General features: G+C 52.6%; 7 protein-coding genes and 1 long non-coding RNA gene across 22 annotated transcripts in view; 1 reads left to right on the top strand and 7 right to left on the bottom strand.

Annotated features, from left to right (window-relative positions):
• Window positions 1–9,813: 9,813 nt before the first annotated feature.
• SMPD2 (sphingomyelin phosphodiesterase 2) lies at window positions 9,814–13,967 on the bottom strand. Of its 5 annotated transcripts, none has more exons than XM_086765561.1 (11): window positions 13,941–13,967; window positions 13,120–13,224; window positions 12,640–12,736; window positions 12,470–12,546; window positions 12,109–12,202; window positions 11,933–12,022; window positions 11,488–11,570; window positions 11,177–11,309; window positions 10,991–11,095; window positions 10,763–10,919; window positions 9,814–10,557 (listed from the first exon to the last, which is right to left on the bottom strand). In XM_086765561.1, the coding sequence occupies exons 2-11, from the start codon at window positions 13,167–13,169 to the stop codon at window positions 10,214–10,216; spliced, it is 1,230 nt and encodes a 409-aa protein (XP_086621687.1). In that variant the 5' UTR covers window positions 13,170–13,224; window positions 13,941–13,967; the 3' UTR covers window positions 9,814–10,213. The 5 variants fall into 5 exon arrangements, with proteins under 5 accessions (XP_086621687.1, XP_086621686.1, XP_086621684.1 ...); XM_086765560.1 differs by having other exon boundaries at window positions 13,120–13,260; window positions 13,941–13,956; XM_086765558.1 differs by lacking the exon at window positions 13,941–13,967 and having other exon boundaries at window positions 13,120–13,478.
• Window positions 13,968–17,682: 3,715 nt separating this feature from the next.
• Window positions 17,683–40,478, bottom strand: TEAD3 (TEA domain transcription factor 3). Of its 3 annotated transcripts, XM_086765573.1 has the most exons (14): window positions 40,331–40,478; window positions 28,545–28,798; window positions 25,383–25,447; window positions 23,517–23,579; window positions 23,321–23,383; window positions 20,810–20,821; window positions 20,378–20,515; window positions 20,113–20,156; window positions 19,948–20,009; window positions 19,450–19,583; window positions 19,170–19,343; window positions 18,868–19,008; window positions 18,499–18,651; window positions 17,683–17,810 (listed from the first exon to the last, which is right to left on the bottom strand). In XM_086765573.1, exons 2-14 carry the CDS (start codon window positions 28,678–28,680, stop codon window positions 17,697–17,699), a joined length of 1,299 nt encoding a protein of 432 aa, XP_086621699.1. In that variant the 5' UTR covers window positions 28,681–28,798; window positions 40,331–40,478; the 3' UTR covers window positions 17,683–17,696. The 3 variants fall into 3 exon arrangements, with proteins under 3 accessions (XP_086621699.1, XP_086621700.1, XP_086621701.1); XM_086765574.1 differs by lacking the exon at window positions 23,517–23,579; XM_086765575.1 differs by lacking the exon at window positions 23,321–23,383.
• Window positions 40,479–45,407: 4,929 nt separating this feature from the next.
• TULP1 (TUB like protein 1) lies at window positions 45,408–52,383 on the bottom strand. Its single transcript, XM_086765704.1, has 14 exons — window positions 52,337–52,383; window positions 51,966–52,011; window positions 50,427–50,544; window positions 50,148–50,297; window positions 49,444–49,575; window positions 49,071–49,184; window positions 48,828–48,962; window positions 48,540–48,631; window positions 48,148–48,321; window positions 47,670–47,782; window positions 47,067–47,175; window positions 46,805–46,903; window positions 46,351–46,522; window positions 45,408–45,813 (listed from the first exon to the last, which is right to left on the bottom strand). Exons 1-14 carry the CDS (start codon window positions 52,381–52,383, stop codon window positions 45,680–45,682), a joined length of 1,635 nt encoding a protein of 544 aa, XP_086621830.1. The 3' UTR covers window positions 45,408–45,679.
• A 1,795-nt stretch (window positions 52,384–54,178) lies between these two features.
• Window positions 54,179–77,768, bottom strand: FKBP5 (FKBP prolyl isomerase 5). 4 transcript variants are annotated; one of them, XM_086765847.1, is made up of 15 exons: window positions 77,632–77,768; window positions 73,945–74,099; window positions 73,629–73,799; window positions 72,482–72,563; window positions 71,614–71,708; window positions 66,915–67,043; window positions 65,809–65,953; window positions 65,444–65,586; window positions 64,458–64,572; window positions 60,017–60,173; window positions 59,422–59,512; window positions 58,520–58,603; window positions 57,785–57,970; window positions 56,620–56,871; window positions 54,179–55,463 (listed from the first exon to the last, which is right to left on the bottom strand). In XM_086765847.1, the coding sequence occupies exons 6-15, from the start codon at window positions 67,017–67,019 to the stop codon at window positions 55,356–55,358; spliced, it is 1,386 nt and encodes a 461-aa protein (XP_086621973.1). In that variant the 5' UTR covers window positions 67,020–67,043; window positions 71,614–71,708; window positions 72,482–72,563; window positions 73,629–73,799; window positions 73,945–74,099; window positions 77,632–77,768; the 3' UTR covers window positions 54,179–55,355. The 4 variants fall into 4 exon arrangements, with proteins under 4 accessions (XP_086621973.1, XP_086621972.1, XP_086621974.1 ...); XM_086765846.1 differs by lacking the exon at window positions 73,629–73,799 and having other exon boundaries at window positions 73,852–74,099; XM_086765848.1 differs by lacking the exons at window positions 73,629–73,799; window positions 73,945–74,099.
• Window positions 77,769–86,662: 8,894 nt separating this feature from the next.
• Window positions 86,663–87,665, bottom strand: CLPS (colipase). The gene is made up of 3 exons (XM_086765943.1): window positions 87,564–87,665; window positions 86,866–86,988; window positions 86,663–86,785 (listed from the first exon to the last, which is right to left on the bottom strand). Exons 1-3 carry the CDS (start codon window positions 87,657–87,659, stop codon window positions 86,663–86,665), a joined length of 342 nt encoding a protein of 113 aa, XP_086622069.1. The 5' UTR covers window positions 87,660–87,665.
• A 1,745-nt stretch (window positions 87,666–89,410) lies between these two features.
• On the top strand, window positions 89,411–93,304 carry LHFPL5 (LHFPL tetraspan subfamily member 5). 2 transcript variants are annotated; one of them, XM_086765712.1, is made up of 4 exons: window positions 89,411–89,903; window positions 92,369–92,605; window positions 92,781–92,814; window positions 93,011–93,304. In XM_086765712.1, exons 1-3 carry the CDS (start codon window positions 89,492–89,494, stop codon window positions 92,795–92,797), a joined length of 666 nt encoding a protein of 221 aa, XP_086621838.1. In that variant the 5' UTR covers window positions 89,411–89,491; the 3' UTR covers window positions 92,798–92,814; window positions 93,011–93,304. The 2 variants fall into 2 exon arrangements, with proteins under 2 accessions (XP_086621838.1, XP_086621837.1); XM_086765711.1 differs by lacking the exons at window positions 92,781–92,814; window positions 93,011–93,304 and having other exon boundaries at window positions 92,369–92,625.
• A 796-nt stretch (window positions 93,305–94,100) lies between these two features.
• On the bottom strand, window positions 94,101–121,664 carry SRPK1 (SRSF protein kinase 1). 3 transcript variants are annotated; one of them, XM_086765359.1, is made up of 16 exons: window positions 121,559–121,664; window positions 121,401–121,461; window positions 109,728–109,846; window positions 107,913–108,021; window positions 107,394–107,481; window positions 107,096–107,177; window positions 105,503–105,615; window positions 104,631–104,796; window positions 103,573–103,598; window positions 102,853–103,066; window positions 102,143–102,571; window positions 100,615–100,715; window positions 99,595–99,702; window positions 98,105–98,174; window positions 97,570–97,662; window positions 94,101–96,667 (listed from the first exon to the last, which is right to left on the bottom strand). In XM_086765359.1, the coding sequence occupies exons 1-16, from the start codon at window positions 121,659–121,661 to the stop codon at window positions 96,483–96,485; spliced, it is 2,067 nt and encodes a 688-aa protein (XP_086621485.1). In that variant the 5' UTR covers window positions 121,662–121,664; the 3' UTR covers window positions 94,101–96,482. The 3 variants fall into 3 exon arrangements, 2 of the variants coding, with proteins under 2 accessions (XP_086621485.1, XP_086621486.1); XM_086765360.1 differs by lacking the exons at window positions 121,401–121,461; window positions 121,559–121,664 and adding an exon at window positions 113,291–113,494; XR_015260956.1 differs by lacking the exon at window positions 94,101–96,667 and having other exon boundaries at window positions 97,592–97,662; window positions 99,595–99,730; window positions 100,611–100,715.
• Window positions 121,665–127,335: 5,671 nt separating this feature from the next.
• The window catches only part of LOC147597929 (uncharacterized), an 8,941-nt gene continuing 5,497 nt past the window's right edge, over window positions 127,336–130,779 (bottom strand). For 2 of the 3 annotated variants that reach the window (XR_015260957.1, XR_015260958.1), the window contains exons 5-6: window positions 130,684–130,775; window positions 127,336–130,595 (exon numbers count right to left, since the gene is read on the bottom strand). This is a non-coding gene — a long non-coding RNA (uncharacterized LOC147597929). The remainder of the gene's footprint in view (window positions 130,596–130,683; window positions 130,776–130,779) is intronic. The other variant, XR_015260959.1, reaches the window with a different exon arrangement.

The following is a 130,779-nucleotide window of genomic DNA, read 5'->3' on the forward strand; positions in this document are numbered from 1 at the left end:
TCACAAACATAACAATTCCATTCGGTCTGGATTGTTCACTAAGTGCCCCTGATACTCCAGGTATCCAACAAATTCCCCTTTTTGTTTCGAACAATCCAGACCCACTTGCATCATACACTCCATAGTTTTCACAAAGCATTTTAAAATATACCCCAAAATCATCAGTGTCAACAGCAAACCCGTCAATAATACCAACTCATAAACTATCAAATCTTTTAGCCAGCCTGTGACCCCCAAGGATTTCAACCAGTCTGTTAACCTGCTTTACACTTGTATTGCATGCATGTTGCGTCGTAACTCTGCCAACTCATAGCGTATCGACTTAGAGTGATCAGAAACGTTCATGCAACACATACCTTCAAAATCTTCACATCCATGTCCAGGCGCTAATAACAAAAAATCAATGGCTGCTAGATTCTGCAAAATAGCATGACGCATTCTATCCATGTCTTCTAATAATCCTGATAACATGCTAGAGGTTAAATTCATTTGCTTTTGTGCCCAACAAGCTAATTTATTTATATCAGTTAAAGCTTTTGCAGATGCCACCCAAGGAACAAATAAAGATAATGCTATCCGCTCAGCTGTTCCCAACAGGGTTAAATTGCCATCCAAATGGGGAGCAAAAACTTTTAGCGATCTCCTTGCTCGAGTACGATTCCGCAATGTTCTCATAGATGGAGCAAACATTATCAACTTTCCAAAATAACATGGTCCTCCTATAGCCCCTTTTGGCACTCCTGACCAGGCCCAATTCCCACAAATTAAAAAGTATCCCGGGGGTATGGCCTTGGCCTTGTCATTCACCCATAGAGGCATCCTTGACCCTTTGTTTTCTACTCCCACTGCTCCGTTACAATAATCTCCTGAGCTGCTCTGATAAGTATACACAGGTTTTCCCTGGGCATTAATCGTCTTACTGGTCGCATCAGTCCATTGGTTCCTGTTCCACACTGTATTTACTCCCCTTCCTGTAAAAAGGGGACCTCCCAACATAAAACATGACCCCAAACCATTTAAGGATCCCAATAGATCTAACTCCTGTGGATCCCAAGGCAAACTACGATTTAAATGCCTAATCACCAATGCTGCAGCTACTCCAGTTTGCTTGCTATTCCCAGAACAACATACCGGTTTCTGTCCAGCGCGGAAGCTGACGCACTCCATCTTTGCGTGGCATGTTTGATTCACCACCATCTCATTCAAGACAGTGTCATTATTGACCCATCTTTTCCCACCATCCGGATTCCAATATGGAGTACCAATCAGACACGTATGGAAAGGATCAGCAGGAGTAGCCATTGACACACAAAACGATGATTGATTTGTAATGTTGGCAAATGTCAGCCACATGTTTGGTCTGGGGTCAATGTGATGTAACTCCGCAGTCACACCGACCCACCCAGTTACCAGCATCAGGAGGGCTATGATGATGCATCCTGCTGTCCCTGGTCTTCCTTCCATGGTTTCACCCATCAACTTGGAGCCCACCGCGGTCCTTCGTCTGTCAAAACACAAACATAACCTCGACTGGTCATTTTCATTTCCGCCGGACCTTTCCATTCCCCGGTTTTTAAATCCCAGTACTGCACCTTCACCGAATCACCTTTCGGCAGTCCAGATTGCAATGACATGTGGTGAATTACAATTGGAGGAGATTTGCGGTCTCCTGTTAATCTCAAATAATTTAGCACATAAAGCGCTTTTGCAAGACTTTCAGAGGGTGCCAGTTCTCCCCCCTTTTTTTTTTGCAAAAGCGATTTTAAAGTGGCATGTGCGCACTCCACAATGGCTTGGCCTGTAGGGGAGTGAGGAATGCCTGTTACTGGGCAAATACCCCACAGCTGGCGAAAGCATCCAAACGTCTGCGAAGCACATACAAGGCCATTGTCAGTTTTTATTTCTTGAGGAGTTCCTAATGCGGCAATGGCAGCATGCATATGCTTCAGAACATGCTTGGCTGTTTCCTCTGTTTGAGCAGTGGTCCACATCGCATGTGAGTAAGCGTCAATGCTGACATGCACATACTTCAGACGCCCGAATTCTGCAATATGAGTAACATCCATCTGCCATAATTGCAAGGCGCCTAAGCCTCGAGGGTTCACCCCAAGACCTAGACCAACTCCCGATTTTTGACAAGCAGGACAGGACTGCACTATGCCTTGAGCATCTGACAACTTTAAATTAAACTGCATTGCTGGCACTTTAGCAGATTAATGTAAAAAATTATGAGATGAGCGGGCCTGCTCAAACAGGTTGACTGATTTTTCCATGCAGCAGCAACTAGCTTGTCTACTATGTTGTTTCCTATAGACAAGCCTTGTTTAAACTGATGGCTACAAATGTGTGTTACAAAGTAAGGTTCCCTGCATTGATCTAACAAAAACAACAGCTGCATCAGTAACATATACAAAGTGTTATTTTTTATGGTTTTGATCATGGCGCGCTCCAGGTGCTCTGTTGTGCCTACCACATACAATGAATCTGAAACTACTTTTAGAGGCTCGTCGTGCCGATGTTGAAAGGCCCATACCACTGCTCTCAGTTCGAGCGTCTGCAGAAAGTCCGTGGTGTGACCTGTAAGAAGTTGATGATTCCATTGGTTGTTACTGTACCAAGCAATGGCAGCTCGTTTCGACTTTTTCCCAGCATCTGTGAATACCGTGAGACCTTCTACTAGTACTTCCGACCTGCAAGAAGCTTCCTCAAAGTCTTGGTTTTGCAACAGTGACAAAAGTTTGGCTGATGGATAATGGTTAGTTACAGTACCTGAACAGTCGGCCAGAGCGACTTGGAGTGTCTCTGAGGTTGCCAACAGCCAGTCCAAATAGTTTTGAGCTATTGGTACAAACAGCATTGTAGGTTCTTGAGCTGACAGTTCCAAAATCCTTCTCCTGCCTTTTGTAATCATGTTAGCTAACAGTTCGACCCTTGTACAAATTGTGGTTTTGGGTTGATAAGATAAAAATACCCATTCCAAAATTCTAATGTGCTGTTCGTCTGCTTGCACTATGAGCCCTATTAGATGTTGTCGCTTAGGCGACGAATTAACAATCAAAAACTGCAAAGGTAAATCAATAATTTTTCTCTGTGCACTAGCTGTTAGAATTTTTTCTACAATCTGGTCTAACACCTTTTTCTGTTCTACTGATAGGCTTCGTCATTCATTGGCTTTGGTCGTAATTCCCAACAGGGGCATTAATCATAGAATCATAGAATACTTTGAGTTGGAAGGGACCTTTAAAGGTCATCTAGTCCAACCCCCTGCAGGGAGCAGGGACATCTCCAACCAGATAAGGTTGCTCAGAGCCCCATCCAACCTGGCCTTGAATGTTTCCAGGGATGGGGCATCCACCACCTCTCTGGGCAACTTGTGCCAGTGTTCCACTCTTCTTATTGTAAAAAAATTTCTTCTTTATATCTAGTCTAAATCTACCCTATTTCAATTTAAAGCCATTACCCCTTGTCCTATCACAACAGGTCCTGCTAAAAAGTTTCTCCCTGTCTTTCTTATAAGCGCCCTTTAGGCACTGGAAGGCCACTATAAGGTCTCCCTGAAACCTTCTCTTTTCCAGGCTGAACAGCCCCAACTCTCACAGCCTGTCGAAAAGGAGTTAAATCATCATTAGTGATTCCAGTAATGGATCATACCCAATCAATTTCTGAACATCTGAGAGGTTCTTAATATCTGTATGGATTTGTATTTTTTGTGGTCGCACAGTGCTTCCAGTAATTACCCTGCCTAAATATTGCCATGGGCCTTGACGCTGCACTTTTTCAGGGGCTATTTTAAGTCCTTTTGGCTCTAGAGTTTTGACTAGCTCTTGTAACATTTTCTCTGCATCTATTTTCTTGCCTGCAATTAAGATGTTATCTATATAATGATAGACTAACAAAGACTGATGTTCTTGCTGAAATGGCTGCAGAGCCCATGCGACAAAATTCTGACACATTGTGGGAGAATTTTTCATGCCTTGGGTGAGCACCACCCATTGAAACCTTTTGGCAGCTTCCTGTTTGTTAACTGCTGGTACTGTGAATGCAAATTTTTCTGCGTCTTCTGGATGTAAAGGAATAGTGAAAAAACAATCTTTTAAATCAATGATAAGCAAATCCCAATTTTCAGGGATCATTACAGGGGAAGGTAATCCCGGCTGTAAAGCTCCCATGACGGCGTTTACTGCATGCAAATCATGCAGTAGTTGCCATTTTCCTGATTTCTTGGGAATAGTAAAAACGGGAGTATTCCAAGGGCTTGTAGAAGGCACAACATGACCTGCTTCTAATTGCTCATATACTAAGTTCTGTAAGATTTGCAACCTCTCCTGTTTTAGCGGCCACCGGTCTACCCACACGAGGGTTGTCGTAGTCCACGTGAGTTTTAAAATGGGCTGCTTAACCATGGCCACCCCTAAAAATGTTGAGTTACAAGCCGGGCTCTAATCTGGGACAGCACGTCTCGACCTACAAGAGCTATAAGCAAGTGCATTACATACGGCCTTGTGGTAACTACTGTACTGTCTTCAAAATTAAAGGACACAGTTGATTTACTGATCATCGTGCGCTGTGCTCCTCCCACCCCTACCACAGTGGTAACTGCCGGTACCAGTGGCCAGTAACAGGGCCACTTTGTTGCAGGAATAATGGTAACATCTGCCCCCGTGTCAATTAGCATTGACAGCGCCAAGGACTGCTCGTTTGGATGTTTAATTGTTACCTTTTCTTCTGGCTTTCCCCTGTCGATATCGATTGCCAATAACACGTTTGGCGCGCCAGTTTCCCGACTGCCGACACTCCTGAGTGTCGTGACTGTCTTTTTTAAAATTTATACACCGCTCTTTTACTTGTTTCTCAGTATCAACTGGAATCCAACACGCCTTTCTGAAATGACCAAATTTGCCACAATTAAAACATATTTTCTCTCTCTCTGGCTGCGCACACACATTCACGCCCCTGCAGCCGTCCCTGGGAGAAGGCAGCCGTCGTGCCCTGTCCCTGTGATGCTGCAGCAGGGAAACCCTGCTCTGGAGGATGTCCTCCTCCTCTGCTCTGGAGAAACTGAGCGAATACTCCTGGAAGACCATATATGCTGTGAGATATTCCTCCTTTAGGATGTCCCTCCAGTAAAACCAGCTGCATTGCCCTGCATCCAGTAACTTACCATAGAGAGGGCTGTGAAGATTTCTGCCTCACTGAGCTCTTGGCATCCTCCCACCCCAGGCTGCCTTTATCCTCTCTCTGCCTCACTTCTCTCCCCTCAGCTCCTGCAGGCAGAGCCCTCAGCCCTGCTGCGCTTGGCAGAGGAGCTGCTCCTGGGCAGAGCTGTCTCTCTGCAGCGCTGCCCTGTTACCATCAGCTCCCTCCATCCCAGGAGCCCGGCCCAGCTCAGCAGCAGAGGCCCAGCCCAAGGCAGCACTTTCTCTGTCCCCTCGGGGCTCCCTCCAGCTGTCCCTGGGGCTGCAGGGGAACCTGCTGGGAAACAGCCTGAAGCCATCACTGATGGTCCATCTCTCACCTGAGCAGAGACACTTCTTTCCAGCAGTGTACTTTCTCTTACCATACTCAGCTCTAGGTTCAAGAGTCACCTTTTAACACCTCATTTTTAGGCAGGACACCCAGACAGCAGCAGACAGGAATCTGCTTTGCCCCTTATGAGGGGAGAGATTCACTTAAGCAAATTGGAATATCCCATCTTGGGTTTTCAGTCCTCTGGACAGAATATGACCCAATTCCCTCCCATGGCAGCCACAAACACACAGGTAGGATTGCTCTTGCCTCAGTTCAGATGTGCACAAAACACCATTGTTTCAGCTCCCATGGTAATTAATGGAGATGGAGGTCAGGAGAGAGCTGTTCAGAGGGAGACACCTGGTGATATCTGAGGTGCCAGAGGTGGACCAAGATACATGGAGCTGGCTGCAAGCTGTCATGAGGCAGTGCTGAGAGACAGGGCAGCACCTGAAGGTGTCTCTTGGAGACTGGTGGGGAATCCCTTTGAGCAGGTGAAAGGACAGCAGAAGCCCACATGCAGGACAAGCGAACCTTTCCCTACTCATTCTGTTCACGGCAGAGTGCAGAGGTGTTCAGCTGAGCACGTGGAGTAGCACAGGGAGAGCTCAGTTTCCCTTTCTCTTCACCAGCAGCTGTATTTTCCACCTATCCTTTGGGAAGAACGGCACTTGTCCCACGTATGTCCCTCCTCTGCCTAACCTAAATCAGGGCAGTTGAATGTCAGTTTGATGGCCAAGCATGGGCTTGTAGTGCTCCGCGAGACGCCAGGGCTCTGCAGCACAACTGCATGCAGCTGGCACAGACAGCACCGGCCCTGTGCAGGAACCCCAGCCCCATTCAGAGCTGCGGTGCGACGGGCACCAGCCAGGGCACCTCGGACAAATTCAGTGCCTTTGGCCACTGACTGAATCCCACCACTGCAGAGACACAAGGTCTGTCCCTTCTCCATCCTGTAGACGTATGACAGCACATGAACACAAAACATCTCACACGGAGGTCTCTGCAAGTGTTCCGTCACTCTCAAACCCTCCTGGTTCTTCTCTTCCCCATCCTTTAACCTTCCCATTGATGATACTATCATGGATTAATCCAACAGGTTTCATGATGTTCCTGTTTCACAGGATGCCCACACCCAAAACCACTTTCAAAATCCTCTCTTTCTTTGCTGGGTTGGGCTTCACCTGCAGGCCAAACATGCACCAATGTCCTCAGGCTGAGGAGCACACTGCTGAGGGAGACAAAGAACCCATTCAAGTCCTTATGGAAAATTTCATGACCAATCATAGAATCATGGAATCATAGAATGGTTAGGGTTGGAAGGGACCTTCAAAAGTCATCTAGTCCAACCCCCCTGCAAGGAGCAGGGACATCTCCAACCAGATCAGGTTGCTCAGAGCCTCATCCAGCCTGGCCTTGAACGTTTCCAGGGATGGGGCCTCCACCACCTTTCTGGGCAACCTATTCCAGTGTTCTATAACTCGCATTGTAAAAAAATTTTTCCTAATTTCCAATCTAAATCTACCCCCCACTATTTTAAAACCATTACCCCTCATCCTATTGCAACAGGCCCTACTAAACAGCCGTTCCCCATCTTTCTTGTAGGCCCCCTTGAGGTACTGGAAGACCGCTATCAGGTCTCCCCAGAGCCTCCTCCAGGCTGAACAGCCCCAACTCTCTCAGCCTGGCCCCACAGGAGAGGTGCTCCAGCCCTTTTATCATCTTCGTGGCCCTCCTCTGGACCTTCTCCAACTGGTCCATGTCCTTCTTGTGTTGGAGACTCCAGAACTGGACACAGTACTCCAGGTGGGGTCTCACCAGGGCAGAGTAGAGGGGGACAATCACCTCCCTCCGCCTGCTGGCCACGCTCCTCTTGATGCAGCCCAGGATGCGGTTGGCCTTCTGGGCCACAAGGGCGCATTGCCTGCTCACGTTCAGCTTCTCATCCACCAGCACTCCCAAGTCCTTCTCCTCAGGGCTGCTCTCAATCCATTCCCCGCCCAGCCTGTATTTGTGCCTGGGATTGCCACGACCCAGGTGCAGGACCTTGCACTTGGCCTGGTTGAACTTCATGAGGTTGGCACGGGCCCACCTCTCCAGCCTGTCAAGGTCCCTCTGGATGGCATCCCTCCCTTCCAGCATGTCGACGGCACCACACAACTTGGTGTCGTCGGCGAACTTGCTGAGGGTGCACTCTATCCCACTGTCCATGTCGCCGACAAAGATGTTGAACAGGGCCGGGCCCAGCACGGACCCCTGAGGGACGCCACTCCTGACCGGTCTCCACATGGACACCGAGCCGTTGACCACCACTCTCTGAGTGCGGCCATCCAGCCAACTCCTTATCCACCGAGTGGTCCGTCCATCAAACCCATGTCTCTCTAGTTTAGAGAGAAGGATGTCGTGCGGGACAGTGTCAAAAGCTTTGCACAAGTCCAGGTAGATGATGTCAGTTGCTCGTCCCTTGTCCATCGATGCCGTCACCCCGTCATAGAAGGCCACTAAATTGGTCAGGCACGATCTGCCCTTGCTGAAGCCATGCTGGCTGTCACCAACCACCTCCTTGCTCTCCATGTGCCTTAGCATGGTTTCCAGGAGAATCTGCCCCATGATCTTGCCAGGCACAGAGGTGAGGCTGACCGGCCAGTTTGTTGCACCTCAGAAACTCAGTGTTTGGGTCAGTGGTTTGAGGAGAGGCACTTGAGATGGCTAGTTGTTTGCAAAGGCACCTGCAGACAACAGGTACATATAACACAGGACATCCTGGACATCGGCACCCACTTGGAACAGCAACTAGAGGGGGGTTCAGCTGAGTGAGGCACACAGCCCAGTGTCGGTGAACACATGGACTTTTTTTTATATGAATTGGGATGTCACTGTCCCAGTTAGCTCATGGAGACATACCTACTGCGATCAGTGGAGTGTGAAGAGGGGTTCAAGGCAGCAGCCCTCAGCTGCTGAAGGGTAACTGTGTCCTGCAGTTTTTGGTGTCCTCGGTTATCACACCTGGTGTCCAGGGAAAGCAAGGTGCTGCTCAAAATGTCCTTAGGTGTGAACATCTTCTGATACAAGCACACAGTGAAAATTGTTGGCCTGTTCCTTGATTGTGTCATCAAGGGGACAGAAGAACCAGCAAAGTTTGAGAATGTGGGCCCACAGCTGGAGATCTCACTGTGGTGTGCTTCATATTTCATACGCATCTCGTAGATAGAGATGGGACAGACCTGGCCCAGAGCTGGGGAGACACCAAGGCACACCCCGTCCTTGGGGTGCTGAGAGGGCGTCCCTGCACTTGGCTGGATTGCCTTTGCCTTGTTCCTGCTTAAAAACAAGATTTGGAGATGGCCACGGAAGACAGGGGCTGCAGCAGCTCCACCCAGGGTTTGCTACAGGATGAAACCGCATAGGGAGGCACAGGAGGTCCCACAGCTGTCACCCCTCCGAGGGGATGCTGCCTGGAGTCTTGGCCAGGGCATTGAAAGCATTTTGTCTGGCAGAGTCCCTTGTGCTTCAGCTGCAGCGCTGGCTGCCTCAGGACAGGCTCCCGGCAGGAGAGGTGGCTCCGTCACTGCCCAGCCAGCCCCGAGCCCTGAAGGGCTTTGCTCCTGGCAGCGAGGATGTGACTGTGGCCACCACAGACAGGTCATGGTGGAGATGGCAAATGTGGAGAAGCAGCATCAGGAGTAGGCCCTAGAAGCCACCCAGGGACATCCTTCCCAGCTGAGGACATCCATCCTTATGCAAGACATCCATGTCTTCCAGGGACATCCATCCCAGCCCGGGACATCTGGCTCTATAAGCGGGGCCAGCGACAGACAGATGGGGCTGATCCCTCCACACTGCCCCGCTGCTTTTGGGTGCCACATCCATGCTGTCCCCAGCCACTGCCAGAAACCAGGGTCAGAAACCTCCCTGCAAGGGCCTAGGCCTGGGAAAGGGGCTTTTTGTCCAGCAGCTCCTTGAGGAGGGGATTGTGCCCAGGGCTGGCACTGTGTGACGCCAGCGTCCGTGTCCTCCTTACCTCTTTGGGGTTCCTCCTGCTTGGCAATGCCACACACAGACCTCCCCAACCTTTCTGGGGTCCCCAGTTGTTGCGGGATGGTCTCCAGAGCCAAACGGTGCTTACGGCAGCCCCAGTCGTGATGGGCACGAGGGTCCTGGGCACAGGATCCCTCGCCCCCTGCGCTTGGCCCTCATCCCTTCAATTCCTCCCAAAACCCTCCCTTCACCTTTCTTTTGTACCAGCTGTATTATCCTGCTGTGACTCACCCCCAACCCTTCAAATAAAGCCTCCCAGACCCAGCGCCAAGGGCTAAAACACCGCTTTTATTTTCTGTCCGAGTCAAATCTGGTTGCTGGTTGCTGAAGCAGTTGCCAGCTTTCACCAGGGGTTCCGGAGGCCACCTCAGGCAAGGGGAGGCTGAGCCTCTCGAGCCTCCCGGCCCCATTGGTGGGTCCGTTGGCATAGAAAGAGTGTATTAAAAAAAACCAGCAATTAAAACCCGCCACCGTCGGGGTTCCCACGGGGGCTGACACAATGGATCTGCCCCAAAAATCTTAATTTCACCCAGAGAGGCAGCTGTTGAACCTGCGCTACTGAGCCAGCCTCAGCGCTGCTTCCCTAAAACTAGAAGTCAACTAGAAAAAGGGACCGAAAGGGGCCAGGATGGGACGGGGAACATCGTGGGACACCCAGCGCCCCAGCTCAGCCCTCGCTGGGCCGCTCCTGCAGCGCCCGCAGCGCCATCCACATCTGCTCCTCAGTGCCCTGCAGCATCTTCACCTCCATGGTGTGGAAGAGGTGGAGGCCAGTGGCGAGGAGGACGCCGCCGATGGCGAGGAAGGCCAGCAGGGAGAAGGAGAGCTTGGGGAAGGGCTGTCCGCCCGTCAGCCCCGCCAGCGCGCCCAGCGCGGCCGCAGCTTGCAGCAGCAGCAGCAGCAGGGCCAGCACCGCCATCCTGCCTGTGGAGTAGCGCTGCCGCTGCGCTGCCCGCAGCCCCACGCCCACCTCCGTCCGTGCCTCCGTCACCACATCCACCAGCGTCAGCTCTGCAGGGGACAGGGGTGGCTCAGCAGGGCCCTGCACCTATCTTTCTCCCCATTGCTCTGCTCTGTCCATCCACCCCTCCAAGGGATGCCCTGAGCGAGGGACAAACATCCCGAAAATTCCATCTTTATACAATTCAATCCATCCACCAGCCCCTTCCTGGCACACAGGGGATCCCAGCAGTGCCTCATCCCCCCCACACCTTACCGGTTGTGCCAAGGTGGGCACCCGCAGCCTGTCCCTGCCTCCAGATGTGCAGTGTTGCCATCACAGCTTCGTGATCCGAGAAGGGGATGTCCGTGCCCGGGGCTGTCCCCATGGTGGTCTTCAGCTCTTCGCACTTCACCGTGAAGCTGGAGATGGCCTGGGCGAGGGGACGGGGTGGAGGTGACGCCGGTCCCTTCCCTCCCTTCCACCCGCAGCCCCCCCCGATACCTTGTAGAGGATGTAGTCGATGCGGATGCCCAGCGGGAAGGGCAGCAGCTCTGACTTGACAGTGAAGCAGTTGTTGGGGACGAGGGTGCAGCCATCCTCGCAGCCCTGAGAGCAATGGCCTGGGTGGGTTGGTGGGGGGGGCTCTTGGTGTGCCCTGGGAACCTACTCACTCCCGCTGCTGCTCACCTCGAAGCACGTGGCCTCGGTGAAGGCGTCCCGCAGCCCTGTCCAGCCGCGCAGCAGCCGGATGCCCACATCTTCTGGGTGCATGTTCAGGTCCCCTCCCAGCAGCACCACGTCGGCTGCCTTCGAGGTGTGGCTGTGTGAAACGGGGACAGGTCACTCCCCTGCCCTGCCCTGCCCTGCACCAGACTGGGATTACTGGGACCCCCTCCTGGCTGCGACTGGTGCAACCGGGAGCTCTCTGCAGTGCAAGCCCTGGGGGCAGGGGTGGCCACGCACGCCCAGGGGACCCGCAGCGGGGTCCACATGCTCACCGGATGAACTGCGCCAGCTCCCAGGTCTGCACCAGGCGGTGGGGCAGGTAGGCATCCTTCTCCCGGCAGTACTCAGCATGCAGCTGGCAAGAGCGGGAAGTGAAAAAGCAGCCATGACCCCCCCGGCCCCCCTGCCACACCAGCACCTGCCCTGATCCAGGGCTCCCTGCAAAGCCCCTCTAGACGGTTCCTTTGGGGTCTGGCTAACCCCTCTGCATTCATCCCACCCACCTGAGGGACAGCCTGGGCTGCTCACGCCACTGCACAGACAGTTTGCAGGTCACTGTCCCTCTCCCCCGAGCAATATTTAATCAGTGCATGGTCCCAGGTGAGACAGTGCAAAGCAGAGGTTAAAGCAAGGGGACAGTGATGGAGGGGTACAGCCATTCATCCCCCTCCTCCTCACCATCCCCCCGTATACCGAGTCCTTCCCCAGGGTGCTCACATGGGTGACATAGACGTTGAAGACGATCCCGGAGATCTTAACAATGACCAGGCCAACAGATTTGCCACAGAACCAGTCCCCATGCTGGAGCTGCCGAGGGGAAGGGGAGTTGGTCAGGACTGGTGAGGCTCCATCGGGCCGGGTACGGCAGCACCGCGTGCCCCCACCCCACTCACCATATAGGGGTACCCGTTCAGCGAGTACTGGTAGAGGAGGGTGTCCAGGATGGGGAACCTGGAGAAGACGCAGAGGCCACTGCCGATCACCCCGCTGTGGGAGGGGAAAAAGCACAGTGAGGAAAGCACAGCCCGCCCCCCCCACCTCTGCCTCCCCCCAGCCCTGAGCCAAGGGGGTTCCCCGGATGCCTGGATCCCAGGGTGCTCCCACCAACATCCCACTCTCCAGGCATGGGGTCTCCCACAGTGAGACAGAGGGGACCTACAGCACCCACACCAGTCTCTCCACATGGCAAACACCAAGGACACAGCATAGCCCTGCCACGGCCGCACAGACAGCCCCCCCACCGGCCCCTCTCACCTGCGGAAGTAATGGGAGAAGGGGTAGCAGCTTCTCAACTTCACCTTCAGGTCACTGTAGTCCTGCTCGCTCCACACCTGGAGAGCAGCGGGACAGGCTGAGAATGGGTGCACTCGTCTCACAGCCCATGGGCTGAGAACGGGCGCGTTCGGCTCATGAGCTGTCCTCACCTCTTGGAGAAGCACCAGGTCAAAGCCCTCCCGGCGCAGCATGTCACCGATGAGCCAGACGCGTTCCTGCCGCTGCTTGCTCAGGTAGCGGATGGCCCTGCCAGAGAGGGGTGACGGTCACAGGTTGGGGGGAGGGGGACAGGGACAGGGTGATGGGGGCTGTCAGGGCACACCGGGACCCAAAACAGGGGAAGAGAGGGCTCAGGTACTGGTATGGGCTGGATGTAGACTGGGGGAGATGGGGGGGGGGAGGGGGAAAGGGCCATGTGGGGACACAGGGACAAGAGGAAGGCTGTCTGGAGACAGAACCGAGGGCAGAATCGAGGCAGCTCATCCCCAATTGGGGTGTAAGTGGTGGGAAAGTGGGGGGCCCTTTTCTGGGGGGAGCAGGTGCAGAGGGGACAAGGGGCACCACCCAGCTGGGGCTGGGAGAGCAGTGTGACCCCAAAAAGGAGGGACCGCCACGGGGTCCGGGCTCACCAGCAGTTGAGGTCGCAGACACGGAGCCGCAGGGTAGGATCCCCCTCCATCACTTGCCAGGGCTTCGCGAGGGCCGGGGGACAACGCCGGGCAGAGTTGGGGGTCCTGCGGGGAGTGGGGTGGGTGCCCCGGGGGGCAGAGCTGAGCAGAGGCCAAGAGCGAGGGGGGGGGGGCGCTCGGGGTGCTCCCAGCACCGTCCTCCCCTCTCCCATTCCAAACCCCACCTTGTCCCCAGACACGGACCCATGTGCCCAGACCACACGGGTGACCACTCCGTCCCATGGACGTGGACACCAGCGGGCCAGGGATGGGGGCCAGGGCTCAAATCCCTTCTGTCTGTCAGCGTCATGTTCCTGGGCAGACTTTAAACCCCGGGTTCAAAGTGGGGCTGAGAGGCACGGGACACCCCACCACCCGCTTAGGAAACCCACGGGTACTTATCGAAGACCCCCCCCCAGCCCCTGTAGAACACAGCAGCCCCCCTCAAAACAACAACAACACAAAAAAAAAAAAAAAAAACACCACGCAAAAAAAAGCAAAATCGGGTCCCGGCGGGGTTACCGAGTGGCTCATCCCGGCCCTGCCCCACTAATCCCGGCGTCTCCCACCGGGGCTGATCCCCCCCGCCTCCCGCGCGGGGTCGCGCGGACCCGGGACGGGAGCAACAGGCGGAACCGGCACCGGGAGCGGGGCGGGGCGGGGGGGGGAGCGGGGCCAGGGAACGCGGAGCGGGGCCGGGGCGTGCGGAGATGGGGGGGAAGTGGGGTCGGGGTTGCGGGGGGGGAAGCGAGCGGGGGGGGGCGAGCGGAGCGGGCTCGAACCTGGTGCAGAGCTGCGGGACTACGCGTCCCAGCAGGCAGCTGTGCGGGACGGAAGGGGAGGGGAAGGGAGAGGAGGGGAAGGGGAAGGGGAGGAGGCTGGAGCGGGACAGGCCGGTTTCGGGAGGCGGGGTGGGCGAGGTGGGCGGGGTGCGGGATGGTGAATGGGGCGGGGGGTGTAGTGCGATGCAGGGAGTGGTGAATTGGGATGGGTGCGGGGGGGAAAGCGAGGGAGAAATGGGGGGGATGTCGTGAGAAGCGTTGGCAGGCGGGGCGGGGGGCACTGGGGGGGGGGTGTCGGGGTAAGGGCGGCTTCGCACAGCTCTTCCCGTGGGGATGTGGATGCCCTTTCTCTGCCTCCCCATCTCTCCCCGCCCCCCCCGCCCCCGGGCTGTCAGTCGTGGTGAGGGGGTGTGCAGGGGGCTGCCGTCCCAAAGCAGCCCCAGCACCCTCTGCTTGTCCGGGCTCCCCTCCCTCCATCCCCTCAGCGGCCTCTGGGACCCCCTCCCCCCGATAGCCCACTCCTCTCCCATTTTCTCCCCAGCCACCTTGGGAGCATCCCCAGCCCCCCCGAGCACTGTCCCCTCTCTGCTCCCCCTGTCCCGGCACCCCAGGCTGGGACAGGAGGCCACTACCCAATTTTGGGGCCAGCTCTCCTCCTCCGAGGCCTGCCCTGTCCGCAACCCAGCAAAGGCTGGTACCCACAAGATGGCGCCGTGGCCGTGGGCGACGGGAACAGGCACCCAAATACCACGGTTTGGCTTGCAGAAAGGGGAAAAGCAGTTGGCGTCCAAACGTGTCACCCAGATCCCCCGGTTCTCGGACAGGGTGGGGTGTGTTGAACAGCCAAGGTGCTTCAAGCAAGGCTATGACAGGGATTTCTTACTGGTAGGACAGTCCATCACCTGGTGCTGGTGTGGGCGAGGATGCGACCCCTCCAAAATACGTGTCCCTGAACCCAGTGATGCTGCGGGGAAGTGTTTGTCACAGCAAAGGCTAACCCAGCAGCCACCTTTCCTCAGAAAACCCATCACCAGTGATGGAAACCACAGAAGAACACTGCTGGACATGGCACCCAAACGTCCAGAACTGGGGCCCTTGGAGAAGTATTACCCAGCCAAGGGGTTTAATGGGCTCTCATAGTCCTAGCCGTCAAAGAAAACCACAAGAAATTTAAAAATATGAACATCAGAACTGCTTGAGCCAACCCATGAACAAGTAATTTTAATGGTTTTTTTTTGTGGAGTGGTTTTTTTTTTTTTAATTTCAGCAGACCATAGTTTTCTTGGAGCTCCACAGTCTCCTATCTTTGAAGTTGGACAGATACAGTAAACACAACAAATATATGATACAACCCATCACAGCTGGATTAAAAAAAATACACAAAAAATATAATACATTTAAAAAAATTGATTTTTAACATTGTGGACTGACACAGCTCTAAAAATGGTGACTAACCCTGGTAAGCTTTACAAAGTCTTTAAAAAAATAAAACAGTACTTCATGTGAAATTCATAAATACACTGGAGGAGAATGGAGGGGCTGGGGATGGGTGCGGGGGGAGTGAGAAAGTGTCTCTGGGACCGTGGCTAAACCCTGGCCAGGGGTACCGGGCAGCATGTGCGTGGGGTGCGGGCAGGCACCCTGGGGCTCGGTGCAGGTGGGATGCGGGGATGCAGGGATGGAGGCAAAAACCAGTCCAGTTAATGAAGAGCTTTTTTCCCCCGGTGAGGCCGGGAGCAGGGCATGCCTGTGTTTGATGGCGGAGAAGGTTTGAGTTGTCATTCCCAGAGTTTTAGATCAGTGAGCGAAACAAAAGAAAGAAAAAGAACCACGAAACAACAAACAAACATGCTACATATGAGAACTTGGCCGGGTGGCCCCGGCCCAGCCCTGGGATGGGATGCTGGTGCTTTCCCCGGATTTTTCCCTTTCTCTTTCCTCCCTGCTTGCCACAGCCATCTCCATCCGCCCCCGCTGCTGTGTCCTCACCTGGGTGCGAGGCCAGGGTGGCTTTTCCCAGCAGCAAGATGTCGAAGTCCCCATGCCTCGCGGGACACGTGGCATCGCCAAGGCCCTTTCCTGAGCTCCAGCTCCGGCTCCTCCACACCCGGCAGCATTGAGTCTCAATCCCCACTGTCCCCCTCATCCCAGGCTCCAGCACCCCTTGAACCGCTCCTGCCCTCCCGCAGCACCTGGCTCTGCACCTCCCACTGCCTTCACTCCCCCACCGGCACGAGAAACCCAGCCAGACTTGCTCATCCTGGGCCCCCTCATCCCCCTGCCACCCTGCTCCATGCCGCCACCACCACAAAACCTGACCTCTGTCCCTCTGCATCCCCTCCTGCGCCCCAGGGATGCTCTCCCCAGACTCTGCCCTTTCAGCTGCCGCCTCAGGACCAGGAACGCTGCCTTGTCTTATTTTGGGCTGCAACCCCCAAAAATACCTCCAAGCAGACCCAGTCCCATGTCCTGGTGTCCTTCCTGTCCTCCATCCTTTCTCTGTCCCAGCCTCTGCCTGCTCACAGCCTGGCCCTGCATTGCACCGCATGCTCCTCCCAGCACCAACCACCTCTCTGACCACTTCCCATGGCATGCGGGCAAGCTGGCCGGAGTGGCTGCGGGGAGCAGCTGAAACAACAGTCAATATAGAAAAAAAGGCTAAAAAGTGGGGAAAAAAGATGGAAAATGTACATATGCAAATTAAATCGGGCAAATCTGCCCTCACTGCTCTCTCCGCAAGCAAGTGCGGTGGGGTAGGTTTAGCCCGGGCCACCCCCTGAAAGCACGCGCAGAGGTCAGGGGATCCTGCTGCCACGTGAAAACCAGCCCGCAGTGAGCAGGGACCCTGGCGAGATGGAGACATCCCCAAAGTGTCCCCATGCAAGCCGGCTCCCCATGCCCGGCAGTTTTGCTGCACAACTCCGATCCGGCAAACTCAGCTGCATCACTTCCTCCAGTCGCACTGGGACACAGGAGGGGACCAGGTCCCGGACACCGCAGCGAGCCAAAAATCCTGATTCCAAGCATTGTGTCTTTTTAAAAAGTATTAAAAAGCACTTTAATTTAAAAAAGGAAAAAAAAAAAAGAGCCATAAAAAAAATGGTTTGCATCGTCAATGCCTTCCTGCCTTCAGTGCCGCTGGATCCCGGTGCCCCAGCTGGGCACAGAGGAGGATCCTGGGTGCTGATCCCCAGGAACGCAGCAGCATCCCCCTCCCCCGTTCCTGCTCGGCCCTGCTTCTACCTGCTCCTGCTTCGGCACATCTCTTCCCCACGTCCCTGCTGCCACCCGGGCTCTGCCAGGCAGCCATGTCAATTGTTTTCACGCCAGACCTGGCACAACGCTGCCTCCTCCATCTCCTTTCTGCTTGGGATTGGGACCCGCATTCGAGCGAGGTGGGGGACAAAAGGAGGGGGTCCAACATCCCGCTGCTGATGGTGGCACGGTGGGCTCCAGGCCTTCAGTCTCTCCCCATCCAGCGCCGGATGTGGGTTTCCTTTCTCCCTATGCTTCCTTTCCGATTCTTCTTTTTTATTTATTTAAAAAAAAAAAAAAAAAAACAAAACGAAACTCTTCCTAAGTAGAAAACATCTACGATCGCAAGTCAGTCTTTTTTGGCTATTGTTTTTCTTCCTCCTCCTCCTTCACTCTTCAAATGACTTCTCACGAGGCAATGGGCACAGGTGGCTTTTCTGCACACACCCCCCCCCCCTCCCCTGCACGCCCCTCGTGCTCCCTGCCCGTCCCCGAGGGCCCCTAGTCCTTGACCAACTTGTACACGTGGTGCTGGGCGCCGTGCTCGCTGGTGGAGACCTCGAAAACAAAGGCGATGCAGAGCAAGGTTTCCTGGGTATCCCTGTTTGTAACAACCTGTGGCAGAGCGGAGGAGCGCGTCAGGAGGGGGCCGTGCCCATGGGGACATGCTGAGATCTGAGGGGTTGCATGGGCTCAGGCACAGACATTTAAATTGCAATTAAGAGCTCTGCAATTTCAATGTCATGAAAAATTTTCTACCTGTTGTTTTGCGAGGCCGGTGGGCATTGCATGGGTTGCATAGGCACTTTATTTGCACCACCAAAAATCTACTACCCATTTTTTTGAGGAGTTGCAGAGGCTCAGGCACAGCCATTTTAATTGCACCATTAAAAATTTGCTCCCTGTAATTCAGGGGTTGCACAGGCTCAGGCACAGGGATGTTATTTGCACCACCACAAATTTGCTACCCAATTTTTTGAGGGGCTGCATAGACTCAGGTGCAGCCACTTTAATTGCACCATGAAAAATTTGCTACCCGTTATTTGGGGGGTTGCACAGGCTCAGGCACAGCCAATTGAATTGTGCCACCAAAAATTTACTACCCAGTTTTTGAAGGAGGTTGCATGGGCTCAGGCACAGCCACTTTATTTGCACCATGAAGACCTGCCACTCGTTTTATTTGCGGGGTTTGCATGGGCTCAGGCACAGCCAGGGCAACGCAGAGCAGGGACGGTAGGGTCAACGCAAGGGTGGGCACCGCGCTCCTGGTAGGAAACACTCCCTGGAAAAGGAGGGGAGGTACCTGCAGGATGGTGAAATTCTCCAGGACGCTGTTCATCATGTACTTCTCCGGGAGGTGCTTGAGTTTGTGGATGAAGTTGATCATGTACTCGCACATGGGAGAGCGGTGGATGCGGTAGACGAACCGGCCGTTCTCCAGCCGCGCATACTCCGTCTGCGGGGGACAGCCGGGGTGAGCAGCCGCCCCACGGGAGCTGAAACACTGCCGGGGGACGGGGGCACATGGCCAATGCAGATGTCCTCTCCTCTCCACCATGGGACGAGCACCCACCCATGTGTCCAACACCCAGCCCTGCAGCCTTCCCCATTCCTGGGCCCACAGCAGACCCAAATCCCACCCCATCCCGATGCGGCGGGGCACAGGACTCACCTCCACCTTCTCCACGACCTGCTTCCCAAAGGAGCACACCTTAGTAGAGACTGTGATGGTCATGTTCTCCACACTGCTGTACTGGCTGCTGACACCGTAGAAAGTCCCCGGCCCGTCCTGGATCGTGCTGTTCAGATCCGCCTGGAGAGAGGAGAGCGGGCAGATGGTCCCGTTAGCTCAACAGGGACAGGGGACACCGGCTTACGGAGTTGCTCCCGCTCCACTGGCAGGGTGACCGACCAGCAACAAGCCCGTTGGCTCGAGGACAACCCTCCCCTCCCTCCCCTTCCCAGCGCCCTCACCCAAAACTTGACGAGGAAGAAGGAGTTCTGGGGCCCACGCTCATAGAGCTCCTTGAGGCCACCCTTCTTCTCGGGGAACTTGTCATAGATCTGGCGGATGTCCACGGCCTCCAGCAGCGGATCACTGTACGAGGGGTTCGTCTGGCCAATGTGCACGAAGAGGTGTTTGCTGTACTGTACGGACCGGGATTGGGGCAAGGGGGGTAATTAAAACGAGAGGTCAGATGAAAGCACGATGCCACCAAGCACAGGGTGGCGAGGATGCAGAGGGGAGCGTTACCGTTTCAGCGTCCCTCGGCACCTCCATGAAGGCGGAGTACTCGAGGAGCCGGAGCTTGGTGGAGGCGATGGTGCGGTCCTGCCAGACGGGCACGGCCGAGGCGGCTGGTGGGAGTGGAGCCAAGGGCTCGTAACCTGGGGGTGGGGGACAGGGGGATGGGGTGGCAGCCACGAGCCTGGGCGAGCCCCCCTTGTACTGCCACGGCTCTGCTGTCCTCACCAGCCCCCACCTCGTCCCATATCTCCCAGCACGGGAGTTTTCCCATGGGATGTGCCAGTCCCACTCCTGGCTGGAATGGGACGGGGAAGGGGGGACACAGCCAGGAGCACTGGGGTCCCGCTCACCGTGGGACTTCTGGCTGGATTTAAACCCAGGTTTCCCCCCGCCAAGGGCTGGGGAGGGGACCGCAGGTAGGTGGCACTGGGAGTGGGAGGGTGGCACGCAGGAGGGGACAAATGGGACCTAGCAGGAGTGCAAGGGGGCAAGGACAGCACTTACTGGCTAGTGATGGAGGCATGGGTGGCTGGATGGGGTAGGCTGGTTGTGCAAATGGTTTAATGCTGGAAAACAAAGAACATCGTTAGGTTAACGAAGCCTGGGTCACCCCAGCCCCTTGCCAAGGTGGGGATCCTGCCTGGCACAGCAGAGGGGTTTCATACTTACTCCTGAGAGGGTCCAGGCTGTCCTGGGATAGGCCCACTCCAAAACTGGGGGTAACAGCACAAGGAAAAGTCAGCGGCTTCTGACCGCCTCCCCACCTGCTGCAAACTGCCCCCAAAAGCCCCCCTCGCACTGCCACCATGACCAAGGGGCCATCGAACATCCCGTCCCCGTCCCCTGTGCAGCTCGTGCATGGGCATCCCTCTGTCCCCCCCCACCCCCCAATCCCGGAGTGTTCCCAAATGGCGGGGCGTGGGGCTGTCCTCACCCTGGGGGCAGCAGAGAAGACGGCCTGAGGAAGAGGAGGGGGGGGGCTGAGCTTGTTCTGCAGGACACTGGCCGACACAATCTGCGCGGAGGACATGGAAGCCATGCTCTGCAGAGCCTTGTCCTTCGAGACCTGGTCCTGAGTGGGGGAGACAGGAGGGAAACAGGGTTACAGGGGCAGACCGAAACCTCCCTCCCCAATCCCAGGGCAGCTGGCGGGTTTGCAAAGCACAGAGGTGGCTGTGCAGCCCGGCCAAGGGACCAGGGCAGGTGGATGCCACCCAAACACACTCATTTTAATTAATGCTTTCATCTTGCAAATGTCCCCCAGGCAGGAGCTGCCCGGTCTGGTAAGTGTCCCCACCTCCCATCCGCGGGAGGGGGTGAAAGGCAACGGGGAACAAAAGGCACCACAAACACAAACTCAACTTACCAAGTTCATGGCCTGCCCGCAAAAAAAAAAAAAGGGAAAAAAAGAAAAAAAAAAAAGGTTAGAGCATCATGGGACCCCACAGGCACTATGTACCCCCACCCTGGCTGGTCACTGCAGCCCTGATTTGAGGAGTGAACCCCCTGACCTGGCCGGTCACTGGGGGATGCACATGGTGGGCACCAGTGCCCAGGCCTAATCCCGCTGGGAATGGGATGTCAAAGCCCCCCACTATTTCAGGAGGTCGCTGCGGCCAGCCAGCCCTGTGCCGTTGTTGGCTTTTTAATATTTTTTTTTTTACAGCCTTCAGCATCCTCTACAACCACCTCAGCAGCCCCCCCCCCACACTTGCAACCAAGGGCACAGAGAGGACGAGCCACCTGGCTCCTGCGCGACAAAGGGCGCCCACGGGACATCAGCAACGTGAGGAAGACCCTGGGCGCAACTCCCCTACGCCACGCGCGCATTTATATGGGAGACAGGCTCCTCAAAGGAACCCATTATTTTTCCTTTTTCCCTTTTTTCTCTAGAGGTCACTGGGCAGGAGCAAAGGGCTCTGAGGTCTTGCCCAGGTGCAGGGCTGCTCCTCCAGCCGCATCTCTGGGGCGCGTGCACGCTGGTCCCACCACCACATGCCCTCCGCTTTCCCTTCCTCAGGGATCAACCACTTCATTTATTTTCACCTGAGGCAGGGCAGGTGTTGGGGCATGCAGCCACACACCAGGCAGCCCTAACTTGCATGTGACTGCAGCTTAAAAAAAAAAAAAAAAAAAAAAATATATACATACATATACACACACATATTGCTCACGGAAGGGAGTTTCCATTCAAGAGGACAAGCGCTGGGAGAGGGCAGGGGGCTGTCTGCGCCAGGATGTGCCTCCAAGTCCGGCTGGGAAGGGATGTTCTGCATCCCCAGCGTATCGCTCAGGGGGATCTCTGCCGGATTCCTCCATCCCCAGACCCCTAGGGTCATTCCTGCCTGTGCCCCCCTTTCCAAGCTTCAGGAAAGCCTTTTTAAATTTTTTTTTTTTTTTTTTTTTTTTTTGGTGTGTGCGCAAAGGCTTCTGCTGCTGCTGACCCTGCTGCCCCCTCCCCGTCCCTGGCTGCCTCTCCTGGGGTTGGGAGCTGGGTTGGAGATGTACAAGCCCCAAGGAGCCTCCCTAAACAGTTTTGGGTGCCCTGGCTTCTCCCAGCAAACCCACCGGGATGCAGGCACCCAGCTTGTAGGGGCACTGGGCTCTGGTGGGCTCCCAGGCAGGTTGAGCTGGAGCTCCTTAAAGCTTTGGGGACCAAAGTGCCAGCGCCAGCTCCGAGGGAGGCCCCTGCCAGCCTGCGTGCCAGAAGCTCTGACACAGCACCGGGGATGAGGACCTCGCAATGCTTTTGGTGCTGTTGGTGCCTGGCAGGGGGTGGGGGAGCTGAAAGGCTTTCTGGGCTCCCAAACCCTTGGCAAGGCAGCAGGTCCCCCCTGGATCCTGCCCGAGGGGATGCTCCCCAGTATGACCCAGGAGGATCCCGGGCTGCGCAGCCCAGTCCGGAACCAGTTGTTCCCAACAGGTGGCGGTGCAGTGGGGACCGCTCTGTCCCCTACTTTGCAGCATGCGGCTCTGACCCGAGTGGGGCTCCCTCCTTCGGCAATGCCCCCCCGTCCTGCCCGCCTCCACCCGCCTTGTCCTCCCCACCACCGCCACGCAGCTCGGTGGGAACAGTTACGGAAGGGTTAGTCGGGCTCCAGTTAGGAGGAAGGAAGGAAAGAAAAGCCAACTAGAGAAGAGAGGATGAACCAGTTTTTCCTCGCTCAGCTCCCTTGGCCCCTGGAACCACGGGCTACCCTGGCACCGCCGTGCCCCTCCCTGGCAGCATGACCCCTTCCGGACCCACTGCCACCCACGTGCCCGAGGTGCCACCTAGGCCGTACTCAGACCCTGGGGCATCACAAGCCGCTGAGCCGGCAGCCTGCAGGGACCCTGCCAGGTTCTGCCCACGTCCCACTGGGACCTGTCACGAGTGGGGCCAGGTCTCAGCTGGTGGTGGGCAGGATTGCAACCACCCAGGCTTTGGTGGGGGTCCCTCTGCACCCTGTGCTTGAACCTTGTTTTGCCTCTCTGGTTGCTCTGGCGGGGGGTCCTGGGAGAAGCCCTGATGGCCCAAAAGAGGGGGCAGCCCTCAAGCACCACTGGAAAAGGGTTTAAACCCCCATTTCCCCATGGTGAGGTCCTTCCTTGGGCTAAAGAAGGGGATTTGGCACCCAAATTCACCCTCCTGGGGGAGAGGGAAGGGCTCTGGTGTCCACCCAGCCGTCAAGCTGGACCCCTCCTTGCGCTTCTCTCTCTGGGCATCCCACAACGCCGCCACTAAAAACCATCCGGTCCCAGGAGCCGAGGGAGGGGGAAGGAAAAAAAACACCAAAAAAGAGAAGTGTAAAAGAAAGCAAGCGGCACACCACAGAGCCAAGGGTGTTAGTCGTCAGCGGGTGGGGGGGCCCAGCGGGGCGGGGTGGGGGACGCGTACCTTCAGCTTGGACTGAATCTCCCGAGATTTCCGTCGGGCAAGAACCTGCAAGTGGCTAGAGACCTGCAGAGAGAGAGCAGAAGGAGAGGGAAAAACAGCAGAGCCGTCAACCAGAGGAAAGGAGGAGGAAGGAGAAGGGGCTGCCCATGCTCACAGAGACACCGTCGCGGACACCTGGGCAAGGGCGCCAACGTACCTTGATGCCAACCTGGTACTCCCGCACCTTCTTCCGAGCTAGAACCTGTATGTGGCTGGACACCTAGCGTCCCGCCACGCCGTTTGGAAAGGAAAACACAGAGAGTGTGAAGATACGGTTCCCCCTCGCAGGGTGGGGTGTTGGCCCCCTCTGCCCCAGGGAAGGGAGAGTGGAGAAGTGGGGGAAGCGTGCGGGGCTGGCCGGGGTGACGCTCCTGGAGATGCTGCAGGTCCTGTGCCCGCCACAAGCTGGAGGGAGGAACACTGGGGGAGGGGAGACGCTGGCGTTGTGATGATTGATGCTGGTTTGTGTTCCTCCCCACGCTGGGGTGAAGCTCCTCAGGGTGAAGCTGCTGCAGTTGTGGGGGGGTCTGCATTTACCATCTCTTGGGGTTTCCCGGATGGACAGACCCCCGCCGGGACCCCACAGGCACAATGAGATGCTGCAGATACATCCCAGCTGGTTTGGGGTGACCCCCACCTCAGGAGGGGCTGCAGTGGGACTGCCGGTCCCAAGGGAGATCCGGTGGGGACCAGCTCGTTCCCCCGGGGACTCCTGCTGATTTTGCAGGTGGGAAAGGTGGGGGGCGGGGGGGGTGGTGTTCAGGCCCCTACAAGAGAAGGATCCATTGAAAAGGGGCCAGTGCACAGGCAGGAGAGATGCAGCATGGCGGGGATGCCTGCCCTAAGCCCCAAGCAGGGTGGGAGTCCCTGCACCCACCTGGCACTGGGGCTGATTTTGGCAAGATCCTTCTTTCACCAGTGACAGGCTGTCCAAGAAGGGATGCCAAGCTGTCCAGGACACGACAGCACAGAGGGGACAAGGCCACATGCACTTTCCCCCACATCTTTCCCTGAGTCCGCCCTGGAGCATCGCCTTCAACCAGTGCTGCGTCCTTCCCCCTCAAGGAGGGGGGGCCCAGGGGGTTCCATTAAGGTTTTAAGCCAGAAATAAAGCGCTGCTTAGCGCTGGTCTGAACACAAGGACAGTGACCGGACCTTGATCCCGCTCCCTCCAGCATCGATCCTGGAGGGATGTCCCCCTCTGGTGCCTGGGGACCAGCGTCCGTCTCTCCCTCACGGGGATTTGTGGCACGGGACGGTCCTGACATAAGCATCCCCACACACCAAACCCATCCATCCCCCTGTGGTGGGAGACGTGCCCGCTGCCCAGCATCCTGGGCCACCAGACACGTGACAAACGGCCAGATCCCAGCGAGGGCCACGGCAGCCCAGTCCTCGGTTTCTGGCAGGAGGGTACAGCGAGGATGCGCAGCTGGGGTGGATGCGACCCTGCGCAGGCAAAGAGTGGGCCACTGTGCACCCCCCCGTCCTGCTGGCACCCCTGCCTGCCCCAGCATCCAGCCTTGCAGGGCAGCGAGGCCACAACGAGGGCTCTGTGGCACCTCCGGGCCACACCAGGACCAGCACCATCCCCTGGACAGGGTGGGGTCACCTTGCTCTTGACCCAGAGGTTTTTTGGGGTGCCCTCACTGCAGCAGCTGGCACAACTGGCACAAAGCCTGGCCAGGGGCAGAGATTCGGGAGCAGGAAAGAGAGATGCACACGGACACACACGCTGCTCGGATAGAGATTTCGGGGGCTCCTGCCACCCACAGGGTGACCCCAGCCAGGCAGGGGTGGGGCTAGCTGCTGCCTGCCCCCTCACCCCAAATTTCAGAGCACCCCCAGATCAGGCTGGGTTGGAGCAGCCTCAAGGGTGGTTGTGCTGGCAGACGAAGCTCTGCTGATGAGGGGCCCCGCTGACGACGGTGGCTCCAGGAGGGGATGCGCTCCCCCCCCAGGCTTACCTGGCACCCCAGTCCCCCGAGCCCTCCCAAAAGACAAAGTAGAGTGATGGCCTCACCTGCTTCCTTGTCCGTGTCTTCCCCGTCCGCAGCTTGATGTACCGGGCTATCAGTTCGTTGCGACCTGTGGCAGAGCCAAGGGGTCACCCCGGGAAAATGGAGGGGGGTGGTCAGGGGCATCAGCTCCAAAAAGCACCTCCAGCCCCCACCCCGGCCTGCCCAGCTCGGCCTGATCATGCTGGTCCTTAATGAGGCCGCTGCTTAATGAGGTTGGGCCTTAATGAGGAGGCACTGCCAGGAGATGGCGCTGCCATGATGGCTGTCCGGCTGGAGGGGACACGGGGGTGGACCAAGGGGACATGGCGGTGACTAGCCCCCCCACCAGGCCGACGGGACCCACTTTGTGGCCACCACGTCACCAGCTTTTGCAGCCCCCAGACAGAGGGGGCTCGGAGGGAGGTGACTGCCACCGGGGACCCCCACCACAGCGGCATCCCCAAACATGGGGCGACTCCAGGCCCCCTCAAAAACCACCCTGGAGCACCCACGGGGGAGCCACTCGACTGGCTCCCCACAGCCTTTCCCATGGGGGTGCCCCCCACCCCACTTCCCCCCGCAAGCCGTGCTGGCCTTTCCACCAGTATTTCCTAACGTCCTGGGTCTAATTCGAAGCAGAAGTTGCTTTTGCGCCACATTTGAGGGGCCAGCTGTGGCCAATCTATGCTCAAACGTCAGAGCAGCTGGGAGCTTTCTTCTCCCGGCCCTGGCCCCGGCCGCCCCCCCCCACTGCCGCGCCCCCCGCACACGGGGGCGGCCAGGCACGCCAGATTTATTTTAATGGACCAGATGGTCGCGGTTGGAACTTGTCGAAATGCCCTTGGAGTGGGTTTCGGCTTTTATTAAAAAAAAAAAAAAAAAAAAAAAAAGTATCTTAAAAAAAGATTCCCCCCCCCCGCCGTTTCCACCCCGGCCGGCCCCCTCCCAGCCTTGGAGCAACTGGGCACTTGGGGGCGGGGGGGGGAACGGGACACCGGGACAGACAGGGCCAGGTGCCGCGTGGGGACGGCTGTGCCTTGGGGTGCCTGTGCTGGACAGGGGCTGCCGGGTGGGTGGGTGGCGGGGGCCACCGTGTGTCCCTGCACCCTGGAAATGGGGGCACCCCTTGCATGGGGCCAGCGCCGCACCCTGGTGCCACCCCAAAACACCAAGCATGGGTCTCAGCCCTCCTGCCACTCCCTGCGCTCGCTCCCTGGCCTCGTTAGTGCCTTACAAGGGCCAGGTTGCCAAAGGTGGATTTTTTAAGGCCAGGTGGGATGATGCCCACAACAGGGTGCTGCCAAGGGGTGTGGGCAGAGGGGACCCCCGCTTTGGGGGTATGCCTTCACCCAGTACCGCGGCATCCCCCTCCACATCCCCTGCTCCTGCATCCCTCCTCATAAATTGCAAAATAAATATGGGAAATAAAGGCAGGGCCTCCATACGCCCCAGGGCGGCAGTGCCAGCCCAGCACCCAGCATCTCCTGCACCCATCCTGCCTTGCCCCACTTCCCAGCCCTCGCCCCGGGCTGCACCCTCACAGCCATCCCCCTCTGTACCCACGCACCCCGTCCCTGTCCCCTCTGTGATTCACCCAGGACCGCAGTGCCATTCCCTCCGAGGAGGGCACGTCCTCCTCCAAATTACCACATTCCCCAAATTCCTCTCCCCTGACACCACCACGTGAACCAGTTGGACGGGCTGGGTTAAAAATAACGCGGCAGGCATCGAGCAAGGCAGGCATCGAGCAAGCGCTGGGGCCAGCGTTGCCCCAGCCCAGCCCCCCCCAGCTCCCACCTGCTTCGCCACCCCCCGCACCGCTGGCATCAGTAGGGCGTGGGCTGGCGTGGCCATGGGACCCCCTACCCAAAAAGAAAGAAAAAAAAAAAAACAGGGGGTGGTGGAGAGCAGCAGTACCGGCACACCTTTATATCGGATGCCGGCATCGCCACCGGACCCCTGGGGGTCCCGGTAAGCTCAGCAATGCCGGCCGGGGTTCCCGGGGGTCCCAGTAAGCTCGGTAATGCCAGCCGGGGGTCCCGGGGGCCCCGGTGGGGAAGTGCTGGAGAGGGTGGGGGGAGATGAAAGGCAGTCGGCGGGGGCCTCTGTCTCTTTAAGCAGCTGCCAGATGTCTCCAAAGGCTGGAAAAACCGGTCAGGGCTCAGCGTGCAGGGCCAGGCTCCCGGGCGGCACTTCAGCTATTCCCAGAGAAATCCCAAAAATGCACCCGCTTGGGAAGCCCTGTGCTCCCCGCCCTGGCCGCCAGCCCCGACACCCGGGGTTGGGGGCCCTGGCAAGCAGGGTGGCACTGGGAGCCAGTATGGGGACAGGGACAGTGGCACAGTGCTTGCCACAAAGCCTTGGTCGGCCCCTTTATCCCTCTCCAATGGTGCCAGCAGTGTCCCAAGCAGGTGTATTTTGGAGGCTGGGGATGGAGGTGCTGGTCCTGGTCCCTCCATCACCGCAGGGTGACGGTAATGTGGCAACCTGTCCCCATTTCTGAGGTCACCGGCCCTGGGGAGGACATCATGGCAGGGGGAGGGGAGGAGAGGACAGACCCTACCCTAGCAGGGATGGGGACACCAGGGCACTTTCCACCTCTCTTTGGTGGCACCATGCGCCCTGTGCCAGCATCACCCCCTGCCTGCATCGCCCATCCTCATCCTCTTCCTCCCCATTGCATAAAGCCACCAAGACAGAGGCGTTTCAGGAGACACTAGAAACCAGGCTGAGACCTCCCTCAAACTCATTACACCAGTGGGGCCAACCAGCCCTGCTGCTACCAACAAAGTCACCGAAATCCAAGCTGGGTACCCATGGCTCAAGGCGGGCAGGTGGCCCTCACCACCGTGTCTGGTTGGGGAAGGTTTGGGGAGCGATGCGGAGGCACATGGGAGCGGAAGGGCTGGTGCTGGCCCCATGCTCCTGCACCCGCTCCCTGCCCAACGGCTTTAGCAAACCAGTCGGTCCGGCAGGGCTGAGAGAGGGAGGGTGCAGGAGGGAGAGCCAGCGCAGAGGGAGGGAACGTGGGTCACTGCCACCTCCCTGGTTCAGCTCCAGGATGCACCCGGGGAAGCTGCTTTCGGGGTTGGGGGGGGGGGAGGGATGTTCAAGGGCGATGCCCCGGTGTGGGGTTGGGGCAGGAAGTTTGGCTTCACCCCCGCACCCTTGCCCCTGTCACTCACCGTACATCTTGCCCTCATCCGAGAGGATGATTTTCCGCCGGCCACAGGGCGGATAGATTGCCAGCGCCTCCTGGAAACTCTGCTCGATATCCGGACTCCACACGCCCTCGGCGTCATTGTCCAGACTCTTGTCCATGCCATCCTGGCCATCTTCCCGCCCCTCCCCGGGGCTGCCGCTGGCGTTCCAGCTGTTGGACGCTATGGTGCTGGCTGCTCTGGGCTCCGACCCCGAGCCCCCACGGACACGTGACAACCTGTCGGGACAGGGGAGACAACACCTGTTAGAGCTGGGGCACCCTGGCTGGGGGTACGGGTGCTGTGTGGGCCCAGGTTCTGTCCCCGCTCAGGGCTGGCAGCAGCATCCTGGTGTGGAGGAAGAGACACAGACTCGCTTTCCTTGGGGAGGGAGCCACAATTTCCACGTGTAACCCCAAATGTGAGCTACCCAATTAAAATTTCGTAAGTAAACAAATCGCATGCTGCGTTATCCGCACGAGGAGCTTGGGCACACAGCTGCCCACGGGTGACACCTCAAGATGAGGTGGCAGACGCCTCACTGCCTGTGACCTCCAACCCCACCCCAGCACCCGCTGCCACCCAGCCGCCTCCCTGGGTGAGCCGGCCCCGAAACTGCCCCCAGCCCCCAAAACTCCTCACTCCGCCAGGCCTGGCAAAGGCAGAGCTGGGATTTGAAGGGAGAAGCTGGGTGGCTCCAAGCCAGACCTTGTTAATGGGAACCAGGTGGCCGGAGCCCTTCAGCAGCCCTACCCCTGGCACCAGGAGAGGCCCCTCACCCCAAGGATGCTCGGCCAGATCCCTGGGTGCTCCCCAGCCCGTGGGTGATGCTAGGGAGCCTTCAGCCTTCCTCCTCTTCCTCGTCCCTTTGCCAGGCTCCCCGGTGTGGTGTTTTGCAATAACATGTTTGGCGGCAGCTGGCGGCGGTGGGAGCGGAGAGGTGTCTCCTGCGCCACTGCGCTTCCCGGACGGGCTGGGAGTGTACAAAGGTCTCCGGAGCAGACATCTCCTTTTAAAGGAACTGCAACAGCCCGCTGGCTCAAGCGCGCTGCGAGGCCTGTTTTGGGTGGGTTTGTTTTTTTTTTTTTTTTCCTTTTATAAAAAAAGAAACTTCACACACCCCCCACCATCCCCCCCCCCCCCCGCTCTCCCCCTCGCTCTCTCCTTCGCCGTGATGTGATGTCAGCCGCTCTGGTCCCCTCCGCCCGCCCCTGCTCGCCGTCCCCCCTGCCTGCCGCTCCCCCTCTTGCCGAGCGCTCTGGCCAAATAAGGAGAACTGGATTGTAGGATCGAGCAAGCCGGCCAAGGCAGCGATGGCGGCAGCGATGCCGGATGGGCCTGCGGCACCCCGAGGCCCGTGGCACCCCAAATCCCACAGCACCCCAAATCCCATGGCACCCCGGTCGTGCCTGCCACCCAGGAGGGATGCGTTGTCCAAACCGAGCGGGGTGTCGGGGATGGGAGGGTGGGGGGACACCGGGACAAAGTGCCAGGCAGGAATGGTGAGGGTGGTATATTGGGACGGCCCCCGGTGGGACCCACCTCGCTCCTCCCTCCCCAGTGCAGTTCAGGGAGCGCAGCAGGGCTCCGTCCCAATGTGGGCTGAGCCCCAGCTGCACCCAAGACCCCTGAGCACACCAGGACCCCCCACACACACGGGGGAACCAGAGACCCACAGCAGCCCAAGACCCTGCAGCCCCCAGCCCCCCTAGTCCTGCAGTGACCCCAGAGCCCGCAGCGGCCTGGGACCCCACGGCAGCTCCACAGCAGCCCCCCAACAACCCCCAGCTGCACCATGGCAGCTCAGGAGCCCCCAGCCTCAAGATCCCACGGCGGCCTGGGACCCTGCAGCCCTGCACCAGCCCGGGACCCTATGGTTCCCCAATTCCCCCTGCCCCCTCCCCACTGCCCCTCGGCAGGGAAACCCCAGCCCAGCCTTTTTGGGAAAGCTAGGACAGGAGGGAGAGCGATGCCAGGGCCCTAGCCAAGGTGAGAGGAAGCAGCTCCTCCTCCTCCTCCACGGAACCTGCTTTTGGCCAGGCGAAGACATTGGATTTCCTGGAGGGAAGGTGCAAGGCACCATGCTGATGCAAGGCACAGTCGAGCACCGTGCTCCACCCGGCCCTTACAACACCAAGGAGAGGAGCAATTAGGAAACCGGCATGGCTGGATGGCCTGCAGAGGGTCTGCCAGCCAGACCTGCTTCGGGTCCTACCGGAAAACATCACCAGCTCCTGCCTCGCAGCTGCTCCCCGGGGCTGGGGGGAGAAGCCCCCTCCCATGGCCCAGGCATCTCCACGGGGCTCAGGGACCCCAGGACCGCTGGTCCACCATGGGGATGTTCGTCCCCCATAAGTGGGGATGCTCACCAGCATCCATGCTGAGACAGACCCCCCCCATACCCAGCTCGCTCACCCCTCTGCACCCTGCCTTTGCCGGGCGCCATGTGCCACCCCAAGGCTTTAGAGGGTGCCGGAGGTGGGGGCGTGGGGGCTGCACCCATGCAGGGTCCTCCAGCAAGCATGGGCCAGCTGCCTGCAGCAGGCAGGGGACGATGCGGCCAGGGCCATCCTTATCGCCCGGCAAGGTCAAGGCCGCGGCGGGAGACAGGGACGGCGTTCCCATGGGCACACAGAGCTCGGCCCTCACACCGTGTGTGGGGGGGCATGAAGGAGACTGAGGGGGCCTGCAGGCAGCTTGCCTGGTTGGCGAGAGCTGTGCAGGGCTGGAGAGCCCGGAAAGGCAACGGGAAGCCTCTTCAAACCACACAAAAACAAAGAGGGGGATCACAAGAGTGAGGGGTGCTGGGGAGACAGGTATTTTTCTGGTGGATGGGGGGAAGGAGATATTTCGGAGGAAGCAGCTGTGCCTGGAGCAGTGCAGTGGGCACCAGGAACAGGTGCTGGGGTCAGGAGCAGGGTGCTGCCGGGACCAGCTGTAGTAGGGATCGGGATGAGGACGGTGCAGGGGAGAGGACTCAGGGCTGGGAGCACAGGGACATCACTGCTCACAACTGAGGGCTGCAGGGTCGCGACATGGGCTGAGGTGCCCATTGTCCCCCAAAGCCCCTGGGTACAGTGCAGCACCCTGTCCCCATCCCTGTCCCACACCACTGAACCGAAGGGAACAGTGTGCTCCTCTTCCCCAGCTTGCTCAGCCCCAAAAGCCCTTTCCCATCTTGTGCATCATAGGGCACAGCGCCAGGGGCCGCCCCAAACCCCTGTGTCCTGACTGCACTGGGGCACAGCCAAGAACCGGGGTCTGCCCAAAGCAGCGGGGCGATGTCACACCACCCACATGGCCGAGCATCCCGCCACGCCAGCCAGCCCTGCCCTGGCCAGTGTCACGGCACAGGGACCAGTGCCCCTCACCATGCTCCTCGCTGGCCCCCACCACCCCTGCCCTTCCAGCCTGTCCCATGGCAAGTGTCACCTCTGGGTTGCCACTCTTTTGCCGCAGCATCGCCCCAAGAGGCTGGGGATGCAGGGTCCAGCCGCTGGCACCCACAGCACAAGGCAGCCTGGAGCAGAGCGTGTCCTCAATGGACACCATTCGGTGGGACAAGGTGTGGGGCAGAGTGCCTCCAAGGTCCCCTCCTCACCTGAGGCTCCTTCGACCCATGGCAGCACTGGGACCCCGTGGGACAACCCCCTGCAGTGCTGGGGACACTGAGGAGGCCAGCAGACCCTGCAAATGGGGCAGTCCAGCTGCATCCCGGCTCCATCCCACCTTCCTATGCCTGGGGCCCAGGACGATCGAGCCCTCCTCCCTCCCCACCCTGCACCCAGACCCTACAGCAAAAGTATAAAAGTTCACCAACAAGCCCGGGCAGGCGCGGCACAGCGCGGTGCTCAGCCTCGCACCAGCAAAGCGCCGCCGCCTGTGCCAGACCCAGAGGGGGGACGTGTCAGGCCACCATCACCCCCTCCCCATCACTGTGACCGGTGGCACCCGCACCCCGGGGGTGACGGGGGAAAGGAGGCCCCCATTCTCCCCGGTACTGAGCCTGCAGCCCCTCGTTGGGGCCAGTTTGGGAGGGGGCCAGGAAGCCACCCTGGCCCTCTGTGGCGAGGTCCCCAGGGTGGCCAAAGGGGCTGCTCCATCACACAGCTGGCTCTGCAGACCCCAAACGGGCAAAAACCAAAGCCAAGGCTCCCAGGTGCCCCCAGCTCCTCGCTGTGACCCCCCAGCACATTGTGGCTCAGCAAGAGCGTGGCTGGGGGGTCTGACAGCAATTTTAGGCAGGCAGAGGCCTTCATTAATAAGCTCCTCGTTTCGGGCAGGGGTTATTAACATCCTCCTCATCTCGAGCAGGGGAGCGCTGGCTGGCAGGGTGTCCCCACTGCCACCTCTGCCCACCCCATAACACAGCTGGGAACAGGGCTGGGAGAAACACTGCCCGCACCGTCGACATGGCCACGAGCTCCGGAGAGCCCTTCAAAGCAAACTCAAAAACTTTGGGGCTCTCAGGGGACCCTAGCAAGGCCAGGCAATGCCAGGGAAGATGCCACCCCGTCCACTGCCGACCTTGGCACCACACAGAGCCCTGACGCTCTCGGCTCAGCCAGGCATGACCCTGCTGCACTTCTCCTGTGATAGGCAAGCGCCTTTTGTGGGAGCCCCGTATCCCCCGCAGCTCGCCCAGGGACCCTTTGGTCCACCCTGCCCCACATCCTGCCCCAAACTCTGCTCCAACCCCACAAGGGATGCCATCATGGTTGGCACGCGGACATCCCAGGGACAACCAGCACCCACTGAGGTGGGCGGCAGCAGTCGAGCGAGACCCAGCTTGACGGGGAGGGAGGTGGAAGGAGGTTTGTTTACGTCACTCCCCTCTTCCTCTGGTGAAGGCTTCCCCAGCTCGGGAATATAAGGGAAGGGTGGCCATCCTGCTCCCTCCTGCCCAGGTTTGCACCTTCTCGCTGGGGAGGATTGGCCACCTCCTCCCCAAAGGGACCCCCGGCATGGGTTGGGGACCCGGGCAGTAGCAGAGCCCCCCGCACGCCCAGCCAGCTCCCCACAAGACAGCCTGACTAATTTCCTCCCCTCTATTGCTTCCTGTCCCTTCCGGCTTGGCGGGCAGCTCAGGAAGCAATCGGAGCGGGGAAACTGCAGGAGGCCACGTGGCAGCATCCCACCGGGGTCCGCGGTGCTGCTGGGGCTGCCCTGGACACGCACCCCCTGCTCTGGCTGGACCCCTTCAACTAAAGGGTCCCAGTGACCCCCAGCTCCCAGTGAAGCCCCAACCCAGCAGGGATGCATCTGGTCCTCAATTGGCAGTGCCAGGCCAAGGGATGCTCAGCTCCCCCATCCCAAAAGACCATGGGTGAATGAGAGGGAAACTGGAGTGATTTCCCTGGAGAAAATTTGGGCAGGGAGGTGGGAGGGGGAATCAAGGAAACGCCCTGAGCCCCACTGACAGCCCCACTCGCCGAGATGCTCCATCCCAATGGCAGGAGCGCGAGTGTGCAAACCAACCCCTTCATCTCCTCCTCTTCCTCCAGCCCTGGCCGGACGGCCAAGCTGGCTTTTGGCTGCTGGAGGACCTGAGCCGGTTTTGCTCAAGTCTCCGGGTCCAAGACCTGAGGGCAGGGGACAGACGGCACCGTAAGCTGGCTTCCCTCCCTGGCCCAATTACGGCTGCCCTGCCCAGCCAGGCCGGGGCGTTTCACCCAGCAGCGCGTAAATAGAAAGCTTTCACAGTATTAATTGCTCTCTGCATTACAAAACCAGCTGGATGGAAACAACAGCGTTGGAGTCGCCTGCCGGGGACGGGCCACCGCCATGGCCGCCCTGTGACACCAACATTGGTGGCCCACGGCACGGCCGGTGCCAGGGCACGCCACCCGTTAGGGACCAGCAGCATCAAAATACGCCCATCATATTGTGTCCCCCACCAACCACCCTCTGCAGATGAGCTCAGGGTGACAACCGTGTCCTGAGTGCCCCGGGCACTCCCAGCACCGCTTGTCCCAGCCCCGTGCCTGTAGTGGGATGGGTGTCCCACCACTTGGGTGGGCCAGGCATCCCGGGTACCCGGACCCACTCCTCAGAGGAGAAATGCCCCCACGGAGGAGTTTTGGGTGCTGCTGACCCCATTTGATGCCATTGCAGCAGGGCCAAGGAAAACGTCTTCTGGGGGACAGTGGCTGCCAGTCAAGGAGGAGGAGGAAGGCTGCAATGCATTTCACACCCACCCCCGGCCACCCCCACCCCCGCGAAACCCAACCTTGCCTAGGGAGCAGCTGCACCCGCTGCCCGCACTGCGGCACCCGGGGCCAGCACCAGCGCGCTGCCGGCTGGGTGACCAGGAGAAACCCAGCGGGGTGGGGGGACACAAGAGCTGATCCCACCACCCCAGGCACCCCGGATGCGAGGCAGCAGGGGGCTGTCAGGCAGTACGGTCCTGGCTGAGACACGGAGATGCCCCCGGCTGCTAGAGGCCAGGGGAAAACATGACCGGGCAATGTCATATGGCCACCATCACCCCTGCAAGGACAGGGCGATGTCACTTGGCAGCGCCAAGCTGAGGTCCCGCGTTTTATGTGGAAGCCACATTAGCTGGTACATGCTGCCCCGCACAAACCGCGCCTGCAATTTTATTTCCAGAAAGGGATATTAAAAAAAAATTTTAAAAGCGCTGTTTTACTGTGTGCTATCGCCCAAAACCGGCCCGGCAAGCAAACCCCCCTGTATGCCAGGCACGTGCTGGGTGCCCATGGCAGAGCATCGCCATCTCCCAGCACCTCTCCCTGCTGCCCGAGCTGAGAGCTAGAAACAGGCACAGTGACTCCCACTCCCACTTGAAAAATCACGATTGAAAAATCGCGATTGAAAAATCACTCTGGAATCCTCAGGGAGGAAAGCTGCTAAAAATACACGAAGGCGGTATTCTTGGTGAAAGAAGGAGCTTCAGCAAGAACCACGGCCCGTGAGTGCTGGAGAGCCCAGCACGATGCACTAGCCTCCCGCCCGGCATGCTGATGCCCAGCCGTCAGAGCTGGACCCCGACCCTCTGCACCGCGATGCTGTTCGGGCAAGGCAGCGAGCGGGGCACAGCGGTCACCCTGTGCAAGGGCTGGAGCCTAAACTCATGCCACGGATGAGCACAGGCACTGGTGAGCGTCAAGAGAGCGGCCTGCCTGATGTGTCCACTGTGTGCATGGGCAAGAAGCCGGACAGAAGGAGGAAAGTGGGATCTTGCACCAAATCTTTGCTCCCGGACTACGAAGTGCCCAGTTCTTCCTGCTAACAAAAACCCGACGCTGGCTTGGTTCGGGGGCTTGCATGCCTGCAAAAAAACCTGAATTGCCTAAGCGGGGGGAAGGCAGGAACTGGCTGCCTCTGGGGGAAGGGCGGGCGGTGAGGAGCTGGCATGGGAACGGCAGCCCATCCTCCACACGCACCGCGCTGCTCCGCGTCTGTAAACTTTGAACATCTTCCGGAGAGAAGTTCGTGGCTATTGTGAACAGCTGGATCTAATTTTATGAGGAGCGAGGAAGAGACAGTCGTGGGGAAATAATAAGGCTTGGCTCTCCCAGGCGAGGATCCCCGCGCTCAGCCAGCCCTCCTGCCTCCGCCACATGCCGCCAGGGAGAAGCGCCGGCGAGACGGGCACCGGGAAACTGAGGCACAGAGCTCAACCGTGTCCTGGGTAACACAAACCGGGAATCCAGGCATCCAGGGTATCGTCCCTGCGTGTGTCCCTGGACCCATTGTTTCTCCAGTGGCTGGGGCATCAGGGGTGGCACAGCTCTATCCCGCGGTGAAAAGCCAGGATGCCAACGCGGGACCACCTCCTCGACCCACGGCAGCATCTTTGCACCCAGGGACACCCAGTGCTGGCTCTCCATGCTGGTGGGCACCGTGGCACAGCACATGCGTCCAGCCAGCCACTTCCCGTGAGGCTGTGCCCACCTCCTAAAATTAGCTCCAGCTCCGCCGTCCCACCCCTGGCCACCCCCCGCAACCAGGGGGGCTCTGCCAGCCCACGCTCCGGGTCTGTACCGATCCCCCTGACGGCAAGGGGGAAGGGGATAAACCAGCCTCCTCCATCGCTCGCACCTCACCCACCAGCCGCAAGCCACCTGCAAGCAAGCATTGGCCGGCGTTATTTATTACAGGGCAAAGCGCTGCCCCGAAGTGCGTTGAAGTCACCTCCCGTGCCTCTGGCTCGTAAGAGGGTGGCCGAGGACGAGCTCCAGGTTGGCTTTAGCCAGCTGAGACCCGGCGCACCTCGTGACACACCCAGTGCCCAGCGGGAAGGCGGCAGCGGCACGTGCGGTGGGCGTGCTGGGTTTTGGTGCCACTGCTGTTTCACAGGGACGATGGGGACATCAGAGCATTGCATCTGTTTGGGACCAGGTGAGGGGACACGCACCAGCGGGGTTTGCACAGCCAGGACGGGGCTTGTTTCACACAGCTGGACACTCGCATTTCTCCAGAGCCTTCGCCCGACAGATCCCACTGGCTGTGCCAACGCAGAGCCTTAGGTGAACACTGTCCCTGGAAGGCCACCAAGGACCCCCAGGGACGAGACCTTGGAGCTCACCGCCCACCACCTCCGAAGGGCTCAGCCACACGTGCTCACCATGAAACCCTGCAGCGAGCTGCCTGGGGACCCCAGAACAGCCCCCAGCACCGCGTGACCCCCTCACTCCCCACCACCACAGGCAGGCGAGCGGCCATTGGGCACCCCAAGGAGGTTTCACCAGGGCCCCTCGCTCGCTCCCATTTCACAGGCAGGGAAAATCAAAGCACCGGGAGTTGTAGCAGCATGTCCAGACCCGCAGCAGGATCCGGCCGTGCGTTATCACAGAGCAAGGAGGGGGGGCCGCTCCTGCCGTGTGCCCACTGCAGGCTGGCGCAGGGCATGGCCCCGCCGGCTCACCCCATCATTACCTTCCCTCCCTCCCTCCCAAAAAAAAAAAACATTTCATAAGCCACCACATGATGGTGGCAATAGCGAACACCCACGTGCTTCAGGTGCCTGCCCCGGCCGCAACAAGCAGGTGCCTGGGCTCAGCCACCACAGCCTCCGGCACGCTCCTAGCCTGAGCACCGACCCCAAATAACACCTTGGATGCTCAGCCAAGACGTTCAGAGCATGGCACGGCCACCCGGCAAATTCCCTGGGGATGGGAGCTCCCAAAAATCAAAGCTATTTGGTTACGTCCCATCCATCCCAAGGTGGTGCAAACACCGTGGCAGCCCCGCCAGCCCCTTGCAAGTGCTGTCAAGGATTTAATAAAATAGAAACTCTCACAGATGGGACATCTTTTTGGACAGCATCCATCCCGCCCGTTGATGGGGACAGGGATCCCCAACAAAGAGCCTTGGGATGGCTCTTACCATGCAAACCCTGGCAGCACCCTTGGTTTGGGCTTTGCAGCCCATTCACTGCTCTTTTCCCTCCATCCTCCGCCCCCACGGATGGGAGAAGAGGCACTAAGGCAGGAAAATCCATTTCTTTTCCCTGTAACCAGCCTAAAATTGCATTATTTCCCCCTTTCCATCAGCTGCGTGCCCACGCTGCTCCCGCCGCCAAACTCACCTGCTGCCGGCCTCGTGCTCATTGAGTGTTGACAGGAGCTGCGGCGGTTACTCGCTTTTTAATACATTAATTATAGCTGATTACCGCTGCCACCCCCACCTCCCCAGAGCCACGACCTGCTCGCACACCACAGGAGAAGGCTCCTTCCCTGGGCGCAGTGCTGGGGCCATCAGGACTTGCCTCCCCACCTGCGTGGCGGTGGCAGGACGGGGATTAAATGGCAATTAAAAGAAGATGCTGCTGCCAGTATTGCGAAAAATAGCGACTGTACGTCGTGGGAAATGGATGCAAGCCCCTTTTATTGATGGATGCGGAGGCTGGAGGGGGACGGTAAAGGTGGGATGGCTGCTGGAGGGGTCATCTCTGTGCCCCTTTGCCCACCCAAAAACCCTGGACAAAGCGTTCTCCTGCTCCAAGCTGAGCCCTGATCAAGGGTCCTCAAAATACTCAGGTGCTGCTTACGCAAGGCGGCTGGAGCCCGCCACAGAGCCCGCCGCTTTCGAAGGGTTATTTTTGTTAGAAAAGCCGATGCAGTGCCAGCCGCATGCCCGCCCCGGGGAGGGAGCTGGGCGCCCAAGGTCCTGTGGGGACAGGAATGTCCCCCTGCCATCACCTGGCAGGAGCACCAGCCCTGCAAACCCAAACAGGGCCAAATCCAGCGCCTTCTCCCAGTGGGACACTCACGCTTATCCTCCCTGGTAAGGAGGTGCCAGGAACGCCGCTCGGGCAGCACCACGGTGACCGTCACCTGCCCTGCCACCTGGCTCTTGAACCCGCTGCCCCCCACCTATTTCTCCCCCAGCTTCGCTGTTGGGTGACTTTGGCGAGTCCTCACCCTCGTCCACTTTGAGGACCCTCTTCCTCCCATCCTGCAGGGAAGCAACCCACCCCGAAAGCCAGGTGTGGGGAAGGGCTTTGGAGTCGTGGATGCCCCCAGGGTCAGTGGGTGCGTGGTGGGGGTCACCAGCTGGGCAGACCCCCCCAATTCCCCATCTGTCATCATGAGCATCCCAAAACCGTGGAAGGGTGGCAGCCCCACTGGCAGGCCCCCCAGGGGTGGCTGGGCAGTGCCAAAGCCCTGACTCACGGTGCACACGTATCCGCGCAGGGTAAAGCGATAGGAGGGGAGAGAGGACGCTGGAGCCCAAAATACCCCGGCGCGCCTGACACCAGAGATTATCGCTTCGCCAGTGGGACAGTCGCCTGGCTCAGCTCGCCTCGGCTCCCCGCAAAGTGCCCAAAACCCCCCAAAACCTCTGCCATCGCCTTTCCCTCTTCCACCCCATGCCAACCACCTGACAGTGATGGGGGGCTGCAGGGTGCCCACCACCCTGGCAGGGCCTCTGGTACCATTTCTAGCTGGTTTCTCCCCAAAATATACATTTTTTTTTGTCTCAGCTGGTACAGGCCAAACACATTGCATGGAGCCTGAGCAGTTTCGGGGGGCGGAGGCAGGCAGCACTGCAAGGGCTTGGCCTTATTTTCCTTGCAAGAGAGTTAGGGGGGAAAAAAAAAAAAAAAAAGCACCAAACCCAAAGAGGGTGTAAAAATAAAATAATAATAATAATAATAAAGATGACACACTGCTGAAAATTATACACCTAATTGCTGCCTCGTTAGCAATGCGGCTCTATGACGAGGCACAAAGTGTTTAGCATACAGTCAGCCTATGGTCATCCCCTACATGCGTGTGACACACATGTAATGTGACATGTGTGTGGCCCCCACACTCCACCCGGGACCCTCCCCATTCCCCCCATTTTCCCGAGTGTGGGGGGCTTCAGCCAGGCAGCCGGGGCGATTTCTGGCTTTTCTGTGACGCCCGGTGCTCCCAACGTACGGGCTATACACACACAAGGCCTCTTTGTAACCCTACAGCCCACCCTACAGCCCACCCTAAAAAGCGGGGATGCGTCGCACCGGAGCGGTGGGACCCAGAGGAGGGGGACTGGGGGTGCAGCGCAGCTCCGATGGGGCGGGAGCCTGGATACTCGACAGCGGGGACTAAGGACACTTTGGGGACACCCTGGCTGTGTCCCGCACCCCATCAGGGGCCGTCGTGGGGAGGGGTGGGGAGCCCCGAGGGGGAGATACCGGGCTACCGGTACTCGCGACCCCACCGCCCCCCCGCCTCCGCCGGGGCTCGGTGCAGCCGGAGGCGGGGGGAGGAGAAGGAGGAGGAAGGGGGGTTGGGAATCTCTTCCCGGCCAGCACTTACCTGCTCTGTGCTCCGGAGGGGCTGGGCCGGCCGCGGGGACCGGGTCCGGGAGCGGACGGGGGCCAGGCCGGGGCCGGGGCCGGGGCGAGCGGCAGGAATGCGGGGAGCGCGGCGGCTCCCGGGTCCGCGCACAGAGCCAGGCGCAGGGACGGGAAAGTTTATGCAAGGGAGGAGCAGAAAGTTGGGAGTCAATCAGGAGGCGGCGGGGCCGGTCGACCCTCCTCCCTCCTCCCCGGCCTTCCTCCCTCCCTCTTCCCTCCTCCTCCTCCTCCCTGACCCTCCCTCTCTCCCCGCCCGAAAGCTGGGGCGGCGGCGGCAGCTTCCCTGTCCACTGGGAGGTACTTTGGTGAAAGGGCAGCCCCGGAGCCCGGGTCGGCTCGGCCCAGGCTCTGGGAGTGGGCCTTAGGAGCCTTCCTCCTCTTCCGCCTCCTTCTCCGGCCGGCAGCCCGGGGATGCAGCTCTGGGCAGGGTCATGATGGTGCTGCTGTCCTGTCCCATCATCAGCCAGGGTCCCCCGTGTTCACCTTCATCCCCTTCGGCACATCCTCGCCCTCCCTGTGCTCACCTTCATCCCTGTGCTCACCTTCATCCCCCTCCACATACCTTCACCTTCCTCTGCACACCTTCGTCCCTTTCCACACACCTTCATTGTCCTCTGCACACACTCATGCCCTGTCACCCATCTTCGTTACCCTCCAAACACCTTCATCCCCCTCCTCATCCCCATCCTCACACTCTCATCCCCCTCCAAGCAACTTCATACCCATCCTCACACCTTCATTCCCATCCTCATCCCCATCCTCACACCCTCATCACTCTCCAAACACCTTCATCCCCCTCCTCATCCCCTCACACATACCCTCAGCCCCCCCGCACCCCACCAGTATGGAGATTCCCTGTCTCTCCCAGACCACTACCCCACCCTGCAGTCCCCGGGACGCAGACCTCGGCCTAAGCCATTGCGATTTCCCAAGGGAACCCAGCCAGGAGCGGGGCCATGGTTGTTTCCTCAGAGTGAGCCGATGGGTGGTAACGCGCTAATCTGCAGCCAACTGATCGCATGCAAGCCCCTGGCCGCAGCCCAGCCCTACTGTCGGGAACTCATGCCCCAATACAGGCAACATGTGGTAAAAACCCCAGCCCTGCCGGCCATGGGGTCCGGCACACACTGAGAACCTGCGCTGCCATACCCGAAACCGACAGAGGTAAATCGAGGAGTGAGACCCTCCCAGCACCCTTCTTGGAGAAGGGATGCTCTTTCTCCGAGAAACATATTTTTCTAATTTTTGTGCCGAGCTTGGTCATATTCAAGCATTTTGGGAGAAGACAGCCAACGCTGCGGCCCGTAAAGTGACAATCTCAGCAGCATCCAGCACATTCAGCAATCGCGTGTGATTAATAAAGCCGTATCGCATTCTTCCACCCTTGGCCTGGTGCTAACTTGTAAGAAATCTGGACCAAAAACTGCAACAAAATGGCTGCTATTCTCCAAGGGCCGTTCGGAGCGCTCGTTACTCATCCCTTACTTGGGCAAAAATGACATTGACTGCTCCTGGAGATGACAGGCTTAATTGAGTTCAATAGGAGTTTAGGCTGAGTAAGGCATGAACAAACAAGCGTCTTTAGCCCATGAATAAAAGCCTGATCTGCAAATGTTTAGGAACACATGTAACGCTGCGCAGGGGAGTATCAAGGGGATCACGGCCGCTCCGGGCCTGCCAGGCGCGCAGGGCTCGGGATTCAGCTCCGTCACAGTGTCCAACCGAACCGCTGGCGATGCAGGGATGAGCTTGTTCTGGACTATAATGACTTGAGCCCAGCTCAGTGGTTTGTTTCAGTCCTGCCTCGTAATTTTTTTTTCCTTTTTCTCCTTCAGAAGTCCATAATCCTTATTTCTGCTATTCTTTGTCCACTGGTGGGAACAGCAACTTCCTTTCCCAAATTATAATATAAAAGAGCTGAAAGCAGGAACGCCATAAATAATATTTTCTTATGGCCAGAACATCCAAGTCTAGGCAAGACACCAAGAACAGCTACAACATTGTAAAACTCCAACACTTCTCCAGAATGGATTCACTAATTAAAAAATTATTCCTTTTTAAAAGCAGTTGGAAAATATTGGCTTTCCCATTACAGCGCTTGCCGCACCAAGAAAGAGCCCATCCCGCAAACTCCCAGCCCAGCTTACTGGCCACGAGTCTGCCTTCCCCTCTAAAAAAATGTCACCAAAATAAATACATGGGGAGGGGAAGGGGAGAGAAAAACACCCTGTCATGATCACTTCTTTAATTGATGTATCACCACTTCAAAGCACTGAGCGAGAGCCCTCGAGGCTGAGGCAATGCTCTCCCTGGGTAGGGCACTCACTGGGAACCCAACAGCTCCGTCCCTTCCCTCGCCAGGCGAGGAGTTTCCCTGCTCCGGCCTCCTGCCCCATACCTGCTGGGACACGGCCAGCCCTTTCGCTCCACAGGCTGCCTGGCCGTCGGGCCATTTGCCTTTCGGAGCCCCAGGGAAATACCCTGGGATGAAGATGCCAGCGACCATTGCTGTGACATCGGTCCTAGCTAAGATGTGGGGCTCAGCATCGAGGTGGGACCTTATTTTTTTTTCTCCTCTTTGCCTTATAACCATCTTTGCAAAATTAAAACACGTTTCCTAGGAGGTTGCCATGAGGAGCTGCTGACCGTGCCTCCAGCCTCTGGCCATGCCTGTGTCCCCACACGAGCACTTCATGGGGTTAAATCCATCCCTCTATCACCAGCCCCTGAAAACGAAGCTTCAGAAGCCTCAAAGTCTCACGCTGCGGGGAAATGATCATCCCTGGGGATTGAGAAAACCCTTTCTCCAAGGAAGACACACACTTTGGGCTCAAACGACGTTGATAAGACTTCTTCTCTTTTTTTCTTTTTTTCTTTTTTTATCTTCTCTTGAAGCAAGCATTCCTTTCACACCCACACACACCCCAGCATCCTCAGCCATTGGTCTGCCGGCACATCCGTCACACTTTCCACCGGCCAAAGTAGATGCACATTTCAACTGCTTCCATTCCTCCTCTCCTCTGGTGTTAACAGCCCCAACATCCATCGCCTTATTAAATTGTTTTCATTCATTTCTTGTGCTGCAGTTGGTTTGGGTGAGAGGGTTTGCGTGAGGGGTTTGGTGTGGGCGGCTGATGCAGGAGCTGCGGTCTGGGATGGGGTGGCATTGCATTGGGCACCTGAGGCAGATTTTTTTGCTCTGCTTGGGCCACAGCATGGGAATCCCAAGGGGTTTGCAAGCAACATGGAGACATTTTGGGTGCAGGGAGGGAGAAAAAAACCCTGGGGAGCAGCTGGGATAACAGCAGCTCGTGGTCCAACAAGAGCCTGGGGAGCTCAAACCCCTCTGTCTCTCACTTTGCTTCATCTTTTCTGCTTCCACTGAAGGAAACGGGGACAAGTGTTCGCTCAACCATTAGCCAAGGTTTTCCCAGTTTCAAACAGATGGCGGGTTTGTGGCCAGATTTGAGCAGAAAGCTCCTGCTTTCCCCACATTTGCTGGCCATACCTAGCCAGGGGACGCTGGCCTAAGCCGCAGCGGCTGGATCTCCTTTCAACTGACAAGGTCTCTGATCTCACCACGTGGGTGAGGGATGATGTCCCATGCTGGACCATTGTACCCATGCTGTCCGCTTCCTTCTGCCCCCCACCAGGAGTGTCCACCAGTGAATCACGGAGTCCAGATTGGCGCTGCTGGTGGGAAAACCTCGGTTCTGTCTGCGACATTCACCAGTGGCCCAGCTGCAGCCCGCAGTCCCACTGTCACCATCGTCTGTCCCCAGCCCCACGTGGGGATGGGCCCAGGCTGCCATGGTGTTGCGACACTGCCCAGCGAGGATGAGCATCCCTCTTGCACAACCGCATCCATCTCATCCGCCGCCTGTTCCTCAACCTTTTGGCCTCAGCTGCCTCTCACCACGTTAACTTGGGGGACTTGGATCACCCCCAGGATGGGGGAAAGACCTCTGTGTATCCTAGGAAGGGGACCCCAAATTGTATCAGCCCCCCTTGGGCTGAGCAAGTGAGAGAAGCATCATGGGGGAGGCGAGGGCAGTGTTTTGGGAACACCTCAGCAGATCCCGGTGTTTCTCATTCCTGAATTAATCCGATTCGGGGCGGCCCATGCAGCCAAATCCTCACCCCACAGAGGTGGGTGTGTGCTGGAAACGGTGGCACGGGCTGCCCTGCTCCCCCCGAGCTGCCCCTCTCTCCTTCCCAAGAATTCCCCACAGCCCCCTCGTGACACCCCACGGGTCCATGGCATGGGGCAACACCTCCCATCCGACACCTCCCCACGAGCAGGGAGTGCCTGTGGAGCTGGTACTGGCAGCTGCGAGACATGGGGTGTGCGGAGCTCTGTGGGACCACCAGCCCAGTAGGTTCCAGAGGGATGCCACAGAGCACCAGGGTGGCGAGCGGCAAGGGCACGGGGGGCTCGGCAGGGCCCATCCAGGTGCTGCGCGTGACTCAGCGCCACACCACACCTCATGAGTCACTTCGGTGCTTCCTGGTGCACCCAGAGTTTTCCCTTCCAGGTCCCTCCTGGTGGCACCCATCCAGCCCAGCCCCGTGGCGGTGATGCTGGCTCTGCCTCATGCGGCTGCCAGCCCTCCTCCACCGGCACCGGCTTCCCTCAGCACGTGCCCAGGTACTGCCGGCGCTCTGGCTGCCAGGCTGCTCCTCAGGAACCCAAATCCCCCCAAAGGCTTCCAGGCAGCGGGGTTAGACCCTACGGGTGGAGACCCCAGGGGCAGGCAAAGACAGGGCGGGCACCACACAGCCGCTCAACCCGGGCAAAATAGGGCAAAGAGGGGTTTGGTATCTGGTGGGCATTGAGGCGACTGGAGAGTCCGTCACCGGGAGCTTGGGCAGAGCACGGTTGCATATGGGCTCCGTGCATGCTCAGAGGGAGATGAGAAAACACAAACCAGAGACCACGAACCCACCTCTCATTGGGAGATAGTGCTACAAATTACAAACCAGAATAAAAAAAAAAAAAAAAAGGGAATGAGCTTCCAGGATCTGAGTCCAAGAAACATCTCAAAGGGATGAGACTGGGATCACAGGCAGCCTCATCTGTTAAATGAGGCCTGACTCCATCTGCCCCAGCCCCAGTTTGCCTGGAGAGGGTGGCCGCAGCTGGATGAGCATCCCACGGGGCTCAGTGGGCACCGCACACCTCGAGCCACCACAGGAGCGGCTGTAACGACGAATGCTTGCTGGGCAGAAGGTGGAAACAGAGGGAGCAGAGCAGGATGGGGATGCAGGAGCATGTACTGGGCAGCGGCACATGGCCCCGACGCGAGCGCTACTCGCAGGCCAGCTTCCCGTCAAAGCTGGAGAGGGCGATGGCGAAGGCCTGCACAGCGCAGAGCGGGTAGTTGTAGTCCATGGTGAAGGCGTCATCGGCCACGCGCCCGAACTGCATCACAATGTAGTCGGCTGCGGGAGAGAGGGGATGGCTGCGGTGAGTGCAGAGGTGGTGAGCGGCTGCGGTGTCACCTGCACACCCATCCCACCCTTTTCCCAGGGGACCCACGCAGCGGCATCCCAAAGCCACCCCCTTGCCAAGCTCTGCTCATGGCCTGTGCGTTGGCAGCACCATGTTACCAAAAAGCATCATTTTCCCCTTGTGTGGAACAGCACTGGACCACAGCACCTTTCGGTCCCCCCAGCACCCCCTCCCGGCAGCTGCAGCCCCTCAAGGAACAGGGACCCCACTCACGCCCCCATGGGACCGCTACTACCGGAGGGCGGGTGACAGGAAATCTGTAAAAATAACCAGGGGCCCCCGAGAGGTTTTTTCTGTCCCGTAACCCAACACCCCAGAGGCTGAGGGCTTCTGACTGCGCCGGACAGGTGACAAACGGCCGTGTCCAGTAAAAAAAAAAAAAAAAAAAAAAAAAAAGGGTGCTGGGGCCAGCTGATGGCAGCGCTCCCCCACTGTCACCCGCCCATCGTGTCCCCTTCCCGGCTTACGGTCGCTGCCGTGCACGATCTGGAAGTTTTTGACGGAGGCATGCGTGACCCGGCCGTGGAAGTTGAGGACGTAAGACTGGGTCTCATCGTTCCACACTGGCGCCTTGTTGTGCAGCTCAATAACTTTGTCCATGTTTTTGTTCTGCCATCGCATCAGGAGGCCGTCATTATCCTGGGGAGGGTGAGAGCGGGGAGAGCAGAGTTGCAGTGACCCCCCCCAAGCCCCGCCAACTCCCACAGCCTGCCTAGAGGCAGGACCCGGCTGGAAGATGGGATCCAGTGAGGAGAAGAAAAAAAAAAAAAAATTCAGACACCGTGTGTCTCCTACCTCCCAGGAAGGGAGGTGGGAAAGCCTTCTCAAAGCTGTTCGGTGCCCCAAAACTGGTAAAATCCAAGGTGAACCCCAGCAAATCCAGCCTACAAGGGGTTTCTCCCAGTCTGGCCCCTGACTTACGTTTCGGGGACGGATGGGCACCCTCTCGTTATTAGCGTTCATCCCAGGGATGATGACCGTCATCTTCCGAGGGCCTTTGAACCCTAAAACGTTGGTTTCCTGCAGAAGAAACCCTGTCCCTAAAACCAGCAAGTGCCATGGGCTGCGGCCTCTTGCCGGCAGCTGAATGAGGGCTCAGGGACAGATTCGGCCCAGCGAAGGGGTGCAGGTTGGGACCCCCTTGCTGCCTGCCTGGGGTGGGGGCCCCCATGCCACTGCTTACGTAGACCACGGCCGAGAGCTCCTGCCGCACGTTGGACCAGTCGGCGTTGGCCCTGTCGGGGTTCACGCCGTTGTCAAACACGGTGAACTTGGTTCCCATCAGGTTGGATCTGCGGTCGAGGATGGGAGAGGGCCGCAACCGGTGTCACCGAGTCCCCTCCAACTCCTCCTGTCCCCCCCACCTCCAGGCACAGCCTCGGCGTTGCTCCAGTTGCAAAACCCTCCAGCCAACGCCATCCTTCCCACCCTTTAGGCGTTTCTTCAGGTTCAGGACACCCCTAAATCGGGGTGTTCCAGGGTGCTGCTGCCACAGGGACCCCCCAGCATCGCTGCCTGGCTGCCGGCAGTGCAACGGGCCAGGACTTGCCGGGCTCACCAGGTGCTGTTTCCAGCCATGACCTGTCTGCCAGGAGGAACCAGATGAGCCTGTTTTCCCCTCCTGGCCCCCCGACAATCCTTGGGTCGGACCCGGCAGTGAGGAACACCAAATTTAGCCTCCTGCCTGACCCAGCCATCGCTTGGGGCAGCCAGTGACCCACAGGGCAGGAGCGGGGTGCTGCAGGAATGGGGTGCCACCCAAACAGGGTACCACCTCCGCTCCTACCTCAGCTTCCCGATGAAGTTCTCTCCCCCCCGCGACAGGTCGGTGGGGTCGATGGAGATGAGGTAGTTGGAGGTTTTGCTTTTCTTCCGCTTCCTCCCGGCGAGCAGGAACACCTGGGAGGGTGGTGGGACCGTGGTGGGGACCGGGCGTTGTCGTCATCATCACCACCGCCATCCCCGTTGGGCTGGGCCCAACAAGTCACTGCCGCAACCTTGCGCGAGTCATGGAACAATGACAATTCCCAAAATCCTGGCTGAGCGGCGGGGTGGGACGGTCTGAGCCTGGCCTGGCATTAGCATGGCCAACATTCGCTCGTCGTCGACCCAGGGCATCTCCCAAGAGGAATCACAGAGGAGGGGACCAGCCCCATCCAGGACCCACCACTGCGGTGGGATGCAAGCTGGTGTTCCCCCCAAAACCCCCAGGGTGCTCCCCAGGGTGGGTGCAGAGCCCAGCTCACCCCCCCACCCCAGCTCACCTTCTTGTCGTTATCCAAGTGGAGGTAATAGGTGGGGTACAGCCCACGGTCCATCCCCTTCTTGTCCCGCGTCACCCGGCACTTGATGGTCACTCCCTGCGGCGCCGGCCGCAGCACGAACTCCTCCAGATTGTCCACCTCAATGATGGGCGATGGGGGCCTCTCCTCCTTCTGCTGCAACATGAGAGGGGAGGGTGACCCCAAAAGCCAAACCTGCCAAAAGCTCCCCCTCTTTTCCCAGCTGATCACTCCTTGCTCCTGAATCCCCTCGGGCTCTGCGGCAGGGGGTTTGGGAAGGGTGCTGCAGTGGGTCTCCCCGAGGGATGCTCCAGCCCCCGACCCACTCTGGGGAGAAGCTGTTGACCCTCACAGCTCCGAGGGTTTTTTTGCACCTTCTTTGATTTCTTCCCTTTCCCCTTCTTGTTGGAGTTTTTCTGCAGGGTCTCCGGGGTCTCCTCCTCACTGTCGGCTGCTTTGGGGGCAGCTGCAGGCAGGAATAGGCAGGGGCACAAGGTGAGCAAAGAGCCCGACTCTGCCAAACCCCAAAACTGAGCTCGGATTAGACCCACACCAACACCATCGATGGTAACCCCCCTCTCCACGGCCAGGCCCACCCACATCCCCCCAGACCCCTCCGTCACCCACCACCCTCCCTCACACCACCAGTGCCAGGCTCTCACCTTTCTTTTTGGTTTTCTTCTCCTTGGGGGGCTCCCCGCCAGTCTGGAAGAGAGACGCTGGGTTTTTCTTCTTCTCCGACCTGATGGGTTTGGTGCTGGAGTCGGAATCGTCCTCCTCATCGCTGCCGGTGGCGGCTGCGGGGGGACACGGGGGACACTGTCACACAGCACCGGGTGCTGGCGGCTTGGGGTGATGCTGTGGGACAGTGGGACTTGGCTGCCACCCCCCCGCTCGCCTCATACTTTTCTTCTTGCTTTTCTTCTCCTTCTTCTCCCCGTTCACCTGGAACATGGACATCGGCTCCTTCTTGGTGCTTTTGGCAGATTTGGTTTTGCCGTCGGGGTTGCTCTTGTCTCCTGCTGGGACGGAGGAGCTGATGAGCGGCCAGACAGGGGGACAGGGATGGGAAGTGACAGGGACAGGGAGGCAGCAGGGTGGGGGCAGCGGGAAGGGTTGAGCTGGGGGAGATTGAACGGGGAGGGGGTTGGTCACCCCACAGCCCCTTGAGCCTCCCGGGATGGCGGTGGGACATGGGTGGTCCCCTGGTCCCAGCAAGGGTGGGTGCAAGTGGCAACGGAGCCAGGATCAAGCCATCCCCATCCCCTGGACACTCACCCTTCGGCTTCAGCTTCTTCTCCCGGCTCTCACCCGAGGGGGGCTCTTTGGGGGGCTTCTTCTTGAGTTTTTTTGGTGGGTCTTTATTCTCCACTTCCTCTTCCTCCTCATCCTCTGAGTCCTCAACCGCCTCTGCCAGGAAGGTGACACTATGGCATCAGCAACGTGAAGGCCTCTTGCACCAGGGACCCGCAGCCCCGCCGTTTGCGAGCGGGGAACCTCGCTTGGCAGCACCAGCCGGTGTGGGTGCCCGTCGCGCCACGGCCGGGGTGCTGGGGCCGTGGTGCCCGGCCCAGCCGCAATGGCCAGTGGCACGTTGGACGTGTCCAGTGCCAGACACGGCATGCGAAGCCACATCGCCATCTCGCGGCTGCAGCCCCAGGGTGGGAGGGCATGATCCCCTTCTTTTTGCCCACCCCATCTTTTTGCTCCAGCAAGACGGCCGGGCAGCTGGTGGCACTGGCCACATTCCAGGGGGCGCGTCCCCCACTCCGATCTTGACTCCCTAGCCAGCACCACACATGTGGATCCCCTGCCACATCCCCTTTCCTCCCAGGTGCATAGCTGGATTTTGGCCAAAAAGCCTCCCAGAGAGGTGCAGAGCCCCTGCAGACACCGGGAGCATCGATGGCACCGGCGGGGCACATGGGGACGTGAGATGCCATGGGCGGGTGCCCAAAGAGGGGTGGGTGCTGCCCCCCTACCTTGCTGCTTCTTGGGGCCCTTGGCCACATGGGAGAGGGGGGCTGGGCTCTCCTTCTTCTTCCGAGGCTCCCTGGTCAATTTGGAGTAGGGGTCCTTGTTGCTCTCCTCCTTCCCCTTCTCCTCCTTCTTCTTCCTCATCTTCTTCACCCCTGCGCATTTCAAGAGATGGAGAGATGGAGAGTACCACGGGCACAGGATGGGGCCGTGGGGGGATCAGCGTGTCCCCCTACTTCCATGGGAGCTGGGGGGGGGGGGGGGGGGGTTGGGTCTGTGCTTACCCTGCATGGGGGCACGGGGCTCCTCTGCCACCCCTGTCTCATCTAGCTTCTTTACCCGCAGCTGCCGAGGCTTGGCCTCAGGCTCCGGCACGGGTTCCTGCCGCTTCTTCTTCACCTTCTGCGCCCACGGATGGTGCTGCGGAGACAATGCTGGCCTTAAATCCCTTTTCACCTTGCAAGGCAACCCCAACTCACGCAGCATCGGCTCCCTTTCCCAAATACATGTGGGAGCAGGGACCCGCTCTGGAAACAGGGACATGCTCCCACCTTCAAACCAGTAACTTACCGCGGGGCCGCCGGCCAGGAAAGGCAGAGGGAGGAAAACAGAAAGGGCTGTTAGTGGGCAGGCAGCCACGTGCCAGCCCTGGGGACAAGGGACGTGATGCTGGCACTACCCCGACACCACAGAGGGGCCAAGCCACCCCATGCCATAGGGACCCCAGCTGGGAGCCACCCCGGGCACCAACTCATCTCCCAATGGGCATCCCAGGAGACCCGGGATGGGACAGGGGACACGGGGACAAGCAGGCAGCCTGGCTCCGCACCTCCATCTCCCCCTGCCCCCGCAAAAGGCTCCCATCAAAGGCAAGGAGCTGCAGGGCTGTGCTGCGATGGAGGTCAGTGGGAGCAAGGAAGTGAGGGGATTAGGCACAGCACACCTAATCCTGGTTAGCCGGGGCTATAAATAACCTTGATTTACCAAACACGGGGCATCTGGGGCAGCACTTGGCTCAGGACAGGAGATGTTTGGGGAGCGGGTGTTAGCTCAGGGCCCTCGGAAAGTGATTTGAGCAAATCCAGTTGTACTGGGGCACCTCCCAACACAGCACCTTCCCTCTTGCAGAGATTTCATCCCACCCAGACACCCCAGCAAGGTGGTGAAGCTGTTTGGCAAGAGAAGGGACCAGGCTGCATCCCAGTACTGCAGATCTGGGGAGGAGGGGAAGCTGGGGGTCCCACGGCCAAGCTGGGAACCAGCCAGTTTCTTCCATGTCGTCAGCTCACACCAAAAAAAAGCTCCTTCACATCCTTTAATCCCTTAAGCAGCTGGGGGCAATGGCCAGCCACTCACTTCGCTACTTAACGACGCCCTTCCAGGAGGGGCTACTGATTAAATTGGGTGCAATTGCTGCCGAGACCACTCGGAGGCTGGATTGTACCCAAGGGCTGTGCCGAAATGCAGTGAGGGGTGGTCCGGCCTTTGGGGTTGCAGCCTGGGGAAAGTGAGTCATGGCTGAGGGCTTAACAGAGAGGCTTAATTAAAGCATTAGGAACTGAGAGCCTATTGGAAGGATGCTCAAAGGAGAAGGGGGACTGTGGGACCTCTGCTACACACCTGCTCTGGAGCGGGGGGGTCCCCAAAAGCTGATGCCTCTCTGGGGCTGCAGCACCCTGGGAGAGCAGCCTGATCAGCCCCAATTTGGTGTCGGTGTGGGGCTGGGGTTTGGGGGTCTCTGATGTCCCCAGCCCTTGGGGACAGCCCACCCAGGGGACAGTGGCACTGGGGATGGCGGGGGAAGGATTTTTTTTTTTTCTCACCTGCTTGGGTTTGTACTGCTGGGGGCTGCCTGGCTCCTCGCTGGGGCTGTGGGGCACAGAAAGCACAGGGGTGAGGGCTTTCAGCCTTCCGCAGCCCCTGGGGGAGCCGGGACCCTCCGGCCGAGCACTGCCCCAAATTTAGTGGTGGGTGACATCAACGAGGTAAATTTGGGGAACCCTGCCCTCTGATGAACACTTTTCCTCTCTGCAAGCCAACAAGCATCACCACACTGACACTCAGATAAAAAAAAAACTGATAAAACAGCTCGTTAAATCGCAAATAAAGTGGAAAGAGGAGGAGATGGGAGGCTGGTGGAGAAGCCCAGCGCATTGCCCACCCCGTGGGTCGCATCCTGCCCACCGGCACTCACCTGTCGGCAGCCCAGACCTCGCGCAGGATCTCCGTCTGCAGCGGCATGGCTCCCAGCCCGGTGTTGAGCGGGATGGATCCCTCCGTCTTGCCCCGATCTCCCCAGCACCAGCCACGGACCCCCAGCTGCTGCAGCCCCTACGAGCCCATGGGCTCACTCGCAGCTGCAATGGTCCAAGCAAGTGGCATGGGCCCCCGCAGCGGCTGGAGGAGGAGGAAGAGCAGGCGAAGGAGATGATTAACTTTTTATTTCTCCTGAAACTCAGTAATAGGATTTCAGGGGCTGTCGGCCAGGCCGGTGAGGAGAGCAGCTGGCAGGGTGGTAATCCCAGGAAAAGGGGGCAGTGCAGGGGGGCACAGGGGGTCAGTCGGACCCCAGGTGCCTCTTGGAGGTGCACAACTCCCCCCACACTGGGTGGGATCCCAGCACAGCGAGGCCACTCACTTCAGCCTGGCATGGGCAGAGGGATGCTGCCTGACCTGGTTTAGGGTTACCCACCCTGGATGCACCTTTTTCCACCCAAAAATGTCACCGTGGTGCTAGAAAAGCATGATTTGGGCTGTTTTACACGAGCTGTTTTACATGCTGTGCTCTGACCCCCGTCCCATGTCCCCAGGTCCCTTTGGGTGACGGTTTCACACCCTGCACATCGCCACTCCCGCCTCACCTCATTGCTAACAGCACAGAATATTTCACCATTAACATCCCCCCTGTCGAAGGCCGCCCATGGATGCTCTCCAGTTGCCAAATCGGCCGAGCCAAGCGGCCCCAGTGACCCCAGCGGACCCTTGGCCTCGCCCAGCCCACCACAGACCCCTCAAAACCCCCCCGCCACCCCATTTCCCACCCCGTCCCCAGTGCCACTAGATGGCATTTGAACACCGTGCACCCGGCACCCAGCGCCACCAAAGCTTCGCCACCTTTGGTACAAAATCCCCCCAATTTTCCTTTCATCTCCAAACCATATCTCATCACCTGCCCAGGTTTAATTTATTTTTCAAGGGGGAGAAAAGCACCAAACCAAAACAAGCCAAAAATCTGCTTTAAAAATAGAGGGAAAGCCCAGAAATTGCAAAGCAAGTTGGGTTTTTGTTTCTGTGTAAAGTTGTTTCCTATAGAAAATGGGGCTTGGGCTGTCCCCAAATGACTTTTTTTTGCCCTGCCTGCAAGAAGAAAAAAAAGCAGCCCATTCTTTGCAGAGCCCCTCCAGGCAGCACCCACAGGGATGCTTTGCTGGGCGGTGTAAAATCGGAGACCCAGCCGAGCAGCCGCAGGGCCGCCGTGCCAGGAATATCCACTGCAGGTGGGAAAACAGACAGGCTTGAGAAATGATGCTTCACGTACCACCTGATGGATTAGAAAGGAGGAATTTCAACCACATCTAGTGGTTGACATCTAGTTTATCATCCCATTGCAGCGGTGGGGGTAAGAGAGGGACTAGCAAATCCTTAGTCCCACAGCCAAGGGGCACAAACGCCGTCTCCACCCACCCGGGGAGCCCCCTCCCAGAGGTACATGCAGGCAAAAAGAAGAAAAATAAAATAAAATTTAAAAAAGCATCAGGATAAACCCTCCCAGGCTGAAAAAAAAACCAGCTGAGACCCCCAAGTAGCATCCCCCAACCAGACATCTCTGAAGCACGGCATGCTGGCCCTTCTCGGGCTTCATCCAGGGAACGATGGTGCCAGTAAAAATGGGCAGGGGTCCTTGGCAACACCGGTAATTCCTGAATGAACCCCTTGCTGGAGTAGGGGCATCTGCACCCAGGGGAGAGCAGACTCATCCTCCCCACGGCCACCTCCTTTGCCAAGCAGGATCCAGAGAAAAAGCACTTTTGGTGGGTTTTTTTTCCTTTCAGTTGTTTATTTTCAAGCTCCAAAAGAGGTATTACAAAGAACAGACAGGAAAAATAACAACCGGAAAGCTGTTCTCACACAGCAGCGACGGCGTCCCTTTCGGATGGACAGGGATGATGGTCGAGGTGGCAGCAGCACTGTCACGGGGACACGGCTGTCCCCCTCCGAGCACCACGGGAAAGCTGCTGCCACACGAGTTGTAAACCCACGGTACCAGCTCTGACCCAGGCACTCGCTTTCTGAACCACAACATGTCAGCTTGCTTCTTTTTTTTTTTTCTGTTGTATGGACCCTAAATAAGCAATAAAATCCCATTTAAAGATGGGACGCAGGCTACAGATTGAGCGCCTGCAAGCAGCAGAGCTGGACAGGAGGTTTTTGCCCTCCAAGAAAACAGAAACCAGCTTCTTCAATAGATAAAATTCCCCTCCCGAAACAGTGTTTTAACAGCGAATTACACCCTTCAGCGAGGGGCTGCAGCGGAGGCGATGGAAGAAGTTTTCACCCCTGCGCCTGGCTCCGCATTCAACCCCTTCGGCCACAGCCAAGAAGCCACCAAGAGAGAAAACCAAATTTTCCCCCTCAACCTAGCGAGCACCGACAGGTGAGCAAGCTGCCGGGTGCTGCAGGGCACTGGGTCCACGTGAGCCAGCCCCGGATCCCAGCAGCCCACCGTGCCCGTGCCAGCGGTACTCCCCTCCATGCTGGCAGAGGCACCACGGTCGTGTGCCGGGTACAACCGGAGGCAGCACGGCAGCGTACACGGAGCATCTCCCACATCCCAACACACAGCGGAGGACCCAGGATGCTGCGCCAACAACCAACACGAAGCCAAGGGAGCCGGGACAAGCTGTCTACGGAAACCTCCCAAGAGCCAAGAGTTTCAATTTTTATTTATTTTTGGTTTTTTTCTCTTTCTCTCCGTTTAAAAGCTATTTGTTCCATGTGTGGTGGTCCCACGGCATCCCGCTGCTCCTGCTCTGCCCCTGAGTGCATCCAGAGCGGCGGAACGGGGTTCATTTTTCTTTGCAAGGCGCTTTTTGCTTCCACGATCACACAAACTGTAACAAGCTTTACAAGGAAACACTGGTGAGTCCCGAGGTCTGGCAGCAACCTTTTTCTGTGCGGGCCGAGGGCAGGAGGCTCTCCCTTCCCCTCCTCCATCATACGTGTCCTCCAGCCTCTTCATCTTCAGCACCAGGAGTTTTTGATCCCTTTTCACAAGCTGCTTTCTCCGTTACTTTCTCGACCCCAGATTTGCTAGCTGCTTCCTGAAAAAAAAACAAAATAAAGCACATGGAGTTGGAAACAGGAGTGAGGAAGAGGAAGCAGCAGGTAGGCAGGAGCGATGCTGGGGATGGGTACGGGCAGCCAGACCTGGCAGGGGAGGCAAAATTCCCCGCCTTGGATCCCCCCTGCCTGTCGACCACCACGGCTCACACCAGAGGCTCCTGTTTTCTCGGCTCAGGGGCTGGCGGAGGTTAAACCTCATCAGCTCAGTGGGTTTTTTGGGAAGGCATGGGATCCCCTGGGAATGGTGTGACCTGCCTCAACGGGTGCAGGACATCGACCCAGGGTGAGCCTGGATGGGGGGGTGCAGGGGCACAGAGGAGAAGGATGAGGAGATGTGGCAGCAGCATCAGAGTGGAGATATGGGACCGAGCCGTAGGTGGAGCCCACACACCCAGCCATGGGCACAGCCTGTCTGATGGGTGCAGGAGAGGAGTGCCGAGGCCCAGGAAAGCCTCACGCCTGCTCCGGCAGCGACTCTCCCCATCACAACCAACACACCACGGTGCCAGCAGCCGGCTGGGGCGGCTCCGCTCCCTGCCAGAGCCCGTTACCCCAGCACGCTGCTCCCCAGGTCTGCACCAGTCCCTTACTCCACAGCCTCAGCCTCCAGGCACTGGTTCAGAAGAGATTATACTAAAAATGACCGGTGCAGACGGCGTGCAAAGCTGTGTCCTCTCTCGTTACAGTACATCAGGTTTTGTTCAGAGGAATTTTGGATGAGAGCCTGTTACGAGACAGCGATCTCTCCGTACGAGCAGAGGAGCAGGCTATTGCCTTACCAGGTTCAGGAAATCCATACTATCATGTCTCAAAATACCCTTGGCCTTGCCAGAGATGGGATGACATTTCATTTTACTGGTGATCAGGAGGTCATCAACCGTCACTAGCTGGGAACAGCAAAATTGAGAACAAATGCCAACCCTGTTATCAGACCTCAGGAGCTCACACTGCAAATACTTTTACTGATGACTGAGCACCTGATATCAGCCTCTGCATAGGAGACACCAAGAAATAAACCATCCATCCTCAACCTGATCTGTAATTTAATTGGGTTTAACCCATCTCTTCTCATCACAAACCTGCCAAGCATCCTCCAACACAGCCTGCTAGATGGCCAAAACAGGCCACACGCACCTTTGCGTCCCTCTCCGCATCCCTCTCCGCAAACTTTGTGAACATGTTGGCGTAGATCCTCCGGTCCCGCTCGTTGTGTTCCTTCGTTTTCTTCTGGCAGACGGAGATCTGGGATTTCGCTGCCTTGTTCTGTGGATTCACTTCCAGCACTTTTTGAAAGTCACATTTTGCCAGCTCAAACTCATTCATCAATAACCTGGCTTCCCCCCTCCGGTACAAGCCCTTCTCGTTGTCCTGGTCCAGTCCCAGCGCCTGGAAACACACAGGTCCAGAGATGGGAACAACTTGAGGCTCCTCTGAAAGATCCCTCTGCGGTCAAAGCCTCATTAAATCTGCCAAAATTAGGACAAGGCAGCTTCAAGTCTCCAGAGCACTTGCATCTTGCTCTATCAAAATTGATTCGTCTCCATCTGCAGCTGGCAGGTCATTAACAGAGTTCAGTTATTTCTCCTTGCTCCTCTCCAACTCTGAGTGGCAGTCAGTGGAAGACAATCCCACAGACAAGAAACCAGGTGTAAACTCTAAACCTGAGCCCAGAGGCACATAGAGAGCTTGGAGGCAAGGGAGCTGACGGATAAAACATGCTTTTGTCTCCCTGCTTTAGCAATCGCACTATTTTCCTTTAGTAAAAGCCACGTATGCATCTCAGATTATTTACCTTTTAGATTAAGGCAACTAGCTTTACTGTCTTTCCCATATGCAAGATAGTTAAATGTAAGCCTTTTATAGAAGAATTCATAATTTCCTGACAAAGACAAGGTCGCAGCTCTTTTAGGGAGTGGCAAAGCCCCATCCCACCCCTCAAAAGGCTTGGAGATCCACTGCAGCTCCGGTAGAGACTGCCTCTGTCGTACCCACTTCCAGCCTGGGCAGGCCCAAACAGCGTCCTAAAGCTGCTGGTCCACTCAGGCAGATCTGGCTTTGGAAGAAAAGCTGTTCCAAGCACACGCCCAGGTGGATTTCGAACCCCAAAAAGCACTTTTGCTCCTGCAGTCTCTGAGGATGCAGCAACTGCAAAGACCCCGACGTGCAGAAGGGATGCCACCATCCCACTGCCGTTTGGAAATTGTTTCTTATATGAAAAGAAATTTTTAAAACCCCAAATTCCCAGTGGAAACAAGCAAGAGGAGAGGATGCTCCAACTCCCGGGCTCGTGCACCTCTACCTTATCGCAGCACTCAACGGCTTTGGCATACTCTCGCAGCTTCAGGTAGCACATGGCCAGGTTGAGGAAGGCAGCCAGGAGGAAGGAGTCGGAGGCTTTCGACTCTTTCTCAGACAAGCCATACTCCATTTCCAGCCAGGACACGATCTTCCCATACTGAATCACCGCCTGCAGGTATTTGCCTTCCTGGGATGGAGCAAAGAAGAAGAGGCTAGAGGAACCCGTGCTGACAACACTGGGTCTGCTCCCAAAACATCCTGCAAACAGGTTATGAGTTTAACGCGGCATGTTAAAGAAATAAACGGAGGAAGGAGGATGCTGAATAGCTACGAACACACTGGGGCCTGGCTGGTGTGCAGCCCTGTGAAAAGCCAAGTCAGAGCTCACGTTCCTCCTCTGTGCAGAGCAGAGGAGGACTCAGATGCCCCAGCCTGGGAAGGGGAACTGCAAAACCCCTTGGCATCAGCCCTGGCCACATCCACCCCTTGGAAAGAGTCCAATCGGCCATCCCGCTTCACAGGGAACGCAGGTGGGCAAGGCAATGCCAAGAAAGGAGGAGGGACCTCAGGGAGTGAGAAAAAGGCAGAGGAAAGGCAGGAGCCACCTGCCCCAGTGCTGTTTGGGAGGCACACAGCTTCTCCAACACTGACGACTGCCAAGCTGTGTACCTGGCAGTCACCCCAAATTTATTTCCAGCTCCCATGCTCCGCCTCTGCCATTCCCCAGTTTACAAACCTTGAAGTACATCGTGCCTTTCTCCTTGACGATGGCAGCCTGCTCCAGCTTCTCTTTGGTGTCCATCTCCCACGACTCCTTGGCCTGCAAAGGAATGCTTGGAGCAATCCCAGCGGAGCACGGCAGCCCACTGCACCAGCAGGACCACACAGCTTTCTAGGATTGCTCGTTAACGAGCGAGGCTTGTCAGGATGGTATTACAGAGCGCAGATCCAGTAGTTTTTTTAATTTGCGGTGCCGGGGACGAGGAGATACCCAGAGCACACATCAGGGTGTGGACCTGGAGCCCTTTACGACAGAGAAACCTCTGACAGGTTCAGGACTTCACCATCAGCAGGGTGGTTTGTCCACCACAACCCCATAAGAAAAACTCTGACAAAAAATAAACCCCCCAAAAGAGGGTGGGGATAGACATCCCCCAGCAGAGAGGGGACGTGGTGGGTCTCGCTCCCGCTCCAACCAGGGTAAGGGGGGACACAGCCGGGGATGTGGCACAGGACTACCTGCCCCATCCCATGGGCATCAACTGCATCCCATCCCCAGCCTCCCCATGGGCACAGCCGGCTCGGCACGGCAACTTCTATCTGTGCAGCCAAGGGGAAAAAAAAAAATAGTTAAAATAAAAACAGAAGGGGGAAAAAAAACATAAAGAGGGGGAAAAAGATAAAAGAAAGTACAAAAAGAACAAGGCTAGGAACAAATAAGAGAACCAGCCTTGGTTTCCAGCCAGAAAAATAAAACAAACCAACAGAGAAGAACAAATTAAGAACACAGAGATCCTTGGTGACGTATCTACTTCAGCAGGGGCCGGGCTGCAGCCACGCCAGGGACAAAGGGTGGACGCTGCAAAGGGACCGGCATTCCCGTAACCTGGGGAGGGACCAGCGCACCCCTGCCCTCACCTTTTCAAAGCTTTTTAGCGTAACCTCGTACACCAGCTCCGCGTTCGCCTGGATGCCATATTTCGGCTTCCCTGCCTCACCAAAGCCATACCTGAGAGGGCAGAAAGAAGCTGTCAGAGGAGCAAGGGGGAAAAAAAAACCCCTCAATTTGGCAGCATTTGGCCACAAACACAGCCCCAGGTTACTCATTCTGGTTTCACACCCAGCTCCATGCCTGAAGCTTTAACATTTTGGGGCCACGGTGATATTATTCTCCATGAGCAGATACTTGACAATATACGACGCGGTATATATTGGGAATCATCCTCTCCAGATGCAGCAAATCCATCTTTTTAGACAGGTTTCTCTCCAGCATAAGGTGATTTTCCTTTCAGCCACAGAACGTGGATAAACTCCTTCTACCTGATTTTTTAAAGCATGTCAAGATTCCTGCCCACACGCTGCTGGGCACTCGTGCTCTCCCTGCAGGCACTGCTAACCCAAGGCTCTCCTGGAGAGTCCTATTTTTGGGATCGCCGTCTTCCATGAGTGCTAAAACAAGCTGGGATGCTGGAAGCTTAAAACTAGATGGCACCCTCGCAGGGCTGCTTCTTACCGTGGTCCAAGGTAGAGGATGCAGTGCTCTCCCCTCTGCATTTTCTCCAGGGCTTTGTCAATGCCGATGGGGATGTCGTGGTCCTCCCCTTCGCCCACCACGAACTTCACGTCTTTGCAGTCGAACTGGGTGCCACCACAGAATCCCTCAAGGTGAACTGCAGGGAGGCAAGAGGGGACGGAGCAGGATCGCACCCAGAGCCACCCAAACCAAGGCAAGGTGGGCTCCAAAGAAAGCATCGCATCTTATAAAGCACATCTCCCAAAATCCAGGGGGAAAGCCTGGGGCTGGGGGCAGCCAGAACCCCTGGTGAGCAGAGAGAGGGAGGGAGAGCTTGGAAACACTGCTGAAAAGCAAGGCAGGCATATCTCATCTAACCAAGGACCAGACAATAGATAAACATCGTGACTAATATGTTCCACTCGTACTCCACTGCGCGAGTCAAGCCTTACTGGAACTGGATATTGCTCCTGGCACACCGCCACGCAGAGTTTATCACGGCGATTACACATTTTCTATACAGCGCTATACTGCCTAGCCTTCTACCCCAAAAACAAGGCCATGTTCTCCTGCCTCTATGAATGCCAAGTACAAGATAAACAGTTTTTTCCTTTCTTTATTTTTTTTTTTTATCTTCAACCAATAACCGTGCTGTTCCAGTCCCAGACGCTGGCAGAAGTGCAGCCGGAGCGGACACTAGGTACCTGGCACATTCGCCACCTGGTACTCCTGGCTGGGTTTCCACAGCAAGATTATTCTTTATTTATTTGATCCTGAAGACGTTCTGGGCTTCAGGGACAGTTTTATGTTCTTTGCGCTCTGCTTGCAGGGTGCGGGCAGGTATAAAAGAAAAGCAATTGCATAAGGAACTTCTATGTACTGTTAAAAAAAAAAAAAAGACAAAATAAACAAAAAAAAAAAGCCTTTAAGAGGAAAAATTCATGGCAGGCACCACAACTGCTCGTAAGGACTTTGCAGCCTGGAAGGACACAAGCTTTACCTTTGCTTGCTGCAGAGCAGACAGAGGAGACATCGCCCGTGCAAGCGCTGCTGAAGCGTGGAGAGGAGGGGTGCTTGGAAAGAAAACAACCTTCAGGGCTGGGGGCTGCTCTCTGAGCCCCTCCAGCACCGCACGGAGACACAGGATGCGACCCCAGCTACCACAGGTCACCGAGCATCTCACCTCGGGTGGCAGGAGGCGAGCGCAAGCCCGTGCCAGATGCAGCCGAGGGGACCTGGGCTCCGTACGGGTGAGCTGCAGGAAACCTGCCCGTCTCTGCCCCACAGACACTTCCCTGTCCCAGGACCTACAGGAAGTCCCCGGGATGAAACACACGGACTAAGCGAGACCGCAGGCAGACCCCTGTTCCCAGGGCAGGTCCAGCCCTTGGGTGTCATACACCGCTGTGGCACCACCCAAGGATGCTCTCCCCACTGTGGGGACGGGACACCAAGCTGTGCCCTGTCATCCCGCTCCTGCCACCAAAACCATACTGGGACTCAAGTGCAGCAGAGCCACGGATGCTCACGTGCCTGCCAGCACCCCGGGACGCATCCTGCATCCATCGCAGTGAGCATGAGGCTCAGGCCAGCATCTGCTCACCCAGCTTGGGACGAGGATGGATCCCGCTCCTCCAGGGCCAACCTCTGCTTTTGCACCACCCAAAACCAAGCTGGTTGTTTGCTCAGACATTGGAAACTGGAAAATTCAGCCTAAAATATAGGTAACCCAGTAACCCCACAGCACCATATAATCTCCCTGCGTGTTCCCAGCGAGTACGGATCCATAATCCCTCACCCCAAAAGCAGCACTGCAGCTCTCCCAGGTCCCCCGTCCCCAATGGGATGTGACACTGACGGAAGATCCTGCTTTAAAACAGGACCCACAGGAGGATGCTGCGATCCTTCCCTCCCAGGACTGTTTTGCTCTATTTTAATCGCACATAAAATACACCAGGCAAAGCAGGGGGAAAAAAAAAAAAAAAATCTCCGGTCAGGTTTCCAGGAGCAGGTCAACTGGCTGCAGTCGCTCTTGGATTACAAGGAAAAAAAAAAAAAAAAAGCCGCTGAAGGAACATCACTCTGGTTGCAGCTCTGACTTATTGTTCTCTCAGTGCCTGCAGCGATTTTGTTTTTGAAGAGCTGAGAACAGAGTGTACCGAGTGCGGCTGGCACACGAACTTGATGTGCTGACAGCAATTTGTACTCAGATTAAAAATGGAGAAGGAGGAGAAGAGGGGGGAAAGGTTGTAACAAAAGCTGGAATGCCAGATTTTGACTGCAGCCTGGGTTTTAGGGACCGGAATTGCGACTTAAGCTCCGTAAAACTGAAAAACCTATAAAAACGCTTTCAAAACTCCAGCCTGGAGATACTTGCTCCTGAAAACACGGTTGCTTCCAGCCTAATTCCAGCAGCCATGCACCTCTCGAATACATGGATGAGATAAACCATGGCTGCTCCCCTGGGTCACAGCCTTGTCCCAGGGTGGGCTGCCGTGCTGTCCTCACGGCCACTCCACACCCAGCACAGCGCCCATAACAAATAGCACTGCATTTGTCAAAAAAAAAAAAAAAAAAACCCAAACCTATTTGCACCCAAAACGCTCACTGCAAGGCCACCTGACGCTGCTTCTCCACATCCTCTCTGACGAAGATGTAGCTAAGGGTCTCTGGATGCGTAGGGATCTTTGGGGATGCGTGGTTCCAAGTGAAAGTGAATTAAGCGCCGCGGGAGCGGGCGGTGGCAGACAGAGCGGCTTGGCACGGCAGGCGGGCTGAGCGCCACGTTCCCCGATCTCTGCCCTGCACAAGCACCGCTGGTTACACCAGATCACCTCGGAGGGCATTCATCTCCATTATTCTGACCACGTGTGTCCTTCCGCTCGCAGCGTTTGCTCTGAGGGACGCTTTTGTTTGCCATAGGTAGAGCAGCAGGAGGGTCTAGGGGGGCATGAGGCATAGGAGGAGCCTCATTATTTGGCTCCTTATGTCCTTTCAGAGAGATGATTCCTGGCTGGTGGCCCCCTCCCTGCCTCAGCCCCCTCCTGAGCCATTAAACCACCATCACATTCAAGAAAACCTTGAGCTGCAAAAGGAACAACCATAGAGGGACCAGGGCTTTTCTCTCCGCACTGGGCACGGTGTCGGCTGTAAAGCATAATCAAAGTAATCAAAGTAAAGTAAAATCAAAGTAAAGAGAAATGCTGGACCTGTGATTATTTCAATTAGATTTAGTCTTTTAGTTTAATCTTTGGGGTAGAGAAGCTGGCTTGAAGCTCAGCTCACAGCTGACCCCCAACTAGGATGCTTACTGCAGGAGAGGCAGACTGTCGAATCCAAGTCAAAAACTCATTCTTCCTCAAAAGAAAGCCTCATTAGAAGAAGCAGCCATTTAAGGCGGTGAGCTTTATGAGCTGTTACAGCTCAGATCCAATTTCTCCTTCGCTAAAGGGAGTTAACCTTTGTGTACGGGAGCTCTGAAAGAGAGAAAAGAAAGCAAACGCCTCCCGTACGGAGTGAGCCGTGTCCGTGGCCAAGCGGTTCTTGGGAAGGAAAAACAAAAAATGGGCCTGGCTTCCCTCATCCAGCCTTGCAAAACGTTTTCTCCAGAAACATGATCAGAACAGGAAGAGCCCTATGGGACCTGAGCTCTAGCATCGGCCGAGACTGTCCCAACCTAAGCAAACCCTCTGTATTAATTTCCTTCCCCCTCCATCAGCAGCAGCCCTCTGGCCGCAGGGGAAGGAAAAGAAACGGCTCCATTCCGCAGCAGACGCGATAAAACCCAGCGAAATAACGATCAGCGCTGGAACAAGGATGTCAAAGAAGCTGTCAAGCACCAACAAAGAAGCTGTGTTGGTGCCCAAAACGCTTAGCAAGGGATGTCATTGAGGGGGGATGGCCTGGCTACTGATGCTTGGTCCAAGGCAAGGCAGAGCCGGGGGTTTCAGCAGCCAGAGCATCCCAGAGCAGCTTTGCGATGGATGCAAAAGGGTCGGAGGAGACGGCAGAGCCCTGGAACCCAGCAGGGGTTTGCTCCCTCCATCCTTCCCACGGCTAAGCAGCAACAGAGCTTGCAGGGATGCGTTTGCCGACATGACAAAGAAAACAGAGCGCTGGTTATATCAGAGGGGGTCGCTCCAGCGTTGCCTGGCTGCTCCCACGGCTCGAGGGTTTTCCAGTCAACCCTCCTGGCCAGCAGCTCTGGCAGAGCCAGTGCTGGGGCCATGCCAAAGGAGAGCTCGGAGTAGCATCCCCGGGTGGGCAGCGAACCACTGCTCTCCCAGCCCCTCTCCATCCTGTCCGGCCTCCGGATGGACGTAACCACATCCCACCTACAAGCTACACAGTGCCAGCAGCTCCCTGGCAGGGAGAAGAAAGCGGGGCTGCTCCGGGGCAGGGTCACCCCTCCAGCCCCCGCCACGGAGGGACCGGCACTCACTCTCCACCGTAGCACCTTCGTTAGGGTTGGAGTAACCTTCTCCCTTCCTCTTGATCCTCCGGATTATCCCTCCATCCTCAAACAAGTCCTCACCTTTGAAGTCCAGCAGCTCAACCTAAAATAAAAAAAAATTTAAAAAATTTAAAAAAATTAAAATAATAAAGAAAAGGTGGGCAGAGCTGAGGGAGGGGAGAAGGAGAGGAGAAAAACAACAGAAAAGCCACAAAGCAGCAGTTCGTCCTCTGGCTGGAGAGCCAAGCCAGCTAATTCTTCATTCAGCTGACGAGCAGAAGTTGCCCGTAAAAGCCAGCTCCAAGCCACAGCATAATACAGCCGATTTATTAGAAATTGGGACACATCCAGTACCTGAACGTAACACAAAGTAACAGTAAAAATAAATTTATTAGGCCTGTAAGGGTACAACATGGCCAGATGCTGTGAAAACTGCTTGGGACCAGCGCGGGCAGGAGCTTCACCTTTGTTCTCCGCCAGGACCAGCTCCGACCCACGGCTTAGTCCTCACTGGACTTGGAGAAACTGAGCCTTAATTTAGGCAAGACCTATTCCTCCCGCCTCACCATCCTGTCCCAACGAGCCCTGCCCAGCCAGCCCACCGTGCTAGAACCTTGGCTTCCCTACCGCCCTGCGGCACGAACAGATTTTTAGTACCCGGAGGCATTTCCCAGCCGTTTTCTCCTTCCCATGCGCATTTTTAAACCAGGAATCTGCCCACTCCCCCCTCCCTCCACCCCAGCACCGGGGCTCTCCCCAGCCGAAGTTTCAGTCCCAGCCTCCCAGCTCAGACACACATTTCTGAGAAAACCCTGGCAGCGGTTCCTGGAGCAGAGGGACACGTTTCAGGAATCCAAGCTGGTTTTTATGTTGGGTTGGTGCAGTGGTTTTTTTTTGTTGTGGTTTTTTTTTTTTTTATTTCTGAGCTGGCTGGCAAGGCAGAAAGGGAGCGAGCGAGCTCATGTGTTACTTGCCTCAAAAAAGAGGGTGGCGTTGGAGGGTATTTTGGGGGCACTGCCAGCAGAGCCGTACGCGTACTCAGGTTTGCAGAGCAAGTAGCAGATCTCTCCCTTCTTCATGGTAGCCACCCCGATGTCCCACGCCTTGATTACCTGACCTAGGAGAGAGGCAGATGTCAGGCAGCGGGGAGGAACCAGAAAAAAAGAAGAAAAAACCCAGCCTGGGTGCTGCGAGGATGTTGCCCCCAAAAAATCCCACCCTCAGAAATCACTGAAGGCAGGGTTGACACCGTCCATCTATCCTGTATCAGGGTGCCACCCCCCCAGAACCATCCCACCCTCGAGCATCCCCACAGCAGCCCCCCCCTAAAACAGCTCACCCTTGCCCAGGCTGAAGACGAAGGGCTCGTTTCGATCGCGACTGGAGTCAAATTTTTTACCGCTGGCCAATTTGCCCTTGTAGTGGACGTAAACCTTGTCCCCGATCATGGGGGACTCATCTTCACTGCCGTGTCGTTTAATGATCTGAGAGAGAGAAAGCACCGGTGAGAAGGGAGGCCATGGGACAGCTAAAGATGCATATGGAGAGAGAGAGAGATGTACACACACATATATGCATTGTTTATATATAAACACACATACATATGCATGCACATATAAAAAAATACATAGACACACAGCTATAAACCCCAGTGCTGCTGTAAACCAAAAGAAAGGCTTGAGGAGGAGTCATTCAATTCGTCCTCCCATCAGCCCCTAAAAATAAATCCCAAACCAGAGCTACGGCGACGGAGCAGGACAAGGCTGGGAGCAGAGACCTGCCTGTACTTTGCGGAGGTGTCTGGATAAACGCCACCGTTCGAAACCTGAAGCGAATGCAATTACGCTCGCTTTCTGCCCATACACATTTTACTCACAGGGGTGTGTCATTTCACTACTCGCTTCTTGTCAACCTCTTTTTTTTTTTTTCTTTCCTTTTTTTTGAATGCTACAGCCTGGAACAAGCAGTTCTCGAGCTGAGGATGGAGCAGGGGAGGATGCTATTCTTAGAGGAAAGGTCCTATTCAGCTGGAGAGGAGCAAGCGCTGGGGAGCAGAACTATCCAGAAATGGGCTTGAGTATGAAAAAGAGGTTGTGGAGCAGACTGGATGACCTCAGTAATGTGCTCTTTCTAAGGTCTGTGAGTCACACACAAAAATGCTTTGTGGATTTACAGCTAATAATCTGATTAGGAACACAATAGCAGCGAAATTCATTGAGCAGCCTGAATCCATCACACTCTTAAACACCACTCTATCCTTCTTTATTACAAGGGATGCTCATCTCTGCCTTTCAAATTAAAAAATAAAATAAAATAAAATAAAATCAGTCCTACAGCCCTGGAGGTACTACATGACCCCAAGGGCTGGGGATGCAGCCCACCGACGTGATCATGCACCCCAAAATGCAAGCGGAAAGGCAGGACCCTCCTGGCAGCTCCCCTCACCTTCAGGACCCCTCGGTCTCCAGCCAGCGTGATGTCCTCCCCATGATCGGCCAGAGCCGCCACCTGCACCTCCCCTTCGCTCTTGGTGGCCTCATCAGTGGTCATGGTCTACTTGCATACACCTCAGACCTGGGGAGACACGGCATGCGCTCCGTCAGCCCGGCAGGACCCCGGGAGGTGGTGTCAGAGGAAAGGGTTAAAGAAAATAAGCAGCTCTCTGTGCTGTGGGGCCAGGGAAGGAAGCTTTGAGCACATCTCAAGCGTGCAGAGCGGAAAATCCCTTCCCAGGGGCCACCCAGGCTCTGCTGAACCACAGGGCACAGGAAACCCTGATGTGCAACGCCGGCTGGGGACAGCGGACAGCCCTGCCGCTTCATCCAGCCATGGTGATGGGGTTGCTCACGGAGCCCCGGGCCTTCATCTTCAGCCTCCCCAGGTCAACGCTGCACCCCTGGCATTGCCCCTCAACAAGTTTTACCCAAAAAATGCACCAGCAGGTAACGCGCTGAAGCACCTACATTGGCAGACGTGTAGGGCAGCGATGAAGCCAGGAGAGATGAAAGTGCTCGTGGGCAAGAAGCAAAGGGCTGATGGCCACCAAGCTTCACCCATCCCTTCTGGCTCACAGAGGCTAGCAACTCTTGGGTACAGATGTTAGAAATAGGTGCACCATTTTACACATTATTTTCCACAAGGAATTATCTGTGTGTCAGAGACTATTAATTGGGAAGCAGCACCTCAACTCCAGGCAAACCCCGCTTTCTCTTGCCCACCAAGAACACCCCAAAAAGAGAGACCAAGCTCCATGTCTCAGGCAAGCAAAGCATCAGCCCGCATGGAAAGATCTGAACGCACAGCAAGCATCTTCTCCAAAAACTCAACACCAGAAGAATCCCAACTGTTTGGGTGGATAAAGAGAAAATTCACAGCAAGACTCTAAAAAATTGGGGTGGTTTTGGGCAAACTGCTGCAGCACCATGCTCCCAACATCTCAGCGCAAGCAGAGAAGGTGCCAAAAACCCCACATTTTTCATCAAATACAAACTGTTACCGATGCTGTCTGGTGAAAAGAGAATTGCCTATGGTTTAAAACACATATTTCCCGATGATTTCCTTCAGACCGTAAGGCTATTTTGGTAGCCTCACTGCTGTGCGACACGTAATCAAGGAAACATGTGATGGAGAATTAGAAAGCGATGGTTTTTGAAGACATAAACCAGATCCATTAAAATCATTCTAATTGCAAAACTTTCCCACAGTCTCTCGTGTGGAAGCTGATGTTAAACCAGCAGGAGAAATCACTCATTCAGAGGATTCAAAAACAGCAAAGAAAGGATTTTCCAGCTCCCAGGGCAGATAAGTCAGGCTGCAAGAAGAATTGCGCTCCTCACACCCGGGTGGAAAGGGAAGAGCTGGAGCCCGGCCCCCCCAGCACAGGAAGCCACCGAGACACAAAGAGCCCTGCAATGGAAGAAGCAAATAGAGAAATAAGGGAACTACTTGCTGCAATGCTCAATTATCACAATCACAACGAGATTTTGCGTCCGCTCCCTTCCCCCTGCTCTGCTGAGGTTTCAGATGGGAACATCTAAAAAAAACACTAAAAAACCCCAACTTTGGTGCGAGACTTGTCATCTCGTGGGTATTTATACATGGGAAAACACGCCCTCGGTTACTGCTGAAGAAATTTTTACACTGAGAGTGGTGGAGCACTGTCCCAGGTTGCCCAGAGAGGCGGTGGATGCCCCATCCCTGGAAACATTCCAGGCCAGGTTGGATGGGGCTCTGAGCAACCTGATCTGGTTGGAGATGTCCCTGCTCCTGGCAGGGGGGTTGGACTGGGTGGGCTTTAACGGTCCCTTTCCACCCAAACCATTCCATGATTCGGGCACTGAGATGGTCTCCAAACCCCCATGGTCCATGCTGCCCTGTCACCATGGCCATCCTCTTGGAGACAGGTGCAGAGGTGGTGGTGCCTATCACGGCACGGCACACCGCAAGCACCACACATCGGCTCAGGGCTTCCCACCCCAGATCCTGTATAGCACCAGGGACGCAGCATCCATAACCCATTTATTAAAGACCAGGAGAAACCCAAAAAGAGGAGAAGCTTGCAAAAGAAGTGCTACCTCCTTGGGGCAGAAACTCCCAAGGTCCACCAAGCAGCAGAAGACACAGAAGATGGATGGGGAGGTGCTGGCTCCAGCTCATCGTTTGCTAAATCCCACCAAGAGACATCTAAAAATATATCATATGCATCCTTCTCGTTATTTTTTTCTACGTAAGTAATTAGTGGAGTCATCCAGGGAAGCCAGCCAAGGCGAGCGGGAGGGGAGACGCTCTGCGTCAGCAGCAGTGGGAGGGATGGAGCCCACAAGACCAGCTATTTAGACGTGGTCCACATTATGAAAGAGCTCAAGACTTCTCCGTCCAGCGAAAACAGCTCCAACTAGGTTAAGAGAAAAGACCCCTGCGCTCCCGCTTATCTCCGGTTTGGAGCGACAGAAAGAGGCTGGCTGGGGTCCAAAATCCCAATTAATTTGAAACAAACAGTTGTAGGGGAAAAAAAAAATATATATATATATATATCTATATATATCTGCTACTCCCCGTGATTTAAATACCAGGGAGTCAGGACTGCTGCCAAGAGCCGTGCAAGCTTTGCTGGAGGTGTCAGAGCCTGAATCTTCTCGTTACGGGACCTTGTGAGCTCCGGATACAGGGAGGGGATTAATTAATTACCCCGTGCAAAAGCCTCTGGGTGTTTGACACCCCCAGCAGATCCTGCTCTCCCATTGCACAAGCTTAGTGGTGTACGTCTGTAAATTAAGCCAGGCTAAATCATCCTCCCTCGTCCGAACACCCACGCCACTTCGTTGCCCTGGAATGTCAATACGGATGGGTGGGAGGAGGAGAGAGGGTGGGGAAGGGTTAAACCCCCTAGGCTGGGGGTCCTTCTCCACCCAGAGGTGCAGCAATCCCACAAGGCACAAGGGCATCGCTGAAAAGCCACTGAGAAGGAAGGGATTTCCATTTACGTAGAATAAAAGCAATGGGAAGGTGATTAAAGAAATCCAGAGCGTGCCGCAGCAAAGGTGCATGTGCACAACAGGGCGGTTTTGCACAGTTTGGGGGGGCTGTACAGTTTGGGCGGGGTTGTACAGCTTGATTCTCTACATCCCGAAGCAAAGAGCCTCTAAACACCCAAAATGCCCCTGCTCAAGCTCTGAGCCCAGCATCAGGGTCTGGTCCACACCTCCAGCCACCGCCTGGGCGCTTGATCCCCACAGCCAGAGGGACCAGATCTGCCACCTCCACCCTCCCTGGGCCTGCGGAAGGGCAGAGTTATTCCTCAGAGCTACAGGAAAGGGTTTGGAGTTTTCACTTGTTCCCTTTTAATCAGCTCCTGCTTGACCAGATGATCTCAAAATTTAGCGTAGCTGTTCAATCTAATTTAAGAGCTATAATAAACAAGCTTTAAAATCCAGAGGTTTCAACATCCGGACACAATCTCTCTTTCAAGAGCAATTATTTCAGTGTTAATTAGTAGGAAATACATTAAAATTGCTTTGAGCTGAGCTCCAGAGACTCCTACACGGGCAAGATGCATGCTTCCCACGGACCAGAGCATCCCGAGCACTGGCGCATGCCTGCCCTCAGCCCCGCTAAACTTATACAAACTCCTCAAATCACTCAAAAACACCAACTGCTGCATCTTTCCTCCTTGCAAATCCACCATCTCCCCAAATGCCACCCTGCATGCCAGCGCAAGCAGCTGCAAACATCTCTTGCCTCCTGCAGACAGAAGAGGCGCGTCACCGGGATGGACGCTCAGGAGCGTACGAAGCCGCAACGGACGTCCACGTGCAAATTACGCCGCAATCGATGCCCATGCACAATGAAGCTGCCTGCAGCGGGCGCAGGTTGCCCAGGCAGAGCACCCACGTCCACGCCCCGACGCAGCCAGGCAGTGCTACGGTTTTGACCTCGGTATTACCACCCCCATACAATCAGGGATTAATTCAGCTGCTGCTTCAGGAAAACGCACTCTGTGTGCTTTTTTTGACTATTTTTTTAAAAGCAAGTTCAACAAAAGGCTTTTCTTTTTCCTCCCTTTTCAGCCATGCAGTGGCTGGTGTCTTCCCCACCTTTGTTATCCTCTGAGCCCCGTGTTTTTTGGGCTGCCCACAAGCAATGCTGGACAGACGCTCATGGAAAACCAGGCAGCCGTGACCTCCAAGGGGAGCATCTCCAAGCCCCTTCCCCTTGGCACATGCCTTTCAAACGACGACCTTTGCAATGAAAACACTGCTCCAGGAGGATGCACACCGTACGACACCAGCGCGCACCGCGTAGAAATCCACATCGTAAAAACCCAAGCCATTTATTTTTACAATCCCCCTCTCCACACGGATGTTGCTATCTTCCAGCCCGGAGAAATACGAGAAAATTCAGAGCGGGGAATGGGATGCAGATGTCCGACCCCAGGCTGAGGACAGACAGGTATCACACATGCTAGGGTTTCACCAAGCACACGATCCCAGAGCCACGTTTCCTAGAAATCAGCATACCAGGAATTTGCCAACTCCAAATGGAAACTTCACATCGCAGATCACTCCCGGAGGCTCACGGGAGGGGAAAAAGGAGGAGGAAGAAGAAAAAGGCTGGGGAGGGTTTTGGGGGGGGGGGGGGGTCTCACCTTGCCACCATGCAATCGCTGGAGAAGGTTTGAAGGTCCAAGGGGGTCCGGGGAGGTGCCCACCCAGAGACACGGTGGGGAATTCACACCAATAGCTGTTAAGAAGAGGAAAAAAAATAAATTAAAAATAAAAATAAAATAATAAAATAAAGAAACCACGTGAGCTTTATTCTAAAACAGGATTTAAGAAGAACCGAGATGGCGGTTTTCAGCCACAGACAATGCTCCAGCATGGTCAGAAAGGGGCGATGGGACTGTGGACAAAACCTCCTGTGGCAGCTCCACTGCTCCCCACAGCCACCAGAAGATGCTTTGACTCGCTGTTTCCACAAAACAGCATTTAGCATCCTACCATCAGCTGAAAAATAAATAAATAAATAAAAATGGCGGGGGGGGGGGGGGGGGGAGGCTATATTCCATCCAATTTTTTTATTAACCTTTGCTGAAAGTCAGGATGAAAATTAACAGGATGGAAAAATCAGAGCTGACTGCTCTGGGATTTGTTTTTTAAGACCAGCTTAGCACAAAGCGCTTTCGCTTCCCCGGCACTACAGCAGCCCTAAAAGCTTCGGATTGCAACACGGGAGGGAGTTTATTTACAATGCAAAGGTCAAGCTACAAAACAAGGAATCTAAATGCACGGGGTGGGAGATGTGGGGCCCCAGATCCCGGCCAGCATCACCCCAAATCCCAGCCCCCGGAGCCAGGCAGGGGCAGAGGGATGCGCCTCCATCCCCAGCACACCCAACAGATAACGAAGAGCAACCCAATTAGCACAGCAGCAGGGCTCTCTCCACCATCCTGCCATGGTTTTGCTTCACCCTTGATCGCGAAAAATAATTTTTTTCCTAATAAAATTCCTACTTACCGAGCGAACTATCCCCACGCAGCAGGAGAGGGGAAGAGATTTTCCCGGGCCAAGGGCGTTTTAAGCCACCTGCAACACCAGCCTGCAGAGCAGAGACCCAGAGAGACAGCGTTTGAGCCAGTAATACACTAAAATGGGGATTTCTAAGAAAATACAACCTTCTTAAGCCCAACAGGGCAGCTCCACGTGATGCTCAGCTCCATCTCAACACACAAGGATGCACCAAGACACTGAGTGCCATTTCTCACAGCTTAAATTAATAATTTTTTTTTTTTTTTTAAATCCTGGCCACTTGACTTCCCCCCCGGCCCCTTTTAAAATAAATGAGGAAGCTATAAAATCTAAACTATCACTAGTTGAATAAGACTCACATGGGTTGATTTACTTGCATGTTGTGCAAGCAGCTCGCATCCCGGCAGGCCAGTCATGACAACTTTTATTCAAACAAACGGAAAAAAAACACCCTACAAAACGCAAACAGGGCAGCTTTAATGGAGGAACAAACCTCCATCGCGCCCCAGGTGAAGCCCGACTCCCTGGGAACCGAAGCAAACTCCCTGGTCTCCTGTATCCACGGGTGGTCGCTGCCGCAGGGTTCGTTCCATCTGGCCAGGGTGACCCTGGTACCCCCGAGCATCCCCGTGCCCCCCACCCCGCAGGGACACCCGGAGAGGGACACGGTCCCCAATCACCTCCCAGGAGCAGATGGTATCGGTGCAATTAAAAGAACAGCAGCAGCAAGGAAAAGTTTTTAAGCAATTAAGAGAATAACAAAGGGAGAAAAGGAAACTACTGCATGTGGCAAACTGAAACACAATGGTACGTGTTCCCATCACACTTGCTTAATCGTTTCGCTTAGCTAATATTTTTAAGCTTCTGAAGTGGTTTTAGTTAAGACTCAAGCCATAACTGTTTTTTTTTAAATATGTTGAATAAGAGGCTGCCCTCAAGTTCCAGCTGCAGCGAGAGGAACAAGTGAGCAGGACAGCACACTGCTCCCCGCCAGAATAAATATTTCAACAGAAAGCACGATGGGTTCAGCCTGCCTGCATCCCCCGGGAGCCAGGCAAGCTCACCCGCACCGGCAACTGTCAGAAAGGGGCTTTTCCCCCTGCTCCATTTACAATATAAACCCGTTAAAAATAACCTAGTTCTTTTACTGGTTATCTAGCGAGGCCAGCGAGGAAATGTTCGCTCAGTGGTTTTTCCAGGTTGCCTCAAAAGAAGAAATCGCAGGGATAAAGCTCTTGCGAGCATCCTGTCAGCAGCCCGCGGTCCAGCCCCTCCAGCACAGGTACCAAAGACACAATGCCCTCTGCTTTAATGTGAAATGGAAAAAAAAAAAAAAAAAAAAAAAGACAAATATATACCGGGAAAAGCAAAAGTCATCAATGTTTTCGAGCTGTTGCTCTTCCAAGGGGAGAAGGCGCCAGGGACGGGATGGAGTTGAGGGTTTGACACACCGATGCTCTGCAGCTCCTGCCCCGTCTGCAGCACATCCCAAAAATACTGAAAAAAAACGGGAACACCAGAGCCAGCAGCGAAGCCTCTGCTCTCCCTCAGCAGGGAGAGAGGCACCAGCCTGCACCCATCCTGCTCCTGGAGGGGCTGAGACAGCCTGCGATGATGGAAAAAAAAATAATTAAGAAAAATAGTAAGAATAAATGTATAAATAGCTGTTCCACACCTGCCTGAGCGTCTCGGGAGACGGCTGGCAGAGGGACCAAGCGCAGCATCCTAATCAGCTCAGAGGCCATTATACAGACACTCACGTACCAGTGGGGAATGCGATAGAACGCTTTCATAAATTAGGATTATGTAACCAGAGGGGAAAAAAAATAAGAATATAGCCAAGCAGGTTATATAAGCCATCTTTAAAAAGTGAGAAAGTACTTGACATCCCGCTGCCCACTCCTTGGCACCCGCTAACTGGGTGTTTTGCCATCAAAAATGAGCTGGCTCCTTTCATCGTGTCTTCTCCCCTGGTCAAAACAAGCAGGGAGAACAGACCCAGCCGGGCTTTTCAGGACACTGGGAGGAAATATTCCCCCTCTGGCTATTAAACGTGAAGTTCCCTTCCCCGCACAGCACACCCCAGTAAAGCTGGACCCCTCCACGGGTGGCTCGGAACATCCTCCCAGCCACGCCAACAGCCAACAAACTCAGTTTTAAGAGACAGCTTGGGGGAACTAAAATCCAAAATGGGAATAAACAAGAAACGCCTCGTTTGCCAATTCTGTCCTAATTTAGCCTTTTCTCCAGAATAAATCCAACATTAAACTTGGATTTATTTATTTATTTATTTATTAAATTTCTAAAAGTATCTCAGATTTAGGGGTTTCTCCCACAAACTCACAGCCAGGTCACCCCTAAACCTCAGCACCCACCCCCCGGCCGTGGAAACACTGCATTTAATCACTTATCCCCCACGCACAAGGTTTCGGCACCATCTCAAGAGCCCCACTGCCAAATTCCAAGGGGGATCCCCGACTCGGTATCCAGCACTTCCGCGCATCCAGAAATAACCCGGCTCCTGAGCCCTTTTTTTCAAAGCCGCGTGTACACCAACGGTCTATAAACGCCAGATTTTATCGGGCAAACAACAATTCCCAGCACGTTGTGAAACACCAGCCTGTTCCCACGCCAAATAGGGATTTCTTGGAGAGGACAAGGAAATGTCCCAAGCAGCCGAACTGACAGAGGGGGACCAGGACCGTCCCGACACCGCTGGGGATGCTGTAACCGTCCCGACACTGCTGGGGATGCTGCATTGCTGCTGGGTGACTCTGGTCCCTGTCAGCCCAGAGGAGCAGAAACACACAGGGACCAGCCCTGCACACGCATGTGCGCACACCCACACATGTGCATCTCTGGAGGACAGGGAGAGAGCCCGCATCCCGCCGGGGCTCCTCACCGGCACGGGGGTTGCATTGCAGAGATTATGTTTTTTGTGAGGCGATGCGTCCCAGGGCTGATTTTATTGAATTAAGTGATTAAATTTAACAGAAATAAAAAATACTTGAAATGAGAATACTTCTAATGAGCCCAATTTTCTAAGAGTGATACTACTATTTACAAACACGGGACGTCGCAGGCAGAAGATGATTTAATTGCACTCCCTCACCATCCCCCCTCTTCACTGCTGACAGTTACTTTACTACGATTTCCCTAATTTTTCCAACACACTCACTGGCAAAATCAGAAATCCTTACTTCAGCCACAATTACCAATTACAGAAAAAGCTCGTCGGCTCCGTGACAGACAAGTTACACGAACAACTCACACAACAGAGCACTCGTGGCCATTTCTTTATGCCCACTAACGCACAGCATTAAAATAAAACAACCCTTGCGAAGTAATTTATTATTTCCCTGGGAAACGCATGAGAGCAGTGCAAGCTCTGCAGCTGCCTCAAGGGGCTGTAACAACTTTATATTAATGTATACAACTGAGAGTGAATAGAAAATAAAATACAAAATAGTATAAATAACAAAGCAAATTATTCTCCAAATACTTTATAAAATATTTTCCCCCTGAGGAGTCCGGAAAGCTGCAGCCGGACAGAGCAGGGTGGTCATGGTGCTCAGTATCTCAAACCTCACAGCAAACTTTTTTCTTCTGCAATCCGGTAATTAAAACCCACCTAATTACACAGCAGTGATGTTCTTGAAGGATGCAATATGGTTTTTAGTCGGGAATTGTCCTTGTTTCTGATTCCCAGCCTCTAACGGTGCTGGAAAAGGACATCAACATAATTCAAGTGTGTGCTGGGCAAATGCAGCCTTGGGAAGCAACAGTTATTTGCTTTTATTTTTTTTTAAAAAGAAGAAAAAAAAAAAAAAACCAATTGCACAAGCTGTCATCCTGGCATACAGCTCTGCTCCAGGCAGGACGGGCATTGCGAGCGGCCTGCATCGTGCCAGCCTTCCCCCCAGCTCCATCTTCCGAGCCCAAAACCACAACAGAGGCCATGTGCCCTCATCCCTCCCAGCGAGTTTCAGCAGAAGCACTAACTTTTCCACCAATTCCCCAACAACCTGCCTTTTTTTTTTTCCATGCCATCACACATTTTCTCCAGCACAACCCAGCTTGCTTCATCACCCCAAACCCCTCCAGACGTACCCAGCCACCTCCACCAGCACCCTGTCACCTCCAGCTCCCATCAGCACCCAGCTCCATCGCACCCTCGCCTTCCTCCTGTGCCGCAGAGGTTGCTGTGATCACCCATCACGTCATGAGGTTGAGGATCAGCATCCCACTGAGGGACCCCAGCATCCCACTGAGGGACCCCAGCATCCCCACTTTTGGGCTCCAAAACTCTTCAGCACCACTGGAAAATTATCCCTGCCCAGCCCCACAGCCCTGGCTGACCCCTCGCCAGCGGTGGCTGTCGTTCCCTCCACTTCAGCAGCATTTCTGTCGTCGTTCCCCACTCCCCAGCAGTTTTGTCCCATCTCTAGGGTAACAGGTTGGAAATAAAACCTGATCATCTCCCAGTCGCAGCATCGCTGCCTGACCCAAACCCACTGCACCTCCGGGAAAATAGCCCAAAAAAACAGATACAGGCTCCGTCAGATGGATTTATTCCATGATTTAATTATTTTCCTCCCCCCACAGCCCTTTGTGGGGCAGGAGGGACGCAGCTTCCCCACATTTTAAAGGAAAGAGCTATTTCTACTTTCAACTTTTCTCTTTTTAACTTGTAATCCAGTTTCCAGACTGGATTTGATGCCCCACCAATGTCCCAAATCCACCTCAACACTTCAACAGCTCATTATTGAGAGACACCATTCCAAATCTACCTTCAAAACCCTAAAGTATCAGCTCCTGGCTTTTTTTTTTTTTTTTCTTCTCATTTCTCCAGGTTTTTTCCCACCAGTAGCGGCGCAGCCCTGTCTGCTTGGCACAGCGAGGATAGAAACACGACCGCGGCATTGGAACCTCAGCTGGGAAGCGCTGGCTGGGGACGCACCGATGGCAGAGACGTATCCCTGCGAGCTCTTCCAGCTCATCGCATAAAATATTCTTTCCCAATACGAGCGAGCTCCCCTGAACGTGGGTTTTACAAAGAGAAGCTTTGAAATAACTTTTGTGGCCAGAGAGGAGGTAAAAATAGCAGAAGCTTAACAAAAAAAAAAAATCACATTTACCTTGTGCAATCACTTATAGCGACTGCTGACGAAATCCTGCATCTGCAACCGCACCCCAAGAACCTGGGGTGTTTTGGGTGGGTGGCATCAGGGGCAACGCTACCGCTCAGCCCAGGAGCCACATTTTAGGGGGAAAAGTGGGGAAAAGAAAAAGTCCCCTCCCTCGAGCACCATCCCTCTGGCACAAACGGCAGAACCCCGACCCCGGCCCGGTGCGACCTCATCCTACCAGTGTCCCCTCATCCCCTGCCCCTGTCCCCATCCCAGTGCCCCAGCAACGCCCGGGCACCTCTACATTAACCCCCTCCCCGCACTGGGGGACCCCCATCCCACACCGCAGTACTTGCTGGGGGCACCATCCCCTTCCCCACGCCACTCCCCAGTCCCACGCAGGCCCTCAATGCCCCACGCAGGCCGCCCCCCCACTCCATACCGCCCGACGCTAAACCCACCCCCCAAGCCCCACACAGACCCACGGTATCTCTCTAGCCCCGCACACCTTTCCCCCAGCCCCACACTGACTTCTCACGGAACCACGCAGCCCCACGCAGGGCACTCCATTCCCCCAACCCCACGCAAGACACCCCCCAGCCTCTCACGCAGCGCCCACGCAACCGCAGACGCCCCCATCCCCAAGCAGGGTCCCCCGAATTCCCCAACACCCCCAGCCCCACGTCCGGCCCCACCTGCCGCTGCCGCCCCACGCTCCGCCGCCGCCCGGCTCCGAGAGGCACCGTGCTCCCGCTCCGGCCGAGTCCCCCCGCCGGCCGCCGCGTCCCGCCTTCCCGGCCTCGTTCCATTGGTCGCTCTGCCTGCCCGTCTCGGTGACGACGCTCGCCACGCCTTCTCATTGGTTCGAGCGGCCGGCGGTATGCAAATCAAGAGCGTTCTCCCCTCCCCCTCCCCTGGCGGCCCGGCCCGCCCCGCGCACTTGCCGGGGGCAGCGGCGGCCACGCCGGGCGGGAGCTGGGGGGGAGCCTGTGCCGTACCCCCGCGGGCCCGATCCCGTGCAGTGCCGGCGGGGCAGCACCGTGCAATGTCCCGGGGGCGGGTCCGTAGCCCCGTGTAATGCCCCGGGGGGAGAGTCAGCCCCACGCAGTGCTCCAAGGTTCCCCCAGCCCTGAACAGGGCCCCTTGGGGGCGGAGGGGGCGGCTTCATACAAACCCGCCCCCCGCCAAGAGCACCCCAGCCCCAGAGAACCAACCCCACGTAACACCCCATGGGCACTCCAAATCCCACACAATGCCCCATGGATACCCCAAACCCCATACGATACCCCATGAACGTCCCAAATCCCACGCAAACTCCTCGGGGGTTCGTGAAGGGAAATGCGGCGCTAGAAAGCAAATAACAAACCCCTCGCAGCTGGGGACAGGGAGGCGTGGGGTTTGGGGGACACCCTGGCTGCCGGGACATGCAGAAATGTTCCCGTTCCATAGGAAGGAGAGAAGATTTTTGTTGAAGAACCACCTCACAATACCCCTCCGAGACTAGAAATAATGTGCATTTGCAATTAAAACATCTGATCTCTGCTCATGGGTGTTGAGCTAATTGCCCCTGAGAGGGGCAAAAAAAGCTGGGGGGGTGGGTCATTGGGCAGATTTAAAATGCAGGATTTCCAAGTATTGAAAATTAAATTAAAGTGTTCATTGTTACCAGGCCTGTCTCAGAGCTGGTGCTCCCAACCTGTGCCCTGATTCCTACGTGTCGATCCCACAAACCCCCCTGGACCAGGCGTATGGCAGCACGGTGTTCACTGATGCTTGCTCACAGATCTGCTCTCAGACGCCGAGTTCAATTTTCCCAGCTGTAATTTAGACAGTGATGGCACTTGCTGGAAATCCAGAGTTAAAATTCCAGCCTACTTCGGAAAAAAAAAAAATATATATATATTTTTTTCACTGTGTATCATTTTTCCCTCTCTAAAATAACCCAGGTGAATCTCACATTTTGGTTTTAAACGTTTCCCGCCTGGCCTCTGAGAGCTTTAAATTTCCATTTACCAATGAAATATTGTGGGTTTCAAATATCAGGAAACCCCACAGCTCAATTTCTTGCAGGCCCTTTAGATAACACCCAAACCCAGAAAAATCCCATGGGGCTGACAGCAGCGGTGCGGGGGTCCAGCCTGGTTTGCTCTTGCACCACAAAAATGGTAAATTTGTTTGTTTGCACAGAAAAAATAAAAGCAAAATAGATGGGAAGAAAGCACTGGAGTGTTTTTTTTTAAAAAAGACACCTTCCAAATCTCTGCAATACCAGTGTCAGACCCCCCTCCGCCTTGCTCCGCTTTCGTGGGCAGTGGGATGCCTGAACCTGTTCCCCCCATCCCTGTAACACAACTTGGAGGAAATCTGCTCCATAAATAATCCCAGCCGGCTTCGGGGCGGCTGCCAGGGCAATGGCTTGTTCCCCCTTGCCATCCAGCTGTCCGTACACATCCTAACCCAGCCTCATGCCTTCTGCGTGGCCGTTGCCCGGCCCCAAAAGGATGGGGGGTCCAGGGGAAGGGGTTGCCCCCCACCAAAATGGGGGAGCAAAGCCCAGAGACCCCCACTCCGCTGGCAATGTCATTCCTCGTGTCGGCCCCCTGGCACCTTGTGCGATGGGAGAGCAGCAGTTCCTGGAAAAGAAAGAAAGAAAAAATTAAAATAAAATCGGGGATATTTTTATTCATCCTTGTCTTCTGCTAAAAATAACTGGTGTTAATCCATCTTGAGAGCGCAGGGAGGAGAGGCGTCCCTCCGCCTCAGCTTCACATCTCAAAGCCACATCAGTAAATCTCTTGAGTGCGCTGGAGAGTGGAGGAAATGGTTTTTCTCCCGGTTTCCTTCCACACGTGACGGCACAAATCGATGGCCCTGGCTGAAATCAATGGCCCCAGGCAGATGACTCCACTGCTGGGTACCCAGATACCCACCCACCGCCCATTTTGGGGAGCAAAGCCGCTTTTTGCGGCCAAGCCAAGCGATGCCGTGTGGCTTCACTCCCCCCTGCACCCTTCTGGCACGTGCACCCCTCCGAGGGTCCGGTTTGTCACCAGCAGCGTGGGAGCTGGGAGCCGGGTGTTTACGGCAGACGCGGGTGGCTGTTGCACAACAGGCAGTGAGCGCAGCAGGACACCGTGTCCTCGCCACCTGCCGTGGGTGCAGCTGCGCCGGCCGCAGGGACAGCGGTGGGGACATGGCGGGGACACACACACAGAGGGGACAGTGGGGCAAGACCACCTGCTTGGCGTGAGGATGCTTGACCTAAGGGGTGCGGAGCAGCCAGCGAGCCACTTTCTGCAGGAAATCCCCCCAAAATCTTCCTAGCGGAGAGGCCGTGGGAGGGACACTGGCCTCGTCAGGCCTGGCTGGTGGCGAGCAGCTGGATCCAGCCCGGGGTGGTCCCTGTACCGGCTGCGACCCTCCCCCCCTTTGCTCCAGCAATGAATTTTTAGCAGCAAAGAGGCCGAGGCACCCTCAGCACGCAGGGGGACCCCCAACTCAGCCCCAGCTCCATCGCAGGCCTGATCCTGCCCCGTCCCCTCCAGCGTGGCCAGGGTTGGCCCTTTCCCCACACGTTTCCCATCCATAAATTTCCAGTTTTCGCTCCAAAAACCACAAAAAGTTTGCTCCCCCTTGCAAAAAAAAAAAAAAACAAAAAAAAAACCGAACTCACACAAGCAGGCAGGGGCACCTCCAGCCAGAGGGAAGCTGGATCGGTCCCCAAGCCCCATGCGCTAGGGACGGCTTTTACAACTGATGGGACACAAAGTATTTTCCCAAATTATTCCCCTCCTCCACCTTGGGGAAAAAGGGAAAAATCCCTGCAGCCCCCCAAGTGGAGATGAGCAGTGGGGGGGCTGGCAGGGTCCAGGGCTCCCCCAGCCCTACAAGGATCCGATCCCGCAGGATGCAGCGAGGCCGGAGCCGGGAGGATAAATAAAGTCCGGCTTCGGCGTCCTGGCCTGCGGCCACTTCTAACACAAAGTACATTCCGGTCTGGACGTAACGAACTGTACCAGCCTCTGCCGGGGCGGGAGGGCAGCCGGGGGGCGGCCAGGGCTCCCCGCCAGGGTGGGGGACGGGGTGCAAGGGAGCGGCTGGGAGCAGAGTGCAGCACCCTTGAGGATGCTCAAGCGCAAGTAATGGGGATGCTCTCCTGCCAGAGGGACCCGCACCCCAAAATATGAGTGCACCCCTCCTGCGTGGCGGCGTCGCTCCTGGGTGCCCCGATGCTTTTTGGGTGCCTGGGGAGCCTCAGGGTGGGGGGAGGGACGCGTGCAAGCGTGACTTAGCCCTGTGCTACGATTGCATCCGCCCCCCACCAAAAAATAAATAAATAAAATAAAATTTAAGAAAGCCCACCCCGCGGCTCCCAGGGCTCCCAGTATCTCCAGCCCCAGGTGCGGGACCGGGAGGGCGGCGGGGCCGGCGGCAGCACCGGGCGGGCGGGGAGCCAGGCGCCCGGCCCCGGGACGCGATGTACCGGTCGCGGGAGCGCAGGGAATGGCCCTGACTCAGCAGCCGGGGCGGGGGGGGGGGGCGGACACGGACACGGCGCGGGGGCTGCCCCGTGCCGCCGAGCGTGCAGGAACGAAACCCCCGTCCTTGCTGCGGGGCATCGCCCCTGCTCGGGGCTCGCAGGATGGTGGGGGGCGGTGAGCTCACCAGTATCACCCCCCCAGGATCCTTCCTCCAGCGTCCCCCCCCAGCACCAGCCCCCCGCATCACTCCTGGCGTCAACCCCCGCCATGGCCCCCAGCATCCCCCCCAAGAGCCCCCGGCATCCCTCCCAACTTCACCACTCCAACATCCCCACCATGATCTCCCCAGCAGCCCCCCTGCACCCCCCCCCACGTCATCCCCTCAGCATCCTCCCGCCATCTCCCTCAACACTCCCACCACCCCTGCACCCCCACCACATCCCCCTCCCAGTATCTCCCCTGCATTCCCCCCCTACCCCCAGTGCTGGCCCGCTCCCCAGCCCAGCTCACCCGCATTTTGGGGAACTTAATGCTAAAAATACCCAGCGAGGGGGATCCCAGCTGGCGGTGACCCCCCGCCACCCTGGCAAATTGCCCAGCTCTGAGCTCCCCCTGGTCTAACAAAGCCCCTCAGCCCCCCTTGCCCTCCCCACCTCTCCCTATCACACTAATTAATTCCTCCAGCAGCACAAATAATAATTCAGCCCAAGGGTTTTTCCACTTGTGCCATGCTGGAAAGCATCAGGATGGGTTCACAGAGGGGCATGGGGGTGCCTGGATGTCCCCCCCAGGGCCACCTCTGCATCCCCATGTCCCACTTGCAACCTCCACTACTGCCCTGAGCTGGTCAGTCCTCAGCCCTGGGCTGCTCTGAGCTGGGGGAGCATCCTCAAGGGACCCCCACCTTGGCCGTGCCCCAAACCCCAAAGCCAAACCTGAGGATGGAGAGGGAATGGGGACCCCTGCACCAGGTTTCGGGGCCCCCACAGCTGCGGTTTGCCCAGAGCTGGTCCTTGCCCTCCCGCCAGCTCCTTCCCCTTGCCCAACCCTGGGGAAAAACACCGGAGCGGAAAAACAGGAGAGCGTCTGACATTGTTCCCTCCGTCACATGTGAAGGCAAAGCCGGGAAAAAAATCTTCAACAATTGGTTTTGGCAAGAGCAGGCAAACCAGAGCTTTTAATGAATTTTTTTTTTTATTTTGTTGGTTGTTGTTGCTAGAAAGGTCTCTTTTTCTCCAGTGAAGAGCTCGAAGGACGGCTTCTCGCCAACCCCATCCCTAAACCATCTCCCCAAGACGGTGCAAACTGGGCCCAGGTTTAGGAAAACCCATGGAGGTGTCACAGGATGAGAGGGGCCACCGCCTCCCCCAAGCTGCACCCCCTCCAAACCGGGGAGAAAATGAGAATCCAGCTCCAAAAGCAAGTGGGGAGCTCCAGGCACCCCAAACGCCTCCAAACAGCCCCTGGGGCGCATCCCCGCAGCACAACCCTGCCACAAGGCCCAGGCATCCCCAACCCAAACCCCATGAGATCCCCTTCCCCACGGCCCGGGATCAGGCCCCTGCATGACACCAGTCTGCAGCAAACTGGGGACGGGGCGGGGGGTATGACTGTGCCTGGGGTTTTCCCCCCTCCCCCAATCACTGCCCCAAGCTGGGTGCTATGGGGCTGATCCCTGCCCAGGCTCCATGGGGAGCCCCCCTCCATGTTACTCCTCCCCCCCGGGGCTGGCAGCCCCCCTGCCCATGGGGCAAAGGCTGCAGGAGTAACCCGCCGCCCCCCGCCCCTCGCCTCCCGGACTCCCTTTTTCTTGGGGTTTTTGGGAAGGTGCTCCCTGGTTTTTTGGGGGGGGGGGCTTTGCTGGGGGTGTGGGCAGGGGGTGGACTGGAGGAGGGGGGAGTGCGGTGAATTGGGGGTGCAGGTATGGGCAGGGAAGGAGCTTCAAGCGCATCTTTGCAGAAAGGAAAAAAAAAGAGAAATGAGAAGAAAAGGCAACGTTTTGTTCAAAAAAGGGTTAAAGCAGCGCAGAGGAGAAGAGGTGAAGGCCGAGGGCTGGCGGAAAGGGGGGGGGGGGGGGGAGGGAGGAGGGAGGTTGGGGAGAGAACATCCTGTACCCTCCGGGTGCGAACAGCCCCGGGGGAAGCGCAGGGGGGGGCCTTCCAGGCCAACCCCCCCCCTTATATAAGGGGGAGACATTGGAGGGGCACCCCATGGTAGGGGATGAGGGTGCAAAGTGGGGTGCAAGGCTGGGGGAGGGGCTTGGGGTGACCCCCCCGCAGTAATCCTGCTTGTTGATTTTTAATCGGGGGGGAGGTGTGCAAAGTAGGGTGGGAGGAAGGAGCACCCCAATTCTTGCACCCCTCCATCACCCAAGGGTGAAGTCAGGTCCCTGCAGAGGGGGTGCAGCCCCCCCCGTTTCCTTCTCCGAAGGAGCTGGGGGGGAGGCATGGGGGGAGGACACGCACCCCCTCTCGGGAGACTTCAGCAAAATCGACCCGCACAAGAATGCTCTGTACATACCCAACTCAGGGTGCCCCCCCACCCTGGGCCCCCCCCACATGTCCCCAGGCCTGGCAGCACCCCACAGGCGCCCCGTGGAGGGGTCGGGGGGGGGGGGGGGCGCTTCCTGTGTTTGTTAAGACGCCGTGAGTCAGGCGTCTGGTTTTTCGGTTTAAGCCAATATTTACCAGGCAGGAGCTGCCAAAATAAAGCCGCTGCTTCACCGGTAAATTCAGGGCTGAGATTGAGGGGACGGGGCCGTTCATGTGTGTTCCCCCCACCTCCCCTGCCTCAAATCAGCACAGCCACCTCCTGGTGCTCCCCAACATCCTCCTGCTAACATAGGGACATCCCAAAAGTGAGGAGATCCCAAAAATTGGGATATCCCAAAAATGGGGACACCCCAATAATGGGGACACCCTGATAATGGGGACATCCCAAAAATGGGGACACCCCAAAATCCCCATCATATACACCAGGAGTTGGCCCAGGCTGGCCTCCCCCCTCAATATCTCCCCCCATCCAGGGGGGGGTGACCCCCAAAGCGGGGCCCAAGGGGTGTCAGGGCAGTGGGGCTGGGTACATTTCAGGCCCCCTCCCCCCAAGGTTGAGCTGCCCCTGGGGGTTGGGGGGTCCCTGCTAGGCTGGGGGTTCCCAGGGTTGGGGGGGGTCCCCGGCTGTGGGCATGCTGCGGCTGCCCTCTGGTGGTCCTGGCACGGCCGGAGCCTGGGCATTGGCCACATCCTGCCCAGACCAAGGATGCAGAGCCCTGCGCGAGGCTGGGCTCCCAGTATCCCCAGTATGTGTCCTGGGGGACGCCAAGGTGTTCCTCACTGGTGCAGGGCTGAGGACCCCACGCAGATGGTGAGGCCAGAGGGAGACCCCTGGTCCCGTGTCCCCTGTCCTCTGCCCCATGCCCCTCGCTCTGCTCGGGGGTGCCTGCCTGCCGCAGGAGCGGGAGCTGCTGTCCCTGTCCCCCCACCCCTTCCTTCAGGCCTCATCCTCTGGGTCCCACCGGGACCGCCACGAGACCAAGACCCTCAATTCGCCACCCACCCCAAGTTTAAAATAAAGTCCAGCTCAGGTTTCCCTGGGCTGAGCCAGGCCTGCAGGAGCCAGCGGGTTCCTGGAGCACCCCCTGCCCTGGCCCCATGCTGGCCCCCATGCCCATGCCCACCCCCCCCCCCCATTGGGGGGGAACCCCCCACCCTCCCAGTTGTGTTCCCGTGTTCCTGCAGGTGTTTCCCAGGACCACTCATCCTGGAAAGCAACTTTCCTGCAGGACACCCTCAGCTGCCCGGTATGGCCCCCCGCAGCCCCCCACCCAGTGCAGAGCCACTGTGGGGTGCCCAGCCCCTCAGGGTGATGGGGAGCGGCGCTGTGGGTGCTGTGGGTGCCCCCGAGACAGAAACACCAGGGTGAAGATGGCACTGGAGAAGCCAAGAACCTCCTCGTCCAGTGACCCGCTTGCCTCCTGCTGCCCCCCCAGCTCTGCCAGTCGGGTGCCTCCTCTTCCTCACGCCCCTCACCCCCTGGAACCCTTCTGCACCCACACTCCTCCCTCTGAGCCCCCTCACTGCCCCCTCCCCCCCGCAGCCCACCCCACCTGGGCCTGGCTTTGAGGGAGCAGGGTTAAGGGGATTTGCCACCTCATCCCTCCCAGCTTGCCCCCCGGATCCATCCCCAGTTCCCAAAGTTCCGGCACATCTGGCAGCCGGAGAAGATGCTGGTGGAGGTGCCCATGGCTCGTACAACAACCGCCACCCGTGCGAGGTTGTGACACAATTGCGCACGACGTGCGTGCACGTATAAGCAAAGCCATCGTCTCCCTGCATCTTTTTCTGGGACCTTCCAATCCTGCTGCCCCTGTTCCGGGCTCGGGGGAAACGCATTGAGCGAAAATACCAGCTTGCAGCTGGGCAGAAGATGCTCTTTACTCAACCCTCCCCTGCACAGCACGGGCAGGTCCGGGCATCCCTAGGGAGGGGAGCAGGGGCAGCACGGGGGGAACAAGGGTGGCCAGGGTAGCATGGCGGGGTCCTTTCCTTCACCACGATCCATCAGCCTCGAGGATCCTTGCAGAGGCCGAAGTCGCTGTTGGTGATGGAGCCCACGATGGTCTTATCGGCTTCGCAGGTCAGGCCGGTCTCGCAGGGACATTTGTAGTAGACCCCGTAGATGCTCTGCAGGGAAGGGAGGCACGACGCGAGGGGAGGGGTGCACCCCCATCCCCCGCCAGCCTCGGGAGCAGGGGAGCGCATACCTTTGGGGAGCACTCCTGGGACTCGGCCGCCTTCGGCGCGCAGCGGGCCAGGCTCAGGCCACCACTGCGGTGGCAGCAGCCGCTCTTGCACTGGGCGCTCTGCAGGCACAGCTCCCCGGTGTCCTGCACCGCCAGGCAGGGCGTGAGCGCCAGGACCCTCTTGTCCCCCATTAATCCCCTCACAGCTGTGCACCCCGGGGGGTTCGAGTGGGTGTCAGGCACCTCTCGGCCAGGGCTCAGCACCACTGCCAGCGGGCCCCAGCCTCCCACCCTGCGGCATTTCCTCCGTCTGGCCCAAAATACCACCCGCCGAGGTGCTGCGTTCTGCTGGGCTCATGGGAACAGGGCTGAGAGATGGGAGTAGAGCACCCACCCCCCCCCCCCCAATTCCCTGCAAGCCCCCCGGGGAGGGGGTCCTGGCTGGCACAGGTGGCCAAGAGCTGCAGTCCCAGCCACTTTTAGCCTTTGCCTGGCTGCTTTCCCGGGCTCCGAGGTCCCTCACAACTCCAGAAACACCAGCGCGCCGTCCGCACCTGCCTCAGTTTCCCCAGCCGCAGTAAGTTTTGCTCTCAGTGCCTGCAGTCATCCCCCTGGAACCTCCTGCCATGTAGCTGCTACCACCGCAGCATGGACCCCCCCAGCCCTTCCATCACAGTGCTCAGGGCTGTGGTGAGGACAGGGGTCAGCGTCCCTCTTACCAAGTTGAAGATGAGCCCTCGCTCGTGCGGCGCAGGCAGGGCTGGGGCCAGGAGCAGCAGGGCCAGGAGCAGGCGGAGGGGCAGCGCGTTGGCCATGGCGGGCTCGCTCCGTGCCTCTGCGGCGGGACCAGCGGGTGCTTTATAGCGGCGCCTCCGTCAGCTGACGTGGCTGCTCCTATCGCACCCCAACTCGTGGCATCAGGGCAGCATCGCGACGCCCTGCCCGGGGTGGGAAAACAGCAATGCCTGGGCTGCCAGGTGGTGCCACCATAGGGATGTCTTGCTCCTGTCCCTGGGCGACCACCCCACGCCGGCAGTGCCAACTGGCCCTTTGGCAACTCCTTTGGCCGAAGCGAACATGAAGTGATGGACCTGGGGGGGATTTCCAGTCCTCCCTCCTCTCCTGACCTCCAGGGAGCCGTGGAGCTGGTGTTCTCCCAAATGACCTCCTTGGCGCTGCCGATGGGTTCACGGGCAATGCGAGAGCTGTGGCAGGAGCTCCGCTCCGTGGGAAGGCCTCCATTCCCAGATCCTCCACCGCTCAAACGTTGTGATCACAGATGCCACAAACCCACTCAACAAAACCCAAAGTGTGGCAGAAGCGAGCCCACCCCACTGCTAGCGTCCCACCGGCCTCGCTTGGTGCTGCGGAACCCGCCGATGTCCCCATCCCGTGGGCCGCCGCCTCACCCTGCCCTGCCAGATATTTGCTCTCCGTTTTTCTGCATGTGGGGAACGTGGCTGCTGAAAGGCAAACAGCCCTGGGAACCACACAGCTTTTCACGCCCGCGTTGGCCTGGCCACTCTCAGCAATGATTAACGCCTGGGCAGCCCTGGCCTTCGACGGTCACGGGGGTGACGCCAAGGCTGGCGCTGGCTGCGGGGTGACTGTCACACTGGCAAGCGGTATCCAGGCCCCGCGGTGGGAGTTGAGCCTCTGCGGTCCCTTGGGATGCGGGAAAGATGTGGCTCCTGAAGAAGGGTGCCGTGGTGGCTGACAGGACACGAGGCCAAGCAGAGGCCTGGCCCTGCCGCAGGGGCTGGCTGACACCCCGGAGGGGGCACAGGGTTTGGGAGACATCCTGGGGTGCACAGCACAGGCCAGGTGGATCCTGGGGGTCACAGCCTAGCCCCTGGCACATCCTGTAGGGCAAGACATGTCCCGGAGAGCATCCCAATGCGCGTTCCAGGGCACACGCACATCCTGGGGTGCCGGGCACATCCTGGGCACGTGGTGACGCACACAGCGCATCCCAGGGTGGACAGCAAGGCACGGGGTGCGTCCCAGGGCAGAGCCTGGGGCATGCGCTGGGGACATTGGGCTCATCCCACAGGCACTGGGCGCATCCCAGAGCACGTAGGGAAGACACAGAGCACATCCCGAGGGAGCATCCCAGGGGTGTGGGGCACATCTGAGGGATACATCCCCGGGGTGCATCCTTGGGTCACCGGGCTCATCTGGGGGGATGGGGCTCATCCCAGGGGCGTTTCCCGAGGGCACAGAGCTCATCCCAGGGGCACAGGGTGCATTCCAGGAGTATGGGGCTCATCCCGGGGGCAGGGGGCTCATCCTGGGGACACGGGGCTCATCCTGGGGGTCCTGGGCTCATCCCGGGGGGATATCCCGGCGATACAGAGCGCATCCTGGCGCTGCGGGGCTCATCCCGGGGGTACAGAGCGCATCCCGGGGGTCCTGGGCTTATCATGGGGGATATCCCGGTGGGACAGGGCGCATCCCGGGGACATCATCACGGCGCATCCCGATCCGCGCCGCCCGGCTCCTCCCGGTTCGTTGCGTAGCGGGGGGAGGGGGGGGTCGCGCCGCCGCCCCCCGGGGCGGTCCCGCCGCCGCCGCCGCTCTCCGGCGGGGCGGGGCAGGGCAGTGGCGGGCGGCGCGGGGAGCGGTGTCGGTACCGGTGACCCCGGCCATGCCCAAGCTGCTGCCGGCGCAGGAGGCGGCGCGGATTTACCACACCAACTACGTGAGGAACGCGCGGGCCATGGGGGTGCTGTGGGCCCTCTTCACCCTCTGCTTCTCCATCCTGATGGTGGTGACCTTCATCCAGCCGTACTGGATCGGCGACAGCATCGACACGCCGCAGGCCGGCTACTTCGGCCTCTTCTCCTACTGCATCGGCAACGCGCTCACTGGTGAGCTCATCTGCAAGGGCAGCCCGCTCGATTTTGGCACCATCCCCTCCAGCGCCTTCAAAACCGCCATGTTCTTCGTCGGCATCTCCACCTTCCTCATCATCGGCTCCATCCTCTGCTTCAGCCTCTTCTTCTTCTGCAACGCAGCCACCGTCTACAAAGTCTGCGCCTGGATGCAGCTGGCGGCAGGTGAGCGGGACCAGGGGCTGCCGATGGCCCGGTCAGAGCTGTTTTTCCCTCTCTCTCCCCGCCTTGACTCTTCTGAGCGGGGGCTGGCCAGGAAAGGGCACCAGCATAACCTGCATGCCCCATTTGCTTCCCCTTACTGGTTACCAGTGGGGAATTTGCAGTGAGTAAAGTCTGTCAGAGCAGCTGAGACCCAGCAGACTCATTGCACATGGGCGATGCTCCCCTCCATGTGCTGCTGCGAAACCACCTGGCACCAACAGCCCAGCCATAGCATGTCCCTGCTTACCTGGGGTGGGCTTTCCTCCGGCTATCGCTCCACACTGCTGCTCCTGCTCTGCCCCACGGTGCGGCGGGGTTGTGGCTTCAGAGCATCGGTCCGAGAGCACCGAATGCTGCAGGGCTGGGGCACAGGGATCTGTGGCATTAGGGATCTGGTCGGAATTAATAGGGGATATGGTGATAACGTTTGTTGGGTGATTTGGTGCCTACAATACCCCCTGCAGCAACCGGTAGCTCCCTGAGCTCAGGGGACGATGTACTGCGGAAGTGGAACAGGAGGAGGGGACCAACCGAAGAATTTGACATCATCACCCACATTTTCCTACTTTTCCGCTCATCCTCACATCCCCGTGCATCTCCAGCCTTCCCCATCTCTTCCCCCAACGCAGTGAGACACCTGAGACACCTGGTAACCCAGCTCCTGCCTTGGAAGCCTCAGCTGAAACCCAGCCCAGCCCCTTTGCCGCTCCTGAATCATTCATGCCGTCCCCGGCCACCGCGGCCGACACTCCGTGGGAAGACGGCCGTGGCATTGGGGTTGCTCTGGTTCCTGGCTAAAGAAATGAGCTCAAGCAAAGATTTAGATAAGAAGCTTGGGGCAGCTCAGCCTCCCAGGGAGCTAGAGAGGGGAAAGGCTTTCCTGTTGTATTTGGGGCTTTTACGTACATTTTTTGTGCTGGGTGAGGGAGAGAAACCAGGCGCAGGTGGCTCCGGCCACATGGATAAGCCCAAATCATCCCTGACAGCCCAGTTTCTCGGCACCAGGGAGGCTCTGGGGAGCTTTTGAGCCGCCGCGGGGCAGCGCAGGTGTGGCTGTGTTTCTGGGAGTTATTTTAAAAAGGGGTCAGGCGATGAGAGGATCAGTTTTCTGGCCTTTGCTCTGCACCAGGGTGCATTTTCACAGGAGAAGCGATGTTTTTCCAGCTTCCCCCATTTCTCTGTGCGCCTCCTTGCTGTTAGCTCCAGGGAAGAGTAATTAAATACAGGAGAAACCAGCTGCTGCTCAACAAAGAGAAATGCTCTCTGCAGACCTAGGAAGCTGCCAGCTGGCCTTGCCGCTCTCCTGTCCTCAAGCCAAGGAGAAAAAGCATTGGCAAAGGGTGAGGCAAGCACCCCAAAAGCATTTTCTGGTTTACGAAGCACCCAGTGACAGAGAAAAGGCACCAGTATGGGGTGGGGAGCATCTCGCTGCTGCAGGAGGCTGCGGATGTCCACAAAGGGCAGGGATGAACGCTAGTCCAGAGCTCCCACCACCGGGCTGTTTCTGGTGTGAGAGGAGCCTGGGAGGTCCTCATGCCTGCACAAAAAGATAGAAAGGACCTGTCACTTCCATGCTCTGCACCAAGATAACAGCAGAGAATGCAAGGAGCCTGTGGTGATCACATTCCAAAGCCTCACAGGTGAGCTTGGCTCTTCTCCCTACCGAACCCAGTCACTCCTGTCCAGCAAATACAACAATTTATCTGAGCATGTGGGGGAGAAAAAAACCAAACCCACACTTCTGAGCTTTTTGGACACGAGCTGCTTGGCAGAAGATGGCCCTTTGGCAGCTGGCGCTGGGTTTGTTGCAACTCCCGTGGCAAAGCTGCAAGGGTGACGTGCCAAGGGCCCGCGGCCGGGCTGGAGGAGCCATTGAGATCGTGCATATGCCAGGGTCGGGTGATAAGAGCCAACACAGGAGGAGCTAGCGGCTCGCGGCCGGGCTGGAACCATCGCAGCTGAACAAGCAGAATTAATCTGCCTGCAAAGCTGCTGCTGAGTGCAGCTCCACCTTAGCAAACCGTAAGCTGAGATCGAGCTACACACAGGGTAGTAACAAGGTTCTCCACCTTGTGCAGACTGAATCCATCCCATTTTTCTTTGGAGTGACACAGCTAGGGATGCATGTGGAGGAAGGAGATGTTGCCTGGGCAACACAGAGATGGGAGATGCTGCTGCAGCGTGGCCTTGATGGGGGGCAGTGTGCCGGATCCTGCTCCTCCCCAGCTGCAGCAGCACCAAAAAACAGAACCCACACGTGATGGGCAACCGCAGGGCACCTTTCAGCCCAGGTAGCCGGTCTGTAGTATTTTATCTGTTTGTAGCGTTGCGTCTGTGGCCGGACGCAGCCGTGCTGTGCTCCTCCACGCGCAGTATCGGCTCAGCAGGTTGCTGGCAGCCACTGTAACGTCTCCCTCTCCCTGCAGCTACCGGGCTGATGATTGGCTGCCTGATCTACCCCGACGGCTGGGACTCGAGCGAGGTGAAGCGCATGTGCGGGGACAAGACAGACAAATACACACTGGGCGCCTGCACCGTGCGCTGGGCGTACATCCTCTGCATCATCGGCATCCTTGATGCTCTCATACTCTCCTTCCTGGCCTTTGTGCTGGGGAACCGGCAGGACAACCTCCTCCCGTCGGATTTTAAAGTGGAAAATAAAGGTAAAGGTGGCTGGGGCTGAGCTCTGAGCCCCTGGCCTGCTACAGAGGGATTGCTGTTAGCAGGGAGGATGGGGGCTTCCTCCAGTGGGAGAAGCAGGAGAACTGAAGACACTCCTGCACCTTTGTTGTTATTCCTACCTCTCATTAAGACAGTAATTAATTGTTTGTTTTACAGAAGAGGGCAACGACTGACAGAGCTTGATCTCCACGTAAGTGATGCCCGCAGTGATTTTTCATGTTTTTTTCCAAGTACACATAATGGCCCTGTTGTATGTGTAGGCTTTGCTTTGCCTCCTGAAGCCAGGAGAACACAGATCCTTGCCAAGTGTCAAAAAAAATCCCAAAGTTTAACATCTGAAGTCGTACTCAATTTGGCAACAGCTGACCTTTTCTCTCTCTTCCCAGGGACACCTAGAATTCTTCCATCAGCTTCAACAAACAGAACCCTTTTCTTTAAAGTGACTTTTCCAGGAGCTCTGAACTTAATTCCATGGATTTTCTACAACTGCTTTTCTCACCTAACAGGCCACTATCGGCTCACAGCTCTCACAGAGTTTGTTTGATGGGAAGAGTCCAAACTGGACGGTTGTTTTTTTTTTTTCAGTTCATCAGCAAACCTGCGTAAAAGGGGAGGGATGGTGATTTACTACTTCTTGGGGTTTGTACATCTTCTTTCAAGGAAAATACTTCCTAATTTAAAAAAAAGTGTTTTGGATTTTGTGCTCGTCTCCTTGGGGCAGGGGAAATCCTCTGCCACGTCCCAGGTTCCCTTGTTGTTGAAAAATATGATGACACAGACAATCCCTAGCAAAGCCATGAATCAGCTTCCCCCTCTGGGCAACAATACCCAAATGCAACATTTCATAAATGGCACTTTTCTGGGAAAAAAATAAACGTGCTGGGCTGCAACAGGGCTGTAACAGCACCTGCAAAGTGCAGCAGCTGGTGCCAGTCAGCATCAACTCACCACACCACCCGATTGATCTGGCCATTATTTCTCATCACATCCAACACCCACCTGCAGCTGCCTTCAGCAGAGTCCCTTTCTGCAGAAGACAGACAGCTCTTACCTGGTCAGAACTCCAAATTACACCGTATTACGATTTTCATCTCTACTTGCTGTAAGTTGTTGGTTCCTGCAGCGGCCAAGTCAATTCAGTTTTAATAAGCACCTTAAAGTTTGATGCTTCCCTCTAAAAAAAGTGTTTGGGAAGGTTTTGTTAGGACTCTTTGCTAGGGAAGACAGCAGAGAGATGAGAGACTTGTAGGAAAACATATTTTAGAACAGAAAAACTCCGGAAGAGTTGTCCTGCTATTGACTAATCTTCACTCCCTTTTAAAACAGACCACAATACTAGCAACAAAGTCTTTCACCTACATCATCTTCCTGCCTCACATTCTGGAAATCAAAACTAAGTGCTCACTAGCAAAGGAAAGTTAATCAATGGGCCACTAGCTCAGAAAGAACAGACTTACAGAGGGAACATATGAGGAATAGGGCTCAGGTATTAAATAATCTGTTTATTGTACGGCTTTTACAAAGAAAAAAAGACAAAGCACCGAAGTAGAAAGAATAAAAATGTATTTTCCTTCAGGTCTTAGACTGACACAGCAAGTACAAATCCTTTAGTGCGAGCACTTTATGGCAATTTGGAAATTTAACAAACCCCAAGTAAATGAGCACACAGTACAAGACTGAACCCTGACAGCTGCTTCTGCAGGTCTTCAACTCACAAGCTGGCTCTAGCCTTGGCTACCACAGTAAAAAAACGTCCTCCTCCAGTCGGGGTGGGGGGGGGACAGAGGGAAGGGAAGGACAGGAAGGAACTCTCAGAGTCAAAGTGTGCAGACTCCTTCTAGGAAGAGTTCTTTCATCAGCCAGTCTCAAGTACACAGGACTGGGTGAGCTTTTGAGACAATGCTGTTTGCCCTGCCAGTGCGTCTTCACAGTTCGCAGACAGGAGGTATTCTGAAACCCAGTCCTGTCCGAAGTCCTTCAGTAACAGATATGGAAGTGAAACACAACTGGAAAACTCCAGATGAAAAGACGGGAAAAAGAAGTCAAATAATCAGTTTATAACTCTTTTGGTATGTTACCTTCCTTTAATTTTATATGCATAGAAAACCTGATCTACTCCTAAGAGAACATGCAGCATGATTTGCATTAACAGGCCCAATCAGGCACTGGACTGGAGAAACTCTTTTCAAGTGGATTAAATGACACCAAGGTTTATGAATAAATGATCCTTCGGAACCAGGATTTCCAAACACATATTGAAGTGACACACAACAGCGGTCTTGGCAGCTTTGGCAATGGAATTGTCTCGGATAGTGTCTGCACAGCCTCCCACGTGCTCCTGCAGCAACTTCTATCCTCTGTGAGCCACCACAAATCCAAAGGTCTGTTTGGTCCAGGGTAAGGAAGCGCCTCTGAAGTCTCAACGCTGCCAAAGTTTTGCTTTAGAGTAGGATGCACTGAATCTGTAACAGGATGGGCAAGTCTAGAAGCCATCATAAAACTATCAAACGCCACAGTGATTTAACTTTTAATTAAAATTAACCCATTTACTCATTATATCCAAGCCCCTCTGAAGTTTACATAGAAACCCCATACAACATTTTTACTGGGGTAACTCTAGGAACAGCTTCTAATCCAGTATCTACATGAAAAAAGTCAGTTTTCTTCCACTTCTGCTAGCTCTCCTTGTGCTAACAGCCCAGAAAATAAAAGGCAGTCCCATCCTGGGAAGGTATTTCTGAAGGCCAGCACCTGAAGCAAGTTAAAGGAATCTTTACACTGGGCCTTCAAGTGTCGATTCTGAAAGTCAAGGTCTATAGCGTGGCTGTGATACAGATGCTCCCACCTTTTTCTTGGGAAAAAGCGAATGGTCAAAGAGCAAGAGTAAACTTCATCAGTGAAAGCCAATCTCTCATGGATACAGCAACCGCCTCAAGGCAGGCAAAAAAGTGCAGGTAAAGGATAAAAAAACCCTCCAAAAACTTACAGCTCACTAAAATGTTAGAAGAGTTGCCTGCAACAAGGCTACCTCTCTGCAGCCAAGGGTGCACCCATCTGAATGCTGAAGATTGTGCGTTGAGTCAGTTCCAGATTTTGCTTATTTTGCTTGTCACCTTTTAGTCACAGGCATTAAAGTAGAAAATGTTGCCGAGTTCCTAAACTATTTTGACTATCTGGGCACAGGGAAGGAAAAAGTAAAGGGGTAGGGCACTTTGGAGGAAGAAATTAAGGATACTGAAACCTAGGTTTAAATAGCTCTTTTCAAAAGATTTAAGCAGTCGGAACTAAAGAAAAGTTACGAGTGGAAAGCAAAGAATACAGTAGACACCTAGAAAATGATGGAGGATTTTGAGGTCTTTGCTCTACAAGGAACTAACACCACCTTGGTGCCATCTGTTACTTCTCATCCCACTGCTAGCTACTGGATCAACAGCGGGAAATTGACTCCCGAGTCAGTGAGATAAGGAGGCGCTCAGATCTTCATGTGCCCCTCATAAAGAAAGGAGAACTGAAATTTAGCTAAAGGAGCATATCTGAGCACAGGTGAGCTCACATCTGTAACACACAGTGCATAACAGTGAGGAAACTCAGGAAAAACTTCATATTCTAGTCAATTAGTCTTTGGCGAAACCCAATCAAGGCAAAACACAGATGATGCCCTCTGGTTGAGGAGTCCCCATTGAGTCACACAAGCAAGCTCAGCAGAACAGGTTAGATTTATCTAAAATCTTGGAAGCCTTGAAGAACTTCACACTGAAAATAACAAGGAAAAAACATGGATCTGGGAAAGGGGCAGCCGGGTGCGTGAATGCTATGCTGTAAACCAGAGTGTAGTGCTGTGGTGTTGGGTTGAAGCCTTTATGAGTTAAGCCAGGGGTGCCTGAGACACTCTGCTGCTGTAGCTCGTTTCTCCGGGATCAGCTCCAACATAGGTAATAAGAAGTCTGTGAATGCAGCTGCCTCATCTTGGGACCACTCGTATTTTTCCACCAAGACTTCAAAAAGGCCCCAGGGCTTCAGTTTGGTGATGTGCTTCAGATCACCTGCAAACCAAGACAGGCAGGTTAAGTGCAAGATGTGGGAGCAGAGCAGTTGAACAAAATAGGCTGAACAGCTAAACAAGACAGACTGAATTCAGAAACTGTTCTGAATAGTTGGGCATAGGGAATATAAAATGATAGGGCTTGCTAAAGGAAGAAATAAATTATATTAAAAGCTCTTTTCTCTTTGCTTTTGAAGACTGTTCTAGAAACATATTTCCTTGAAGGCTTCTTTTTTCCTCTCCTGCTATGTCTGATCCAGTATCAGCAAATACTTTCTAACTTCATTAAATCGCCACTTATACTAGTTGACATAACAGATAGACACTGCCGTTACAAGCAATACATGCAGCACTGTTTGAGGAAGCAATACACTACTAACAAAAGAGTTTGTTTTATTCAAAAGAAGTATTAAACTAGGTCAAAAACTTATTCTTCAGACCCAATACATATCTGGGGTACTCAGGGCTTTATGATAATGGTATAATGTGTCCTTAGCAACACAGCTCAGGATGCAAGGCACTATTTAGGTGACCTGCGTGTTAGAGACGGAACAAAGTTATCTAGAGAAGACTTCAAAGATGAGTTAACACTTCTAGTTGACAAAGATCAGCTAAATAAAGCCAAATCAAGTCTGAAGAAATATCTACAGTACTGTTTTTCTACCTGCTGCATTTGATCTACACTGAGATGTCAAGCACTAGGATGTCGGATACTTTTAGCAGACAAGAATGCCTTATATTTCTCTATAGTTTTCCTGAGAAAGCCTTTCATAAAATAAAGGAAAGACTTAAATAGGTATCTTTGCAAGCATCTAACGTTAATTGATATTTCCAGCAAGGGACTCTCGTGTATTTGGGGCAGGAGACAAGAGGGTAAATGACACTTGCTTTGTTTCCTTTTACCTTTTTTGGTGAAAAACTCCTTGGAATATTTTCCTGCCAAAATGAGCTTGCGAGGTATCTTCCCCAGAAGTTCTATGATCAATGCAATGTGATCTGCATTTTTTTTCAAAAGAAAAGACAATGAGCCACATACACACAAGAAATCACTATCCCCCAGTTTCCTTCTCTGGGATATAAGGACAAAGACCTTATCTCCCTTAAAAATTACTTTGAGATCCACCTGAAATCAGATTACACTAAGCAACAACAAAGTCAAGGGGCAAGGTGAAAAAAGGTAAGGTGATATGAGGCATGATCAGTTTGAGAAGATAGAGAATCCAGCGGTAAGGAAATGGGAAACACCAGAACAAGAACATGGAGTTTATTGCATGGTGTTTCACTGCAGAGGGCTGGGCACAGCTGGTGCTAATTTGGGTAAACAATCTTTTCGCAAGGAGCCTTTGCATTGCTAACTCGTAAGAGAAGGCTCATTCTGAAGAAGCATCTGTTGTACTTCATGTCCCATTTTAAAAAGGAAAGACTTAGACCAACACACCTTCATCCCGTGAGTAATCTTCCCCAGAGTGAGGCTCAAACAGATAGTCTCCCGTTGCTAACTCAAAGGCCTAACGAAACAGAAATGGGCACATTAAATCACTTTAATACACTTCACACAGTTAGATGTACCGCGGGTTGATTCTGCATATCTCTGTGAGCCAGAAGCAAAGCCGTGGGAAGAATAACCTGCAAAACTCTAGTACACCACTACCATCTTAAGATGTACAATTACTTTGCAACATTTTCATGACTGCATTAATAAACATCATAGGAATATCTATGGTGAATTCTGGATCACAGCATAATGCAGTATGCTTGTGTGGAAAGGGCAAAGTTAAGGCATTTCACATGCTTAGCCTCTCTTCTGCCTCAACAGCATTTTGCAAAATGAGGTCACATCCAAATTCTAGGTTTTTGGTCGTGTTTTTTTTTTTTTTTTTTCTCTCCAGTTTTTCCAAAGATTCTCGTCTCTCCCCAAATTTCAGATATTAGAGATATTTTTCAAACAGTTACTATCTGAACATTTGTCTGTAGATACAAAAACATGTTTTAAATGAGAAAAAAACCATTTACATTCATTTCAAATCACCACTCCTAAATTCCGTGACACATTTACCCTTTACGTATTCACTTTTACACAAAACAGTACCTCTGACCTTCTGTACTCTTAGTTTTCTCTACGGACTGCTGTAGTCTAACCATTGAATTAGGCACTCTGAGTAACCACTGTGTAATTTCAGCCACAGGTTCTGGACAGACACCATGGCCCTACTGCATTCTCTTTTACCACATTCATCAAAAATCACAGTTTGTTTTCCAAGAGAGGAAAAATGATTTCACTCACTATTTTCCAAGCTTAGAAAACAAACCCTAAGCTTGGATTTGTAGAAAACACAGAATGGAGACAAAAAAGAGACACATGCAGTAACTGACTAGACTAATTATTTTTTTCCTTTTTTTTTTTTAAATCACCATACTCTACATTTGCCAGCTATTACAGGAACAGCTTCAGCCTCGTCTCAGCATTACTCAGATTATAAAATGATTCCAAACACGCAGAAGATGCATATGATTAAAATACAAAGTTACACTGAAGATATCTGTGAAACAGTGCTGGATGCAGCAGAAAGGCTCTTTATATAAAAAGATTTTGTCTTCAGAATTGCACAGTTGTCTTGTTTTTCCACAAAGCACTATGACAAAGTACAATATTTGAAACCTGCTGGTGCTGCACAAAAATCCTAACTTTCAGAAGGGAAGTCACATGTGGAAGAAGAAGAAAAGAAAAAAAAAGAAAAAAAAAAAGAGAAACCCAACCAACTTTGGTATGGAAATACGGTATTCAGCAAGTCTGGAAGCTGGCTGAACACCTGTGAGGGTTTTAGGCCAGGCTTGGCTAGTGACTCAGCAGTCCATAGCACACAGCGCACACAAGCTTCCCAGAATGCTCCGCAGAAAGTTTGAAATCCCCTGGATGACACCACTCACCATACACGCCGTGCTCCAGATGTCGGCAGGGGTGTTATATCCCGATCCTATCAACACCTCCAGGGATCGGTACTGTCTTGTCTGGATGTCCTCAGTGAAGTGCTTGTGCTAAACAGAGGAAATGTTTTACCAGAGACTGTTCAAAAAGAGGAGAATCAACAACCTGGAAGGCCAGAGCAGATCAAAGCTAATTCCCATTACATTTAATCTGAATTTTACATCCTCATTAAGTATTTCCCTATGTTCCTACAAGTACTGTTTAAATGCTCTACATGAGGCACTCCTCCTGAAGTAAAACAGTCCAGCAATTTAGAAGAAAGCAAACAACAAAAACAGAGTAAGGGAAGACTTTCAGAAGCTGCACTCTCTCCTATCTGATCCTGACAGGCCCTGATTCAGCTACCTGAAAGCAGATAAGCAACACCAATGTAAGAGACCACCTTGCCAGATGCTGCAAGCAATGTGCCGTTCTGAGTCTGAGATTCTTTCCCAGAAGATCTTAAGTATTTTGCCATTTAAAAAGCCAAGTAAAATAGACATTTGTTCTATTTGAAATGTCAAACATGTAAAAGCATCACAGCACAACCATCAAAGAATAAAACTATGAGTCTCTTTCATGTGCTCATGAATACACTGAAATGGTCTGACAAGCTAATAAACTACAGAAGTAGCACATCAGAGCAATTATTTGCAACTTTCTCGTTCTCCAGGAGAGCCACAGACTCCTTCAAAAGTTTAACATATGCAGATTTCTACACATTATATGTGACACGGTTCACCGTCTATGAGAAGTAATCGACTAAAGAGTCACCCAGGACACAGGCTGAAATCCTGTGTTAGAGGATCATTTCTTTGTGTCCCTGCTCCCTTCACTTTTTTCCTCCAACACAGTTTCAAACTGTCACTATTTTCACAAGCAAGTCTAAGATAGAATCTATTTTACAGATTCTTTTCCATCTTGGCATACTGTGAATGAACTAGCAGGTTTAAACAGTCAATGTGAAAAGATTGTAAACTTACCACCCAGCAGGCATTTCCTAGGTCAGCTATCTTCACTTTGAGCTTATCTGCATTCTTGGGCTCAAGAGGATTAAGAAGAAAATTCCCAGCAGTTGATTTTCCTACAGGCAACATGTACAACAGCTGATTAAAGCTCCATGGACAGTGTCACCATCTGTCATCCAAATCCTGCAACCTTATGGATCAGATCCTTTCCCTTCCCAAAGCCTAGGTATAAAAATCTGATTCAGTCTGCACTATGAACAACAGAACTACCACCACCATTAAGACCCAACTGACGTTACAAAGCAGGAGGACAAGCAAGCATATGCCAGAGTGACTCTTTCTTAGCACTCTTTGTGCAGCCTTAAAAAGTCTGTCTATATCCAGACTGGCTTTTTAAATAAGGGCATTGCCAGAAACAAAACAAGCCTCTCAACCCTCAGGTCTTCCTAATCTTTGAAGAACGAGTGTCCACATATTATAGCATCTTTTTGACATACCCATCACTCACTGCTTCAACACAGACAGTTAAAAGAGCTAAAGTATACATTGGGAAAACCTCAATATTTTTATTCTCCACTGCATCATTAAGTCACTAAATTACAGCCAGCTGTAGCTCTACAGCAATCTGGGAGACAGCTGTGAGAAGCCATCTAGCAGGGGCACCCAACTAAACACAGTTCAAGTTTCAAAATCTTTAAACTTCACTTGCTACTTTTCATCCACATAACTTCCCTACAGTACTCCACCAAGAAAATGCTACAAGAATTTTTTTAAAAATAAGTACAAATGTTAGTTTCTCCCTCCCAAGCGAATATACTTCACCTGATCTTGACTCAAAGATGCAAAAAGTGAGTTTTATCAACTGATTCAAGTTTTTTAAAAATACACACCTGCAATGTGTTTAAACCGCCATATGCTACTGTGTGTCTTATGTTCCCCTAAACCTCTAAGACTTAAGTTCTCTCCCCCCACCCCAACAAAACATATTTAAACAAAAGCATTAAAAAGCTTGCTTTTTTTTTTTTTCCCCCTATGCTGTGTAAGCCTTGTTTCAGTCAGATTGCATTTCCAGTTCTGGGAAAACATTTACTCATCTCAAATACCTGAAAGGAGCTACTACCTGTGCTCCATTTTAAGAGCAGAACACACTGAACAGTACTTAGCCCATAATTTAACAGCCAGCAACATTTGTAGATCTATGTTTGTAATCAGAAATGAAAATCACATAGGCAACACCTGATACAAAGGATACAAAGCTCCTATCCTGAAAAACAAACGTATAGGTACTTTTTAAAAGTGGGAATATTTATGCATTCAATAGTCAAAACTAATGTACAACTACATTTGGAAGCTACAAACTGTGCCTGTCTGAGAGTAGGACTGTCAGGTTAATTACTCCTGTGAAGAAAAGGCTCAAACAGGTAGTTTTGATCACTTCAACCTACAAAATGGAGGTTTCTATGAATACTCTGATGAAGTGTTATAACACAGCTCTCCTAGGTCAAGGAGAAAGGAGTCCCTTCTCACAGGGCTGCTCTTATACCTTTGTTGTCTGACGGGCTATTATTCTCATTCTCATCCTCTGAAGGTATCTCTGTCCGGATGCTCTCTTGCAAATGGTTAATCTCCTGCTCATTGAATGATCGCTCTTCGTTGGATGTGGGCTGACACACCATGGAATCTTCTGAAACTAAGGGCACGAACGAGTCCGACATTGCTTCTTGTGGTCTGTTCTCCGAGTCACCGTTACGCTGATTGTAATTACAGGTATGGAAGTTCTCCTCCTTCTGAGTGTGAGGGTGATCATCGCAGTCATTGGCATTATGAAGGTCATCCTCAAGTCGCACAGACCCTTGATTGCCAGAGTCTGGGAAGTCCGTCATTTGTATTACTCCATTGCAGTTTATTTCTGTTACGCATTTTCCCATGTTGCTTTCTATTAGAATAGATTGCTCTTGTGCAATGACTTCAACTGGAAGAGTAGAAAAGGAGAAGATAGTAAAATATGTCTAAACAAAGTAAGAGCTGAAGCTATTCAAGGGAGCCCTCAGAAGTAGGTAGTTCTCAAAATGTAACTGAACACAAACATTCATTAATTCAATTTGTAGCAGGAAATTTCCTAGCTGTTTAGATGGGTACAAAGCAGTGCAAGCAGGTTAAATGACAATGGTCGCCTCTACTGAAGGTGTTCGCTCAGCCAGCACGAGTGAAAGGGCAACACTGTGTTACTTTAGCAATACTTCACGTCTATACCTGTCTTTTTGCTGACGCTTTCCTCTGGTGGACTAACTTTTATGAGCATTTGCAGAGGGCTCTGAGCTTCTTCCTCCTCTTCAGGCTGTGTCTGCCCAGGGCTTGCTTCCTTCTCCATTTCCTCTATCTCCTGCATTCGCTTCTCTAACAACTCAGCCTGCCGTTTCTGCTTCTTTTTCAACTTCTTTTTCTTATTCTTTGACATTTTGTCAGCCTACACAGAAGCAAGCAAAGAAACTTGATTTATCATTTTGTATTTCTATAAAGCTAAAATGCATTAAGTTTTAATTTATTTTAGAGCTGAGGAAGCAGTCTGGGATGAAAACTCTTGAGAAAGTTCTTCTCCCAAATAAAAAGCAGATATTAAGGTTTTTGGAGCAGTTGTCTATGGCTCTTATCAGTGCGTTTCTGTCCTGACTTGAGAAATCGACAGTATTCTCCAAATGAGGGATCTCAGACTCTACAGACAACAGTTGCCCTCACAACAGACCCTGAGACCACCAAGAAGACTACTCGTTCTGGTGATATATGAGATAGAACTACTTACATCTTCATATCAGCATTGAACCTAATGCCTACATCTACAACAAACACAAATCACCCTTTTCCTTCTGATATGGATTATAATGTTGCTTTCCCTTAATGCTGACTGCATTATGAAACAATGCACGAGACACTATAACTAAATGGATATTTAACCATTAAAGCTATTACACTTACTGGTTTTGGCTGTGGTGCAGTGCTCACTGAAAGGGAAAGGAAGATCAGCAAATTAGTATGTTTATATTCAAAACCTGCAACTGCATTCTTATCTTAAGATAAGCTTTTTCCTTTGTGGTTTGGTAACAACATTTTAAAGATATCGACAAATGTTATTTTGAAGGCTCATTTCTCTACAAAAGTACAGCAAGAACAAAAAAAAAAAAAGAGAAAAACATTACATGAGTAAACGCATAATTAAAATTCCAGATAGTAGACTTGCTTGACTGATACAAAGACAAACTTCCTGCCATGCAGCTTCAATTACTGTATGTATTATGCATCTCACTGAAGAGAAAATGCAAATCAAAACATTAAAATACTAAAGTTAAGGAAGCTTCCCTAAGCTAAGCTACACTATGATGGGCTCAGCTAAATGTTGGTGATGAAAGATTATGACCCAGAGCCTTCCAACACACGCTGCAGTAGTTCTTGAGAACTACACACTGGTACAGATGGATATTCTAAGGAGGAACACAAGGAACTAAAAACAAGAAAAAATTGCTCTCAGATCTTTAGGAATGTTAGCACATCAAGGAAGCTGCTTCTGTTACAACTTTTTCAGGCTTCTGCAAACTGAGAACAGATAGGTAAATCAAGGTAAATCACCTTGTTGAGACCTTCATGAAATCTATTTCCAGCATCATGCAATGGAAGGAAATAAACTTCTGAATAAAACGCGGTAAGCACCTCAACCACGTTTTAATTCCAGCACTATTTTGAGTGCATCAGCATTTATGCAGCATGCGTGCCCTAGCACTTCATCAGTGACAGATCAGCTGTGCTAAAAGCTGGTGCCAGCGTGCATGTATCCTCCCTCCAATTTTCTTATACAAACGACTGCCTTCCTGATCATCTTTGAGTTACAACTTATGACTAGCTACACAGTTTACAGTTGGCTTTTCAGAGGTTACTTGCACTATTGTTCCACTGTACTCAATTAGGAAGTTTTCCCTAGTGAGATCAGTTATGATCTGGGGGTGGAATAGAAATAGCATCAATTTTCAGGAAAAAAGCACCTGCAGAGCCAGATGGTGGGGGAGCCCCAGATCTCTGCCACTCTGTTGCTTCTGCAGCCAGTCTGCGGATATACTGGTCGTTAACGCACAGAAGAATGTTCTCAGGTTTAATGTCTGTATGAATGATTCGACATTTTGTGTGCAAGTAATCCAGACCCTGAAGAACCTGCAGACAGGACAGAAGGGAATCAATCATTAGAAATAGCACAGAATGAGCAAATTGAGAGTGAAGCGAAAATGCAAAATTGCCTAGGATGACCAATGAACCTGAAGAACTTCTGTGTTTGAGGGTACAGATTAGAACTAATGTTATCAGTGGTTACTACTCAGTTCCAGAAAATACAGATTTGTATACAGATTTTAGCTATTAATTTAAAATACTGTCTCTTTACCCTTAGAACTTCACTTACCGCAGTTGAAAATCTAATCTTAATACCCTGAAATAAAATCATATTTTCCTCTTCCCTTCCACCTCACACGCAGAAAGATGTTTCTTCCTAGGCAACCATCCAGTAGGAAGAACAGGTTTCTCTTGCTCTTCCCATCACTAAGCACTGTACTTACTGTTAAGAGTTTAAAAAAAAAACCAAAAAAAACCAAAAAAAAAAACCAATGAACCACCAAAAACTTACACTTATGAGAATAACCAGGGTAAGAAGAGGTTAAAAGCTAAGCGGGCCTCCCATCATGGTTTAAGTATCTGTAGCAGAAGGTTTTTGCAGTAGAGAAAGGAAATGTTAACCCAAGAATGACTTTGTTTCATGAGAGATATACCACCGATTTTTAACTTTTGTTTTCCTGGATCTGAGAAAGATCAGTGAAAGTGTTCTCACTGGGTTGAGGGGAACAGTGCAGTCAGAACTGGAACTTACCTGTTTGATGATCTTTTTGACACAAGGGAGTGGAAGCCCCTGATAATTTGACTTGATGATCCACTTCAGGAGATGATGCCCTAGAACTTCAAACACCATACAGATATCTAGAACTCAGTCAAGGAAAAAAGATGGTCATCCTGACCCAAGGAGCCCTGAATTCCCAGGACTGAGGATCAAACGAAATTCATACCAACAAAATGTTTTATATTAAAGAACTCTCATCCTTCTGACACAGCTTAGAGAAGCTGCCTTCCTTAACAGCACCATCCTATCCTACACATCAGTGTTGTTATCTAAAACCTAAAATACAGAGGGATTGAGCTGGTTAGGACAATGGTCCTAATGCAGCAGTAGCAATCTCCTGCTTTGAGTGGAAGCCAATTACACAAGCAAGTGTGCATTAGTACTTCCTGCTAGTATTGAGACAGCTTCAAGCCAGCAAGATACGTTTTGGAACAGCCTAGGCTCTTGCCACAGGCAAAACTTGATGCCAGATCTCTCTGACTAGCATTACCTGAGAAGATAACAAAATTTCCATTTCATAAGTCATCTTCAGAACAATTAAGTTACTTTCTCCACCCTCCCTTGCCTCTTTACCAGCAAAACAAACTTTTGACAAGCCTGGACTTCAACAATATTTACATTATCTGCTTTTTGTCTGTAAGATCTCAACAGTTACAGTCACTCTAGTGACATATTCAATACTGTGCCTTCCCTATAGATGCTGAACTTCTAGGAGTTTATTAGGCTGCTTTTCCTCTGCACTGGCAGAAAGCATGTATGTGTTTCACAAGAGTGAAAGAAATACAAGATCAGGTCAGCATTTACCAGTGCTAGGTACCAGAAAAAAGTCAGGAAATACATTATGGGGCTACTGTTTTCCAAAAGTGTTAGAACGTTTACAATCCACAGCTTAATTCTCTCAAGCAGCTTAGTAATTCTCACTGGAATAAAATTCAAAGTACCACAAAGCAGAAACACACACAGAAGCCCAGCTTTCAGGTTTTAAGTGTGCATTATTAGGACTTGCCCCAAGTCACTGCCTATTAGAAGGCTGTTCACAGAACTACAGGGGATTTTCAAAGCAATATACTTTAAACATCCTAATAATGCTGATATCAAGTCCAAGATAAGATGCTTCCCTAACTAGAATACAATCATATTATCAAGTTATAGCCTTCATGTGTTTGCTATTTTTAATTACTGATCTCAATATTTTGTACTGCTTTACTTAAATAAGAGGTTATTACCAGACTGCTTGCAAAATTGAGGAGCTGAGACAGATGGGCTCTATTCCCACAAAGGTACCTCGTACATGAAGCCATTCAGTCCTGATGCACATATTGGATGCAGTCACCCCATCTCTCATGTTAAAAGCATGGCTAAGCAGTGCATCTCCACAACTTACCCATATTATGTCTGGATCTGAGCTTAGCAGGCAGTTTTGAGGCAGATGATTCTACAGCAGGTTTCCTTGGGCAATGAAACAGATGCCTGGGCATCACCCACCAGCCCCAACATGACAGCTACCCAGCAAACTCCCATCTTTATGCAATTCTCTGCGTTTATTCCATAAAAGGATATGAGAACCATTAACTCCCGAAATCTTGAAGTCATCTAGTAACTGAACAACTCTCTCTTTACTTGGATCGTTTGGATCACTATTGCGGACCTATTGAGAAAAAAAAGAAAAGATTCATTTTGTGTTCCTTGAGGTTATTACTAAGTAAGAATATATTCTGACATCAAATCTATTGCACAACTGTTATGTTCCTATCCAAATTCTTTGCAGCTAGATGATCCAGAAACATCAAGCATGTGGCTAATGTAAACTCTCCAAAATTGATTTTAAAATAAATAAAATTGAACTGTGCTCCCAGACACTCACCGATTTTAGCAACTTTATTTCATCCAGTGCTGTTTCTGTGTAGTGCTCTGCACTCTTCACCACCTTCATTGCCACAAATCTCCTCCCTCTACACACATGGTAAGTAAATTGGATAGTGTTAATGCTCATACAAAGAACTTACTCTCCAGCATTATTCTAATTCTTTTGCGTATAGGAGAGCTACTTATTTAAGGCATAATGGAAAAATAAGGTTTAAGCACTCATGAAGATTGTCTTTGCGTCTGTTTTTTATAAAACACCCATGTTAGTAATTTCTTATAAAACAAAATAACAAGTAAGAGACTGCTGAACACAAAAGCACTCTTTCCACATACACGGCTTGTCCTGTTAACTGCCTCCCACACACCTGCATGCACAGTATCAAAAGAAACTTCGCTGTTAGCAAGAGGACAGCTATGTTTTGGGCTTTTATCTAAAAGTAAAAAGATTCTTTCTGATCATGTTTGTACAACGCTGTGCACTCCTGCCAGAAACACTAGGGAGAACAGAAAGACTTACTGGATGTCCCAAGCTAGCCACACAGTGGAGAAGTGGCCCCATCCAAGCTTCCGAATCACATGGTATCGTCCATTAAAGAGATCTCCGATTTTCACAAGGTGATAACCACCTAGAAAAACAGTGGGAAGTCAATATATCAAGAGATCAAGTGACTGCTGAAGAGCAGGTATGTGGAACAAGCATCACAACCTGAGGCAGACTTATTTGATGTGTTTAAATTTTTAATCATATAAACAAACGCAAATGTTTCTCTAATTGGATCTTGCTAGAACAAATATGTATTATCTTAGAGGAACACTGTGAACCACCCTCTCGTTGATTGAAATTGAACTAGAATGACTGACTTTTCCTCCTTTTCAATGTAGGTCATCACTGCAGCACTACAAAAGAGTATTTCCTCAGTGAAAGCATCTGAAGTCTACTAGGCTGACCATCTTCGGGAAACACAGCTTATGATCTTCAGTAACAGAATCTTACAGCTAAATATCTGCATTGCTTCTGCATGCTCTGTCTCCATACCACGAAAGAGTACTGCACTAAGATCCCAACGGAGTTTCCCTTGCAACTGCTTTCCTGACTGAAAGGCACTCTGCCATTAACACTACCACTGAAAACAGGAAAGTCTCCTCCCTGTACCCCTAGTATCTCTCAAGCTGCTGACTATGCAGGAGGATTCCATGAAGGAAGCAAAGACATGAAAAGCCAGAGAAAGGCACGAAATAACAGGCAGAAAACAGAATGAAGAGAAGAATCCACCAAGACTTACATTTTTGCCAGAACCTGGAATTACACCCTAGATTCCAGGCACTTACTATTCAATTGTGGTCAACAAATACCACCCACGAAATGCATGCTTTGGCAGGAAGATCCATCTCTCTTGACTGACTGGTTCACAAACAAGATGCAGAATTGCTACCTGTTACTTCAGTAGCTCAAGTGGCAGAAGTCCCTTTTCTTCACGTAAAGATTTCACTTACAACAGTGACAGCTGCACTGATTGCTAATTCACACAATGGCTTTCTTCTCACTTGCTTTAGAACAAAATCCCACAAGTACTTGGGTAGCATGATAAAAGCATAAACGCTTTGAAGTAAAACACTGAAGTGTAAGAAACATTACAATTCAAGTTCCCTGTGCTATTTCTACTTTGCTGTGTTTTAATACGAATATGGCATTTGTAACACGCTTCTCCCTCTGTCTTACTCAATATATACAATAAATAGTATCACAGAAGTTGTCTTACAATGCATTTGGAGGTGGGGGCACACATTCAAGTTTCAACCAACTGATCAGTTGAATTTGTATGATCAGCATTCTGTCTTTTTTAAAGCATTTGCTATGTTAAAAACTAGTCCGACCCTTTTGATACTGAATTACATACTGTGGTATTTCAATTTGCTCTGTATTTAGTTTCTACTCAGAGAAACAGTGGAAGACTACATTTGTAGACACAAAGTTACCTGAAAAATGGATACTAAGATGATCTTCAAAAGGAAGCAGTGAACAATCTGAAATTGATTTGAAGGATTTGAAAGTGTCATTTTTCTGATGAAATTATAAAAAGAAATTGAATGTCTTCTTGCTTTTACCAATTTTGAAAGCCCTCTGGCACAGAGGAAAAGTTAACAGTATGCATTAAAAACAGAATTGGAGAAGACCTGCTCCATTTCAGGTTAGCTTGAAAAATAATACCATTATGCAGCTTCAAAAAAGGAGTAAGGAGGAGTCTATTTTCATTCTCTACAGTAGATTGGAAATTGAGGGAATTTCTTAATTACATTGAAAATCCTGCGCCTTAAACAGGCATGTTCTCACCTTTACAGTAATCATTTGGATCCTCTTGTTCATCGTCATCTGATCCCAGGATTTCTTCCTCTTGCTCTGGAAGATCATTCTCTGACTGAGCAGCAGGGCCCCGATGTTGAGTGTCGGGTCTGAAAGAGAACACACTGCATGTCTCACATACTTTACTCTTCCAGAGCTTTCACTTCACATGAGGGATTGCTGATAACAGAGGAGACACAATACTCAGCCTTCGTTTTCACATACAGATGCTTTTACTCCTAAGCCAGTATAAAAGTAGATAGAAACATTTTTTTTCATATACTAGTGAGAAATACAACTTAATGCCCTACATTCACTTTCATAGTGGAACAAAGAAAAGAGCAGACAAGATAGCTAGTTAAAAGCTTAGTGATTCCACCCAAACGTTAGTCTCTTTGAAACCCTTCTCAGTCTTTTATTCAGTGAGGACTCTTCTAAAGCAAATTTATATTTTAAGATGCTACCTCATATAAATCTGAAGATTTTAATGGTGATGAATGTTATTTTGAAGACTATCAATTAATTCTTACTCCTTCGGAAAAAAAAAAATGAAACCAGTGTTTTAGAACTTGTGCCCTTTGTCCCTTTCATCTTTGAGATCAGATGAACATTTAACAATCCTTCTCATTCTAACACTCTTGAACTCCACAATCCCTAATATGGCCTTTGATTTCTCCTGTTCTCATGTGGTAGGTTGCATTTCTAGTTCATCTCTTCACTGAAGGTAAAGTTTATTACAGCCTGAACTACTGAGAGTGGGAATATGCAGAGCAGATGTTCTGTAAACCCTTCCGAGAGCTTGCGAAGGCAGAGGGATTGAAATCAGGCACTGAAGAGGTTCTGGGTTTTTTTTGGCTTTTTTTTTCCCCCACTCCTACATTCATAAAAACATTAATTTTGTGTGTTTAACTTTTCACAGAACGTGCTACTCTAGGTTCCTGCACATGAAGATCATCTTGGCAAAGGCCATCTCACTGCTCTCCGGCATTTAAGCCGTGTTTGAGTTCCCTGAGCTAAAACATTGCCATCTCCCCTGTGCCCCAACTCCTCCTTCGTGGCAGCACACCACTTACAGCCAAACAGCTCATAAAACAATAATATTAAAACAAGTTATTTACTTTACAAAGCATTCCAGGGAACGGTTAATTGTCTACAAAGTTTAACCTTCAATATCCTTTTGTACAAAGCAAGCATTATAATGAAAACAGTGCCTATAGCCCGTTTGCATTGGCAAGATTTAAGGGCAAAGCACTGCAGGATATTAACATTAAGCTTTCTTTTCTTAGAAGTATGAGATATTTAAAAAAAGCTGGAGTTGTCCAAAAAGGCCAGCAACAGATTGCTTTACAGCAATGACGTGCAAGCACAAGATAACAGTCTTTACAATGAGCTTCTGTCAGAGTGAATTAGTGGAAGTTTCTCACATTTAAACTATTGTTCCAGTGAAGCAGCAGATATTACTGATGCCTTCCACCATCCCATTTCAAATTCAACTAGTTCTGCTCAAAGGAGGAGTAACTGCTGAGACAGCCACTGGTTATGCCAGTGGATATGCTAATGCATGTGGGCTTTTGGATGCATTTTTATATTTTATAACTGAGTTGGAGCTCTGTGCATCATCCTGTGGCTCTACTAACCTATCTGAATCCATGGGACAAACTTAGTATTTCAATTTTGAATAGTTATATAGCAGAATGAATGTTCAGCATTTACCTACCACACACGCACTCTGCTGAGACTTCAGAAATTAAATACCTCACTATGCATTAAAACTATGGCCATTTAAAATATCTATGGAGCATAAGAAGGAAGAAATCATGCGTTCCAGTCTGATCCTGACCAAACTTGTAGCCATTTACAATCTGGAACTGAAGATCATTAAAGCAATGAGGAACTACAAAGGTCATCCCGGGCACAACCAAACCACTCGACATTTACCAAACCACTCCACAGTCTGCTGTCAGAACTACTGAGTCCTGCTGATTTTTTAACTCAGGAACAGATAAGCACCACAGATTAGTGGTCCCAAAACAAAACAAGACTGCCACAATCTGTTCCACTGCTGCCAGGCTAATGAGACATTTATTAACAATCCCCTAGCTTGATTCAGCACCAAGATACTTAGCATTTAGACTTTTTCCCCTGTGAGCCACAGAATTACAAGTCAGGGGTAGGAAGAAGGAATTGAGGCGGGAGGGGGAAGCCCTGGAGGTCAGAATGCTACTTTAAAACTGCTGCATTCCTCTGGGGACAACAGAGCGATAAATAAAGTCATAGACTATCCCCAGATTAAGAGCAGGTAGCAAAGGCAAGAACGGGCCATGGAAAGAATGGTTGAAAGGGAGACTGGATGCTCTTACATAACAAATCCTATAGACAGAGTAAAGAGAACCAGAACGCAGAATTGGATGGAAAGGAGAATTTAAGCCCAGTACCCACACCCATACCCTAAGCACTAAAGAGTAACTCTCCCCAATGCTGTTTCAGGATTTTCACTTTTGTAACTGCACAAGATCTAGGGGATTAGAACAAATTCAAAAGAAAATTCATCTTAAGAACCAGTGATGCAGACAGAAACATCATGCCATTTTGCAGTCACAGTAATAGTGATTTATGATGCTTTACAGTAATAGTAATTTCATGCATCAAGGAAGAAGTTACTGGAAGCACTAAGCCTCATTCTCTTGGAAGCTTTCTGCACCCCTTCTAAGAAGGGGCTGACGAATCATGCTGTGACAACCTCATACATGACACACCCTGTAGTCTGCATCTGAATCTGTCCTGAGGATCCAAAAGCATTTAACTTCTCTATTATAGTCTACTATACCAACTAATGCGATACAGAGCTGTATTCAGGGCACACACATTTCTACAGTGCTCTTTCCTTTATGAAATCGCCTCCAAAGCACATCTCATTCCTTTGCCTTCCTGCAAAAATTCATTAGATGTTATTACATCCCAGTTATTACATCCCACCACCTTCCTCCCACAAAGTGACCGTGTCTACTGCAGATACGGATTAGGAGACTTTAATCATTGCAGAACATGTATTAATACCAAGGAAAAACTGGCACACAAAACCACAACCTTCATCTGTCTGCTTCGCTCTCACAGACAGTACTCTAAAAGGCACAAAAGGCCGCTAAACACAGCGGAAAAATCCATACTCTGTATTAAAGATGACAGCTGAAACAGCTGTCAGCAATTTTGCAAAATGCAGATAAAATCTATAAAGTGTCTATAAAAAAAAAGATTGTTTACACACTAAAAATCAAGTGTTGTAGGGTACTTTTATAGCTACCTCTGTTCTATTTATAATCAGAAGTAACTGGATTTGCAGGGTCTCTCTACAACTATATAGGAATATTTTGCTGTTCCACGTTTTTTCCTTAAGTAATGCTAAGGCAAAATGCTAGATCTTTTATGTAGTTCATGTGAATCTGTATCTAGAGACCCTCCCAAAAGTCCTTATTCTCTCAGGAATGCCTGAAGAACTGCAAATTCATGAGACAAAAAAAAAAAAAAAAAAAAAAAAAAAGAAGAGGATAACCTACCTGCACGAAGCACGGCCTCCCATTGATAACGATATTCCCGAAGACAGCCTAATCGTTTTCGAAAGAGCCATTAAAAATCAGATGCCAGACTGTTTAGGAAGCAGGGGGGACATCAACGGCAGGAGGAAGGGCTGGTTCTTCTCAAACACAGCAAAGCTTTGTGCAAGAGTGAGGGAGAAGAGGGATTTGCCTCCACCACCTAGCTGCAGATGCACAGCACTGCATTGCAGGTAAAGGGCCTTGCAGCAAGGCTGGGGGTTGCTCTCAGCTGATCTTCCTGCAAATTCAGTCATGTTAGGGGTTGAGCATAAATAGACTCGTCTCATTCTCTTGATGTTTACCTGTCTCAATCTTGCCTCTAATGAAATTAGAAATTCAGTCAGATACTTCGTTTCATCTTGCTGAACAAGCAGGTTTTATTTGCCTATTCAATAACCCACTGGATTCAAAGCTCAGATGAAGACAAGTATCATGGCAACTGCCAACAGTCCAATCCTTTTGACACAGAAATGCCAGCACAATCACACAGGAGAGAAAGGGTGTTCAAAGTAAAAATGAATTTTCTGAAGTAATTCCAAACCTCCCTATCCAGAGTTACAAGAAAAACTTATTTTATGCTTAAAAGTAACAAAAAAAAAAAGCAGGAGAAGGAATAAAATCTTCTTTGAAAATGTGAACTGAGTCTTTTTCACAGCAGCAGGCACTTGACATCATCCTCCAATGATGTAGAAGAATTACCAGCCATTTCCTGTGCCTGTTTATCCTGCTAGTTTATGTAAGTGATAAGGGAAACAAGTCAGCAACACAACATAGCAAGTAATAATTTAGAGATTTTCTCTGCTACAGAGAGACTGTTTATTAGTGGAGGATACTCTGAACCTGGCTCTGCAGTTTTAAACTAAGAGGTTTAAAGAAGAACTGGATTAATCTGATTGAATCTCTAGAATATTTTCACCTTAAAAACTCACTGAAGTTGAACATCCCCTTAACAGTTTAGAGTTGCCAAATCTCTTCATATTAGAAGATGCAAAAATGCACAACATGCAAAGTTTCCCACTGCAGACAAGATTTTGCTCCATATTCCCTGAATATCACCCAAGAACTCTGCTCATCGTTGCAATGCACAGCAGGGACAGTAACAGCTGTTTGAAGAGTTGGAAAAAAACACTTCTGTATTCTCTTGCCAGTTTCCCACAGAACCACTTATCTGATCTCTAGACTAAAAAGAGGGTAAAAAACAATTAAGCAGCCTCGATGGGACAATGTATGTTCTTGCAGATCTGCACTGAGGTAGGTCCAGCACCAGGAGGATGAGAAGATGGGAGACCACAGTCACACGGATTAGGATAGACAGTGCAATGAAAAAACAGTATTCTCTGTGCTGTGGAGCCCCAGCACGGGCTCCTTTCCCGTTCTCTATGAATTACTGGTCAAGACATCACAACAGCTAAGTCTCCACATGTAACTTCACCATCAAAACTCAGAACTCGTTTTCTCCACTCCAATAACTTACACAACAAAAAGCTTGAAGAGAGGTGTCTGGTTCTCTGACTTAAGAGCAGCTTCTTCAAAACTGTTTTGTACAGGAAATCAGTACTTTTCTCTGTCCCCAAAATAGCAGAAATACTGTCCATTCTACCTATCCATCTGCTCTGACCAGACACAAAAGCAGATCTGTTCCACCTTCAAGCAAGGAAGGCACCACACGTTTAATCTGAATAGCTTTTCACATCTATCATCCTTACGTGTGTGTTAATAAAAAAGATACTCTCCTTACTCCTCCTCTTCACCCAAGTTTGCCAGTCCCCTGCTATTTGCAGACATGACGCCCATGTGTAGGAAACTGAAGAAAATTGCTTTTCTAAATGATATTTAACCCGACTGCAGCACAATCTTTACAAACACCATCATTCCTTATTTGTGAGCTCACATTACACACATGAAACATCCCCAAAACAGAATTCAATTAACTGAACTTAAGACTAATCATGAATCCAGCCCACACTGCAGGAGACGCAGATAAGAGTACTGTAACACACCCCGGGACTCTTGCTGAAGGAAGCGTTGCTTTCCACCTTAACCACCCAGCCAACTATTTCCAGGGCTGTACACCCAACTGCAGTGAGATCTTGCTTCAAGGATTCCCTGTTTTCATCTGGGGAAGAGGGGAAAAAAGCTCCATATGGCATGGTGAAAAGCCAGGATACAAAAATCTCTCTCCCATTTTCACATCCGTGCATCAAGACAATGTCTCTTTAAGGGAAGTACGCTTGCCAGACTGCACCATATTACGATTCCTTAGTGTGCCTACAATTTCAACATCGTGTTAAGGCACATCTCATCAGAATGACTGCTTCTGGTATCAGCCTCCAACATGCTTACATGCAGATCTGCTGGCAAACCTAGTGTTCAACAAATATTGTAACAGTTTAGGACTCAAACTTTCAGTATGAGCTCAGGTCTGAAATGATAAAAAGTATTTTCCTGCTTGTAGGCACTTTACCTTTCTGCTCAGTAATTTTTTAAGTACTTGAGGAGACTCGGGACAGCTATAAATCATAGATTGTGCAGGACTTACAAGTCTATAATCCATGCTATTTTGTGATTATTGCACTTCATTCACTCTTCCATCCCTATTTTTCTGAATAAAGAACTGGCCAGCGTGGCAGCCATCTCAGAGGTATGGGAATATCCCTGTTGAGAACCTAAGAGGACTGGAGATGATCTAACATTTAGTTTTGAAAGAACGGCACTCAGAGGCACCAAGACATACTTGTTTAGTGCATCAGTGGGAGTTTAATTTGAAGATAACTAATAATGAATTGCACATGAGAAAGGTACTAATGCACAAATAAGAGAGGCAATCAAGCTTCTTGCTCCTCATACCCGCCCCCGCCACACAAGTACTTAACAACCTGTAGAACCATCTGCTATTCCAGCTATTACAAACCAAGGGACTTTCATGGAAACCAGATCTTCAGTTGTGTCCTGTCATAGTCTGATAATCACTTCTGTATTTGAATGAAAAATCCTGTGGGCAAGGCATTCTGACTCTACCTTAAATGTGTTTCAGAATACTTATGAAAGATGTAGCCCTGGTATTAATCATGAAAGACAAGTGAGAAAAACATAATTCAAGATCCTGATCCCGGGCAAAGTTTTGAACAAGGAAGTTGAGAAAGAACCTGAGAGGGCTGTCAGAACTCCAGGGCTCCTCAAAGACAGCAGAAAAGCAACGCAAGCAAGACATGCAAACCAGAAAGTAGACTCTACTAGGAATTTTCTGCTCCCTGGAGTGCATAGATGGAAAAATCGCCAACGTCCTCATCTCTCTTCACAGCACTTGTATTATTTTTCAGCTGAGGAGAAGAAAGAAAGAAAAGAGGCTTCAATGCACACCAGGAATCTGGCCAAAAACCTACAAGTAACTAAAACAGCTTCTTGAAAATACTGAGTACTGCATGCATTTGGAGAAGCAGCAAGACAGCAGTACTGTACCAACTCAGCTCTGACACTGCCCTCACTCCAGGAGTCAAGGGAGCTGGAGGAACTATTCAAAGTCCTGCGAAAAAATTATCTCCTACTCAATGGAGCCTGTAAGAAAGGATTAAATAAATTCAACAGAGCACGCAGAATTAGGAGAAAGCACTTCAGATCATATACATTTTTCAGAACAAGTCACATACTGTAAGGTACCTTTGTAGTTATTAATGCTTACAGTAACAAAGTTTTCTGCTTTGAGGCACAATCACTTCAACACCCCTTACGCAGAACCGCAGGTTTTGTCTGTGAGCAGGACAACTGCTCCTGAAGCAAAAGACACCGCTGAAGCAAGACACTGGATTTGATGAAACATTATCATGTGGGCCTGCCAATGAAATACCCATTACCCACATATCAGATAGACTTGTAGCCTGGTTCTAGCAGTATGCTTATTTTCTTCATTTCAGAGAGAATGAGCTATATACAGAACTATTTGCCCAGTTTCTTGTCTGTTTCTCTGCCTGCCTTGAATCTGGATGCAGTTTTTAGCCTAGTTTTTAAATCCTGGGTCTTAATCTCAACAGTAACCTAGAGAGTAATTTTTTCCTTAGACAAAAAGAACAGTTTGATCTTCTAAGGGTTTGCAACATACAACGTAGACAGAAAAAAAGCTACGGTATTTTACTGGCAAGTATGGTCTCAAAGTCACAAGTGCCTGATTCCATTACAAATTACCAGAGCCAATCCGTATTTGTATTTTAGTTCAAACAGAAGCTTATATTTTCAAATAGAAGCATGGTTTTCAAGTAAATACCAGATCTTCCTCCAATATCGAGCTTTTGTTCACAGTACATCAGTCTTGCGGCACAGGAAATAGACCTCTTTCAAATGAAATTAGGTACATGATGTGCTCCAGCATCACTTCAGCTGGGACTGGACATTCTGTCCACATGAGAGCTAACTCAGAGCAACATTCCCCTCCAAACAGCACATGAAGCCTTCAAAAGTCAAGCTTGCCATCTCCTGTTAGGCTGCACTGTTTCCTAAACAGACACCAACCTACCACAGCAAGGCATTACAAGCACAAACATGGTCTGGTCTCTGCTACTGGACCTGCAAAACAAGAAGGAGCCACCTCGTGGCCGACGAAAGGCTGAACTGTTGGGACACCCATCACTCCTTCCTCCTGCTGCATTCATTGACATCCCCATCTAATACAGCTCACAGAACACCAGAACACAGGAATTCTGAGTTCCCTAGAAGTCATACACGAAAAACCAGCATAAGAACTGTTCCCAGGAAAGCAATGTGCAGCTCCCCCATCTTCCTAAGGACCAGGGCAAACATTACGCCTAACACATTTGCTACCAACGCTGAACCTCAAAGAGATTAATAACCACTTCAAACAAACTGCAAAGATCATCTGCATTTTTGACAACTGGGCAAAAAAGCTACCTGAAGGCACCTCACCAGACACAGCTGTCCGGAGTTTACAGTCTATGTTACTAAAGTTTTAGTAAGAAAAAAGCTTGTAACCCTACAAGCTCCTTTTTTAAATATGGGCTTTTTTGAGTGTCTTTGGGAATCAACTGACTGTAAAATGTTCACACCTCGTGAAACAATAAAATTAATACATCACATACTTCCAAGATAGCTTTCAGCAAAGCTACCTTTTGACAGCAACACACATTGCAGTAGCCTACGTACCAAACTCCCTATGTTTTATTAGCAACTAAAGCTTTGATGTGCATATTTCCTGCCATATTCTTAAGAAAAAGGTCAAGCAGAAACTTGCCTCTCATTTGCTAAAAATAATGTAAAGCAATTTTATTTCTAACTACTTGTCTTTTTGATGGAAAAGACTGAGATAAGAAACTTAAATCAATGCTTCACTCAAGGCCACAAAGCAAGCCAGTGACAGTCAACATCAGAACTCAGGATCTAGGCTTGCTTTTTGACCCTCCCAAGCATTCAGCTCTCACCCTCCCTGTCCTTCCTCCTCAACTCTCACAGAAATGGGAGCTGGGCAAAGGTACACAACCACAACATTCTTTCCGACTCCACAACAGCAGACATGGGACCGACAAGCAGGCTGGGCAAGGAGAAGCTTCCTAAGCAAAGATCTGAGACAACTGGTTTACTGATTCTCCCAGATTACCAGAAGATTTGGGGTAGTTTTACTGGAGTGGCAATACACAGGTACCTCACCTTTGTATTACCAAGAAGCTGCTCTCTTTCTGCAAAAGAATATGTTAGGATAAACGCACTCACTCCTTTATTGATATCAAATAACACTTTTAAGATGGGCAGGCTGGAAAGAACATCCTGAATTTGCAGAAAATTAAGAACTTATTGACTTTCCCATTAAAAAAAAAATCTTATACATGGAACTGTAGTTAGTATTTACAAGGGTTTTCTGTAAATAAACAGTTTAGGTTGGTCTTCTCTGAACCTAAAGAGCAGCAATTTTAACTACTGAATGATTAAAAGAGAGATGAATTTCCGCTTTTGTACTATACATGGTCCATTTTGATTATTTTAACCTTTCCAAGCATTTTTTTCCTATTTTTGAAAGGATTGCATTGATAGGGAAACTTAAAGCAGGTGTAGTTAATTTCTAAATTGAAAGCTATTTCGAATTGCTTTAAATCCCTTCAGAACATTCTTTGCATTTTTATACTTACCCATAATAAGATAATTCCTAATACTTACCAACCTTAACCTTTTAAAATCAGTTGTTTCATACTTCCTACTGCCCTTCACACAAAAAAAATTATGTGTGTGCAATCTAATCAATTACCATGGAACATCAGATGTTAAAAGGACATTCCATGTTTCAAATTTAGATTTTCTGGAAAAAGTCTTGCAACAATCCAGTTAAGCTTCTTGTAGAAGACTTAACTAGAGCAACTTTGTGTTTAAATTGCATAAATGTTGTGGAACTGCACCTAAAGTTAGAGGCTGATGCTAGGTCCTTTTTGTTGTACAACTTAAAGCATAAAGTACATGCAAGTTTTTTTTTTTTTAATTTCTGAGGATCTAATAAACCTACAGTCCTAGAAAACACAGTTGAAGCACGTAGGTTAAGATGACAAACACAATATTTTACAAATGGTATGGTTCTCCACTCAAACCAAGGTTAGTGGCAAAAATCAACAGCTAACCAGCAGTGCCGGTCAGTACCTGTTCTAGCTACATGGTTAAAAAGGATGTTTTTAAAAACATGCCAGCACAGAAAGTTACCATTCAGCAACTTCAGGGTTTACACAGACAACAGTCTTCCAACTGTAACTGCGGACTGTATTGGCAGAGCCAGTACTGTTTGTCTGCAGCTCAAAAAAACCAGAAAGTAGCAGTCTGAAAGAAATTAAACAAGTCATTATTCATGCAGAAATTAAGATGCACATGGTCCTACAGAAAGAGGAGAGCTCTTCAAAAAGTGTCCTAATGCTGTCTTCAAGAGATACCAGGCACATCTACAAGATATCCTGGAAACATAATGAACATCGCCCAAAGAGTTCAGTTAATGGTTTTCCTCCCTCAGAAGCCCCATCTCAAAACAGCTGAATCTTTGCTGGAGATAACCAGATTTTTTTTTTAAATCCCTGGGATTTGTCAGAGGAAATGGCTAAGAAAGCATTACTCCAGGTCTAAGGAAAAGCTCCTCCAACTCCCACCCCTAAAACCTTACTTACTAAATACTTCTGGTTCCTAGGCACCAGCAAGTATAAAACCTCCTGAGGTACTAGAGATTTTACACAAATAAGTATCATTTTACTGAGCACACAGAACCTGTTGTAGGATTTACATCACCTTTCACTAGAAGGGAATCTACGAGCAGCACTGCATGCAGTACTTAACGCAGTCTGGTGGAAGCCATTGTTTAGTATTTACTTGAGATCTTTTAATTTCTGTATCTGCATCAAAAAATTCACCAGATAGAAACACTTATGAAATTCCTGCAGTGGGAAAGAAGCCACATAACAGCATCAAAGAGGTAAACAACACCTTGTTGTTCAGCATTCTTATGGCAAGATTAAAAAAAAAATAAATAAAAAGCAGGAGGGGAAGAGAGTCAAGAGAAGCTGGTTCCTAAAGGCAGCTCCGGAGGCTCCAGAAAGGAGAGGGGACACTGGCAACCCCACCGGGCACTGCCTGGGATGGAGCCGACAAGGGCAGAGCACGACACGGAGCGGGTAAACACAACTCGCGGTTTCGGGGCAGAGGCAGGGAAGGGAGAGCCTCCTCCGCTCCCCCCTCCACAGCCCGCCCAAGAAACCACCATGGGGAGACGGCGAGGAACCGTGAAGTCCCGAGGAAAATCAGCGCCGGCGGAGAACAGGGCGGCAAAACCCGCCGCCCCGGGCCACCAGCCGCGCGGGCTCCCTGCCTGGGCCGCGAAACGTGCCTTCAATTAACCTCGCGCTAAAACCGCCTACCCCGAGGGGTTTGCGGGCTCCTCCGCCCCGGGAGCGCCCGGCCCCCGCCGAGGCTCGGGCAGCCGCGGAGCTGGACAGCCCCTTCCCCGCGGGGAGGGCCCGGTGGAACAAAGAGGCGGCGGTGCCGGCGAGGAGGCAGCGCCGGCGGCGGGAGCAGCCGCCTGAGGGGAGCCGGGGGCAGCACTCACTTCCTCTGGGCCTTGTCCTTCTTGGCTTTGGTCCGCTTCTTTCGGGCCTGCAGCGCCAGCACTGCGGGAGAGAAGGGGATAGAGAGGTGTGAGAGGCGGGGGGGCCGGGGCCCGAGCCCAGCGGAGGTTAGGGTAAGGGAGGACCGCGCCGTACTCACCTTTCCGCTCCATGGCCGCCAGAGCCGGTAGCCCCGGTTGCCCTGCGCGCCTGCGCGCTGCGCCCTCCCCCTGCGCCACGCCGGGCCGCGCCGGCCGGAGCATGCGCAGCGCGGGCACCGCCGCGCGCCACCCGCCGGCGGCGGTCGCGGTGTCGGCCTCGCCCGCGGTGCCGCGCGAGCCGCCGATCAGCGCCCGCCCGCCGCGAGGCGCTGCGGCACCGCCTCCAGTAGGGAGGGGGGTGGCTGCGGCGTCGGAATCTCTGGGCCGCGCGTGTGACGTCAGCCCCGGCGGCTGTGACGTCAGAGCCGGGCGTGCGAGGGCCGCTTTGGAATCCTTCCCCGGCTGGCCCTCGGGCCCCGGCTGGGAGGGGGAAGGGCGGCGGGGCCGAGCCGCAGTCACTCGCCGTGACAGCGTGGCGGGCAGGGACTTCACGGGTTACGCGGCCCGAAAAGCTGCCGGTCGCCCCCCGGCACGGGAAGCTTGCAACACGGCGGCCTCGCGCGCACTGCACCCACTTCTCGGTGCGCCAAGCGTGGCGTTGAAAATACTCCTAAATCGTGTGCCTTGGGCAGAGAGAGATGCCCCTTGGAATCGGAGAGTCTTCATATTAAATTATTTATTTAATAATTACATTTTTAAAAATGAAACTTTCCAGCTGCTGGGCATTTCGCTGTACGCACTGAACCAATACACGCGTTCTAAGGTAGTTATATATTCACCTCAGAACTTCTGCCAGTTCTGCTCCGATCTGCAGTTTTGCTTAACGCCGTTTTACTCCTAAAAGCTTCCCGCAGCGCTGTTACCAGCGCATTTGATCTTTGATCAGGTTTCCACCAGGGAATCTCAGCCCCCGTTCCAGCCGGGAAGCCAGCAGAGGGAGTCACAGCCATCGGTGGCGACCGCAGCAGGAGCCACGTCTGCTTTGGTTTTGATTTTTAAGATACGGCATTTTAAAGCGGGGCCCTTTGACATCAGATCAGAAATATTTTCACGGAGAGGCAAGTGCGCGTGTGTGCAGTTTTGGAAGACAGAAAAATGCTTTTCATCATTGGTAGGTGTAGCTCCATTACTCGCTACAAGCCTGAGATGTTTAGTCTGTTCTGTGAAGAGTTCCAAGTGAGAAACTAGCACAAGATTTTGTGATGGTAATGCAGGACAGGGGGAAATTTCAGCCTTTGCACAACTGCTGCGATCAAGGTAATGTTCTGCTGAAAGACCTCCAGCATGATGGAGTCCCCCCGTTTCTACCACAGCAACTTCCTACCTCGAAGAAGTCACAGTATAAACAGACCACAGAGGCAATTCTAATCTCCGTTTATCGGTGGCCTATTTGTCATCCTGTATTTGTAACAAATGACTCGTGCCGTTGGCTCTAGCAAGGTCTGTGCTCACACCTGCTGTGACTGCCGCTCTGTTTCGTACTTACACTGGCCTAGGCTGGGTTTCTTGATGTGAGGACATCAAAGAAGGCATGTGGCTGGATTTGGAAAGCCACACAGCAAAGCAAGTGTGCAGAGAGGTATCATATTCCCTTGAACAGTAGCTGCCACCAGCCTGAGCGAGGAGCCTCATGCAGAGGTCTCCTACAGAAGCAAGATATTACTGAGCATCCTCACTCCTGCCAAGTTTCTTCCATGGCTTCTAATTTGGGATGGAAAAACGCAGTCTGCCATAGCACCCTCAAAGGGTTTCTGAGCCGGGCCTAAGCCAAGATACACTCATCTTTCCACAGCCAGCCTAGCACTAATTTTTAAAGCAGAATAAATGCCCCCAACTATGCCCATACATAACTGGTTTATCTGGTCCTTCCTCCTAGCTTGCTGTGTAGTGTGACACGCCGCAGTGCACCGTCCCAAGAACTGCTTCGGCTATGCTCTGCTCGACTCCCGAGGTTCCTCAGCTGCTTTAAGTCTTCTGCAGCCACTTAAGCACCAGAGTAATATGTTAATAAAATGACAACAGAGTTAGGGGTGGTTATACACACTTGGCATCGTCGGCAACGGTAACGTGCACGCTTTGGGTTCTGGATCCTCTAATCCAATGCAGGGGGAGAGCTGCCTGGGTTTCTGCAGCATACCCTGCCGGGAAAACATTGTGGCATCATGCTAGCTGGGAAGGACATTTAAAAAATTGCTGTGTGCACAAAACAACTGTAGTTGGTGCAACTAGGTCAGGTGAGAACGTCAAGCTGCCTACAAGCATGTGATGACAGATAGGCCTTTGAACTCTGACTTCTGTGGCTTTTTAGAGGTATAGGTGGAGTCCTTGGCCACAAAGTACGTGCTCTGTCACTTCACAGGCTGTGTCCAGGGATTTGTGCTTGGCTAAACACAGAACCCTTGTGTACCTATGGAGGAGCAGAGTTACGGCACTGCATGGCTAGAAGGGAAAAAGATCAGGATTGTCTGGACTTCCTCTCAGCAAATTTGTTTTGCAACACAAATACCCATAATTTGAACGCTCACACGCTGACGTCTGTCCCCTGGTGCTCAACTCTGCAGAGTCATGGCGGTAGGAAGGAAAGATTCAGAACTTTGCTGAACAAGCCAAAAAAAAAAAAAAAAAACCAAAAAAAACAAACCCCACCAAAAAAACCCCTGAAGTTTGCAATGGAGACTTTCCATGGTGCCAACAGCGAGGAACGCCATTTCATCTTAAATCAAGGCTGCCGTAGGAGAGCCAACAGAATCTGGAAATTAGGGCTATGCTTTTCATGGGTTTTGCATTACTCTGTTTCAACACAGCTGAGAGGAGCTTGGCATGAAGCCACTGTCCAAAACAATGTAGGGAAGCATATGTGGTTTGAGAACTACTCAATACCATTTGAGCTTTCAGTTTTTCCTGTCTTTCAGTCCAAAGGGTTCCAGGACTCAGTTTCCTCCACAGTAAGCAACTCTACACAGTAACGTTCACTAAAATCCTTTACCACTGCAGTTTACACATGCAATACTGTGGCTTCCCTCGAGGAACTGCTTGGAATCAGTAAGAATTGAGATGGGAAAAAATTTTTTTTAAATATTAGAAGAACTTACTGGAATACATTACAGATAGTTTAATATTAATATTCTTATTAATTGTTATATCATTGCTAAAATTTAGCAGACAGGAGCAGCAGAACTCAAAGGAGCTACCTTGCTGTTACTGCACATCCAGAAAACACATAATGCCGAGCAGCAAAAGTCAGAGCTGTTCATGTTAACAAATTCAGCCCAGAGCACAGGATCCGTACACAAAGGATCCACCATTTAAATCCAAATTTTGCCCTAAACCAGGGTCTGAATGGTGTATATACACAGTGCTGGCCACGTATCTAAAATCAATTTCACCTGCAGCTCTTCAGACTAGGCAATTTGTGCCATGGGAAAATCCTCCAGATGAGGACATGAGGCCTTTTGATGTGTATTTCTTGGTACAGTTCAATGCTTCTGCTTTCAGTGGAATCCTAGCTCACATCTCTGTACTGGTATTACTGCATCAGACTCTGTGGCTGATCTACAGAAAACATAACTAAGTTGATTTTTTTCCCAAGTGCCAGCTGTATCTAAGTCTACAATTTTCCTAGCTCTTTAGAACAAAGTGAATACATTCCTCCATTCTTCAATATTTCAGTAAAGGACTACAGAAACATGAAAAAAAAAATCTTTTACTGGGATTTAGTTCTGGTGGATTAGAGAGGGACTGAGGCAGAAATTATGGATGGACACCATGTTATGTTAGTGTAGACATACACTAACGCTTCACTAACACTAACACATACACTTCAGCACTTCAAAGTGCTGAAGAGTAATAATAAAATGTTTTCTTTGAAGCTTCATATCATCCTAAGTAAATCTGAAAATAATGAAACTGCCTGCATGTAATCTGCTGAAATATGGCAGATTAATTTTACTTACTGGCAAGCAAGCAAGCGCTAAGTCAGGACATTTAAACTTCTACAGAAAACAAGCGCAAATAACTTGCTAGAATTAGCTACAAAACTGGGAATTATCTTATACATTGAAATTTCTCTGCTTTCAGCATTGCTGGGTAGCATATCTATTTGAAAATGCTTGAAAGCAATAACATAAGTGTTGCTTTTTTGTTTAGAACAACAGAATTACTGCAGGCATTCATCAGGCTGTATATCTTAAGAACCCTGGAACAGAGAAAATAAACAGAAAAAGAGGATTGAATGCTGATAAAAATTGCCAGAACTGTTGCTTAACTGTACCTTTCTCCTCTCTACTGAAATCCCAGTTCCCCAACACTTGTAATTCAGGGATTACTGGTATACTTCCATCTCTTCCCCCAGCCTGAGTCCTGGAAATCCGATTGAAGGGGTGGAGTATCACTGCCGGAGAGAGCCTGGCTCTGCTTTTTTCTGGGCTGAGCATGAGATATCTGATACTGGCTCTTCATGCAGAAGTTTGTTGTCAGAGTTCTTTGCAGAGAAAAAAAAAAATCTTTATTCTTCTTTAAGAGCAAACTTATTTCCTGTAACATACACAAACATTACTGTAAGCCACGGGTGACCAATCTGTTGAGCAGGTCAAGTGCAGTTCCTATGCCAAGGCAACACCACGTGAGCAGCAAGAGGGCCACGCTGGCGTGGGAGCACGGGGCAGTCCAGATCCCCAGCTGCCGAGGAAATGAGCTAGCAGGGACTGCCGAAGCTGACATCACCGAGCTGCCGTGGGTCCTATTGGCACACCCAGCCCAGCCTCATCTCAGAGCGGGCTCCTGGGGAAGCATTGTCACCTCCTGCCTGGTAGCTGCTTCCAACCCTCCCCAACACGTCCATTAAAGGGAGACTGGTGAATATATACTGGCACCTTCATTCTTTGAAGTTTTTTTCTATGGGGGAGAGAGTCCAGTAGGTCAATAGCCTTGCATTAGGCTATTCTGTACAATGCTAAGATAAGAGGGTCCATGAGCAGCAGAACTCAAGAACCCTGTTTTCCTGCAGATCTGGGTAGGTTTTTGCCTTTGTTCTCACCTCCTCCAGCTATAGGACCCCAGCCTGGCAGTATGCAGATGATGATTAGCCAAGGCTGGGTTGCTTCCCTAGGTGGGGTAATTACTAGAATCTTCAACTCAGAACAAGGGCTTTTCCTGGAACTTGCAACCATCTGCCCTATTCAAACTTGGCTGAGACAGCCAGTGAGCCTAAAAATTATTGCAGAGTACTGACAGAAAGAGCATGTGCATAAACTTCAGTTCTCCAGGAAATCAAGCTAGCACTGTCCTTCACTTCCTCCATCAGCCCCACGGGAGCTGGTGCAGTAACCTCTGGAAATAAAAAACTTGGAGCTTTTGCTCTGCCCTGGCAGGGTCCTTGCTCTGTCAGAGAAACGGAAACAATTTAAAATACATCGAAGTCATTCCCTGCCACAAAACTCAGCTGGATGCCTTTCCAGCCAGCACACAAAGATGCCTTTCCCCAAACAAGAACACAGGACTCAAAGAAACAAATTGGATTATCGATCCATTGCAAAAAGGCAAGTACCTGTGAAAAACTGGAGAATTCAAAAGAGCACATGTTCTGCTCTATTTCCTCAGCGACATGACAAGGTTTAAGTTACTGACAGGATAATTTAACAGCGTGAAAGCTTAAACATTAAGCTAAATGTTCTACCTTCTGCTCTTCAGCTAGTGGTTCTTCAGCAAATTCTTTCACAGTAGGTTCTAGCTCATCTGGCTTTTGATGCTTGTCCAAAGCAGCCAGCACAGCATCATGAAGAGTCAGAAAGAACCTTTCTTTGCTGAGTCAGCTGTCAAAGAAATAATTCTTCTCAAAGTCTGCTATCACAGAGGCTATAAAAAATGGGGGGGGGGGGGTAAATAAAGCAGCAAAATCACACCAAGCAGTACAGCTAAAACATTTCACTTAAGTTTAAAACTTATCCTTGGAGATAAGTCAGTATTAGTAAACAAATACTGTACTCACAGTGACAGCCAAGGACTGTAACAACAATATTGTGAAACATATGGATCATCTGTGGAAAGAATTCTGTACAGGAATTACTTCAGAGCAATTCTGCATTACACAAATGCACTAGAAGGTAAAACATAAACAGGGAAATAAAACCTCCCTTGTAGAGTTTTATCTCTGAAGAAAAACTTTATTCTGGTATCTCAAATCCTGTTAGTTGAGCACTGAACAGCCAAGTTGTTCGAGATCTTAATGAACGCTGACTCCAGCACCAGGCCAGACCCCATGCTGGCCCTCCTACAGTTCACTGCACAGCACGCAGTGTGATTTCTTCACTTCAGCAAAAAGTTCTCACAGGAACAGGCTAACTGGAAACATCCCTCCACACAGAGATACCATGCCCATGTGTAAATGAGAATAGGAACTCATATTTTCAATTGTCACCTGTAATTCCGGTTGTCTTAATTTTCATGTCCAACATTTTTAGATGGATCAACTCAGTGTTAAGGGAATCAGATTTAGAGGGGATAGATTGCCACCATTTTCTCAATGCCTGACCTTTTGTAATGAAAAGATCTCAAAGTAGTTTTGGTGGTTAGTTTTTTTTTTTTTTTAAGGGCAATGAAACATTATTTCAGAGAATCACAGAATTTCAAAATATGGGAGGAATCTTGAAAAACATTGACTTTATCCCTCTTTCCCAATGGGAGGGTCATTCAATGGGTGGCAAATAAATCTGCAAGGATTTTCGGGACATCAGCTCAGTCCACAATTATTCCCAGTAGGTGCTAGTCTAACCTGTTATTAAACAAAAATCTTTTGAAGTTGAGCTACAGGGTTTGAGGGAGCTGACTGAGAATCCATCTGGAACTGTATCTTTCTGAGAAGCACAGCTACATGAAATTTATTTTTGCTAAATATATATCTGCATTGGCTAGGATCCCCACCTGAATATTTAAAAGTTCAACACATACTTCAAAGAAAAGGCTAATGAGGCAGTCAGCAATAAAAACAAAATCACTCTAGGAGAAGACAGCTGGTAGTTTTATATCTGATACTTTGAAAGAAGAGCATTTTTTAAAAGTGTCCAGGTAGAAGAAAAAACGCCAAAATGGAAAAAAAACTCGAATTAGACGTTTTTATAAATGTGTTTGTAGTTTAATGATTCCAGAACTGGTAAAAATGGATTACATGCTTTTGCATGTCTTTTGGGTGGATAGTGGGGCTTTTTTTTTTTTTTTAAAAAAAAGTCCTTTAATGGGAATTTATTAATTTCTGAAACTCGATAGCTAAATCTTGCACCCTTAAAGGTCAACTGGGAGATGGGCAGATTGTTAGGCAGCAGGGCCTTTAGGTGAACAAGAAACATAGGCCACTAGGTAAACTTCAGATTTCACATTTATGTGCAGTTACGTTGCTTTCCTGTCGTGGTAACTCTGAACCTATCAAATCCACAAATTGCAGCATGTTGAAGTCTAAAATAATGGTGTGAACTGGACATGGCAAATACATTGGCTGCTCTTCCTGACCTGACTGTCCTGAGGAACTATCCACTGCAGAGCCTGTGAAAGGCAAGCTCTTCTCCCGCCGCCCTTGTTTTCAGTTTTCAGTCCCATGTGAAAGCCTGGGGATGCACACTGCGCATCGGCTGCTCCCACCAAGAGCGTCCTAGAGCTGAGTTTGTCTCCATGCTTAGACTAATGTACTGCATTAACTGAAGATGACAAGGAATTGCTGCCTGTGTAACATTACTTCACCAGTTTCTCTATACATGGTATCTAAGATGGAAAATGGAGAGTGCACCAGTGGTTGGAAGAAGGCCCAGGAAGCAGAAAATTTTTTTGCTGCAAGTAAGACAGCACTGTGAATCATATGATATTTCTTCTCTGATGGTAAAAAACACATGTGAAATAACACTAAATATAGCACCAAGCCACATGAGTATGCAAAGGAGCAGGTGACTTAGGCAAGCCTCGGATGTGGTTAAGCAGAGGGCCTTCAGCCACCAAATAGTACAACGGTACCTCACTCTTGCACACCTTGAAATGGTCTGTGATACTGGAATCTGACTTGTTACTTCTACCTTTCAGAAAATAAAAGGAAAAAACAAAGATTGCCCACGGCCATTGCCTTTCTGAGTAACAGTAAGCTGACCCTTACTGGCTGAGTTCTGCAGACCTTTGATTCATCTACTTTTTTTTTTTTGTACAGCAGCTGGTCACAGAATGGACAGATTTAATCAATTCTTCTTTCTTAATAGTTCCAAATGTGTTTTTTAATTTTTATAACTCAAGAAAGGAAAAGTCACTTGCTGCATTTTTGTACGTCAGAAGATGATGTTGAATTATCTATCACTTCCACTTCCTAAGCACCTTGGTGCCATGTCTTCCAGACCACTGTCTTTCAACCCATTTCTCAAACAGTGGCTTTTACAAATCGCATATAACTGATTGAAATATATCTTCTGAAGACAGTCCATTCCATGAAGTTCCTTTCATTGTCTAAGACAATTCAGAAAATTCAGATAAAGAGGGATATGAGCGACTCTAGAAGATGCACAGCAGCCAATCATAGTCAAGATGAGAAATCCTCTAATCATGATAATCATAGCTGCCTTTCAAGTATTTTGTACTTGCAAAAAGCAGTGGAACAAATTCCTCATAAGCAAGGGAATTCTCTCACTTCTATGGGGAAAAAGAAGAAAATCTCACTTGGCAAAATTAATTCTTTCATCTGAGGATAGGATATGTTGAATACTTCAATTGCTAGTTAATTCACCCAGTAAGCTGAGCTACTATTGCTCTATCACATAAAGCATGTGTAAAGAAATACAGCAGTAATATTTGCTTATTTTAATACAGCAAATATATATATGCTTCATAGAAACATTTACAGCCCTTTCAGTACTGGCAAGTTAAAAACGTTGTCCTCAGTAACATAAAACCAAGCACCTCAAATAAACAGACTAGATAAATATACTTCTAAAGCTGGCCCTGGGTGGTGGTAGAGGTGGAGCAGACACAAGAGTATTTAAGATCCTTTCTTTCCACTGCAGTGTCAGACAGACTCAGTTAAATTAATGCCCTCATTTCGCTTTTGTCTAGAGGCACTGCTTTCATGTCCACCTGAAAAAGAAAGGCAGTTTTATTAGGGTTTTTATCTCCCCAATGCAGGCTCTTAGAAACCTCTGCTGACTGAAAAAGTACCATTTACCTTGCGTAACAAATAGGTTTTGAAGTGATTCAAGTTTGTGAAAGAGATGGAAGAACAGCACTGAAGATTTTGATACCTTCAGTCTCCCTTGCCTGT

The sequence above is a fragment of the Chlamydotis macqueenii genome, chromosome 23 (genome assembly GCF_036417535.1).
Source record: "Chlamydotis macqueenii isolate bChlMac1 chromosome 23, bChlMac1.mat, whole genome shotgun sequence".
Classification (NCBI taxonomy): domain Eukaryota; kingdom Metazoa; phylum Chordata; class Aves; order Otidiformes; family Otididae; genus Chlamydotis; species Chlamydotis macqueenii.

Bases quoted from the DNA above. Each gene is read 5' to 3' on its own strand.
- TULP1 (XM_086765704.1), bottom strand. From the start codon at position 52,383: ATGCCGCTGCAGACGGAGATCCTGCGCGAGGTCTGGGCTGCCGACAG. The intron at 52,012-52,336 runs GTGAGTGCCGGT...TGTGCCCCACAG, and splicing joins GAGGTCTGGGCTGCCGACAG to CCCCAGCGAGGAGCCAGGCA. The intron at 46,523-46,804 runs GTAAGTCAGGGG...CACCCTCCCCAG, and splicing joins TGCCCATCCGTCCCCGAAAC to GATAATGACGGCCTCCTGAT.
- FKBP5 (XM_086765848.1), bottom strand. From the start codon at position 67,019: ATGACCACTGATGAGGCCACCAAGAGCGAAGGGGAGGTGCAGGTGGCG. The intron at 65,587-65,808 runs GTGAGCTGTTTT...CCTCTCTCCTAG, and splicing joins CGTCTTCAGCCTGGGCAAGG to GTCAGGTAATCAAGGCGTGG. The intron at 59,513-60,016 runs GTAAGAAGCAGC...CTGCCCTCTCAG, and splicing joins ATCCTCTACCTTGGACCACG to GTATGGCTTTGGTGAGGCAG.
- SRPK1 (XM_086765359.1), bottom strand. From the start codon at position 121,661: ATGCTCCGGCCGGCGCGGCCCGGCGTGGCGCAGGGGGAGGGCGCAGCG. The intron at 107,482-107,912 runs GTAAGTCTTTCT...CCATGTGTGTAG, and splicing joins TGGCTAGCTTGGGACATCCA to AGGGAGGAGATTTGTGGCAA. The intron at 98,175-99,594 runs GTGAGTGGTGTC...CTGTTTCGTTAG, and splicing joins TCTGGAGCACGGCGTGTATG to GCCTTTGAGTTAGCAACGGG.
- SMPD2 (XM_086765558.1), bottom strand. From the start codon at position 13,331: ATGGGAGAGGGGAGGACGGTGCTGGGAGCACCCCGAGCGCCCCCCCCC. The intron at 12,203-12,469 runs GTGAGAGGGGCC...CCCCTCCCACAG, and splicing joins TTCTCCCATTACTTCCGCAG to CGGGGTGATCGGCAGTGGCC. The intron at 10,558-10,762 runs GTAAGGTGTGGG...TGTCCCCTGCAG, and splicing joins TGCCCACCTTGGCACAACCG to AGCTGACGCTGGTGGATGTG.
- TEAD3 (XM_086765573.1), bottom strand. From the start codon at position 28,680: ATGGACAAGAGTCTGGACAATGACGCCGAGGGCGTGTGGAGTCCGGAT. The intron at 23,580-25,382 runs GTGAGGCCATCA...GCGGGACGCTAG, and splicing joins AGACACGGACAAGGAAGCAG to GTGTCCAGCCACATACAGGT. The intron at 18,652-18,867 runs GTGAGTCCTGTG...TGTCCCCCGCAG, and splicing joins AGGTCGTGGAGAAGGTGGAG to ACGGAGTATGCGCGGCTGGA.
- CLPS (XM_086765943.1), bottom strand. From the start codon at position 87,659: ATGGCCAACGCGCTGCCCCTCCGCCTGCTCCTGGCCCTGCTGCTCCTG. The intron at 86,989-87,563 runs GTAAGAGGGACG...CTGGCGGTGCAG, and splicing joins GAGGGCTCATCTTCAACTTG to GACACCGGGGAGCTGTGCCT. The intron at 86,786-86,865 runs GTATGCGCTCCC...CCTTCCCTGCAG, and splicing joins CCCAGGAGTGCTCCCCAAAG to AGCATCTACGGGGTCTACTA.
- LHFPL5 (XM_086765711.1), top strand. From the start codon at position 89,492: ATGCCCAAGCTGCTGCCGGCGCAGGAGGCGGCGCGGATTTACCACACC. The intron at 89,904-92,368 runs GTGAGCGGGACC...CTCTCCCTGCAG, and splicing joins CTGGATGCAGCTGGCGGCAG to CTACCGGGCTGATGATTGGC.